General features: G+C 38.4%; 1 non-coding gene and 2 pseudogenes across 1 annotated transcript; 2 read left to right on the top strand and 1 right to left on the bottom strand.

Annotated features, from left to right (window-relative positions):
* Nucleotides 1–19660: 19660 nt before the first annotated feature.
* Nucleotides 19661–29690, bottom strand: LOC122454298 (annotated as a pseudogene).
* Nucleotides 27802–27873, top strand: TRNAY-AUA. Its single transcript has one exon. It is a non-coding gene; the product is annotated as a tRNA-Tyr (tRNA).
* Nucleotides 29691–42250: 12560 nt separating the features above from the next.
* LOC122454297 lies at nucleotides 42251–75583 on the top strand (annotated as a pseudogene).
* Nucleotides 75584–130422: the final 54839 nt, after the last annotated feature.

Genomic DNA, 130422 nt, shown 5'->3' with positions numbered 1-130422 from the left:
GATTACCCTGTGACCTGATGCCACTGGTGAGGAGGTGCTGGGTTATTTATTCACCCAAGGGGCAGATGTTGTTGGAATCATTGAGGTTTTTTTTTTTTTTTAATATTGAATTGTCTCAACCAGCGCTCTGACGTTCTGGTGGATGAAAAGGATCCTGCGTCTCAAGATGAGCCCACACATACTTAATAAACCAGTGCCGGTCTGTTCAGCCGCTCAGTCGTGTCCAACTCTTTGCGATCCCATGGACAGTAATCCTCCAGGCTCCTCTGTCCATGGGATTTCCCAGGCAAAGATACTGGAGTGGGTGGGGATCTTTCTGACCTGGGGCTTGAACTCATGTTTCCTGCATTGGCAAGTGGATTCTTTACCACTGAGCCACCAGGAAGGATCATGGGCAGATCTGGGAGTCACCTTTATCTCTAGTATGACCTTCCCTTCTATTCCCATCAAAAATAGTGACTTAGAAAGTTTGTCCATGCATGTGAGGATTACAGCAAGAGAACTGACACCCTTCAGCAGTTTTGTAGCACACAGCATGATCATTATATTAGGTTATACTGGGGTGTAATAGGTTCTGGAATGTTCAGGCCTTGGTCCCTGGCTCTGAAGCTGCTACTCTCATTAAAATGCATTTGTAGGATGGGCTTCCCAGGTGGTGCTAGTGGCAAAGAACCCGCCTGCTAATGCAGCATATGTAAGAGATGAGAGTTCAATCCGTGGGTCAGGAAGATCCCCTGGAGAAGGGCATGGCAACTGACTCCAGTATTCTCGCTTGGAGAATCCCATGGATAAAGGAGCCTGGTGGGCTACAGTCCATAGAGTTGCACAGAGTCGGACATGACTTAAGTGACTTAGCATGCATGCATATATGCAGGATAATAGAATGCAATATTTGACATCATGTAATTGCACCCTGTGCAGACCAAGAAATTATATGTGACGTGCTCCACATAGTCTGCTAAGAAGGGGCCAAGATGGGGTGCTAGGATGCTAACACACTGAGAACTTGCCTGTGTGGTATGGTTTAAGAACTGCTTCTAACTGGTTTCCTTGCTTAAAAATATCTTCTTCAACTGGCTTATATAGGAGACCGCTTTTTGGAGGTGAAGCTGTTGTCCACCTGAGACAGTCACTTAAAATTTAGTAGTAAAGTAATGTTTTAGAGTGAACTGTTCTTGAAGGGAACAGCTAGCCAGTTGCCTAGCCAGGCCCTGATGATCGGATGACATTAGTGATTGGGAAGTTGTCCTTGGAAGAAGGTGGGTTGAAGCAGAAGGGTCAGGCCAGAGGCAGTGGGAGTCACTTGGTAGGTGTGGGAGGGCCTGTGAGGGATCACAGGTCGGGACACCTGGGCACCTTGGGGACAAAAGGAGAGCACTGTGAGCTGGGGCTTGTTCCATAGGGATGGAAACTGTGGGGTCCTGTGAAAGGAGAGGTGCAAGGAGAGTGGGCTCTGAAGATAAATCTGATTTCTCTTTCACAGTTTTCTGAGGCCTATCCTTGAGAATTGGCCCTGCCTCCCTCTATATATAGACACTTAGAAAGTGATTTCATTCTTCCTTGTCCTGACAGGTGACTTGCCTTTCCATCCACTTGTGTAGGTCTCAGAACAAAGACAAGAGAGTTGAGTCCTGGAAGAGAAGGCACAGTTAATACCAGCTGTCATGACATTAGCCTGCCTGTCTGTGTCTCCTGCCTGGTTCAATGCAGTCTTATTCTCCTCTACTCCTTCATTCCAAGTTCATCTCATATCCAAAGGTAACCCTGATGATCTCACTGGCCTACTCATCAGTTCAGTCGCTCAGTCGTGTCTGACTCTTTGTGACCCCATGAACTGCAGCACGCCAGGCCTCCCTGTCCCTCACCAACTCCTAGAGTTCACCCACACCCACGTCCATTGAGTTGGTGATGCCATCCAACCATCTCATCCTCTGTCATCCCCTTCTCCTCCTGCCCTCAATCTTTCCCAGCAAATGAGTCAGCTCTTTGCATCAGGTGGCCAAAGTACTGGAGTTTCAGCTTCAGCATCAGTCCTTCCAATGAACACCCAGGACTGATCTCCTTTAGGATGGACTGGTTGGATCTCCTTGCAGCCTGAGGGACTCTCAAGAGTCTTCTCCAATGCCACAGTTCAAAAGCACCAATTCTTCAGTGCTCAGTTTTCTTTACTGGCCTACTAAAAGATATTAAATGTTGATGTATGGTCAACTGAATAATTTCTCACCTGTGGAAAATCAATTTACTGTTATCAACTATTTAGCCCTCTTTCCTGAGAGGACTATATATCCTCATCCACAGCAATGTAACTTTTAGTGTCTCCTGTGTTGAAGGGGTATCCCTTGCTCTACTGATGCCAGGCTTGGCCATATGATTTATTTTGGCCAATAGAATACGAACAGACATGACATAGGTCTTGTCTGTGGCAGAAGCTTCAAAAGGCATCATATGTTTCTGCCAGTCCTTTGCCTTGGGGAAACCAGGTTTCCCAAGGAAGAACAGCTCTTTCAGGCTGAGTTGAAGAATAAGTTGAGAAGACATATGATATGGAGCCATAGGAGCCACCAACATAGAACACAGATGAGAAACAAATGTCTGTTTTTGTGAGCCTCTGAGATTTGGGGTTTGCTTGGTACAACAGCACAGCTGACTCATACAATTCCACTCGTTTATCCTCAACCTACTTTTCTATACCCACACAGCACTACAACAGCACATGTTCCCTATACTCCAGCCAATCTAGAAGCATCGCCATTTCCCAGCCACTCTCTGTGTTTCTTTTTCCCTTTGGCTGCACCCCATAGCATGTGGGATCTTAGTTCCCTGATCAGAGATTGCGCCCACACCCGCTTCATTAGAAGGCAGAGTTTTAACCACTTAGATCACTGGGTAAGTCCCTCTGTGTTCCTTTTATTATCTCCTATCTCTCCTAGACCCCCATCTTGAACAAATCTTACTTTAGAGATTCTTCCAGCTAGCTCTAAATCTATCTCACCTACAAAATCTTTCTGAATGTCTTGGTTTGAAACGATTTTTCCTTTTTCTGAATTCCCACAAGCATTCAAGTTTATGCTACCAATCACTCTATTTGTTAATAATAAAAAGTGCTATTTACAGAGCGAGTACTACATACCAGAGATAACTGGACATGTTTGTGTATCTGTGTATCTTTGTATACTAGATGTAGATTTTTACCAACTGTGTCTGTATACACTAAGATTGGATAAAAAGAAAAAGGCCTATTGTGGCTAAAAACATGTGAAGGGTAAAATGGGAGGAGGTTTAAGAAAGTGGCAAGAGTCTTCTTACCACAGTGATTATCTGACACTTGTGGAAGAAGACTGGGAGGATGGAAGACTGGATAGGAAGAGTTTCAAGCTGGAGTGCAATTCCAAGAAATGTCCGCCAAGTCAGTGGGAGTCTTTAAGCCAAAGTCACCTTTGTGGGCCAGAGGTCTTATAACTCAAGTGATCTGCATTGGTACCACTGTTGTGCTTGACTATTGGCTGGGAGCAGCCTTGTGGGAATAGTGGATCCCAAACAACAAAAGCTGGGGTTGTTCATCAGTGATTCACACAACGTAAAAGATGAGCAGTTCTTTACCATGGTCACCACATCAACATTAGCTTGTTGAATCTTCATAAAACTCCTATGAGGTTAAGGCTGGTATCAGTTTTGCTTTAAAATAAGGACACTGAGGCCTAGAGAGGTTAAGTGGCTTTGTTGCCATCACCCAGCTAGTAATGGGCTGGAGTCTGAGCTTGTCCTCTAAACTACTGCTAACTTCAACTCTTGTCTCTTACTAAGCCCATAAATGAGTAAATGCACCTTAGTGTTGTCTGTAAGATGGTAGAAACTTGGGTCGACACTGGTCAATGCCACTCTTGTTTTTGTTGGATCCAGAAATGTACAAGCCTCCCTTCAATTTTTATGACATGCAAGCTCTTCCCCTGTGGGTCAAGGGATAGAATTAGACATTTTTTTCCAGAAGACTGTCATGCACTGTTCAGATAAACTGTTATGAAATATTTTATGAATAAAACAGCTCATTAGAAATGCTTCCTAAAACCCCAAGGAAACAGGGTTCTCGGATGTTTTTTTCCTGTAATTCTTTTCTTTCTTTCTTTTTTCTTTTTTAAGAGAAGGAAGTTGAGAATAGAGTGGATGAAGAACAAGATTTCAGAACTCTGAGCAGGGTTGAAGAAGATGTCCAAAAGAATATCGAGAGCCTTATGGGATAAGATACTAGAAAAGTGAGAGTTGGGAGAGCCTGGCTCCTTGTGACCATAGGCATAGGGTACCCAGAAGGGCAGGATGGCAGGGGCAGACCATTGAAGGTGTAAACATCTGATGGTCAGGCTTGAATTGGTGAAGAGCATGGAGCCTGGAAGGTAGTTGAAGCATTGGTTACCTGGAGATGCCACCTAACACAAAGCGGGTAAAACTAGTTCTTGGATTTAGGGTTGCTGCTACTCTGAGAGCTACTGAAAAAAGGCCTTGGGTCAATGAGAGCAGCAGCAGAGAGCTTCCCTCATAGCTCAGTTGGTAAAGCATCTGCTTGCAATGCAGGAGACCTGGGTTCGATTCCTGGGTTGGGAAGATTCCCTGGAGAAGGAAATGGCAACCACTCCAGTGTTCTTGCCTGGAGAATTCCATGGACAGAGGAGCCTGGCAGGCTATAGCACATGGGGTCAGTAAGAGTCAGACACAATTTACCGACTAAACCAAACAAAACCAAAGAGTGGTAATAATGAAGACACTTACCAAACCCTTGGTTAAAAATCCATACTCAAAAGAAAGCAACCCACTGGCTCCAAGTCACACATGCATGTTAAGTTGCTTCAGTTGGGTCAGACTCTTTGCGACCCTTAGGACTGTAGACCCACTGAGCCGCCAGGGAAGCCCAAGGAAAAACTAAAAGACACCAAACAAGCAAACATACACCTAGATCCTCCCTGGACCCTTCTATTTATCACTGTTCTCCTGACCACAGTGTGTGGCATTTTACTTTTTAGCTCTGTGTGAAGACCTGCCCGGGACATGAAAATGGGGGTGGGATCAACTCTGTCCTGTAATCGTTTTTAACTGGTTCCGTAAACAAGCCTGGTTTATGGGCTTATCATTAAAAGGTATTTTTGTTTGATTGCCTCTTTAAGATGAACTCATTGGGGACAATATTGTTTTCCTGCCTATGGAAGAAAACTATCAAGCGTAATGACATTTCTGGTCATTCTAATTTTATAAAATGAGACCTCAAAATCTCTTAAGTCTGATTTCAGAAATTAGGATCTTCAGTCATAATATGTTGATTAACACTCCAATTTGCATTCACAAATAAGACGTCCTCCATTTGCTAGAGCTGGGACTGGACAAGTTTGTCTTTGGAGAAAAGGATGTGATGAACTTCTTGCTTCTTTGTTCATCTTTCTCATCAGTCAATAGCTATTCTTTCTGACTTTGAGGTTGAAGATAGGAGAGGAAAGACAAAAAGGAAAGAAAAAACCTACTTAATTGTGCTGTCTGTAAGCTGCCTTCTTGTTTTCAGAGTCTCACAGATGGTCCTCCAGACTCCCAACCTGCTTGGCTTTCAGACGACAGCAGTTCTCCTCACCTCTGACCTACTGTTCCCTTCGCCCCCCAGCCTCCGATTTTCTGGTGCTTCATTTTGCACAGATCTTCTCCAACCCAGTTCCCTGTCCTCTGGAAGAAGTTCTTTTATGCATGTCTTTTATGCATGTCCCACATAAAAGGACCCTGGACATCTCCACCTGGCTATAGGCAGCACGGATCTTGACTTGCAGTCAAAGGGGGACAAAGTTATCTCCTAATCACAGTTCTCTCTGCTCCCCCAGAGCACCAGAGGGGCTTTAGTATGTGTCAGAGGAACTTCCCAAACTCAGCAACAGAAGCAGTTTCTCTTAGAGTTTCTCCTTTGAAAGCTCTCCTACTAAAGTCCAAGGCAGGAGTCAGCCTCACACTTGCTCCTTGTCCCAGAGTGGAGGGTAGAACTCACAGTTAGGCTTTCTCTATCTAACAGTGTTGAGTTAGTTGCTCAGTCATGTCCGACTCTTTGCAAACCCATGGACTGTATAGCCTACCAGGCTCCTCCATCCATGGAATTTTCCAGGCAAGAGTACCGGTGTGGGTTGCCATTTCCTTCGCCAGGGGATCTTCCCAACCCAGGGATTGAACCCGGGTCTCCTGCACTGCAGGCATATGCTTTACCATCTGAGCCACCAGGGAAGCCCCAAAGTGGGTGAAGGCCCCAAATCATTGATTCCATGCAATTTACTTAGAAATTTGCATCTTGATTTTCAGCTTCTCGCCTCACTTGATATCTGAAGTTCTTTACATGGCATCAGCTGAATCTTTCATTTGATACATTTGATATTATGTGTCATATCTTTTCAGGGTCCTCTGCCCCTTTTAGCAACTTCCCTGGAAATTTCCATGTTCTTATGCCGCATACTCTACCAAGTCCCTAAAGTGTGCCACTTCCTGGGGCTTAGCCTTCCTTGGTCCTCCTCATCCCTTTTTGACGTCTTACCTGTTCCAGCCCCCCCTCCCCCCATAAGCACCCCCATCATATTGTAGATTTGGGGTTCCAGCCTCAAAGCTCTGCTCTTTGCTAAGGGAGCTGCGGTGACCCCTGGGAATGCCGTGTCCCGTGTCCTGTATCCGCGTCGGCCCTGGGCATGTTCATACACTGTCAGCTGAAAGTGACAGCTCGACTCAGAAGTTTTCTAAATTTGGGAATGGTTTGTTATTGTTCTTCTTGCTTTTACTTAGTAAAACCCTTTTTTACCAACTAAATAGCTCAATTCATTTGCTAGTAAAAATTTCAAACAAAGAAAATAGGAATAAGTGGGAATAGAGTGAGAGTGGGGTCTGGGAGACCACCCATCTGGCGTTCTCCACAGCTCATAGGCACTGATAAAGAAGCCCGGGGCTTCAGGAAATACAGTTGGAAAATCTTGACTTTAAAACAAAACATGACTTTTAAAACAGGAGCAAAGCATGGAAGATTGATTTGGGGGAAGGCTGTGTGCCCCACAGTCCAAGTCACACCATACGGGCTTCTGCCTCCTCTCTATGAAAATGAGTAAATGCTGGTGGCCCCAACCCCGATTCCCCACTTACTTCTGATGCAATCAGCTTCTAAATGCCCCCTCTTGGGGAGACTTCAGTGGGCTTTGGAATTTTATTTATTTCTCTAAAACCCAAGCTTCTGAAATGGAATCCCTATGACGAGACTCATAAAGGCAAGTGAGTCTTTTCTTTAAAAACAAACAAAAAATAAAACCTAAACTAAGAACAAACAGTTCTCAAAACTTTATTCTGTGGATTATGTTTATGGCATTTTAACGCCATTCCTTAAATCTCTAAACTGTATGAATTGCTGAGACTTGAACAGACTAATTATGCTGCTGGCCTTTTCAACCCTGACTGCCAGGGACTATGTTATTGCTTTGAGTTTTAAAAGAAGAACCAAAATGTCCCTTTACCTTTTCCATGTCATTTTTTCCCTGTAAACTTTTCCTGTACTGACACTGACATAGACATCTTCTGGCCAACACAGAGGAACGGACTCTACCCTTTAGCTGTCCCACCCCTAGCCACATGGGTGTTTACACATTCTCATGCATATTCAGATTTTCTGGTCAGGCATGTGGAGCAAGTCAAGTGGTTGCTTCTTAGGGAGGAATTGGCAGGATGACTCCACTTCTTTTTGGGTGAGCAGAAAGATTCATGAAGACTAGAAGGAAAAGGATTCAGAAGTAACACTGGAAAAAGAAAATTGTCTCTTTTCTCCTCCACAATCATTTCTCTGTTGGTGACTCCATAAGAGCTGGTGTTTAGGAAATAGAACTGTTAAGGGCTCAGGTCTATTGAGTAAAATATGTTACCATGATCCTGACAAGCTACACACTAGGGATGATCAGAGCTGGAAAGGCCTGGACCCACAAACATTTTGGAATGATTATCTTGCATTGATTGCCTGCATTTTATCCCTGGGAGGAGCAAAGTCCAGAGCTGGTGGTGGGGTCGGGGGAGCCAATGAAGAGGCTTGTGGGGCTTCTTGTGTGCTTTCCTTACCGCCTGGGGATCCTTGATTGTTGAGCAGTCTGAAGAGAGCTGAGATTCTCAGAGTTTTGCTGAGGAATGACAGAAGACCCAAGTGAGCTGTGGAAGCTCACTTTCAGGAGGCGTCTGCTCTGAACAACCTCCTTGGGACATCTTAGGTGGCAAGAAACCCCCTGCACTAATTGGAAAACGTTGTTTAAAACAATTGCTACCTTTAGAAAGTAACCATTTTTACTTAGAATTTATTTCCAGAGGATGTTGGACTGAAGGATTGATATCTAATGATTAACCTCTAGTAATTAACCTGCAGAAGGTAGAATTAATCAGAAGGAATCAGAGCTTCGTCACCCAGGATGTCAGCCCAGCTCCTCCACAAACACCCATGAACACCCCGAACCACTTTTCTCTCTTTTGATGTTTGTAGTTCACACATGCAGCTTGGCACACGAGTATGTACTATCTTACACAGTGAATGATTGCTTTAAGTGCTCTGTCTTGACTCCTCAGCAATATATTTCTTAAAGGCAGAGAATGAGAACATGTGTTACATTTTTAATGTATCACACAAGGCTTCTCAGCTCAATACTGAGCACAGAATGGGTCCTCAGAAAATCTTGCTTTACTGATCAGTGACTGGCAAGTTATAGTAATTATCAAAAGCATCGAATAGCCTGATGGCCAAGCTTTGGTCCATTTCGGCTGATTGACAATACTAACCACAGAAGCAACCCACAGACATTTGGGAAGTTGTGGTCAGTTTTATGGCATTCCAGGCAGAGAAACATAATCTGTTCAAAATGCTTAAAACTAACTTGTGTATTAAATATGACAAATTTTTTCTTCCTTGTCAATGAGAAAAAAAATTTTATGCCTTTGTATTCTCACTGTAATATAACATAAAAGGTAACACAGACTTTTTATGGAGCATTCACATTACAGCTCTGGTATTTATTGGTTGTGACCTTGAGGAAATTACATAAATTCTAAGTACCTCTCTCTGTCTTTTTTTTTTCTCCTTTTCTCTCATCTTCAGACATGATCAGGAGAACTTCTTTGCTTGGAAGTTAAATCTCCCACTCTATACTGTTCAGAAAACTAGCCATTGATGTAATTCAAAATACTTCCACAGACATACACACCTAGATATACATACCTAGATAGAGAATGACGCATAGATAGATAGATGGTAGATAGATGATACATGCTAGATTATTCTAATTGCTCTTTTAAGAGGTTAGATTATGACTCACTGACAGTCTAGACCTGGATGGGTTGAAGTGTGCAGTTTGGGCTATATACTGGGGGAAGAATATTGATATTTGTACAAACAGCAGAAGCATAGAAAATGTTGAGGCAAGGAGGGAACCTGAGAGAGGAGAACAGGAGGTCAAAGTGGAGCATAGGCTCAGAGGAGGAGGAAGAGTAGGAGGCCCCCACAGGTAGAGGAGACCAGAAGGAGCTTTGAAGAGAAAAATTACTAGAAAGTTATTAATTTGTTCACCATGGGGTATGTTGGCATCTTTTGCCTTGTGTCTCACCCTTGTGTCTTTAATAAAATACCCTTCAGGGTATTATGCTCCCTGAGGCTTTTCTGTGAAAGTTCTTTCTGTTGGGACTATTTAGAGGATAAGTTTCACTTTCTTTACCTCTAAAATGATGTAATGATGGGGTTAGAGCATATGAGCAAATGAGCTCATGCTTATGAAATGCTGGCATATAGTGATTTTTTTACATTAACATTTTAAATACGTTGTGAATTGACTTATCTATTAGTTCATAACTGCCTATGCTTTTACACTTACTATTGGTTAGAATTACTTTTGTGCAATATCATGAACATTTGAGAGTGCAGGCATTAGACTCAGACAAACCTGGGTTCAAAGGATGACTCTGCTCCCACCCCCACTTTTTGTGAATTCAGGCAAATGTTCTCTTTTCTTATTTGTAAAATGGGGATATACCTACGTCTTAGTGACAGGGTAAAGGGGGAGGGCTAAAGAGGCAGCATTCCAAAGCTGTATACTAAGAGTGCCCAAAGGAAAATTGATTGAACATTCAAATGGGGGTAATTGGAAGAGATTTTAAGACACACAATTTATCAATTTGTGGGTAGGCTATAAAGGAAGCAACACAATGGCTGGTGCTATATCCTTAGACCAGCAATAGAAGACCTGGGAGCTGTGGAGAGGAGTAGGGAGGAGGAAGACGGCAATCTGGAAGAACAGTTGTGTGGAACAGAGAAGAAGGGAGTCATGTGATGTGGTCCACACTGGTCGGTATCTCTGGGCTCAGAGCAGGGGTGGGAAGCAGGATGGAGATTAAGTACAGAGAGGCATGAGAAGTACCCAGCATAGAAATGACTAACACAGTGACTAGTGTGGTAACACGCAATCATTGATTGCACTTACTAAACAGAATGATCTTGAATCTATAGCTTTTTTTGGTATCCCCAAGAAATCAAAAGAGTATCTCATTTTATGTGCCTGGAGAAATCAATTTGATTAAAATACTGGTTCTTGCCAAATTCACCAGGGTTCATTAGAGATCGCTCATATGTAGCTCATCCTCAGGAGTTAGGGGCAGTGTTTCCAGGTTCCCTGCTAAACTGTTTTTCTCATGACAAGAGTATAAATGTGCTCCAGGAAGAGGAACTGCACTGCCAGTGATCATATACCCTGGCTTGCTCACTTTCCATCTATGCTACCCAAGCTGACGTACCACACCTCTTTGAGCCTCATGTATAAAAATGGTCTTCTATTTTTTGCAGCAACATGGATGGACCTTAAGAGTATTATGCTAAGTAAGATAAGTCAGATGGAGAAAGATAAATACCGTATGGATTCACTCATATGTGGACTATGAAGACAAAACGAAACAAAAAAAATGAAAAGCCAAAATAAAAGAATTAACCAAGCTAAAACAAACACATAGATATAGAGAACAGAACAGGGGTTGTCAAAGGGAAAGGAGTAGGGGAGGGTGAAATGGGTAAAGGGAGCAACTGTATGCTGATGGATGGAAAGTGAATTTTTGGTGGTAAGCACCCTATAAGGTGGGCCTTACCTAGTAGCTCAGAGGGTAAAGAATCTGCCTGCAATGCATGAGACCTGAGTTTGATCCCTGGGTTGGGAAGATACCCTGAAGCAGGGAATGGCTATGCACTCCAGTATTCTTGCATGGAGAATTCCACAGACAGAGGAGCCTGGTGGCCTCATCCATGGGATTGCAAAGAGTCAGGCAAGACTGAACGACTAACACTTTGGTGGTCCAGTGAAATGAAAGTCTTGAAAAAAGTCTTTCTAGTTTAAAATATACCTGATCTGGGTTTTGGGGCTAGACTCTTTAAGTACTTACTTATGTTCTACTGGCAATAAAAGTGCTAATAAATAATGTAATTTTCAGTTGTTTTTGATGTTAAAGGAAATAAATTGTTCATACTTAAATATCTTTTTCATGTATGAGTTTTAGGATAAAAACATTAAGACCACAAAGATTTCAATGAAATGAGATAACATTTGTGAAATTATCTGTCACAGGGCCCAGGATACGGAGGCGTCTTAGCAGATGCTTGTTTCATTCTGGAGGCAGGGGAACTTCTGTTGCTCCTGAACCTGGGGGTGGAGTGCACATTTTACCAAACCTGTTACTCCGTTTACAGAGTTCTTCCAATTCTATTCAACAGAAGCCATGTGGGCAGTTTGCAAAATCAGGAGCACTGCCATGAAGACGAGTGATGATTTCTGTAGATTTTCCAAGTGTTCTCCACTATAGCCAACATAAATAATTACACAAATAGTCCCTACAGTATCTTACAAAGTGCAGTGCTTCATAAAGTGTGCTCCAAATCAATGTGAGCATCTGCAAGATATCAACTGAAGTCCCTCAAAGGAAATGCTTCTTTGTCAGAGAAATTTGGAGAATATGGGGTTAAATGAGACTAAACAGATTCCAAGTTACCGGCCTTCTTTTTGTCTTTTATCTAATAACCTGTGTTGTGAGTCTTTTGGACAAAAGTCATACATGTAGGATTTTCTAAACTTACTTCACGACAGAACCATTCTAACCCTCAGCTAAACACACTTGGGAATATCCAATGTAGTTTAGAAAGACTGGATTTGATTTTCATAGAATCCTCTAAATTGACAGAAAAAAATATGATTATCTCCACCTTACAGATAAGACAAAGGAAACTCTCAGCATGATAACTGGCTTCTGCATGGACTGTAAAAAGGTGGAGTGAACTAAGCTATTGAATAGAATCTTTTGTGGAGAATTTTAATTTTCATTCCTTTGCAGCATGTTGCCATCTGTATTAGTTTGCTATGGCTGCTGAAACAAACCACCACAAACTGGATTTCTGAACAGGGGTTTTTTTCTCCCTCTCACAGCTCTGAAGGCTCTGAAGGAGAATCTGTTTCAGCCTTCTTCCTAGCTTTGGTGGTTGCCAGCACTTCCCAGAGTTCCTTGGCACTCCAGTTTCTGCCTTTGCCTTCACATGAGTTTCTTCCCTTGGGTGTGTCTCAGTCTCTTTCCTTTTAAAGGCACTGACTGGTCATTGGGTTTTCTAATTTACTCTGCTACAGAAAGGCTTGTATGTGCAAGCTTGAAGCCCTCATTTCTCTAGGCTAGAATCAAGTCTTTATTTTATGACCCAAAAGTGATTCTCCTTCACACCTTTAGTCAGAGTAATTACCTTTGTTTAAATATTTGTCAGCTAATCCTTTCTCTTTATTTGAATTTACCAGAATTCCATGAAATATACTAAGCAAAACAAAGAGGTTGACACAAAGAGGTTGTGATAAGAATTTTCTGATGATTCTCTGGATTTCCATGGTTTTTGGGTCATGCCAAACTTCTGGGACAATCTTGATGAAGCTGCTAGAAGGAGTGTTCTCCACTTTCAAGACTGCTCAGTCAGTACAATTTAAGTCTAGAGCTGCTGGTAGCTGTCTTTATCACTTCTCGGAAGAAGACTACTGAGTGTGGAGCCAACATCCCAACACTGAGGAAGAAAGGAGAAAAAGACAGAGGAGAAGGAGGGTGGGAGAAAAGGGAGGGGAAGGAGAGATCTAATAAACCTAATCATAATAATAAGTTTATGTAGAGTTATTATATATATGTATATAAAATTATAAAACTTAATATAGTAAACCTAATCCAATTGAGGCCCTGGATCCAGCCATCACTGAACTTCCTTATTATAAAGGACAAAAACATTATTTTTCATAGGTAGGCTTCTATACTTTGCCTGACATTATCCAGGCAAATAGAGTATGGTATTCTTTTCATCCAAGTTTAATCTGCTAAAAGTGAGGGAGGTGGAGCTGTGAGCATGAGCTTGCTTTGGGTAAAGGTGTGTTTAGTTTATCTCAGTTCAGTTCAGTTGCTAAGTCGTGTCCAACTCTTTGTGACCCCATGAACTGCAGCATTCCAGGCCTCCCTGTTCATCACCAACTCCCAGAGTTTACCCAAACTCATGTTCATTGAGTTGGTGATGCCATCCAACCATCTCATCCTCTGTCATCCCCTTCTCCTGCCCTCAATCTTTCCCAGCATCAGGGACTTTTCAAATGAGTCAGTTCTTCGCATCAGGTGGCCAAAGTATTGGAGTTTCAGCTTCAACATCAGTCCTTCTAAAGAACACCCAGGACTGATCTCCTTTAGGATGGACTGGTTGGATCTCCTTGCAGTCCAAAGGACTCTCAAGAGTCTTTATGTTAGGTCCATTATATGTTGTGTCATTTAAGTCTTATAACAACTCTATCAGTTCGGTATTGCTAATGTGTAAATTAAAAAATCAAAGCATTAGGATAGTAGTTTTCTTTAACCTATAAGAATGAAGTTTGAAAATAAAATGAAGATATATGTGTATGTATGTCTCTCTGTGTTTATATATGTGTATATATATACATATGTATATATATGTATTTATACATATACATCGTCTCTCTCTCTCTCTCTCTCTGGGGTTTCCCAGGTAGCGCTAGTGATGAAGAACCCATCTGCCAATGCAGGAGATGTAAGAGACACAGGTTCAATTCCTGGGTCAAAGAAGATCCCCTGGAGGAGGGCATGGAAATCCACTCCCTCCAGTATTCTTGCTTGGAGAATCCCATGTACAGAGGAGACTGGCAGGCTACAGTCCATAGGGTTGCACAGAGTTGGACACAACTGAAGTGACTTGGCACACGTGTGTGTGTGTGTGTGTGTGTGTGTGTGTGTGTGTATTGGTCTTCTCAGGTGCCTCAATGGTAAGGAATCTGCCTGCCAATGCAGGAGACACAAGTTCCATCCCTGGATTGTGAAGATCCCCTGGAGAAAGAAATGGCAACCCATTTCAGTATTCTTGCCTGGAAAATTCTATGGACAGAGGAACCTGGCAGTCTATAATTCATGGGGTCACAAAGGATTGGACACGACTGAGCATACACACTCACACATTTATATTATTGTGAAATAAATGAAATCTATCTGTTAGTTGTGAAGAGTCTTCAGTTCTTTATTTAGAGTCAGTGGAAGGGTTTCCATGGATGTCACCTCACTTGTGCCAAGAAACTCAACTTTTTATTAAAACCTTTGATTGCATATATATATATATATATATATATATACTGAGAAATGCATTTTAATTGCTCCCACAGACAAGTAGTCTGAAAAAGAGAGACAGCAGGAATGTTCTAAATTACTGGAAATCACGTGGAGGAAGGACTGCAGCTGCAGGAGAGTAGGAATAGAACATCTCTTTCTATGTTGAGTCCCTTGGAGGAAAATGTGTGAGGCTTTTAAATGAAGCTTTACTCTATTGAATGCTCCCTGGATGCATGAGTTCCTCTGAAATGGCCATACCAGTTAATGTCAAAATGAAGTAGAGGATCTACAGATTACCATACTACGTAAAGTCAGTCAGTCAGAGAAAGGTAAATATCATGTGATATCACTTGTATGGGGAATTTAAAAAAAAAAATGATACAAATGAACTTATTTACAAAGCAGACTCAGACCCAGAAAACAAACTTACAGTTACCAAAGGGGAAAGGTGGGGGGAAGGGATAAATTAGGAACTGGGGTGAACATATACACACTACTAAATATAAAATAGATAAACAACAAAGACTTACTGTATCGCAGAGGAAATTCTACTCAGTATTTTATAATAATCTATATGGGGAAAACTATACCAACTATACATATATATACACACACATATATATATATGTACTTTAAATAAATGAAATAAAATTAAAAAAACAATAAAGTGAAGTGACCCTACCATGGAAAACAACCCAGTAGCTACATACTTACAGTTTCTTACCCTTGCCACAACAGGCTTTATCAATGCCATTCTCACACACATATATCAAATGCCTAGAATCTTTTAGTGACTTGACATTATCCATAAGGTAAAAGCTCCTTATCTCCAAACTGGGGAGAATACATTCTCCCAAAGTCCCCTCTGACCAGATCTGACCGTTGTCTACCTGGCCAGCCTCTTTTCGTCTCCCATGGCTGACACTTCAGCTAAGCCAGTCTGCTTGCAATTATACCAACACGTGATACTCTGCAGCGATATGCATGTGGGCATGCAGCCTTTGCATGTGTGTCTCCTCTGCCTGGGCTCCCTTTCCCAGCCCCATTGGCTTGACAAGCATCATCTTTTTAAAAAAATTTTTTTTCATTTTTTAAATTTTTGCTTATGCTGGGTCTTCATTGCTGCACAGGCTTTTCTGTAGTTGCAGTGAGCAGGAGTCACTTTCTAGTTGTGCTGTGAGGGCTTCTCATTCCAGTGGCCTCTCTCGTTGTGGGGCACAGCTTTAGAATTTGTGGGCTTCAGTAGTCGCATCTCCTGAGCTCTAGAGCACAGGCTCAATAGTTGTGGCATACGGCCTCAGCCACTCTGAGGGATCCCCCTGGACCAGGGATCAAACCTGGGTCTCCTGAATTGGCAAGCAGGTTCTTTACCACTGAGCCACCAGGGAAGTCCCACAAGCATCATCTTAATCTCTTGTAGGGATCTCCGATCTCCTTGATGAGGCACATAAATCCAAGAGTTAATCACCTTGCTCCCTGTGCTACTTACACCCTTGCTTCCATAACACATATGTACATTCTTCATTCTGAGATAGTAAGGATAACACTTCCATCTAGTATCCATATAAGTGGGGGATTTTGCTTTGGAAAAATAGTCAATTATAATATATACAGTCATAGGCTTTGGGATTAGACTGTGTTTAATTCTTAACTCTCTCTCTTACTACCCACGAGACCTTGGATATTTATCTTCCTTGGACCTCAGTTTCCTCATCTATCATATGAGGATGGTAAATACTCCAGGGAATTTCTGTGAAGATTAACTGAGACAGTCTAAGTCAAATGATTGTTGTCAACAAAAGATATGCTATTTTGTCTACTGACTTAGGGAAGAAGGATGCTCATTGCCAGAAGTTTGCCAAAGTAGTGCTAGAGCATAATTAGCCCATTTTTAGAACACTACAGAACAATTGTTCTATTTTCCTCTCCTGCTTATGTACATCTGGGTAAGAACACCAGCCTTGTCAGTCATCCATGGGGACACCGTTATCTTGCTTGTTTCCAGACTCCATTAAAGGTTCCAGTCAAATTGTCAGCATCTAGAACTGCTTATTTGGGACATATACAGACCCACATTCTAACTTCTTCAAAATTCTATGCTCTATTTTGACATCTGAGCCTTTAACATTCTGCCTTCTTAACTCTCTGTTGAATAGGTCTAGCTGCTTCTCACCCTGTTACAAGAATCTTCTTGAAGAAGAATGAGTCAAACACGCTTCTGGCAGGTTATAGTACTCCTCCTATAATCTAAGGATCTCAAACAGTAGCCGCCAGTCTTTCCTTTGTCTCCTAACCCCTAAGGCACATCACTGGGCAACCATACAGTGGGAACTCTGCAGGTCACAGTGTCTATTCCGAGCCCAGCCAGCTCAGAATGCTCATTTGTGGCTTCTTAACTAGTGTATTTACCAGTGAATGTGATTCCATGTTGTAGACCACTGTGGAGAGGTTTATGAACACTTTCTGCTGGTGAAGCCTGGTTTAGCAGAAGTGCTGCAGGCAGGACATTCTCCTGTCTATAGGTCAGCGTGTGTCTCACAAGTTGCTCCTTTTACAAAATCCATTACCATTTACTTGGTTAGATAATCCAAGGCAGACTTTCTAATGAATCAGAGTCACTATATCTTTTCTCTCCAGAGTGAAAGATGCATTTAAGTTCTCTGGGTTTCTCTTCTGTGCTAGATGAAGGCAATTTGAAAAACTGATCAAGAAATATTCCATTTGGATTCATCCTTCTACCTTCCTCCAAGGGCAGCATTAAAGGTGAACCAGCATCACGCTTCACTCAGCTGGGCACCAGATTATTCTTTAACAAAGCTTTTTGAACTTTGGTCTTTAACTCTTGAATAATGGTCATAGAGAGCCATTTCACCTAATCTATTAGCATCTATAAAAAGAGTCTCAGGCATTTACTTTTAGAGAAAATAATCTGCTCATTTCAGTGGAACAAGATGGACAGCCAAGGTCAATGAGGCATCAAAAGTAAGTTTTCCAGCCCTTTGTGGAGACAGGCTGGGGGATTTTTTTTTTTTTTTAATGGTATTTAACAAATAGAGTCTGAGTGGAATTTTAAATCAAAATCCCAGATGATAAACTCTTGGCAGAAGAAACTTTTTTTTTTTTTTCCTCCTGACATCTGTTCTTCTCACTTTCTGAAATAAACATTTCACTTTGCTAATGTTGTGAGGTGTGGGGCTGGGAAGTTACTCACTGTCTCCCTCATCCATAGAAACAATTTCTTAAGGCTTAAGGGAGATTTTTTTTACACACCCCTTTAAGAGGCAAGTAAGTAAGTAAGTGTTAGTAGCTCAGTGGTGCCGGACTCTTTGCGACCCCGTGGACTGCAGCCCACCAGGCTCCTCTGTCCGTGGGATTTTTCAGGCAAGAATGCTGGAGTGGGTTGCCATTTCCTTCTCCATCGTAAGAGGTAAATCCTTCCCAAATTTGAAAGGCAATCAAACCAGAATGTCTCAGAGCCCCGTGATGGAATCCTGGCTTCCTTTTCTTAGGCAGGAGAAATACATCACGTGCCCCACCTAGAGGTACAATTTGGAATTGCCTGTAAAGGGGCTCTAAAGTGGATTCTGGGAGATCCTATTTACTGAATTTCAAATTTAAACCAAACACTTTGAAACAAAGAGCGGAGAGAAGAGAGAATTAAAAGATAAAATGTCTACTCTCAAAGAACTGATAAAGGGGGAAATAAGCAAAGAAGTAAAAATGGGCTTCCCCAGTGGCTCAGATGGTAAAGAATCTGCATACAATGCAGGAGACCCGGGTTCGATCCCTTGGTCGGGATCAACCCAGTGTGGGAAAGAAGTAAAAATACTTAACATTTTTTTAACAAAACCATAATATGCAGGTGTGCTAAGTCGCTTCAGTCATGTCCGACTCTTTGCGACGCTATGGCCTGTAACCCAACCAGTCTCCTCTGTCCATGGGGTTCTCCAGGAAACAATATTGGAATAGGTTACCATGCCCTCCTCCAGGGGATCTTCTTCTCCCAGGGATAGAATCTATCTCCATTGCAGGTGGGTTCTTTACCGCTGAGCCACTGGGGAAGCGCAAATCCTAATATATAATTTGTCAAGGATTCTGTGCAGATGGTAGGCTCAGTACATGTTCTTAACCCCTCTCTCCCACCAGGGTCCCAGCTGGGCCCTTAAAGAGTTGGTTTGTGTGAGTTTGGGCCAGAGGAGAGGGAGGAAAACGTGAGCCATCTGTAAAGTCAGGAGAGGGAGGTCAGGAGAGGGAGAGGGGTCCCACTCGCACAGCAAAGATCCAGGGCTCGGGCCACAGTGAGCGGGCAGCCAAGTGAATTCTTTGTAAGGCCCTGGAATGGGACAGAGGGGCTGAGAAACCCTCGCCCCTGAGGAGAGGCTAGGAGATCCAGAGGAGCCTGGAACAAAATCTATGGTCCCTGCAGATGCTTGAGGAGATCAGCAGCTGTCCAGGCCTGTCACCTCAGTGACCCCAGAAGAGGTCTGCTTGGCCAAGCCAACTATTCCCTCTGGTGCTAACTTTCCATGCCTTGAGATCCAGGAGATGCCCAGGAATCTGGGGGCTTCCTCTCCCTAGCCATTAATCCCAAACTCACAGCTATTTGGCCTATTGTTACCAGCCTCCTGGACTGGTAAAGCTTTTTTTTTTTTTTCGTCAGTCTGCTAACTCACAACTCCCATGGAACAATATTTTCTAGTTCTAAGGAATCATTCTCTCTCTTAATAATAATATGCTGGACTGCTTGTGAGTCTGCAAGGATGGTGATAAAAGAGGCTACTGTACTCTATTGTTTTTAGAGAAGATACAAGCATATTGTATCCCCTTCTCCAGGGGATCTTCCCAACCCAGGGATTGAACCTAGGTCTCCTGCTTTGTAGGCAGATTCTTTACCATCTGAGCCACTGGGGAAGCTCATATCATAGTCAAAAATATCTAAAGACTGAGACAAAAAAAATATTGGTGCTTATAAGACTATACTGGAAGATTATCAGGACAAACTCTGCATGGAATGCATGTTTCTGATCCAGATCCCCTGAGTCTTGTCCTGACGAATCTGGTTTGCTGCTATCTCTGCTTCAAACTCATCCTCCTCTTTTTCCTGAGTCTGCAGCTGGTAGGATATTTGGATCTGCAGAAGCTGCCTGTACTCCTGGGCTAAACCTTACCTCTTATGAAACTCTCCTACCCTGTTAAGTTCTTTAAGACCTTCCTTTATGTGATCCTGTTCTATAGCACCTTCTTCCTGTTCTTTTCCTTTTTTGCAAGCTTTCTTGCTCTTGAGCTTTTCTTGTACACATGACCTCATTCCCAAGTTGCTCCCTTTCCTCCCTTTCAGGCCTCAGCCACCTGTCCTTCTCAGCCAGTTTCTTTTCCTCTGTTCTTCTGTCCAGTTCTTTCTCCGGAATATCCTCCTCCTCACATTGCTCCACTACGTAGCCCTGAGAAAGCTTCCATTTTCTTCCCATGTCTTCTCTTTTTTGCTTCTTTGTTATCAGTCTCTTCTGGAACCTTTGAAGGGCTCTCTGCATGAGCTTCACATGCAAGTCCTGCTGTGTTCTCTACTCCACCTGAATGTATCCTATTGTCTCGCTGAGGGTTTTTTTGCAAAAAGCCCTGCTTTGTCTTTTCTTCCCCTAATTTATCCTGTCCTCTCTCAAGTTTACCCTTTGAATCATTGTTTTCTGCCAGTTGTGCCTGCCTCCCCTTCCTCCAGCTGCTGCAGCACCTGTTTTGGTGATTTGATGGCAACGACCTGTGAGTCCAGTACCAAGTGTGTGTTCTCCACCAGTTCTTTCTGTCTCCTCTCCTCCTGGGCTTGTCATTGTTTCTCAGCTCATTGGTCTTCCTCCCAGGATTCTGAGAACATCTCCTCTTTCACCATTTTCTGCCTCTTCAGCTCCTCACTGAATTCTGCCTGTGCTTTCCGCTTCTCACCACACGCCTTCAGATGGATACAAAGCAACTCAGCATAGACCCTCACTCCACACCCTCAGGGCTTCTCTGGTGGTTCAGATGGCAAAGAGTCCACCTGCAATGCAGGAGACCCAGGGTCCATCTCTGGGTTGGGAAGATCCCCTGGAGGACGGCATGGCAACCCACTCCAGTATTCTTGCCTGGAGAATCCCCACAGACAGAGGAGTCTGGCTGGCTGCAGTCCATGGTGTTGCAATCTGTCAGACATACCTTCAGATGGATACAAAGCAACTCAGCAGGGGCCTACTGACAGCTCAGTCACAAAACACTCTCTGTTTTTCTCTTCCAATAATCTAATTTTCCTTCTCATTCTTTTTTTCCCCTCTATTGTTTCTTTAGACAGCATTTCAGTAAAATACTCATTTTCTTCTGATGTTAAGCATTCATGTAGCTTATTTCATCTTTTGTCAGTATAGATGGAATACTGTATTCCTTTATTTAAAGCTATATTGAGATAATGTTGGTTTATAACATATCTAAGTTTCATGAATACTGCAGTATATTTCACCTAGTGTATGCACCACAGTGGGGCTTCCCACATGTGCTAGTGGTAAAGAACCTGCCTGCCGATGCAGGAGAGGTAAGAGACATGGGTTCAACCCCTGTGTCGGGCAGATTCCCCTGGAGGAGGTCATGGCAACCCAGTCCAGTATTCTTGCCTGGAGAATCCCATGGACTGAGGAGCCTCGTGAGTTACAATCCACGGGGCTGCAAAGAGTTGGACACTACTGAAGTGCCTGAGCGCACACGCAGGCATCCACCACAGTGTGCTCACCACCAAAAGCTTAGTTTCTATCCATCATGACACATCATCTCCTTTACCCACTTAGACCTCCCCTTTCCCTTCTGGTAACCACTGCTCTGTTCTCTTTATCTATGTGTTTACTTTTGTTTTGTTTATTTATTTATATACCACATATGAGTGAATTCATAAGGTATCTACCTTTCTCCATCTGACTTATTTCACTTAGAATAATACCTCAAGATCCATTTATGTTGTTGCAAATGGCAAGATTTCATTTTGTTCTGGCTTAGTAGTATTTCACTGTGTATATATTATCACATCATCTTTATATCCATTCATCCAATGATGAGTACTTAGGTTATTTCCATATCTTGGATATTATAGATAAATGCTACCATGAACATAGGGGTGAATAAAATCTTTTTTGAATTAGGTTTTCGTATTCTTCAAAAAATACTCAGAAGTGGAATAGCTGGGCCATATGCTAGTTCTATTCTTAATATTTTGAGGAATTTCCATATTGTTTTCCATAGTGGCTGTACTGATCTACATTCCCATGAACAGGGTGTGTGGTGTTTCTTCACATCCTTTCCAACACTTGTTATTTCTTAGTCATTCTAACAGTTGTGATGTGATATTTCACTGTGGTTTGGACTTGCATTTCCCTAATAACTAGTGATATTGAACATCTTTTGATGTGACTATTGACCATCTATATGTCTTTTTGGGGAAAAAAAGCTATTCAATCCCTTGTCCATTCTAAAAATTGTTTATTTTTGTTGTTATTGAGTTGTATGAGTTCTTTCTATATTTTGAATATTAACCCCTTATCAGATAAACAATTTGCAAATATCTTCTCCCATCTGGTAGGTTATCTTTATGTTTGCTTGACTGTTTCCTTTGCTGTGCAGAAGCTTTTAGTTTGATATAGTTCTATTTGTTTATTTTTACTCTTGTTTCCTTATCTGAAGAGATTTATTCAGAGAAATATTGCCAAGAGTGCACAAAATCTTGCATGCAAATTTTCATAGCAACTTTATTTACAGTGGCAGAAACATAGAAGCAATCCAAAAATCTATGAAATACTGCTGCTGCTGCTGCTAAGTCACTTCAGTCATGTCCGACTCTGTGCGACCCTATAGACGGCAGCCCACCAGGCTTCCCTGTCCCTGGGATTCTCCAGGCAAGAACACCGGAGTGGGTTGCCATTTCCTTCTCCAGTGCATGAAAGTGAAAAGTGAAAGTGAAGTCGCTCAGTCATGTCCGACTCTTCGCGATCCCATGGACTGCAGCCTACCAGGCTCCTCCGTCCATGGGATTTTCCAGACAAGAGTACTGGAGTGGGTCACCATTGCCTTCTCCGTATGAAATATTAATATGTAATAAAAAAAGAATGAACTAGTGTTATACAAAACAACATAGATGGATCTTAAAATTGTTACCTTAAGTAACAGAATCGAAACACAAAAGACAGCATATGGTATGATTCCATTCATATAGAGTTCTGGAAAATGAAAGCTATAGTGACATATAATAGATTCAGTGGCTGCTAGAGTTTGGGGACCCTTAGCGGTTGGAGGTAGGAACAAGGGATATATGAAAATGCCGTAAGATACATTAGGGTGATAGACAATTTCTTTATCTTAATTGTGGTTATGGCTATTCAATTATTGTCAAAATTCATCAAATAATTAATTTTAGTGTATGTAAATTATACTTCAAAAATCTACTTAATTTAAAACTAGCTAATAAAAATCTGTCATTTAATAATAGTACTATTACGAACTGGACTCACTGCTACCTCTTGGGATTATTTCTGCACAAGAATCCTATCGGTAGCAATATGCATGATACTAGCTATTAATTCTTAAGGGTTTGCTATATGGCAGCACTGTTTTGAGTGATTTTACAATTTTTGTTAAAATAATTTTTCTAACAACCCTCTGAGGAAAGTATTGTTATCTCTATTTGACAGGGGAGGAAGCTAATCACCAAGATATTAATTAACAGCTAGTAAGTGGCAAATTTATATTTTGAAACAGGTAGTTTAACTCTAGAGACCAGATCCTCAAGTATGACTGCATATTGATAGGCAAACACAGGAAATGTACATGTCAATATATTGCAATCTGTTTAATCTCCCAAACGAAGGGTACATGCAAATATGAATTCAAGAAGGGGGAGACTTGGCATAGGAATCCTTCACTGGGAAAGATAATTCTAGTTCTGAGTCTCAAAGGTTGAGAAGGAAACCTTTGAATTGTTGAGTAGCATCAGAAAATGTGTTTTCTGAAAGTCACCTGATACTAGGCAAGGCACTTTTTTTCTCACAAAACCAATCGTTTCATTCTTGAACTCAACTGGAATATTCTCAGTAAAAAAGGGTGAATATTCACAGTCTCTTATAAGCAAAGGCCTTGTCAATTTGTTAACTGTAATTTGGTGTGCTATTCTATTAGACATTAAAACCCTCATTCAGAGAGTTTTTGAATACTGAAGCCAAACTTTTCACGTTTGAAGAGTTGCTTCAAATGTTGTGCTCTAATCATTCCAGCAGATGGCAATACAATCATTCTTTAAAAAAACATATTTCCCCATCCAATTTAAAAAAAGACAAAAACAGCTTACTCTTTCTTATTTATTTATTTACAGTCCTCTGGCAAGTCCTTCTTTGTGGTAAGCTAAAACAATACATTCTACACAAGAGTTTTTAAGATTTCAGAGTTTTCTAAAGTTTTATAAAGGACCTTAAATGCTAAACTGGACACTGATCTTTATCCTGTAGAAAATGGAGGAAGCATAGATATCTTTTGAATCATGACTGACACGGTCAGAACTGTACATTAGGAAAATCACTCCGACTGGGAAAGGACAAGTGGCAGGATGTGGAAAGAGAATAAATATTTGTTGGAATGGCCTAGAACAGAGGTAATAGGAAATTGATCTTGAACATGGCAGTAAAAACTATGGCTTAGGGACTTCCTTGGTCGTCCAGCGGTTGAGAATCCACCTTGCAATGCAGAAGACGTGGTTCAACCCCCGGTTGGGGAAGATTCCCCGTGCTCCAGGGTGACTAAGCCTGTCCATTACAACTGAGCCTGAGTGCCACAACCAGACAGTCCGTGTCTGCAACAAAAGATCCCTCATGACACAACAGACATCTCATGGGCTGCAGCTAGGACCCGAGGCAGCAAGATGAATAAACAAACAAACAAAAAAGCTATGGCTTAGATGATGAAATAACTGCAGACATCCACGAGAGATAACTGAACAACTGATTGGATGTTAGAAGTTCAAAAGATGGAAGAGCCATAGATAACCCTTGGGTCTTAATCATGTTTTGGGGGGAAGATAACTAGAAGGCACAAGAATAGGTTTGGACAAAAGAGAATTTTTTGAAGTGCCAAGGTGCACCTATATGCTGATTTAACTTAGCATCTCACAAGACAGTCTACTGTTTAGATGAGAAATAACCTTTCAGAGATGGATGCAGAAGTGGTGGGTATTTGTAGCCACAGGAGTAGATGAGAAAGTCTGAGATGAAAAAGGCTGAAGTCCTAGGAATCTTCTGGAGAATACCTGCATTTAGGGGAATCTGAACATATGATTAACTTTAGCAGGATTTTCAGGTGAGTGTACTGTCTTTCAAAGCCTATGAATAAGGACAAATGGAATAAGAGTAATAAATATTTTAAAAAACTTTGTGATCATTTGTAAAGAGGTCATTGCATTTTGAGAAACCATTACACAAGTGGGTGGAGGCAGAAAGGTTATTATGAGAAAGGAATGGAGAAATGAAGAAAAAACAGAAAGTTTCTCTGAGAAGTCTGGCAGTGATGGGAAAGGAAGCTGTGGTTCTGTAGGTTGACTGGATGGTCGGGACAAGGGAAAATCTTTACAAAGTCCAGAGTTTTCCATGTATTTGTGTCTGTCATGAAGGAGACAGTCGAAATTATACTAAAGCTGTTTTCTTTTTTCTTCTTAAATGACATCTAGATAATTTAATGTAACTGCAGAACTTCATTTTCCTAGAAATTCATAGATGTAAGAAAGAATGGAGAATATAATTTAACAATGAATGTCACAACATGTTTCTTATTATTAACTATTTATCCAGTGATGCCTGAAGCTTTGAGACTATGAGACTTAGTCACGCTAATCAAGTCTGTTTGCAGAGTCCAAGATCTTTTGAAAGTGGTAAATGATAAGTCTGAAGAGGCTGCTGAAGCATCAACCAAGCATTTAGAATCATAGAAAGCTCTGAAGCCCACTGCTCTGTTACAATATGGAAGCATGTTTTCTTGTCCAAATTTAAATTTTATCCTTTCTGGGTTGTTTTTTTTTTTTTTCTTAGGAAGAGAAAACTCAGTTGGCAATACTTTATCTTGCTGGCAGAATTACTGAGGTGTAGAATTTGCTTCTTGCCACTAGAACTTTGGTGTCATGGTGTCATTTTTGTGCAAAGGAATCTGTGGAGACTGCCAGTTGAATCTGTGTGAGGAAAAAATAACATAACCTTGAATTGCAAACAACCAAGTCTGCCGTCAAATATGATAAACATACTGGTTTCATTAAAAACTAATAGCAAGACAGAATTTTCAAACACAGAGGCAAAGGAAAGTAAAGACAGGAAGAGGGCGGTGGGTGGCGGAGGACTTCCAGGAACTGTTATCTGTTCTTTTCTGTACAGATAAAGAGTTTGTTTATAAATTCCCAAACACCTGTCTCTGCTTTTAATTCTTGAGATCATGCTGTACCATTTCTGTCAACAGTCCTAAAAAATGAAAGATGATGAAATTACTCCCTTCTACTAGGTATCACTGCCCACAGGTTAGCATGTCTGGAGGCCTGGAAAGGCTGTGGTCTGCTAGAAGATAGAGCCTCCAGGGAGGGATGCACAACAATTTTTATATACATCAGAACCCAAGCAGAGAAAGCAAAGAAATCAATTTTCTTTTTATATCTGTAAAGATTAGAAATGCAATTTTAACTCCGAGTTTCAATAAACAGGGATTTATTTTCAATGGGAAGTGCTCCCTTTTTTTATATCTTTGCAGAATGGATTGATCAAATGGTAAATACATTATACACCTATTATCCTGATCACTTCTTTGAAAGTAGTGGGAATCCAAATTCATACAAAAAACAGATTCTGAAACTAGATTCTTCTGATTTCAATAAAGCTGTTTCCTAGGTTAAATCTCAAGATCCTTAAGGACAGAAACTTGTTCTTAATCTTTACTTATATTTGTTATACTGTGTATTTTAAAAATGCTGCCTGTTTAACACTTTTAAATTTTGACAATCACTTGGCCAACAGTCATCACCACTTCTGTGGCAATAAAACCCTTTTTCTGTTTACCTATCGGGTGGTAATGGAGTCTGGGAAGGGATGGAGTTCCTCCCCCAGCCGGGGAGTGAATGGTGATTGGATTAAACCAAACTGGGCACACCTAACTCCTCATTTCCTCAGGGATTAGATCTGACAGACAGAGTGCCTGAAGACCTATGAATGGAGGTTCGTGAAATTGTACAGGAGGCAGTGATCAAGACCATCCCCAAGAAAAAGAAATGCAAAAAAGCAAAATGGCTGTCTGAGGAGGCCTTACAAATAGCTGAGAAAAGAAGAGAAGCTAAAGGCAAAGGAGCAAAGGAAAGATAAACCCAACTGAATGCAGAGTTCCAAAGAATAGCAAGGAGAGATAAGAAAGACTTCCTCAGTGATCAATGCAAAGGAATAGAGGAAAACAATAGAATGGGAAAAACTAGAGATCTCTTCAAGAAAATTAGAGATACCAAGGGAAATTTTCATGCAAAGATGGGCACAATAAAGGACAGAAACAGAGAAGAGAGGATATTGAGAGAAGCAAAAGATATAGAGAAGAGGTGGCAAGAATACACAGAAGAACCACACAAAAAAGATCTTAATGACCCAGATAACCATGATGTTGTGATCACTTACCTAGAGCCGGATATCCTGGAGTATGAAATCAAGTAGGCCTTAGAAAGCATCACTATGAACAAAGCTAGTGGAAATGATGGAATTCCAGCTGAGCTATTTCAAATCCTAAAAGATGACTGTTAAAGTACTGGACTCAATATGCCAGCAAATCTGGAAAACTCAGAGATGGCCACAGGATTGGAAAAGGTCCGTTTTCATTCCAATCCCAAAGAAAGGCAATGGCAAAGAATGTTCAAACTACCACACAGTTGCACTCATCTCACACATGAGCAAAGAAATGCTCAAAATTCTCTAAGACAGACTTCAACAGTACATGAACTGAGAACTTCTAGATGTTCAAGCTGGATTTTAAAAAGGCAGAGGAACCAGAGATCAAATTGCCAACATCTGCTGGATCATCAAAAAAGCAAGAGAGTTCCAAAAAAAACATCTACTTCTGCTTTGGACTTCCCTGGTGGCTCAGGTGGTAAAGCGTCTGCCTATAATGCGGGAGACCCAGGTTCAATCCCTGGGTTGGGAAGATCTCCTGGAGAAGGAAATGGCAACCCACTCCAGTATTCTTGCATGGAAAATCCCACGGACAGAGGAGCCTAGTAGGCTACAGTCCATGGGGTCGCAAAGAGTTGGACACGACTGAGCAACTTCATTTTGCTTCGCTTTGCTTCAGCTTTATGGACTATGTCAAAGTCTTTGACTGTGTGGATCACAAGAAACTGCGGAAATTTCTTCAAGAGATGGGAATACCAGACCACCTGACTTGCCTCCTGAGAAATCTGTATGCAGATCAAGAAGCAACAGTTAGAACTGGACATGGAACAGCAGACTGGTTCCAAATTGGAAAAAGAGCACGTCAAGGCTAGATATTGTCATCCTGTTTATTTAACTTACCTACAGAGTACAGCATGTGAAATGCCAGGCTGGATGAAGCCCAAGCTGGAATTAAGACTGTGGGGGGAAATATCCATAACTTTAGATATGCAGATGACACTACCCTTGCAGCAGAAAATGAAAAGGAATTGAAGAGCCTCTTGATGAAAGTAAAAGAGGAGAGTGAAAAACCTGGCTTGAAACTCAACATTCAAAAAACGAATATCATGGCATCTGGCCCCATCATTTCAAGGCAAATAGATGGGGAAACAATGGAAACAGTGACAGACTTTATTTCCAAAATCACTACAGATGGTGACTGCAGTCATGAAATTAAAAGACATGTGCCCCTTGGAAGAAAAGCTATGAGCAACCAATTAAAAAGCAGACATATTAAAAAGCAAAGACATTACTTTGCTGACAAAGGTCTTTCTAGTAAAAGCTATGGTTTTTCCAGTAGTAATGTATGGACTACAAAGAAAGCTGAACACCAAAGATTTGATGCTTTTGAAGTCTGGTGTTGGAGAAGACTCTTGAGAGTCCCTTGGACTGCAAGGAGACCCAACCAGTCCATCCTAAAGTAAATCAGTCCTGAATATTCATTGGAAGGACTGATGCTGAAGCTGAAACTCCAATACTCTGGCCACCTGATGCGAAGTACTGACTCATTTGAAAAGACCCTGATGCTGGGAAAGACTGAAGGCAGGAGGAGAAGGGGACGACGGAGGATGAGATGGTTGGATGGCATCACCAGCTTGATGGACATGAATTTGAGCAAGCTCTAGAAGTTGGTGATGGACAGGGAGGCCTGGTGTGCTGCAGTCCACTGGATCACAAAGAGTTGGACACAACTGAACGACTGAACTAAACTGACCTCCTTATTTGTGATTGGCTTAGAGTGGGGTATATAAGTCTGTTTTGGCCAATGAGAACTGAGAGGAAGTCTGCGTGGACTTTTGAGAGTTTTCTCACTTCTGACTTGAAAAGGAAAACATAGAACAGACTCTTTCCCCTCTCCTACTTTCCCCCTTCCTACTTTTCAATATAACTGTGTGAGGACATGCTGTTTGTAGCTGTGGCAAACTCAAGGGGAAAGCCAGATAGCTGAAGAGAGCTGTGGGAGAATGCTGACTTAGTGGCAGGATTCGCCAATGCTCGCAATTACTTCTGGGTTTCTGGCCAACAATAATGACAATAAATGCCCTCATGACTTTGCCACATTTAGTTGCTTATGTACTTCCTAGTCAAAAACATTTAAATTGAGGCAGAAATTTAAAAAGATATCTCACATTACCTCATTGTTTCAGCTAATAATCTTGTGAATGTTAGCTGGAGTCCACAGAGGATGTTGGTAATCAGATCTGACTTGACGAACATCACAAAACTCGTAGGTGGCAGACCTAACAATGAAAATCCTAACTTTGGATAGCCATTCACATACTCGGTACAATGCACTTGATTATTTAACATGTGTCAAGTAACGACAGGCCAGGATTTGCCAACATGAGTGAAGCTGCAATCTTGGGGAAATTTCCCTTTTCTCAGGCAAGTCCTCATGAACTGGACTGGACTCCATCTCACCTCTCAGATCACAGTGAGGTCCTTTTAAAAGGGCATTCCATTACAAGAGTAGGCTGAATTTTCAGTAACAAATCAGTGAAAGGCTAAAGGCCTTTCATCTGCTAAAGGCTGATCTCTTCCTAACATTTTTGAGGAGTCCATTGTTAGCATGCCCAGAAATAAAGATTTGGAAGGAAATTCTTTTTCACATTTGTCCCATCTTCTTCCTACCTTTCACTAATTTGTTACTCTTCTAATGGAATGCCCTTTTTAAAGGACCTCACTGTGATGTGAGAGGTGAGATGGAGTCCAGTCTTACAGGAGAATACCAGTCCTTCCTCTCTCCAATCTATCTTTGTTGGGCATAGGTAAGTGTGATTCCCAATTCCATTTCCATTTCCATAGGAGAGCATAGTTTTTCTGCTTCATTTCGTCTCTGACTTAGATTTGTGATCATCCCTGGATTGTACCAGACCCATTTCTACACTCTTTACGCTACGCTTTTCCTTATAAACTACTTCAGGGAGAAGGTGTGATTCTTATCACTCTTCATCTTAACATGGGTTCTTCAGAAAATAAAGCATATGGTATAAGCTTAGAAGCTAATACTTTATTGAGGGTTCAGTCTTGGGAGATCTAGAGTGAAGGACAGTGGGTATATTACTGAACTGGCCATAGCTTTGCAAAATACACAACTGGTTGTTGTGTATCTTGCAGAACATCTTTAGAAAAGTTGTACAGGTTATTATGTCTTAGAACTGCCCATAGAGGAAGAGGGTGAACAATTTATCTGCTGACTTTCCTCCATCTTCTGTTCTGCTTCAGTCCAAGTTCATCCCTTATGGGAATAACTTTCTTGAACTTATAGGTATCATTATTCAGCCTCTTCAGGCAGATTTAGGGGGAGCAAGAGCCTTCACAAATCCAATAGGGCTGTAATGCAAAGTCTCTTCCTGACAACTGGTGTCACACATGGGTCTATGGCCTACCCTGGTGGCTCAGACAGTAAAGAATCTGCCTGCAATGCAGGAGACCCAGGTTTGATCCTGGGTTGGAAAGATCCCCTGAAGAAGGGAATGACTACCCACTCCAGTATTCTTGCCTGGAGAATCCCATCAACAGAGGAGACTTATGGGCTAAAGTTCATGGGGTCACAGAGTCGGGACATGACTGAATGACTAATCAAGCACCTGGGTCTAAAGTGGTGAATCCACTAGCTTTTGATGCTTGTCTCTGGGACCATTCTTGCTGGCCAGTAATTAAAGAAAGTGGTCAAGTGTAGGCATGAAGGGTCTGATGAGTTAGACTTACTGGCTTTGAGTGATGCAGAAACTGGGTCTAAACCCAATCTGTATTTCCAACAAGCTGAGAGGAGATCTCTTTTTTCCTTCCAATTTTATTGAAATATAATTGGCGTGCACCACTGTATAAGATTAAAGGTGTACATCATAATGATTTGAAAGAGATTTATTTTTTACTTTCTTCAGTTTTCCTCACTTTAAAGGGACTGGATCTCTCTTAGGGGCTGATACCCTTACTCCCATGTCTTCTAGAACTTACCTATTCTTCCAGAGCCATAGAGAGATGGGTTTATTTTCATGGATGAATAAAGTTGATAATTCCCCTCCACCTCCAAGAATGTGCAAATCATGAAATCCTGTATTGTGTTTTCACTGTGTAGAACATTCTTTAACTGTAAGGGAATAAATTCATTTTTTAGGATCTGAGATCCTCTTGATAACTGCCTATTTGTGTTGCTACAGTCATTACACTCTATCAGAACAAAACATAAATCTAAAACTTGTTTTGTATTGTGCAGTGTGTTTTGATGGGTGGGCCAAATTTTTTTCTTTTTCTCTATTGGTTTCATAAAACACACAGAAACTGATGAATTTGAATTATGTAAACCAAACAGGAAAGAAAAAAACACTAGATTAGTTCAAGGGGAAGGAGATGAGGGTATGAGATAAACTTCAGATCATAAAAAATGGTTCTGTTCTGGGGCAGATTTTTGAATTATATATGTATTTTTCTTCTTGTCTAAATGTTTCTATGTTTATAGAAACTTTTAAACACGGATTTGCCTTTCTTTAATAATAATCCAACCTCCACCAATGGAACTTCTCTGTAAAAATTTCTCAGCAATATATTTGGAAACTCATGTCTTGAAGGCAGATTTGGAAACATAAGTCTGATTTAACTCCAAAAGTCAGCAGCAAGGCTTGAGTTGCATTCCTGTTAGCACTTGTCCTGAGAAAATACCATTTAGCCAATTATTCTTAATAAAAAGCTTCACATGCAACACAGGCAGCCCAGGGATCCCAAAGTCTGTGGTGAAGACAAACTCTTGGGCTGACTGTGTCACATTACCATCTCAGATGCACGTTACAGTGTGCTGACCAGGCCCTGCTTCTCAGGACAAGTGGGTGATGGAACCAGAGCATTTTAACTGCCCCCATAACCGCAGCCCTGGACTAGATTTATGATCTCGGGGAAGCACTCTGAGTTTTGGTCAACACTGTCAAAATAAAATAGCTTTTGAAGAAGAGTGGCTGCTAGGGAAAAAAGTCAGCCACAGATGTGCTGACCGATCTGACACTTCTTTTCGGATGCTAGAAAGAGCGTAGCGTCTGGATCTAGACACAGTTCAGTTTTATTCCTGGCTTCATCATTTATTAACTCTGCCTACTAGAGTATACATCTTACTTTCTTCTCTGCAAAGTGGGAAAGCTAATTATGATCTCAAATGATTCATGTGAAGATGACATGAGAAGCTATATGGAACTATATAGCTTCATATCTGACTCCTTGCAGCTCTTCATTAGGGTTCCAAGTCTGTTTCTCCTTGCTCCTCTCCCCAGCACACCCTCTCCCCAGCATTTCTTCAGACCAGGTATCCTGTAGAACCTGTTGCTTGGCTTACACAGCAGTTATCTCTGATCTGTCTTGATGCTTTCCATTATCCATGTGAGAAAAGATTTATCTTCTTTTCTTAGCTTCCTCGGCATCTAGAGACATAGGACACATCTCTGGCCAATAAGACATAAAAAGATATCTCCTGAGAGTTTTCAGGGAAAGTTTTGGTTTGCTGATAAACATACAGAAGCAACTGGAAACCCTCTTCTTCCTATTTGAATGCATAGGTCTGGAACAGCTGTTTTGTGACTGGATGGCGATAAGCACGCTAGAGAATCCAAAAGAATCACAGCCTCACAGAGATGTGAGTTCTGACTTTGGCTTGCAGCTGCCTATCCTAGTCTTTCAGTAGGTACAATAAGAACAAAACTCTTGTTTGGTCAAAGCACTTGACATATATAATTAGGTAAGTGGGACCAGGGTTAGAGAAAGAGAGTAAGAGTATGAGAGAGAGACAGACACACAGACAGAAAGACAGACAGACTATTCCCATGCAGCTGGGGAAGTAAATGCTCTGATTTCTGAGGTATAAATATCAATATAGTAGGCTAGATAATGGTTCCCCCAAAGGTACTCAGGTCTTAATCTCTGGAACCTATGAATATCACCTTGCATGCACGCTTGATAAATTACTTCAGTTTTGTCTGACCCTTTGAGACCCTAGGGACTGTGGCCTGCCAGGCTCCTCTGTCCATGGGGATTCTCCAGGCAAGAACAATGGAGTGAGTTGCCATGCCCTCCTCCAGGGGATCTTCCCAACCCAGAGATCGTTCCCACGTCTCTTACATTTCCTGCATTGGCAGGTGGGTTTTTTACCACTAGCACCACCTGGGAAGTCCACGAAGATCCCTTTATATGGCAAAAAATATTTTGTAAGTGTTATTAAGTTTAAGATTCTTGAGACTGAAGAGATTATCATAGTGGGCCCCGAATACAATCATGTGTAGCCTTATGAGGGGCTTTCCCTTGTGGCTCAGCAGGTAAAGAGTCCGCCTGCAGTACGGGAGACCTGGCTTCGATCCCTGGGTTGGGAAGATCCCCTGGAGAAGGGAAAGGCTACCCACTCCAGTGTTCTGGCCTGGAGAATTTCAGGGACTGTATAGTCCATGGGGTCGCAAAGAGTCGGACACGACTGAACGACTTTCACTTTCACTTTATAAGAGGGAGGCAGAGGAGACTGACACAAACATTCACAGAACAGAAGATAAGTGACCCCAGGGGCAGAGATTGGACCCCTGTGGCCATAAGCCAAGAAGTACTGGCGGCCTCCACAGGCTCCAAGAGGCAAGAGTGGAAAACACCCTCTACCGGAGCCTCTAAGGGACCATGGTCCTGTCAACAGCTTGATCTCAGCCCAGTGATACAGACTTTGAACTTGAGAACTGTGAGAAAGTGTTGGTGTTGTTTTAAACCACCCAGTTCGCAGTAATTTGTTACAGCAGCCACAGAACATTAATACAGTGAGCTATCAAAAATTTAATGAATTCATATTAGGGGATGAGTAATAGTGATAACAGATATTTATTGAATGTCCTCTATGGACCAGGCAACCACCCTAAGCTCTCTGCATGGATTTCCACATTAGTCCTTCCAAAAGTCCTCTGAAGCAACTTCCCTTCTTATATACATTTCCTAGCAAGAAGAGCCACTCCAAGAAAGGTAAGGAGCCTGCCCAGAGTCACACAGTGAATGAGTGCTAGAGATGAGATTTGAACTTGGACTACGTGATTCCATACCCATTCCAGCCCTGCTGCTGAAGAAATGATAGGAAACTTTCTATGTTCCCAGTTACATCTCTAAGATCAGTTATTAAATAAAACAATCATATAGTATTGGCATCTGTAATTGGACATACAAGGTCCTTTAAGAGAACATTTTCTTCACAGATTAAAAAATGAGAGCTTACCAAGTGTCACATGCTGAGGTGAGCACCAGGATGGCAAAAGTAACTAAGACAGACAGCTTTCTCTTCAGAGAGGCTCTCTGCCCACCCATCTCACACGACTGTTTTCTGAAACCCTAGCCGTTTATGAAACCCTATACCATTATACCAAAATTCCATGTCAAAGTATAACTTCTAAATGATTTCCTTAAACCAAATATAAATTGATATAACTTAATTGTTATTCTTTTCCATATGTCTAAATAATGGAAAATAAATAGATAGAAGAAATGGAAGGAAGGAAGGAGGAGCTATTTTCAATAACCACAGCATAGTTACTAATTACCTCATACCTCTGCTGAAAAATTCCTTGGTTATTCTTTCTAATTGGCATATCAGTATTTTTCATGTAACAGTTTCAGAGCCTGATGATAAAATGTGTGTTTTGTAAACACAAAACCTCTGTATTTTTTTTTACAGTGGTTTTTTTTTTTTTTTAAAAAAAGCAAAAAACATGCCAATATGTCTAATTCTTGGTCAAATTCTTTTTCCAATTAGGTTGTTCCAGAATAGTGAGCAGAGTTCCCTGTGCTTTATGATAGGTCCTTGTTGGTTATTCACTTTAAATATAGCAGTGTGTGTATGTCCTTCCCAAACTCCCTCTCTCTTCCCTTCTTCTCCCTGGTAACCACAGTTTGTTCTCTAAGTCTCAAAATCCCTGTATTTTAAGGTTAAAACTTCCTTGTATTTATTAAGCGTTTCATTTTTAATTAGCTTCTGTGTTTCTTCTCATGTCTAAAAAGTGAATAGGTGAAGAAAAGTTCTCTATTGCTTTCCAGGATTCCACAGAACCAAGTTTTGAGCCTGGTTAGATCATTGATGGGCTTCTCTAATGGTTCAGATGATAAAGAATCTGCTTACAATGCAGGAGACCTGGGTTCGATCTCTGGGTCGGGAAGATCCCCTGGAGAAGGGAATGGCTACCCACTCCATTATTCTTGCCTGGAGAATTACATGGACAGAGAAGCCTGGTGGGCTGTAGTTCATGGGTCTCAAAAAGTTGAGAAGGACTGAGAGACTAAATGATTTTCACACTTTCATTTTTCAAGTCATTGTCGCCTTAATTTGTGCATTCTGTGTTTTTTTCCGTTCCCTTTCCTCTCCCATCTGATCCAATGAGGTAGGCCTTTGTAGTTCCATATGCTAGGGTTTTTGCCAAAGGAAAAGTAGAAATATCATCAAATCAATAGTTCTATCTTCTGTTAAGGGCTGCTTGTCCTTGAACCCAGGTTAGATCCATTGCATTAAAACTTCCTGCTAAGAATGAAAATGGACCTGATATTGAAAGGTGTTCAATCAAATACTGTGTCAGTGCAGCATAGTTAACATAGGTGATATATACGGCTATTGTTGCTCAGTCACTAAGTCATGTCTAACACTTTGCAGCCTCATGAACTGCAGCAGGCCAGGCTTTCCTGTCCCTCACTGTCTCCCTGATATCCACTGAGTCGGTGATGCCATCCAACCATCTCATCCTCCGTCATCCCCTTCTCCTTCTGCCTTCAATCTTTCCCAGCACCAGGGTCTTTTCCAATGAATCTGCTCTTCACATCAGTTGGTCAAAGTATTGGAGCTTCAGCTTCAGCATCAGTCCTTCCAATGACTATTCAGGGTTGATTTCCTTTAGGATTGACTGGTTTGATCTCCTTGCTATCCAAGGGATTCTCTCAAGAGTCTTCTCCAGCACCACAGTTTGAAAGCATCAATTATTCAGCGATCAGCCTTCTTTATGGTCCAACTCTCACATCCTTACATGACTACTGGAAAAACCATAGCGTTGACTTGACAGATCTTTGTTGTCAAAGTGATGTCTCTGCTTTTTAATATACTATCTGGGTTTGTCATAGCTTTTCTTCTAAGGAATAATGTGTGGTTAGCACAGATATTAATACATTTTCAGTGAAAGGGTATTTATATCAGGTATTCAAACCATTATAAACACAACTGCTTCATTTATGGCTCCTCAAAAATTTCTTCTTAAATGAGAAAATTGGCAATAGAGAAAATTAAAATTGAGTCTTTTTAACAAATGTTTATTTAGAGACCTATAGCTTAATTCTCTTATTTCTGTGAATTTAAGCCAATATTTTTTCCTTTTTTTTTGTTTTGGGCTTGATTTTAAAAATAACAAAATTAAAAAATTACCTTCTCTAAACTACTTATTTGTTTAAGTAGGCAAATAATTAGTTGTTGGCCTATTTTAAAAATATCTTCCAAATGTTGCATTAAGAAACATGTCTGGATTTAATTTGTGAGAAATGCACACACAGATAGAAAAAAATGAAATTCTGTCTTTTGTACTCCTTTGTACTTTCAAAAGCTGCTTATGCTTTAAAATCAACCTCTGAAAAGTACTTTTGATCTGCACTTACAAACTATGAGACTATGCTAAATAATCTTAATATTCTTTCTGTGAAATCTCCATACTTGTAGTTGTGATGAAATCATCCAAATCAGTTCCCTGAAATCTTGAAAAACAAAGATGCTCGTAAAGTGGATTAAACAAAACCAGCTTGAGCTCTTGATGAATACACTTGGAAGATTTCAGATCTCTGTACCATATTGGCATTCTTTTACTGGATTCCCTAAAATATTACAAAACAGCCATTTAATAAAGCACAGTTAAATAGATTAGAAGTAACTGCAGTGTGACAGAACCTCATTTTGACTGATTTCAGTAGAATCTCACAAAAGGGAAGTCTGAATGGACCTCTGTGGGAAGTTAGGGTCTGGGCAGTGTTTCAAAGTGGAGAGAGGATGAGATTGCCCGAGTTTACGACATGATAGTTTAGGATTGGTGGACCGAGTAAGGTGAATATCTCAAGGAAAGATTTGATGGATAAACTCTCATCTGAGAAGACAACACTTTGCCCAAGTAATCAATGCATGAATATCTTGATAAAATAATATTTATTGGGTTTGGTCTTACCTTTTCTAGACAAATTTTTATTGAACAGCTCAGTTATGTTATTATTGACAGTCTCAGTTTACACTTTTCATTTTGATATATATTTCTAGTTTATTCTTTTCCCAAAGATTTAGAGTTGTGAATTCAAGCCCCTTTAGAGGTAAGACTATGATCTTTGGAGAAATTAAAATACTCTTATGTTTACTCTGTTGCTTTCACCAAAAAGGGTTGTGGAAGGGTTATAGTTAGTGGAAGATGGGAAATAGGAAAAGAAAGATGTATTCTAGTAATTCTCTGGCAACGAGCAATCTTGCCCATCTTTGAGGAGGAATAATTTTTACTCTGAGAACCCTCTTTAGGGCATGACACACCAGGGCTGCTAATTGTGACTCTACTTTTTACATGTCATGTAGGGCCAGGGAACCTGGAGAAGGAAGCAACATTGTCCATCAAGACTCTTCAGTGCTTTTATAATAGTTGTTGACCCCAAAGTCTTTGTGTAGAAAAGGGGCAAGATAGTTATTGATAATATATCTGTCTGGCAAAAGTGATCTTGACATTCATTTAGTCTCAATTAATAAATTATTTTGGCTGCTTAAAAATAAAGCATGTTCATTTCTAGTTTTTTCATATCTAGAAACTTGACTTCTCTTAGCTAATGTTTCTAATATCAGATTTGGCATATTTTGGATGGTAAAATTGACTATTTGAACTCTAAAAGATAGAGTCCTTAACCAAGTTCATAATTATATTTGTAATCACTTGGGTACAATTTATATTTGTAATTGGTCTGTGATTCTATTGGTCTGTGACTTCTCTTGCTCGTGATTTGGCTTTTCTTCTAGGGAACAGGTGGCTGCAAGTCCAGCCATTCTTTGATATTCAGAAATAAGACTGAAAGGCTGTCATCTCTGTTTTTCCCTGATAAGAGAAGAGATGTGGCTGCTCAGGGATATTGAATTAGAATTGATAGCATGAATAACATAATACGATTAATAGATGATTATTGACAGAGTGTCTCACTGCCACTGAAGCTCACTGAACCTCAGATTCTTCATCTATCAATAGGAGTAAATATAATGCTCATCTCTTAAAGCTGATATGAGGATTAAATGGAAAAAATGAAGGTAAAACATTGAGCAGAGTACTTGGCACATAGTTAATAAGTGATTGCTGTGATCATATTCATTAAAGATTAATAAAATGTGTTATATATTTATGATATATAATCATACATAGGATGGAACAAAATAGTTTAGTAATTTATCTTATACTCTCCAAATCAATGATTAGATGGGTTGGTAGCCTTGTCAGTAGAAAATTAAAAGAAAAAAAATGACTGTGACAGAGAAATGAGTGGAAATAATTGTGTCTATTTATAGTTACCAACAGTTGGATACCTACAACATATGCATTAGTAGCTTTTATCTTACACTGTATTTTTTTTTTACTGAATACTAGTGGTATTCTAAGTACATTGATAAGTGTATTCTCCGTAGCAGAGCATTAGTTTCCAACCAGCGTCTGAACAATGTATTAAGTATTCAGTAAGTATGTCAGGACTTCATTGAAGAATGTGTGATCATAGTGATACTTCTGTTTTTGCTGTTGTTTATTTACTCAGTTGTGTCTGACTCTTTTGCGATCCCATGGACTATAACCCACCAGGCTCCTTCCTCTATCTATGGGACTTCCCAGGCAAGAACACTGGAATGGGTTGCCTATGCCCTTCTCTGGGGGATCTTCCCAACCCAGGGATCAAACCTGAGTTTCCTGCATTGCAAGTGGATTTTTTACCCACTGAGTCACTTGGGAATATGAATCTATATCTTCTCATTAAGATTTGCTCTATAGAAAATGATTTTTTCCTTACACATTTGTCAAATCATCCTTAAATAGGAAATGAAAATTGGGCTGAAGTTGGAACTCTTTACAATGAAAACACTATAAAAATCAGAGTCCTTAAAAAACTGGAAATAGAACTGCCATATGACCCAGCAATACCACTTCTGGGCATACACACTGAGGAAACCAGATCTGAAAGAGACATGTGTACCCCATTGCAGCACTGTTTATAATAGTCAGGACAGGGAAGCATCCTAGATGCCCATCAGCAGATGAATGGATAAGAAAGCTGTGGTACATATACACAATGGAATATTACTCAGCCATTAAAAAGAATTCATTTGAATCAGTTCTAATGAGGTGGATGAAACTGGAGCCCATTATACAGAGTGAAGTAAGCCAGAAAGAAAAACACCAATACAGTATACTAATGCATATATATGGAATTTAGAAAGACGGTAACGATAACCCTATGTGCAAGACAGAAAAATAGACACAGATGTGTAGAACAGAGTTTTGGACTCTATGGGAGAAGGTGAGGGTGGGATGATCTGAGAGAACAGCATCGAAGCATGTATATTATCAACTGTGAAACAGATCACCAGTCCAGGTTGGATGCATGAGGCAAGTGCCCGGGGCTGGTGCACTGGGATGACCCAGAGGGGTGGGATGGGGAGGGAAGTGGGAGGAGGGTTCAGGATGGGGAACACATGTAAATCCATGGCTGATTCATGTCAATGTATGGCAAAAACCACTACAATATTGTAAAGTAATTAGCTTCCAGCTAATTAAAATAATTGGGAAAAAGAAAATAAAAGTCAGAGTCAATAGTATTTTTATTATAAACTCTAAAGATAGAACAAATGTTATTTTTAAATACCAGAACTCATTTCAGTTTGCTTTGATTATGCTAGCTTTCTTTAAAAAACATACAAAATTAACTTACTGTCAAAATTTTTCAGTGCCACTTCATTTTCACTGTGTCTTACTTCCCACCAGTTTCAATGGGTTGGTCTACTTTAGTGTCTTGGATCAGGTTTTTATTATTTGGTGGAAGACTATCAAAGTAAAGGGAAAGTTGTTTTTCCTTCCTTAAGTATACAGCCAGAAAGAACAACAATATTTTCAAGTTAAAAAGTCATTGCAACCTAATTGAAAACTTCGGGCTAAATGCTGGGAACACTGTGTGGTTGACCATTCTGAAAGAAATTGAAAACAGATTCTAGTTGGCTTTAAAATGAATCTAGCTAATAATCAAGATAGATAATAAGTAGACACATAAAGGACAATTAAAGAGGGGAATAGTCTGAAATGAATAGAAAGGAGAACCAGGTTAAGTCAACAGGGTTAACAAATGAAGATTTTCATTTGTGTGGTTAATATAGAGTAACTTTATTTTCCAAAGATAACATTGAAGGAATGTTGGAGAGAGCCCTGATGTCTCTGGATTTTGCCCAGTTCTAAACAAGGATTAACACCAACCACGCATGTATCTGCTGTGAACCCAAGTGATCGCTTAAGCTGTTGCTTGTTTTCTCCTATTCTTTGAGGATCAGAAAACAAACAGTGTGTACATACAACCGAAGATTATATACAACTCATAGAATTGGCATTTTCTGTAAAATTTAAGCTACTGGTTCACCAGGGTAGGGCATATGATTTGAGTTATTTTTCTGTCTTGAGAATGATTTTAGGTCATACTTCTGCTGGATTTTATATTGTTCATTGAAAAACATGTGTGTGTATATATACACACATGTATGTGCAAAAATAAAAAATACATAAATATATATGTATAAATACAAAATATATATATGACATGTAAAACATATACAAATATATACATATATATTACATATGCATTATTCAATGAACAAAAAAGGACTCAGTAGAGGTGAGTCCTAAATTTAGGTGAAATTAAGTTCACTTACAAACTGAGAAAATAACAAAGCACATGTTCTATTAATAGTTAATCAGTAGTTTAAATTTTACATACATAGTTGCTTAAACATATACATATAAATATATATACGGGTAAACATATATGTGTGCATCTATACATGTATTTTTGCCATTAAAAAGCTACATAATCCAAACATAAATGTTATACGTAATATGTATATACATACATAATATGTATATATAATTTGAAGTGAGAAATTCTGAGACTGAGTATTGAATTCTGGCTCTGTTACTTCATAGCTGTATGCCCTTAGATAATTATTTAAGTTCTTTAATCCTGCAATAATGTTTGTAGAATGAGGATATTGTCATGCACATTCTTAGTGAAAGTGAAAGTCACTCAGTCATGTCTGACTCTTTGCGATCCCATGGACTGTACAGTCCATGGAATTCTCCAGGCCAGAATACTGGAGTGGGTAGCTTTTCCCTTCTCCAGGGGAATATTCTCAACCCAGGGATCAAAGCCAGGTCTCCTGCATTGCAGGCGGATTCTTTACCAGCTGAGCCACAAGGGAAGCCCTAACTTAAGAAGGGATGCACATTCTTAAGTTCGTGAAAATAAATGAGAATGTATGCAAAGTTCTTAGTGTACTGACTGGCACATAGTAAGTATTCTGTATGTGCCAACCGTTGTGTGAAAAGCTTTACATACATTCTCATTTATTATAGTAAAATGTTTAATATATATACACACATATGTAACAGAAAGAGAGAGAGAAGGAGGGAGGAAGAAAAAGAGTCACAGAGAGGGAGAAAGAGAAATACCTTTTTGGGGTCAGATAAACTGTGGATCCCACTCAGGCCAATACTGTCATATCCTTGGCATAACTTCTGCAAACCTCATGTTATGAACAACGGAGCTAATGAACCTGGGACCAGTCATCTTTGCAACACGGTATGCAGCCTTTCATGCAGAGGACGGAGGTAGATTTGTTCACCCTGGTGTGCAGAGTTGTGTTGGGGAGCATCTTCCTTCTACAGCTTCATAGACAGCTGGCCACAGTGGCTCTGGAAAGCAATGGAGAAGAGGTATTTCACTGAGTGACAAGTGGAACACAGGTAGATGACTGTAGGATGCATTCTCCAACAAAAACTGTAGGACTCAGGAGAGGCAATTGCCCATGCATGGAAAACAGAGATTGCCTCATACTTGGTATGCTTTGGAGTGTGTTATGTAAGTTTTATATAACACTTAAATATATCATAGAAAAAGCAAGAGAGTTGGATCATAGAAAAAACAAGAGATCATCAAAAAAGCTAGACAGTTCCAGAAAAATATCTACTTCTGCTTTATTGACTATGCCAAAGCCTTTAACTGTGTGGATCACAACAAACTGTGGCAAATTCTTGAAGAGATAGGAATACCAGACCACCTTATCTGCCCCCTGAGAAATCTGTATGCAGGTCAAGAAGCAACAGTTAGAACTGGACATGGAACAACAGACTGTTTCCAAATTGAGAAAGGAGTATGTCAAGGCTGTATATTGTCACCCTGCTTATTTAACTTATATGCAGAGTACATCATGCAAAATGCCAGGCTGGATGAAGCCCAAGCTGGAATCAAGATTGCCGGGAGAAATATCATAACCTCAGATATGCAGATGACAGCACCCATATGGCAGAAAATGAAGAGGAACTAAAGAGCCTCTTGATGAAGGCAAAAGAGGAAAATGAAAAAGCTGGCTTAAAACTCAGCATTCAAAAAACTAAGATCGTGGCATCTGGTTCCACTTCATGGCAAATAGATGAGGAATCAATGGAGTCTTAGTTCTGAGTGCACATTAGGGCTAGTCATCAAAACAAGATCAGTAGGTTGCATTAGTGTGACTGTAGCTAAACTTTTATCCCAGATTTTAGATATTAGCAGTTTTGCAATGATCAAGAACAGCATATACCACTGAAGTCATATTAGCTGTTGTTCAGTCGCTCGGTTGTGTCTGACTCTTTGTGACCCCATGAACTGCAGCAACCAGGCTCCTATTGTCCTCCACTATTTCCCAGAGTTTGCTTAGGTTTGTGTCCATTGAATCGGTGATGCTATCGAATCATCTCATCCTCTGGCGCCCCCTCATCCTTTTGATTCTGGTCTTTCCCAGTATCAGGGTCTTTTCCAATGAGTCAGCTCCTCCTTTCAGGTGGCTGAAGTATTGGAGTCACCTGATATATTATTCAACTTAAATATGAATCAAATTTAGTGAGTGAATTTTGGTATAAGAAAGCATAACCTTTCACTGAGCTTGCAGTAGATGCTAGGTGCTGTGCTAAGCACTTTGAAGCACTGATACCTAACCCGGTGGAAGAAGCACAACTGACTGCCCTGTTTTTCTAGTAAAGGAATTGAGATTCGGAGGATCATATGGTTTGTAAGTACAATAGTAAAGCAAGGAGTCAAAATTAGAGGGACTTCAGAACTTGTCTCAGCTTGAAACTTGCTTCTCTAGTGTTTGTACAAGAGTTCTTAGAAGTGGAATAACTACAAACAATTTAATGCAGAAATTTGAATAAACTTGTAGTTACCTCTTTTGACCCCTAGATGACACTTTTGTATTTATAAGGTAAACTACAAATGGAAACTGATAGTTGCAAGAGGTGAAACAGTAAAACAAAACAAAACAAGTACATATATATACATATGTCTTGACAGTGTGAATTTGGAATAAAGGTATAAATTACCTTTATAAAATACTTTCTCTCAACTTCCCTGTATATGTTAAAGCATAACAGTTCTGCTTTATAAGTAAGTAAAGTCACTCAGTCGTGTCCGACTCTGCGACCCCGTGGACAGTAGCCTACCAGGTTCTTCTGTCCATGGGATCTTCCAGGCAAGAGTACTGGAGTGGGTTGCCATTTCCTTCTCCAGTATGTTTTATAACATGTTGCTTATTAAATGCATGTATCGGAACAGTTAGGCACTTGTTAAAAATGCAGATTTCTGCTTTGTCTTTGCCTCACACTGAAAGGTAAGAGGCTAAAAACTCTATTTTTTTTAACAAGTACCAGGTGGTAGTTCTACATATGAAAATCTGAGAACCATTGCTTAGCTATGTAATCCTCAAATCTGCCTGCGTGTTAGTCTCTTGCGGGAATTAAACGGAATACAAATGCTTTGTCCCCATTTAAAACAATCTCAGCCTAAGGTGTAGAGCCTAAGTATTGTATGTTAAAAAGTTCCCCCAGTGATTGCCCTGAGGAACCAGAGACTCACAGCTGAGAAGCAGATTGGGTGGAATTCAATAGTGACCAGCTCCCTTAAGGTTACTAAGGCTGGAATTACTGCTTCTGTGATTTCATGGAATCACACTGTCCATTTACACATACAGGCATGTATAAATGTATCTTTTGTGTTATTTTATCATAAAAATGACTCATGGTTATAGCAAAAAGAAAGACAGAGAGAGAGAGAAAGAAAGGAAGGAAGAAATGAAGAAAGAAAGGAGGAAAGAAAGAAAAATACAGGCGTGAACTGAGCGTTAGAAACAACAACCATTTCCCACAATCCAGAAAATGACTGCCAGCAGTTTGGTGTTGCTCCTTCTGGTCGTTTTTTTTTTTTTTGTATTTACTTTCCCTTAGAAGATTTTGTTAAAATATTGGGACTATACAATGCAAACAACTCTACATAACTGTTATTTTATGTAACATCCTTTATGAACATTTCCGCTGACGGCTAAAGATTCTCTGAAAACAGTTTGCACTGGATACAAACAATTCCATTGATGAGAACACACCATAATATTCTTATTCATTCTTTTTCCATTGTAGACTCTTGAGACAGTAGCTCATCTTTATAATGTTTAAATAAATGATCTTAATTATAGAGAATAGATATTAAGAGGCACTTTATATTTTATATTCAGTTTATAATCTTTAAATTAATTGCAGTTGAGTTAGTTTATAAAGAACCCACCTTGTGTGTTGGAAGAGAGATCAAGGAAAGACTGGCTAGGTCATCTATTAATAGATTCACGTTTACTTCTGAGCCAACATCCATGTGCATGCTCTGCTGCTGGAAGATCCAGAATATCATGTCTATCACTAATTAGCATCATTCATTATGACGAATAAAGGAGAGTTTTCTCATAACTTTTCATGGTGCTTCTTCTTCCATACTTTTTGCATATAATTTTCCTCAAATAATAATGATATTGTAGATAAAGAAAAGGAGTTGACTTCAAAGTATAACTATAGAGTATTAACCTGAATCTGAAAACTCAACAGTTTTATGTACTCAGTTTTATGTACTCAGACTATTGCAAGCCTCTAAGGACAATATTTATTTTGTATTAATTTTTATTGGAGTATATTTTCTTTGGGCTTCCTCAGTAATTCAGCTGGTAAAGAATCCACCTGCAATGCAGGAGACACCAGTTCAATTCCTGGGTCGGGAAGTTTCCCTGGAGAAAGGATAGGCTACTCACTCCAGTATTCTTGGGCTTTCCTGGTAGCTAGCCCAGTAAAGAATCTACCTGCAATGCAGGAGACCTGGGTTCAATCCCTGGGTTGGGAAGATCCCCTGGAGGAGGGCATGGCAGCCCACTCCAGTTTTCTTGTCTGGAAAATCTCCATGGACAGAGGAGCCTGGAGTGCTACAATCCATGAGGTCGCAAAGAGTCAGACACGACTGAGTGATTAAGCCCAGCAGAGCACAGAGTTTCTTTATAATGGTGTGCTTCTGTGCAGCAAAGTGAATCAGTTAAACATAGGCATGCATCTGTTCTTTTTCAGATTTCCATCCCATGGAGTCACCACAGAGCACTGAGCTCCCTGTGCTATGCGATAGATTCACATTAGTTATCGGTTTTATATGTAGTAGTGTATATGCGTCAATCTCTAGGGACAATATTTTATTCATACATACCCTTCTGACACACATATGGCAAATATTTCCCATTTCATTATTTTTCTTTTAACTTTATTCACTTGACTCATGCAAATCCAATAAAATTTTGATTTCCAGCTTTTACTCTTGGTCTCATGGAAAAAAGATTGTTTCCTATCCCACGATAACCTGTGCTTTCATTTATGACTCGTCCTCACTATTTTATTAAAAATTATTTCAAACTTAGAAATCATGAAAACAATTTACAGTGAAAACCTGTATTAGTACCCTCTGGATTCTACCATTAGCATTGTACTCTTTCCTTTCTTATATATCTATCCATCTTTCCATCACTCTGTCCAACACATCAATCTATGTTTACTCATTTCAAAGTGGCTTTCATGAATTGCATCTCTTGAAAACTTCAGTATGCATACTGTATGTATTTGACATAAATTTTGTCCTTTTTTGTGTGTACTGGAGATGATTTTATTTTATGATTAAAGTCTTTAAAGTTGCTGCAAGGAAACAAAAATCATACTGACCTTAGATAAGTATCAACACTAAACGATGAAAGATTATTCCAGAAAATGGTTAACGGATATATGTGGGAAAACATGGGGGTACCTGTCTCTGGTGAGACGGGAGAGGTGGGAGGTCCAAGATGTAGAGGATATACACGTATATGAAACTGATTCACTTCATCACATAGCAGAAACTAACATAACATTGTGAAGCAACTATAACAAAAAAAAAAAACCAAACAAGCAAACTTTCACACTCGTGATACTTTGATTTCTTAATTTCTTAGCCAGATAGAGCACATTTTCAATAGTTACTTCTACCATCCCACATCAAAGAATATACGAGTGGTACATTATTTGTTGTTGTTACTTGAGGATATTTGAATGGATTTCTCTTGATTTGGTATAATCTGACTTGCATATATAGCTTTGCTGTCTATGGTAGCTGAAACTAATTACTATGACCTGGGTGGCTTATGGGATTCCCTGGTGTCTCAGACAGTAAAGAGTCTACCTGCATTGTGGTAGACCTCAATTTGATCCCTGGGTTGGGAAGATCCCCTGGAGAAGGAAATGGCAACCCACTCCAGTATTCTTGCCTGGAAAACCCCATGGATGGAGGAGCCTGGTGGGTTACAGTGCATGGGGTCGCAAGAGTTGACCACGACTGAGTGACTTCACCTTTCACCTTTGGTCTCCAAACTATGGTTTGCCATAGTTTCCATGGCCCAAAGTGCAATTCATGTGGTGTGGGTGGCTTAAAATAACATATTTATGCTTTTGCAGTTTTGGAGACCAGAGTGTGAAATCAGTTTCAATGGGCTACAGGGGGCAGAACTGGTTCCTTCTAGAAGCTCTGGGAAGAACCCTTTTCCAAGACTTTTCTAGAAGCTTCTGACTGTGTCCTTTGGCTTGCAATCCCTTTCTTGTTGTTGCTTAGTTGCTAAGTCAGGTATGACTCTTTGTGACCCAATGGACTGTAGTCCTCCAGACTCCTCTGTCCATGGAATTCTCCAGGCAAGAATACTAAAGTGGGTTGCCATGCCTTTTTCCAGGGAATATTCCCAACCCAGGGATCAAACCCACATCTCCTGCATTGGCAGGAAAATTTTTTATGATTGAGCCACCAGAGAAACTGTAATTCCTTTCTTAAATCACTTGAAATCCTTTCTTCCATTGCCACATCTTTTCTACAGTCAAATCTCTGTCTTTCCCTTTCTTATAGGGACTTTTGTGATTACATTTAGGGTGTACCCAGATAGTCTAGGATTAAGTTTCCAATTCAAATTCTAAACTTAATTACATCTGCAAAATTTCTTTTGCAAGACAAGGTGACATTTACAGGTTCCAAAGATTAGGACCTCGGTATCTTTGGGGCTATCATTTAGCTTAACATACATGCAAACATTTCATCTTTTTTGTTTGTTTGTTTGTTTAAGCAGCATGAAATAAGAATCTGATGGAATCTTTTCCAAACAATTGCCTCAATTTTTTGAAAATACAAATATAAAAGATTTTAAAATGAAAAATTCTCAAATCTAATTGAGATGATACTTTTGTCATATACTATATTCCTCATGTTTTCCCTATACACTGATTTCTTTTAAAGTTTAGTAACTTTTTTTCATTAGTATGACAAAATATGGCAATAATTTGATTTATTGAACTTTATTATAGGTGCTTCTTTCAGCAAAATTTCTTTAAAGTTGGAAAAAAGAAGAGAAAAAAATTTAAGAATGCAACTTTGTTGCTCTAAGAAAATGGATATTAATGTCCTATATACTAATTTATTCTTTGCCAGAAGTTTATATCAAATAATTATTTTATATGAAGGTGTGTGTGTGTGTGCGTGCCTTCAGTGATGTCTGTCTCTTTGCAACTCCATGGACTGTAGCCCTCCAGGCTCCTCTGTCCATGGAATTTTCCAGGCAAGAAAACCAGAATGGGTTGCCATTTCCTACTCCAGAGGATCTTCCTAACCCAGGGATTGAACCAATGTGTCCTACATTGACAGGTGTATCCTTTATCTCTGCACCATCTGGTAGGGTGTTTCAATCCATTTGTGGAATAGAAGAAAGAAAGAACAAAATTGCACTCACCCAACTCTATGAAATATTAAACTATAAGCAGCTAAGACAAGACAATTACCTAGAAAACAAGTCAGAAGGTTAAAAACTATATACATTAGAATCTTCATGCTAATTCTAAAATATGTAGGCCGTTATAATTTTAGAGTTATCTTTGAGTGTTAGCTTCCTTCCAGTACAAGCAACACTTGTACTTAATAAACATTGTTTTACCCAGTTGGCTGTTTTCTAAGCAAGTTATAGAATTACTAACGTTAAAATATTTTAATTAAAACAAAACCTTTGGCACTGTACTATAGTCTTTAATCTTTGGTAAATAAACATATGACTTTGCAAGCAAACACATTACTGGATAAATGCTGCGTGTTGAATTTATCAGACCCATTTCTAGAGAGTGTGTTGCCAATTAATTGTTAATACAGAGCATGTTTTTTCAAAACAGTGGATGATGCATCTAGTTCCATAGACACACCCTAAATGAATAAGTTGCCATTTTAAAGTTTTTTTGTAATTACTCTAAACTATGGAGTCAGGGCTTAATATGCCTCTAAATTAATTATGAATAAATTCTGTATGCATGTCTTCTACTTTTAATAGGATTTATTTTTCAGGTTCACAGAATAATTGAGCAGAATACTGAGAGTTCTTACATACTCCCATCCCCCACCATTGCAACCCACAAAAGATTGGTATATTTGTTATAATCTATGAACCTACATGGGCTTCCCTAGTGGCTCAGCAGTAAAGAATTTGACTGTAATGCAGGAGCCACAGGTTTGATCTCTGGGACAGGAAGACTTCCTAGAGAAGAAAATGGCAACCCACTCCAGTACTCTTGCCTGGGAAATCCCACGGACAGAGGAACCTGGAGGGCTACAGTCTATGGGGTTGCAAAGAGTTGGACGTGATTTAGTGACTAAACAACAATAACAATATGAACCTATACTGTTACACCGTTATCACCCAAAGTCCATAGTTTATGTTAAAGTTCACTCTTGGTATTGTGCCTCCAATGGGTTTGACCAATTTATAATGACATATATTCACCATTATAGTATCATATAGAGTAGTTTTACTTCCCTAAAAATCCTCTATGTTTTGGCAATTCATCCTTTCCTCCTCTACCACTCCTAGCATTGATCTTTTTACTGTCTTCATAGTTTTACCTTTTCCAGAGAGTTGAGGTTGATATCATACAAGATACCTTTCTCAGATATGTTTTTTTTCAGATAGCAATGTACATTAAGGTTCTTCCATGTGTTTTCATAGCTTGATGACTCATTTCTTTTTAGTGCTGGATAATACTCCAACTATCTAGAGGTACCACAGTTTGTTTATCCATTCATCTATTAAAGGACATCTTGGTTAGTTCCAACTTTGGCCATTATGAATAAAATTGCTATAAATATCCATGTCCAGACTTTTGTATAGACATAAGTGCTCAATTTATTTGGATAAATACTAATGACTGCAATCGATGGGCTGTATAATAAGAATATGTTCAGCTTTATAAGAAACTGCCAAATTGCCTTCCAAAGTGACTGTATCATTTTGCATTCCCACCAGCAATGAATTAGGATTTCTGTTGTTCACTTCTTTGTCAACATTTGGTGTTGTCAGTGTTTCAGATTTTTGCCACTTTCATAGGTATGAAGTGGTATCTTGTTGTTTCAATATGAAATTCCTTAGTGACATATGATGTTGGACAAAATTTAATATGTTTATTTGACATTTGTATATCTTTGGTGAGGGGTCAGCTCAAATCTTTGCCTATTTTTTAATCAAGTTGTCCATTTTCTTATGAAGGTGTGCATTTTCTTATGAAGTTGTCCTTTATTATTGTTCAGTATTGAGTTCTTTGTATACTTTGTATAATAGTCCTTTACCAGATAGATCTTTTGCAAATAGCTTCTTCTTCTTTTAGACTTGTTTTCTCATTCTTTTCAGTGTATGTATATACTTTGTTTTCTTTGTTATTCTATATCTGATGTTTAATTTCTCTTTCCATTATAGTGTTTATTTATTTTATGTTACCTATAATGATTGTTTAGGGGTTTCCCCGGTGGCTCAGTAGTAAAGAATCCACCTGCAATGCAGGAGCCACAGGAGATGTGGGTTCCATCCCTGGATCAGGAAGATTCCCTGGAGGAGAGCATGGTAACCCACTCCAGTACTCTTGCCTGGAAAATCCCATGGGCAGAGGAGACTGGCAGGCTACAGTCCACAGAGCTGCAGAGTCAGACAGGACTGAAGCGACTTAACACATAATGATTGTTTAACTAATGTTGATTTTTAGAAGCATTTGAAAGAACTTCCTGTGAAGTTCAGATACTCCTTCATACAAAGGCAAACATAAAATCCTCACCATGAATTGTGTGGGTGACAAAGAGTCAAATGTTGCAGAATCACAGTGAGATGGATGTTGAGTCAGATAAGGCTTATTTATTAGCAGTGACTTACTTGGACACACCAGTCTCAAGGCAAAATTCAGACCATTGTCTCTGCAAAATGAAAAAGTACTGAATGCCAAGAACCTTCTGAGTTGCTTATAAAGAGTTGAAATATGGAATGTTAAATCTGCAAGTGCTGAGAAATTATTACATTTCAAATGAAGAAATAGAAATGTGTTTAAGTTACACTCATTGAAGCTTGATTTTCTTCCCAAAGTTTTATAGCCTGGATTTCACGGATCCTTAGGAGATGCATGGAAGCCTTAAGAGTGTTTCTCAGACTACCTATTGTGAAGAGCTATTTTATTTTCCAGTTGGTTGTAGGTTGATATACTTGCCTGTATGTTGATACACTTGCATTATATGTACCCCTCCTTTATTTTTATAGTTATGGGTGTGTGTTTGCATGGGTGTGTGTGTGTGTGTGTGTGTGTGCGCACGCACATGTGTGAGAGAGAGAGAGACAGTGATACAAGCTGGTAACATTTGCAGCTTTGAAAAGCATCTTGACTGTTTTCTGTTGTTTGTAGGCCCTGGTGGAGAGAGTGCCATTTAAATTGGTTCCCATATTTCAGTAGAAATTAAAGAATCTCAAGTTGTTGGAGACAAATGGCAGTTCTAAACTTGCAGACAACAGATGAGCTGTGTTTATCAAAGCAGGCAGAAAGCATAACAGTAAACAGAAAGATCTGAGCGCAAAACCAAAATATATGTGTAACCCACTAGTTTTATGTTTGATTTTTATAACTGAAAGAACACCAGAGACCTGATTTAAGACATCATCATATAAAGTCAAAATCTTCACCCCAAATCTAGATCTAGCATTCCTTGAATTGAAAAGAAGCTGGGTAACTTTGAGGATGTATCCTTCACCTCAGTCACTTCACAAATACTTCCTTAAATTTTCTCCTTACTTGCCTCTAATATGCTGCCATCCGCTTATCAGAGTAAATGTGTTCTGGGCAAAGGGAAATAACCAGAGATTTCAGGTTTCACCGAGTACAGACTGTGAGTCAACTCTAGCTCCTGAGATCAGGAACAACGGATCAGGAAAAGTGGAACTTTGTGTAGTGAGCTGATAAACGAGTTTTAACTGGATTCCATCTCATAGTAAGCTCAGTAGGATACTGAGTCCATCTTCATTTTTAAGTGTATGCTTGAAATAAATGCTCTCAACAACTGGGGAATCCCAGCTTAATTTTCTGTCACTGTGGAGAGCCATATCAATCTGGATAGGATATCTCCAGACTTTTGACTATGAGATAGTAATGAGTAACTAACTTATTTAAGCCACTGTTACTTTGGGTTTTTCTCTTACAGTCAAAATTAATCTTAACCAATACGTTACTTAATATTCTTTCATTTTTTTTCTAAGTTATTTCTTTACTTATAATCAAAAAACTTAAATAGGACCATTTCAGATTATCTCAGTTCTCAAAAACACCAAGAGTTTGTCTTTATTATTTTTTAATATTTTATTTTCAAATTAAAAAAAAATTTGGCCACACTACACAGCATGTGAGATGTGTTCACCCTTCAGGGATCATATGTGCTCCCCCTGCATTGGAAGCACAGAGTCTTAACCACAAGAGTGCCAGGGAAATCCTGGCTTTATTGTTTTCATTTTTATATGTCACGTATCTGGAGTTCAGAAAGGTTAACAATATTGGAAAACATCACAGTAGTATATCTGCAGCAGGGAACCTCAGCTTTTTAATGCTACAAGCTATCCTCTTGATGCTTGTACAGTATTACTTGGGTCTTTTTCTTTCTTTTTTCTTTTGGCCATGTGGCATGTGGGATCTTAGTCCCCTGACCAGGGATCACACTCGTGCTCTCTGCCTTGGAAGTGCAGAATATTAACCACTGGATGTCCAGGCATGTCCCAGTATTACCTTTTATGTTGAGAGTTCCCTACTTATGGGACCTATTTTCTCTGTAAAATAGAAAATGAGATAATTTGCTTACCATGACAGGGATGGTGCTAGGTTAGTGGAGAGTGATGATGAGTATTTAATGTAAGAGAAGGAGATATAGAAACTTGTGACACAAAGTGTAACCATAGGTTAAGTAGTTTTGACATTCCCTGGTAGCCTGATAGAAATGCAGATCTTAGCACCTGACCAACTACATCAAATCTGCATTTTGAAATTTCCCTAGGTGATTTTTTGTGTTCATTAAAGTTTGAGATGGCCAAGGACAAGCAGACTTATTGTCAAGCAGCATTAAAAGGCCGGCTGAAATGGAGAGTATGCATTTATAAGCATAAATAATAATGTTTAGCAAACGTCTCTTGTTGCCTATCCAGAAGTCATTTCATGATTGGTGACAAAACTGAACTCCTACTGAAATGGTCAAATCCTTGCTTTCTGTCTTGCTTTTGTATCAAGGGATTATGACCCAAATCTGGCCGATGAAACCTTATGGGTAACACACAGAGAATTTTCAGAGAGACTTTCATCTCATTCAAGCAAATGAAGTGGATCAAACTCCTGCTTTCTTGGTCTGAATATTTTTCTAACTATGTGTAATACATGAAACTGTAGCAACCATTTTGCAGTCTTGAAGGCATAAGCCCAAAAACCAAGCCAAGATAACAATCTGATGAATTAATTCTAGAAGTACCATCCCCTTGGACTTCTTGTTATATGAAATAATAAACATCTTTATTGTTTAAAGTGTTTTCATTTAGTTTTTCCATTACTTTCAGCTAGGAGTTTCCTAAGTAAAACAAAATGGTTTTGTGGTTTTTCTCTTAAAATCCCTAGAACATTAGATTAAGGTAAAATGAAACAGACTACCAAATTATCAGTAGGAGTTTTACATGGTGAGCATGACTGAATAAAATAGTTGAAGGTATAGACAAAATAGCAGTCGAAGGTATAGGCAAGTGTTGCCCTGTGCCATAAGGTTGGCATTGGGTAGGAGCATGCCAACAGCCAGAACGGTGTTGAAGGGATGACCAAAAACATAAGGTCAATATTTGATGAGACTAAAAAATTGTCACATTGAGAGAAAGAGTTAGAGAGGAAGCTGTAGTCAGAAAAAGAACTTTAGAATTTGAGATTTCAGAGGTGAAACAATTCCTACAGATGCTATCCATGTAGATGGATGAAATGAGATAAATCTGAAGACCATTGTGGTTCAAAGTCAAAGAAGTATCAAACCAGGTTATCAAGTGAGTCAACCACATGAATATTGGAGACACTTGGAATTACAATAGATCTTGAGTGTTAGTTACTCAGTTGTGTCCAACTCTTTGTGACCCCACCAGTCTCCTTTGTCCATGGAATTCTCCAGGCAAGAATACTGGAGTGGGTAGCCATCTCTTTCTCCAGGGGATCTTCCCCACCCAGAGATCAGACCTGGGTCTCCTGCATTTTAGGCAGATTCTTTACACCTGAGCCATCTGGGAAGCCCATTATAAAAAGTAGTTTGGTTGGGTCATTTATTTTTCTGGAATTGAGCTGCAGGAGTTGCTTGTATATTTTTGAGATTAATCCTTTGTCTGTTTCTTCATTTGCTATTATTTTCTCCCAATCTGACGGCTGTCTTTTCACCTTACTTATAGTTTCCTTTGTAGTGCAAAAGCTTTTAAGTTTCATTAGGTCCCATTTGTTTAGTTTTGCTTTTATTTCCAATATTCTGGGAGGTGGGTCATAGAGGATCTTGCTGTGATTTATGTCGGAGAGTGTTTTGCCTATGTTCTCCTCTAGGAGTTTTATAGTTTCTGGTCTTACATTTAGATCTTTAATCCATTTTGAGTTTATTTTTGTGTATGGTGTTAGAAAGTGTTCTAGTTTCATTCTTTTACAAGTGGTTGACCAGTTGTTTTTTTTTTTTTTTTTCCAGTGGGTTTTGTCATACATTGATATGAATCAGCCATGGGTTTACATGTATTCCCCATCCCGATCCCCCCTCCCACCTCCCTCTCCACCCGATTCCTCTGGGTCTTCCCAGTGCACCAGGCCCGAGCACTTGTCTCATGCATCCCACCTGGGCTGGTGATCTGTTTCACCATAGATAGTATACATGCTGTTCTTTTGAAATATCCCACCCTCACATTCTCCCACAGAGTTCAAAAGTCTGTTCTGTATTTCTGTGTCTCTTTTTCTGTTTTGCATATAGGGTTATCATTATCACCTTTCTAAATTCCATATATATGTGTTAGTATGCTGTAATGTTCTTTATCTTTCTGGCTTACTTCACTCTGTATAAGGGGGCTCCAGTTTCATCCATCTCATTAGGACTGGTTCAAATGAATTCTTTTTAATGGCTGAGTAATATTCCATGGTGTATATGTACCACAGCTTCCTTATCCATTCATCTGCTGATGGGCATCTAGGTTGCTTCCATGTCCTGGCTATTATAAACAGTGCTGCGATGAACATTGGGGTGCACGTGTCTCTTTCAGATCTGGTTTCCTCAGTGTGTATGCCCAGAAGTGGGATTGCTGGGTCATATGGCAGTTCTATTTCCAGTTTTTTAAGAAATCTCCACACTGTTTTCCATAGCGGCTGTACTAGTTTGCATTCCCACCAACAGTGTAAGAGGGTTCCCTTTTCTCCACACCCTCTCCAGCATTTATTGCTTGTAGACTTTTGGATAGCAGCCATCCTGACTGGCGTGTAATGGTACCTCATTGTGGTTTTGATTTGCATTTCTCTAATAATGAGTGATGTTGAGCATCTTTTCATGTGTTTGTTAGCCATCTGTATGTCTTCTTTGGAGAAATGTATATCAATGTTTGACAAAACCCACTGGAAAAAAAAAAAAGTAGTTTGCATATATTCTGATTAACTGGTTGCTGGTGATAGTTTTCTAAGCCTAGGGGAATCAAGAGCTTTTACGTTGTGTGTGTGTAAGGAAACTTTCTCCATGATGTGGATTAGACAAATATCCCCACCTCACCCCTTTCATTTTGGATTTTGTGCATTACTTGGAGCAGTTAGGAGGCAAATCGATCTGACTTAATTACAGCTATATTTTCTTTGCTTTATTGAATCCATTTGGGCATAAGTAGCTACAGTTCATCTTCCATGTCTGAATGAAAACCAGAATGATTCCCCAACTATGCTCAATCTCTGTTCTCTCACTCTTCCTTAAAATCCCCATGACTTCTGCAAAGTTGAGTTAGGTTCATGTTGGACCCTTTTCCTTATTGCAAGAGTGTGTTACTGAATAAAATCCATCTTCACTGCTTTAACTGGTGTTTATCTTCAACAGTGACAAATGTCACATTTTTCATATTTCAAAGCACATCAAAGGACCAAGCCCAGAGTTCGTAAGGCAAGGAAACACGACAAGGGCAGAGAATAAGCAAGTAGATAAACAAATGATACCATATATATAACTTTTTAATGAGTACTCTAGATTCTAGAAAGTGTTTTTCCTATTAGATTTCATGAAAGAAATGCTAAAAACAGTGTTTTGACACAGCAAATATAAATAGAAAAAATTATAGCTATGCTGCTTTCTTAATTGGTCAGCACAAAGTTTCCTCAAGGGAACTAAAGCCACGAATTTTGAAAAAATGTATAAACTTTAATATCAGAAATATGTTACTTGTTTTTATTCTGAAATGATGAGTAATATTCCAGCATTCTTTAAAAGAAAGCCAATTACATGTACTGCCTCATTACTGAAAATATGTATTTAACAGTGGAAAATAGGAAAAGTCATAACAATTGCAGAAAAATCATCTGAAAAGCATCTAAGATCCCTATTTCCTGTAAATTTTGTTAAAAATCTCCCCACCAGGTTTTTAGTTTACTTAACAAAAGCAAGGTACACTGTGTGATTGTCACTTAATGTGCCTCCTCAGATCTTTTACAACCATTTTTTGGCCGCATTAGGATAGATAATGGCAACTATTTAAGACAGTAGGGTTTCTAGTGAAATTGTTTAGTCTTGTACATTTCAATTCACTATGCTCCAGCAGACAGCACAAAATGTACTATTTGGATGATATTCACAGCCCAGTGTCAACCAACAGTCTCAGAATATTAAATTCCTCCCAAGTGTGTGCATGTTCCCTTATGCTCTGTGATATTTGACTTGAAAAAAAATAATAAATCTGCAGTGTAGTGACAAATATGCAGTGACAGAGGTAATATATCTTCACTTCAAACTCATCTTTAAAATCTTTAGCAATTAATGGGCTGGAGGGCAATAGACACAATAACAAGTGGACAATTATATTGAAAGATTTGAAAGATTTGCTGTGTTCAAGGCATTAAATGTTCATCTGTTAGGTGAAAAGATTACCTACATTTTGTGGGTGAGGGAATAATAAAAAAGGGAAAATTTAATAAAGTATCATCCTTGCCCTCCATGAACCTGTTGGGTAGTGAAAACTTCCAGGAATTGATGTTAAACATTTATGTGTTTGCTGATGTTGGTGTTGATCGTGACATAGTCCTGTGTTCACAACAATATCACACTGAGTGGAGAATAGGCAGAAAAAGAGAAGGAAGCTGCCCTTTCAAAATTATTTGAACAAATCAGAGACATAAATGAACATTGCCAAAATAACACTTAAGGAGATGAAAATTTATCTAAAAATAGCTTGTAGTAAGCTTGGAGAGATTGTTTTATATAAATATGACTAAAATTTACATGGTTACAGCAAATCAAATAGGAAGTCAAAAGATCTAAAGAATTAGATCAGATTTAAAATAAAACTAGTGTCAGAAATAACAATATTAACAATAGTAAAAGTTACATATTCATTGAGTATTTACTCTAGTGCCAGTCATTGTGTTAGCCTATTTACATACTCTTTAACTTAAATTTTAATTTTTTTGCAGCCTTTTAAAAAATTGAAGTATAGTTGATGTACAATATTATACAAGTTACAGGTGTATCAAATGGTACACCTGTTTAGTATAATATAGATTCACAATTTTCAAAGGTTATACTTTATTTTAGTTGTTATAAAATATTGGCTATATTCCCTGCACAGTACAATATATCCTGTAACTTATTTTATCCCTAATAAACTTTTTTATATATTCTCTTTTAATTCTTAAAACTGGCCTGTGAGTTTTGGTGCTCTTATTATCATCATTTCATTAGTGGTGAAAACTAAGGCTTGGCATGATCTGGTAACTCTCTCAAGTTTACAAGCTATTATGTTAGTGAAACAAAGATTTGGATCAGTCTCCAGATTATACTAGCCTGAATTATCTGCTAGGGCACCTTTTTAACTAGTAAGAAGTCAAAAGTCTCTAGTTACATGATCATAATATCATAATACTCTGCTGCTGCTGCTGTGGCTAAGTCACTTCAGTCGTGTCCGACTCTTAGCGACCCCATGGACCACAGCCTACCAGGCTCCTCTGTCCATGGGATTTTCCAGGCAAGAGTACTGGAGTGGGGTGCCATTGTCTTCTCCGTCATAATACTCTATAGACTACCAAATAAGATACCATGAATTTTGGGTTTTATTTTCTCTGCAGAAGAAATATTAATTGGTCCAAGGACAGTAATTCTTTATGCTGGACCTTGTAATCCTAGGGGAGAGTAAGTGACATTAATTAAATGTGAAGGACAGACATAGAGAACAGACTGTGGTTGACTGCCAAGGCTAAGGGTGGTGTAGTGGTAAAGAACCTGGCTGCTAATGCAGGAGATGCAGAAGATGTGGGCTTGATCTCTAGGTCAGGAAGATTCCCTGCAGAAGGAAAAGGCAACCCATTCCAGTATTCTTACGTGGGAAATCCCATGGACAGAGGAGTCTAGCAGGTTACATTCCATGGAGTCACAAGGAGTTGGACACAGCTAAGCATGTATGCAGTTGCACGTATCACATGTATAATTGAATCACTTTGCTGAATAGCAGAAATTAAGACAACACTGTAAATCAGCTATATTTCAATAAAATTTTTTAAAAATGGGGGTAAAGCAGATGAGATTTTTTTGATTGTGATTTTCTAAAAGAGGTATGATTTTAAAGAAAGCAAACACTGGAACAAATCTTATTCTGGAATCTTTCTTGCTAGGAAGAAGCTATTTACAAATATTATTTTGCCTTATTGGGATTCTCCCGTTTAGGAGTGAAGCCTGATTTCTAGCATATAGTCTATAGTGGGCAAATAACCCTGAGTCCTGGCATTTGGGAAATAAACACGAGGTTGTCCAAACTCCTGGGGTAACATTCCTGCTACCCCAAGTTCACTGAGCTGAGCATGGGGTGGTGGTGGCAGTTAAGGTGACATTTCTCCTCATCACTTGCTCAAGAGAGCCACAGTGTAAAGTCAAGTCAGTCAAAGAAAACTATTGGTAAAATAGATTAAAAACTAGTTTATGTACAGAAGCTTTAGACTGAGATTCCTGCTTCCTGGAGAGACACCTCTACCCCAGGGGTGATTTCAGTGATGCTTTATTGCTAGTGCCCCTCCCCCACTTGGTCTACAAAGCTAGAGATGCTCTTTGTGCTGGGAAGATTTTCCCAGGATAAGCCCACTTCCTGGTACAGTCCCTGGACTTTGTCTTCTAACAATCCCAAACAGACTAACTCCGTCAGGACAGAGAAGAGCCTTGATGAGCTCAAGAAAGCCTCCAAAGACTCTCTGGGGGCAACTATTATTACAATTTCAGCAATATTATTTTTGATTTAAAATGGTTGGATTAGACGATCTTTTAAGTCCCCTTAGCTCTAACAGTTTATGACTGATCAGTTTGTGGGCAGGCCTGGGAGCACACCCATCACATTTCCCTGGGAAAAGACATTACAAATCCAAACAAGCTCAATCAATAGACTTCTGGAACACAATTCATTAAAGGCAAGAATAGACTAAGTGGGACCAAAATATATAGGCTTTGGAAGAGAACAAATTGTGTCCCTAATTGGCAGAGCCTAGGGTCACTTTGCTACTCCAAATACTGAAGTAAACATGGGGCCCATTTGATGGGTCTAAGAATGCCACTGAATGCTTTGATGGAATTTGGTGATGATTTTTTCCCTCTGAGTTGAAATTCTTAGCTGTTTGTTTTATTGCTTAAATAAATATGCACTCACAAAGAAAGCTATGAGAGTAATAGAAACTTTAGAAAACCAACTTCATAAGGAAGAACTAAAATATTAAGTATATGAGGCTATGAAGGAACCTTAAAATTTCCTTCTTGAATTTGAAAAGATGTTGTGTAGGTAGATATGTAGCTAAAACAATGTTACATTTTGCACAAAAAATGAGGACACAACATCAGCAAATGATGAGTATTCTTCTCATCAAGGGGTGAGAAGATGACATTGGATTTTAAGAGTGAAACAAGGTAATGCACAGCATGAGACAGCAATGTCCTGGGACTTGGAAGTCATGCATGCTGTTAAAAATTTTGGGATGAGATAGAGTAAAAAAATCCAGCACTGCCAAAAGATGACCTAACCCCAGAGATAGATTACAGTAGCAGTAATGTGATGAACTAATGGTAAGAATACACCCAGCCTGGATACAGTAAGTGAGTAAGTGTTAGTCGCTCAGTTGAGTCTGACTCTTTGTGACCCCATAGACTTTAGCCCACCAGTCTCCCCTGTCCATGGAATTCTTCATGCAAGAGTGCTGGAGTGGATAGCCATTCCGTTTTCCAGGGGATCAAAGCCAGACCTCCTGCATTGCAGGCAGATTCTTCACTGTTTAAGCCACCAGGGATACAATATATGGTCAGTTCAGTTCAGTTCAGTTCAGTCACACAGTTGTGTCTGACTCTTTGTGACCCCATGGACTGCAGCATGCCATGCTTCCCTGTCCATCACCAACTCCCAGAGCTTGCTCAAATTCATGTCCATCGAGTTGGTGATGCCCTCCAACCATCTCATCTTCTGTCATCCCCTTCTCCTCCTGCCTTCAATCTTTCCCAGCAGCAGGGTCTTTTCCAATGAGTCAGTTCTTCCCATCATGTGGCCAAAGTATTGGACTTTCAGCTTCAGCATCAGTCCTTATAATGAATATTCAGGACTGATTTCCTTTAGGATTGACTGGTTGGTCTCCTTGTAGTCCAAGGGACTCTCAAGAGTCTTCTCCAACACCACAGTTCAAAAGCATCAATTCTTTGGCGCTCAGCTTCCTTTATAGTCCAACTGTCACATCCATACATGACTACTGCAAAAACCATAGCTTTTACTAGATGGACATTTGTTGGCAAAGTATTGTCTCTGCTTTTTAATATACTGTCTAGGTTGGTCATAGCTTTTCTTCCAAGGAGCAAGTGTCTTTTAATTTCATGGCTTCAGTCACCATCTACAGGGATTTTGGAGCCCCCAAAATAAAGTCTGACACTGTTTCCACTGTTTCCCCATCTATTTGCCATGAAGTGATGGGACCAGATGCCATAATCTTAGTTTTCTGAATGCTGAGTTTTAAGCCAACTTTTTCACTCTCCTCTTTCACTTTCATCAAGAAGCTATTTAGTCTTTCTTCACTTTCTGCCATAAGGGTGGTGTCATCTGCATATCTGAGATTATTGATATTTCTCCTGGCAATCTTGATTCCAGCTTGTGCTTCATCAAGCCCAGCATTTCTCATGATGTACTCTGCATATAATTTAAATAAAACAGGGTGACAATATACAGCCTTGCTGTACTGTTTTCCCAATTTGGAACCAGCCTGTTGTTCCATGTCCAGTTCTAACTATTGCTTCTTGACCTGCATTGAGATTTCTCAGGAGGCAGGTCAGGTGGTCTGGTATTCCCATCTTTTTCAAAATTTTCCACACTTTATTGTGATCCACACAGTCAGAGGCTTTGGCATAGTCAATAAAGCAGAGGCAGATGTTTTTCTAGAACTCTCTTGGTTTTTCAATGATGCACTGGATATTGGCAATTTGATCTCTGGTTTCTCTGCCTTTTTGAAATCCAGCTTGAATATCTGGAAGTTCATGGTTCACATACTGTTGAAGTCTGACTTGGAGAACCTTGAGTATTACTTTGCCAGCCTGTAAGATGAGTGCAACTGTGCAGTAGTTTGAACATTCTTTGGCATTGACTTTCTTTGGGATTGGAATGAAAACTGACCTTTTTCAGTCCTGTGGCCACTGCTGAGTTTTCCAAATTTGCTGGCATATTGAGTGCAGCACATTCACAGCATCATCTTTTAGGATTTGAAATAGCTCAACTGGAATTCCATCACCTCTGCTAGCTTTGTTCATAGTGATGCTTCCTCAGGCCCACTTTTCTTCGCATTCTAGGATGCCTGGCTCTACATGAGTGATCACACCATCATGGTTATCTGGGTCATGAAGATTTTTTTTAGTACAGTTCTGTGTATTCTTGCCACCTCTTCTTAATATCTTCTACTTCTGTTAGGTCTATATCATTTCTGTCCTTTATTGTGCCTATCTTTGCATGAAATGTTCCCTTGGTATCTATAATTTTCTTGAAGAGATCTGTAGTCTTTCACATTCTATTGTTTTCCTCTATTTCTTTGTATTGATCTCTGAGGAAGGCTTTCTCATCTCTCCTTGCTATTCTTTGGAACTCTTCATACAGATGGGTATATCTTTCCTTTGCTCCTTTGCCTTTAGCTTCTCTATTTTTCTCAGCTATTTGTAAGGCCTCCTCAGACAACCATTTTGTCTTTTTGCATTTCTTTTACTTGAGTGTGGTCTTGATCACTGTCTTCTGTACAATATCATAAACCTCTGTCTATAGTTCTTATATCTATTAAATATTTATCCAATGAATGAAAGGTTCTTTATATCAGGGATTCTTAACTGGGATTGTAAGAGGATGGGGCCATATCCCTGGGGATAGAGTTGATTAGAATCATAAGTCTTTGGGGGATCATTTTTTTACTACATACTATATTTCAGAAATTCTAATATATAGTTAGGGTTGTGTTTTGTATTTTCTGTCCTCCTTCTCCCAACTCCCACACTAAAGCAGTGATAAGCCCATGTGTTTAGGGTGGAAAAAAGAAATCCTGACTAGTGTCCTGTATTATAAGAAGAAAGAATGTATATGAGAGGAATACTTGCTGGAAACGAACCAGAGAGAAAAATATCCTTTTCTAAATATAGAACTTTGGTCACCCTGGTATCTCTGTAAAATAAGCTAGTTTCTATACACATACCTACACCTTCTTTCTTTCTTTTTTTATTTTTTTTAATGTATTACCTTTGACTGTGTGGATCACAATAAACTGTGGAACATCCTTAAAGAGATGGGAACATCAGACCACCTTACCTGCCTCCTTCTACACGATGAACTATTTTTAATGCTAACCATGAAATTAAGCAAATAATATTAGTGGCCAGAAATGATAATGAAAATTCTGTTTTGCTCTTTATAAATATATTTTACTTATATATAATTATGACCATAAAAACAGGAAAAATAGAATAAACACAATCATACTGAAATAAAAAATTATGCTGATATTTTAAAATTACATTTATTCATGTTTTGAAACAAATACATAAATATTTATAACCACATATTGGTCTGTTACACTAATAAATAACATTACTGTGCCTGTTTTCAATTTCCAACTTCCAAAAAATTAAAGTGACTTCATGGAAATGATTTTCTTTGTGTATTCATTTTCAATAGAAAGCACAGTCAAATTTGTTCCTACTTGATGGAAGAACAATTTTTATTAATTTTAATTTCAAAGTTTTTCTTTCACATGCAGTAATAATTATATAAATCATCATGTAGTTCAAAGACAGTTTAAAGAGTTCCCATAGACCAACACCCATTTTCCCCTATCAACAAATTACTTTATACATTGGTTACAGTTAACAAACTAATATTTAAGCATTATTTTTAATGAAAGCACATACTTTATTCAAATTTCCTTATTTTTTTAAACTAATGTCCTTTGTTAGGAAAAGTTGTAAGCGTAAGAATGTTAGGGATACATCCATAAAACTCCCCATTTTACAATACATTCAGGAAGTTGCAAGACTGTCATGTCTGTTTAGATCAATTTTAGTGGCCTTCAAATGATATATTCACCAAAAATCATAATTTCCATATACAATTTGGAGAAGTTTGAGATTTAGTATTATGCATTTATGAGTTTAATTTAAATAGTCAATTTGAGTGGAACAAGATGGCAGACTAGGAAGACCCTGAGCTTACCTTCTTTTACAGATACACCAAAATTGCAACTACTTACAGAAAAACAAGCTATGAGAATGACATTAATACTAGCATACAATATTCCCAACTAAAGAGAAAAAAAAAGAGACACAACAAGATAGATAGAAGGAGTAGAGATGCATCTAGTCAGGACCCATATTCCGTGGTCAGTGACTCATAAATGGAAAGGATATCACAACTGCAAAGATCTTCCCTAAGGAATAAGGGGTCCAAACTCCACATCAGTTTCCTCAACCCAAGGGTTCTGCACCAGGAAAGGAACCCCTCAAAAAATCAGGCTATGAAAACAAGAGGCCTACATGAGGGCTATAGGAAACAGAAACTCTGCTTTTTTGTCTTTAATCAACAAAAATTTAATATTTCTGATTGCTCTAAAAAATTATTTCTCATGGTTCTATGAAATGGCTGGGTAATTTTGGCCTCAGCTGGGACTGGAAGATCTAGGAGTTCCCTACAGTCACAAGTCTAGTGGTTGGCTCAATGACCAGGCATCCCTCATCTTCCAGTGGGCTATCCCAGCTCCTCCCCACAGAGTTGATTGCAGAGTTTCCAAAAGTAAGAGGCAAGAAGCCCCAGTGCACAAGTACTTTTCAAACCTTTACTTGCATCATGTTTGCTAGCATCTAACATGCCAAATGGAGAAGGCAATGGCAACCCACTCCAGTGTTCTTGCCTGGAGAATACTAGGGGCGGGGGAGCCTGGTGGGCTGCTGTCTATGGGGTCGCACAGAGTCAGACACGACTGAAACGACTTAGCAGCAGCAGCAACATGCCAAAGCCACTCACATGGCCAGCTTCAACTTTGACAGCTGGAGAAATGGCCTTCACTTCTTCTATATATATATATATGTATTTTTTTTGCTCTTGAATGTAAATTTGTTTTACATTTTTAGTTATCAATATACAAGGTGGAAACCCATTGTTGTTTAGGAGACCCCCACTCTTACATGCATGTGTGCTAAGTTGTGTCTGACTTTTGTGATCCTATGAACCATAGCCTGCCAGGCTTCTCTGTCCATGGGATTCTCCAGGCAAGAACACTGGAGTGGGCTGCCAAGGAAGCACGCAAAAATTTCACACGCTCTGAGTCCTACAATAGAAGAAAGTGGTCAGAGCAACTTTGCTTGAGAGCTTCCCACAGAGGCAAGAGGCAATGGGACAGCCCCTAGGGACTGAGGCACTAGTGGCAGCCATTTTGAGGACCTTGGATTCTTTTTATTTCTTTTGCTAGCCTGAATGCTATGGCTGCTGTCCAATCTTCTTAAATTTACTGAGATTGTTTTGTGATCTCTCACAGAAAATGTTCGATGTACACTTGAAAAGAAAATGTATTCTGCTATTTTTGGATGGAATGTTCTATACATATAACTATTAAGTTCATCTGGTCTAATTTTCCGTTAAGGCCAATGTATCCTTTTTGATTTTCTGTCTAGATTATCTGTCTACTAATGTAAGTGAGGTGGTAAAATTTCCTACTGTTGTATTTCTGTTAATTTCTTCCTGTCTGCTAATAAGATTTTAATAATAAAAATCTCTTGCATTTTTATACATAAATAATGAACCATCTGAAAAAGAAATCACGAAAACAATTCCCTTTACAATTGCATAAAAATATAAAATACCTGGGAATAAATCTAACCAAAGCATTGCAGCATTATTTACACTAGCCAAGTTATGAAAGCAACATGTGTCTACTGATAAATGAATGGATAAAGAAGATGTGATGTGTATATATAGTGGAGTATTACTCAGCCATAAAAATGGAATTTACAATAACATGGATGGCAGTAGGGGGCATTATGCTAAGTCACACAAAGAAAGACAAATCACCATATTTTATCACTTATATATGGAATCTAATATGAGAACAAATAGATAAATAAAACAAAATGAAAATAGATTCATAGACATAGAGAAAATACAGGTAGTTGCCAGAGGGGTGAGGGTGTGGATATGGGCAAAATAGGTGAGTAGAATTAAGCAGTACAAACATCCAGTTGTAAAATAAATGTCATGGGGATGTAATATACAGCATTAGCATTATGGCCAGTAATACTGGAATAACTTTGTATGTTTAATCACTATGCTGTATGCATGAATTTAACATAATATTGTATATAACATTTTGGGGGATCTCCAAAATCACTGCAGATAGTGACTCCAGCCATGAAATTAAAAGACACTTACTCCTTGGCAGGAAAGTTATGACCAGCCTAGATAGCGTATAAAAAAGCAGAGACATTACTTTGCCAACAAAGGTCCATCTAGTCAAGGCTATGGTTTTTCCAGTGGTCATGTATGGGTGTGAGAGTTGGACTGTGAAGAAAGCTGAGCACCGAAGAATTCATGCTTTAGAACTGTGATTTTGGGGAAAACTCTTGAGCGGCTCTTGGACTGCAAGGAGATCCAACCAGTCCATCCTAAAGGAGATCAGTCCTGGGTGTTCATTGGAAGGACTGATGCTGAAGCTGAAACTCCAATACTTTGGCCACCTGATGTGAATAATTGACTCACTTGAAAAGACCCTGATGCTGGGAGAGATTGAAGGCAGGAGGAGAAGGGGACAAAAGAGGATGAGATGGTTGGATGGCATCACTAACTCAATGGACATGAGTTTGAGTAGGCTCTGGAAGTTGGTGATGGACAGGGAGGCCCAGCGTGCTGCAGTCCATGAGATAGCAGAGTTGGACATGACTGAGCGATTGAATTGAACTGAACTTATTGTACACAAACTTTATTTCAATTAAAAAGAAATTTGAAATGAACAATGACACCACAGTGATTGTAAAATTAAAGAAACATGTATTCATTTCTTAGTCTTGAAATGAATATATGACACCAAGTATGCATATTTGGGAGCTGATGGTTAAATTGGAATTTCTTCAAATTAGCTTCTGTGTAAAACATGGGGTCGCAAAGAGTCAGACATGGCTGAGCAACTTTCACTTTCACTTTTCAAACACAATACTTATTAAAAAAATAAGTAATACAAATGTGTCAATTTTTACCTTCCTTATTCAACAGTAAAAAGGACAATTTTTTAGATTTAGAATTTAGAGCAATAAAAAACATTTTTCCCCCTAAGAAAGAGTATTGTATCTCTTACGCTGATTAGAATTGCTAGCCGAAACAGATAGACATTTAGTTGACTTTAGTAGTATGTTTAAATCTACAGACAATCCCCTTTCCCATCTTCGACTATGCCTCTCTAACCATCCACAGAGCAACACTTGTCTATCATTGGGTATATCAGTCCTCATAGCACCTTAGATACAAATCTTAGCTTCTTTCAACTGTTTTCTTAGGACATCCATTTACTCCAATCCAAGAAAGCATTTTCCTCCCTTTTATACTTTAGTAAAATAGACAAATAAAATTGTAAAATATTTGAAATGTACAATGCTATGATTTGATATACATATATATTATAAAAGGATTCATCCCGTTAAATTAGTTAATACATCCATAATCTCCTATGTTTATCTTATTTTGTGGTTTGTGAGAACATTTAAGTTCTACCCTCTTAGCAAACTTCAGTTATATAGAAACAGTTATTAACTATAGTCATCATATTTTACATTAGATCCTCAGAGCTTTTTCATCTTGTAGCTTAAAATTTGTACTTTTTATCAGCCTCTCCCTATTTCCCCCACCCCTCCTAACTCCTGGCAGTCACTCTTCTGTTTCAATGAGTTCACAACATTTTTTTAGATTCCTCATGTAATTGATAGCATGGGGTATTTGCCTTTTTCTATCTGGCTTGTTTCACTTACTATAACAAGTCTTCAGGTTTATCCATGTCATTGCAAATGATAGGATTTTCCTCTTTTTTAAGGCTGGATAAAATCCCACTATCAAATTTGAGATGTGCTGATGAAGTGATGTATCAAGGGCAGGCTTGCACAGTTTGATCTCCTGTTGGTGCCAAGGCTGTCATTGCCCATCCATCCATCTTTATCCTTTCTCAAAAGCAACAAATTCCTATCTCCCTTTGTCACTGCATGCATGGCAATGCCCTTCACCATCCCCCATCCCCTCCACTGCCAAGATTATTACTGATTGTTTTAACAAATGGGTGTCCCTCCATCAAAGAATTCTACTAGGGACTGCCAAGAAAATGTCATTTTATCTATTTTGTTACAAAAGTGATCAGATTATATGGAATTTTTTTCAAAGAGTAGTTCATTTTTTCCCAAAGGATTTTAGTTTTGAGAATATAATGTATTGGTAGTCATCATTAGCCAAGCTCATGACTTGTAGCTAGAAAAACATAAACACTAGGAAGCAAATTGGTTTCTCATTTCTAGAAAGACTCATTGGAAACCTGATTTCACAGCATGTCCCAGGTGCTTAAAAACTGTTATACTTAAGGTTTTGTCATTAATTAAATACCTTTATTAACATTTTGAGAAAAGTAAAGGAATGGCAAAAATTTTTTTATATATACATATATTTGCATATTTGTAAGCAATTATTAATAAATGCTTGTCTGTCTTTTCCTTTTAACCAGACTGCATAAATTTTATGTGAAACTTTCCCTCATAGTTATTGCTTCTAAAACTTTAATGATGTCTCTTGCTTTTTTCTAACTTTTCTGCATTAACATTCTTTGTAGTTATTTGATTAGCTATGACAAAATGGTAAACCTATACACAAATATTTTAAATATTTTTACCCCTTATAACATTTAATAACTATATTTTGACTTTAATTGCATTAATTTAGTGGATTATAATTTGATATAAGTACATTAATTGTCTTCCATGCTAACATTTTGGTTATTTCCTATATACAACCCATTTCTTGCTTTCACTGGAAGCTGAACAGGATTTTTCTATTTTTGTTTTTATTTTTACTGTTCCCCAAGGCTTTCTTCCTTGTGTTTTTCTTGGGTAGGCAACATCTTACCATGAATATTTGAGCCATGACTAAAGTAAATCCACATGCTACTTGTTAAATGAGTTTTTTAAATGAAGTATTTGATTAATATGTAACAAAGAGAATTTCTAATACATGGCTCCACAGCCAAATGTCTAGAATTATCATAGAGAAATATAATTCTAGAAACATATTTTATATTTATTATTTGATTTATCACATAGTGGATCTCAGGAGTTGGTGGTAATAACCAATGAAATACTATGCTTTAAGAAGAAGATAAATAATGTTATTTGAATGCATTTGCTAGTTTTGAGTTTTACATAAAATATTTTATTCTATTCTTTCAACTTTCATAAGTAATGAGGATGTTAGTTTATAGATGTTCAAAATCTTTGCCCAGATCATATTAGTAAGTGGTAATGCTCTTTCCCCAACTGCTCAAATTGATTCTTTTCTGATTTTTGCAGAACCCATGAATGATTAAAAATTATGAAATACTATGCTTTAGAAAGAAGGGAAATATTTTTGAATGCATTTGCTAGCTTTGTATTTTGCATAAAATATTTTATGATTAAAAATTTCAAGACAGTTACAACAGGGAACTAAACTCAGGCCCATCTGAATGCAGAACCACAGATGACTGCTTGCTTACACTCTCATGAAGCTGGCGCTGCTTGTGAACTTTAAGATGTGGCAATAAAAGGCTGGAAATGGTTGATTTTCTCAAGGAAAAGTTGAGACTGAGGTATGAATACAGGAGCTAGGGGGCTGAGAAGGTTGTGGGAACACAAGCTTACCAGCTTTAGGAATGTGCGGAAGTCCAGCAATGCATTTAGACATCAGCAGCTTAGAAGTCAACAGTTCAATGCCCTTCATTTAAATCTAACAAACACAAGTACCAAACTCACATTTGGGTTACACCTTTATTAGGACAATCTTTGGCAACATTGTCTTTTGGAACAGCTTTAACACCTTTGCAATTCATATCATCTTTGTCATATTTGATATTCATCTTCTCCATCCTGTATTAATATTGTCTTAGATCAGGCTGCCATACATAGCAAGGTACTATAGTCTAAGTGGCTTTAAATAACAGAAATTTAATTCTCACAGTTCTAGAGGCTGAAATGTCTAAGATTAAGGTGCTGGCTAACTTGGTTCCTGATGAAAACTCTCTTCTTGCTTTATAGATGGCCACCTTCTTGCTCTATCATCATATTATCTTTCCTTTGTACATACAAATGGGAAGAGAAACAGAGAGACAGAAGTAGAGAGAGGGGCACTTTTCCTCTTTTCACAAAGTCATCAATTCTATCCTATTAAGATCTAATCCTCATGACCTCATTTAATCTTAATTATCCCCTAAAAGCCTTATCACCAAATATGATTATATTGGAGGGGATGGTGGCTAGGACTTCAACATCTAATATTTTTTGGCAGGAGACAAAATTCAGTCTATAGCAAGTTTAAATTTTAAAATCCCAAGTGATGGATTTCTTATTTATCCATATTCAACTTGATGCTGTTTTATTTGGCCCATCTTTCTAACTGGCTGTCACACTGTGGGCTTTTATTTCATAGAGTAGACACTTGCATAGCTGTATTGCCATCTCATGCCTCAACACTTTTTAGGAAACCCTATCTTCATGTGGAAAAATTGATGGACTCCAAAATTTGTCCCCTCCACCAACCCTAATCTATGAAGATGGTAACAGGAATAAAGTGTCCTTTCATTTGTCTAGATTTACCTCATTGAAAGGCAGTTTGGACTACAATAGTGATATTTTCCTGTATCAGAATAATTGTCTATACAGCAGAAGAACTGGCTGTGCTTCATCTATTGTAAGGAGTTGACTCTGGAAATCTGCTGCTCAGTTCTTGATGCTACACCTAGACGGACATTGATTCCCTGGTGTCTGGCCAGTAGGGATGGTTAGTGGTTTGGGGAGCTTGATTGATGAGGAACAGTTGAAATTCTTAGGAGAAAAGAAGATGTGGGAGACATGTATCTGATTTTAAATGTTTAAAGTCCTAGCATATGAAAGAGGAATTAGGGTCATCCCGAGTGCCTTCAGAAAACAGAGCTAGTATTAATGGATAGATATGAGAGGAAGGCAAATTAGTTTATGAGGAAGAACCTTTAAATGACCAGAGCTGTGCAGAAGGGGTCAGGGGGGTGATTCCTCTGAATCATGAAATAGGAAGCTTTTCTTCATTGATAATATTCAATCAGGGGAAGAATGTTTTATACCAGGGTCATTGTCCAAGACTGTCCTAGGGCAGGGGAATTGTGTTTAAGTAGTAGGGAATAGTTCTTAATTTGTGAAGCACCCTCTGGTACTCTAAGAAGGCTGATTTTCTGTTATAAAGTGCTATGTCAGGACTTCCCTGGTGGTCCAGTGGTTAAGACTTCCCCTTTCAATGAAAAGGGTGTGGGTTCAATCCCTGGTTGGGGAGTTAGGATCCCACATACCTTGTGGCCAAAACATAAAGCATAAGCAATATTGTAAAAAAAAAAAAATCAGTAAAGACTTTAAAAAATGGTTCACATAAAAAAATACTTAACAAAAGTGCTATGTCAAGGAATGCATACTGTCTGTATCAATTTTCTAGGTATGCCATAACAAAGTATTTAAAACTAGGTGGTATCAAACAACAGAAATTTGTTGTCTCAAATTTCTACGGGTTGAAATTTCAAAATCCAGATGGTGGCAGGGGCAGACTCCTTCTGAAACCTACAGGGGAAAAATTTCATTCCTTGACTCTTAGTTTCTGAATGCCATCAATCCTTGGCATTCTTTGGCTTGCAGTTTCATTACTTCAGTCTTTGCCTCTGTTGTCACATGGCATTCCTTGTCTTATAGTGATACCAGTCATGTTTGATTAGGGCTCATTCTAATGATTTCAACTTAACATTTACTAAGACCCTCTTTCTAGAAAAGGTCATGTTGACAGGTAACAGGGCTTATGACTTCAACATATTCTTTTGGAGGACCCATTTTAACCCTTAAAAGCATCCCCAGGAGGCTGATACATTGCACTTTCATACTGGCTCTGTCCCTGCCATGCTCAATCATCTAAGCAAATCATTTACCTCTTGGCACTTCAGTTATGCTTCTGTAAAATGAGAGTAATAACTTTCTCTAGCCAAACAACAGGGTCTGATGTGACTATGTAAAGTATTGAAACATGGACATGTGTTCTCAGAAACCCTCATATATAGACATGTTTATTTTAACCCTCCTATTATATGTGCACCTCTAAATGATAACATTTTTTCCCTTGAACATAATTAAGGAATGCAGTGCTTAATCTCTAACAGATATAAAAAATATAAGAACACTACAAAAGGCCAAAAGGCAGGGTCTGCAATAAGAACATGAGAAACAGCACAGCTTTATTTCATTTTGGAGGAATCTGAGAAAATGAACTAACTTAGTCAATACAACCTTCCCAGTCCACATAAGGAAGAGGAAAACATGAGACCTGGTTTGGGAATTTATTCTAAGATTTATGATCCAATTTTTTCACCATGGCAGTCACTTTGTTCCCACAACATCCTATTCAAAGACTTTCTGGTGACCTAAATCTGTCATTTACTTTTAAAAGTCCATATTTTCCATCCTGTCCTTGATTTCTAGCTACTGTTTGTGCTCATTGTTGACTACCATAAGTGAAAATTTGAAGAGGTGGCAACATGCTTGCAAACAGGCTGAATGGTCTGGCATTTGAGGAAGGATTTAAAAGAAGCATTTAAGTCTAAAACCAAGCAAACTGGAAGAATGTGTTCTTGGTAGCTTAAATTAATGGATATGAACTGAAAATGGCAAAAAAATAAACTTGAAAAAGAGCAAAGTTAAAGTACTCCTACTTCCTGGTTTGAAAACTTATTACAAAGCTACAGTAATCAAGACAGTGTGGTACTGGCATAAGGGTAGATATATAGATCAATGGAATAGATTTTAAGAGTCCAGAAGTAAACTCTTACATTAATGACACATTTATTTTTAACAAATGTACTAAGATAATTCACTGGAAGAAAGAACAATCTTTTAAACAAATGACACTGGGACAATGAAATATTCACATGTGAAAGAGTGAAGTTGGGGTATCTACCTCACACCATATACAAAAATTAACTCAAAATATTCATAGACTTAAACATAGGAACTACATCTAGAAAACTCTTAGAAGATAACATAGGAGTAAACCTTCATGACATTAATTTTAGACAGTGGTTTCTTTAATATCACACCAAAAGCAAAGATATAAAAGAAAATAACAGCTAAATTGAACTTAGCCAAAATTAAAAAGTTTGTTCTGCAAATGACATAATCAAGAAAATAAAAAAACAACCTATAGAATGGGAGAAGATATTTGCAAATCATATGTCTGATAAGATATCTAGAATATATGAAGAACACTGATGACCCAACACTATAAGGACAAATAGCTCAATTAAAAAGTAGGCAAAGGATATTGAATAGACCTTTATCCTAAGAAAATATACAAATGGCCACTGTGCACATGAGAAAATATTCAACTTCATTAGTGAGTAGAGAAATGCCAATCAAAAAACTACAATGAAATACCTACAACTTCAAACTAACCGGGATTATTATAATTAAAAAGATGGATAAGCAAGTTTAGTGAGATGAGTGTGTTGGAGAGATCTCTAAGCCCTGATGGTCCAGGATAATTTCATCAGGCATGAGGATCTTAGAGCAGAGAAAGATGAATGGAAACAGAGGCAAAAGTTCTAGCCAGCCTGCAGAGGCCAATGCAAATACCCAGAGCATGAATCACTGATCAGACACTTTCCACAAGCTTTGTGGCCCAATGAGGGGCCAGGGTCTCAGAAACCAGAGCACTCATAGCCAGCTGATGGAGATGATGGTGCATTTACAGTAGACCATTGAAGACTGTAACATACAGTTGATACCCACCCAAGCACTTGCAACAGAACCTGACACTGGAAGAGCAGAGGAACAATCAGGCCAGTCAGGAGCAGAAAGCTCTCTTGGACCACTTAATCTGTCAACTGGTCTACCTCCTACAGTCTGGGGCCATGGGTGGCCTGGAGCTCCAACAAACTGTTCTGCCCTTCCCAGGACTCTAGGAGTGATGTCAGAGTTGGGCAGTGAGCCCATCATCCAGGTAGCCCAACCTCCTAGTTCATCAACTGTGAGATTTTGAAGCTGCATTTCTCAGCCTTGACCTGTCCAACCATAGGATTGACATCTCTGCCTTGTACCACTCCAGCCTCTAGGATGACAAGAGCTGCCATGGAGACGAATACCAGGAAGACAAGAATACTTTGGGCTTCATTAACCCTGGTACTGATGAGCATAAGCTGTGTACTGATCTGATGACTGAAATCTTAAGTCGGAGAGACGTGAACTGCATTGAAGAGATCCTGCTGCAATATCCCAATTAGAGAGGGCAATCATCTCTGAGGAAGAAGTGACCCTGTTCCTGACCTACTACTGCAAGGCAGGTGCCCACCTTGATCCAGAAAACTTTGTTTTTCTAAATGATTGTTGCTCTGTCTTTTCCATCCTGGCCACAGTTTTGTGTGATCCAATTAAGGCCTTTCTGACTCCTCACTCCCTTCTGTGGTGGTTTCCTCTTCAGTTTCCAGCTGTGTGTGAAAGTTGAGCTGATGCTTGTCCGCTGATGTGAACACCCATGCTTTCCAGCTCATTTTGTACAAGTTGGAGAAAATTCTCAAGCAGGGCTTTCTCCAACTTGTACAAAATGAGTATTAATCCTCAGAATCCTCTGGATGGCTTCTATTCCCTGGACTCACTGAAGGAATACCTGGAATTTGCCAAGAGATACAACCTCCATGTCATCATAGATGAGATTTACAGGCTGTCTGTGTTGGATGAACACGAAAATGTTCTGGGCATGGAAAGTTTGTCTGACCTCAACAACACCCATGCGATCAATCAGTCAGTACCAATAAGGACTTTAGCATCTCTCGCGTTGGCTTAGGTGCTCTGTACACCCACAATAAGGAGGTGAGCCCTGCCGTGAGCTCTGCAGCTTTTCTGGCATCACCCAGGACAAGCCCTGTTGGCTGCTCCAGCGCAGAAAACAGATTGAAAAAGTTTATCTGCTCACTAACTCTCACAGGTGCATTACCAACAAGTGAAGGTTTTTAAGATCCCCTTTCTTAATTGTGGCTCTGGCCTCTATGTCTGAGTCAATTGGAACACATCCTGGACCTATATGCATGTGAGGAAGAGCTGCTCCTCAGTTGTGCTTCCTGAACAGCAAGCTGATGTCCCGTGGTGAAACCTACAAGTATAAGGTGCCTAGAATTTTCCACCTAATCATGGTGGGTAAACTCATCTGCTAAAACACACCAATGCATCAGTTCTATCAAGTGCTTCTATGGAGAAAAGGAGGATTTGATATTGAAGTGGCTGGAGGATGTGCAGAGGGAGTGAGTAAGCCCTCTTCCCCTAGTCAGTCACTCCAGCCAATCACATGCTCAGGGAGGCTTGTTATCAGCCCCTGGTCTAGAACGCTGGGGCACTGAGCTGAACTGATGCCGTGACTGAGCAAACAGTGGGCTCTTCCAGGAAGGGGCTCACGTGACTCAGTCATCAACCTCCTTCAGCTGAGCATCTGTCATTTTTGGAAGCTTTGCCTCCTTTCCTTATTTGCTAGCTATTGCATGTGCAAAACATTTTTATGGGATTGGAATGGGAAAGCCTACAGGAAAAAAGGAAACTCCTTGGGGCCCTGTTCAGTTGGATTTATTTTTGTCTTTGATGTCTTCTAAATTCCATATTCTTTGAAGTCCAGGCCTGTTCTTTTTCTTGTTGATATTTTTCATAATCACCTTTGGAAGTTAGATGAATTTTTGTCCTTTAAAAAATTCTAAGGGAGGTTACATGTGATGAATACTGTCAGGGGCAGGCCAGAAAGGAAGGGAAAAAATGACCCCTAACTGATGGAACATATTCCAGGCATTAGAGGCACTGTCCCATAGGATCCTGACAAGATCACACTGTCCTTGTCCATGAGTGATTGGATTGAATGGCAGGGTGGAGGCAGAATTCCAGAAGCTCCTACTTCTTCTCTTTCAGAAGGCTTTTAAAATGAATGTCTTGTGACAAGCCTGGGGTCTTTCATTTCCATCTCTGGTGTTTTCAGCTGTTTTAATCACACCACTTGAGTTTCTCTGCAAAACTTTTGCATATCTGAGATCTAGTGTGAACACTGCTGCTGAGAAATGAGTTGGGCAGGGACGACCACCGTTTTATAGATGATAATAGGGCTTTTAGAGACAACTGGTGGCTTTGGTCAGTCATTTGGATTTGTGGTCATCCTCCCTCTTGGGTCTAGGTTTGGGGGTTCTTGTGCTTCAGTAATAATGTTCTTTTATAAAAAAATAAAAACTAAAAAAAAGAAGTGTACCAAAAAATCCTAATTCTTCAAGTTTTTCTTTTTTTTAATACCAGATAGTGTTCTTTAGAAATTGACTACAGCTAATAAAAAGAGAAAGGGAATTCATTGGAAAGATGAGGGAGCTACTGTGACCAGACATGCTCTTCTTAGGGCCTCTGAAATAGCAGCTAATAGACAGTCTTATCAGGGCACTGTCCCTAAGATGGGAGGGATGATACCTTCCATGGAAGAGATAGACTGTTTCTGTCTCCTGTTCCACAGATTCAAATAATAAAGTTGGGGGGGTGGGGGAGCGGGGAAGAATACTGTCACATCTACAAGTATGGAATCTCCCTCCATTCTTTAGGTCTTTAATTTCTCTCAACAATGCTTCTCTAGATTTTGGTGTAAAAATCTTATACATATTTTGTTAAATTTATCACTCTATTATGCTTTTCATGTTATCTTACATGTCTTGTTAATTAATTCACCTTCTAATTGTTTGTTGCTAGTATACTGAAATAAGTGATGCCTATAAAATGAACCTTGTATCTATCAAGAAAGTTGAAGATTCTGAGGTTTTACCATGGTGCTTTGTTTTGTACCCGTATTCAGTTGTCTCCAATTCTTCACGACCCCATGGCCTGTAGCCCACCAGGTTCCTCTATTCATGTAACTTTCCCTGCAAGAATATTGGAGTGGGTTGCCATTTACTTCTCCAGGGGGTCTACCCAACCCTGGAATTGAACCCATGTCTCTTGCATCTCCTGCATTGACAGGCAGATTATTTACCACTGTGCCACCTGGGGGACTTGAGGTTTTACCGTACTTGCAAACTAATAGATTCCATGGATGTTGACAGAAGGCAAGAGAAGCCTGGATCACAGACAAATGACAACTTATTAACCACAGTAATAGCAGTAATCAGAGTATTAATTTTTGCTTAGGTTCCCCAAGCCTTGCTTCCGACAGGGCAAAGTGAGGAGGATCGAGTGACGCCTGCATGTGCAATGGGGTGGGTTGCAGGAGAGGAAACCCACATTTAGGGACCCTGATTCTTTTGTAATGACCAGTAAGCCTGCCTAAAATTTGGCCCCGAGGGAGGCATTATTTTTACTATACTGAAAAATTGTATTCATGATTTTAGTTCAACAATCCTTGCTTTACAGATAAGGATTCTGAGCCCAGGGAGGAAAATCAAGCTTTTACATCCATTTCTTTTCTCCTTATCCCCATGGTGCTTATTCTTGGTCAATTATTACCTCAGGCTTAGCTTATTGTCACAGATTCCCATATTCATACCAATGTTCCTAAAGTTCTCCTTTGATTATTTAATTACTTAATTAAAATGTTATTAATTCTTTAAATAATGCATGTTGAACATCCCTTACTTTTCACCTATGTTCCAGGCTCTGAAGTAAACATGACAGATAGAGTTGTGCTGCTCATGCTGCAGGAAGTTTCTTTTTCGCCTTCTTGTAGGGGAGGCAGATAAGTATAACAACAAAATGTATGTGTCCTGTCTGAGAAGGAAATATGAATGTTATGAAGAAAACCAAAGAAAATCATAAAAGTATAGAATGATGGTGTAGAAAGTGCTATTTTTGATCCATCCTTTTTTTGAGGAGCATGGTGAACAGGTACAATAGTGAAGTAAGTGATCCTGCTAAGAAAAGATCCCAGGAGAAAGCACATCAGTAATGCTGCACTAAACAGCAAGGCCAAAGGCCCTAAGGCAGGAGAACTTTGATGTATTTGAAGAGCCAGAAATGGCAACCCACTCCAGTATTCTTGCCTGGAGAATCCCATGGACAGAGGAGCCTGGTAGGCTACAGTCCACGGGGTCGCAGAGTCAGACATGACTGAGTGACTTCACTTTTCTAGTGTGGCTGGAATGGAGGAAATCTGGTGACAAATGGTGAGAGATAAAGTCAGAAAAGATACAGAACGGCCAAGTTATTAGAGTCCCCTATCTCAACCTGATGTTTCCTCAAATTTCAGTGAACAAAATACAGACCCTTGGACTGAGTAACCAAGGCTCCCCACTAATTTTTTTTCAACCTTTTCCAACTTTACTTTAATAGTCCCCTTACATGAATACTTCACATCAGCCCAACAGTCTTTATCAGACCCCAAATTACTTCTCATGGATCTGCTGTTAGAATGATTTTCCTTATGCAACCTCTGACTAATGAGATTGGCAGGATCTTCAAGGTCTAGTTCCAAAATCCTGCTTGTCAGTTCCATGGATGAAGTTGTATCTCCACATTAGACTTTACGTTTCTCTGTGTGTGTTTTGTCATTTCTGTGGTGCATTCCAGGTTCCTAGAGACTTGAAGATAGCACCTTTTATCCCATTTATATCTAGTGTGGAGCCTTATAGGTATTAAAATATGATATAAAGGTTATTTGAGGAAAGAATCATATGTTTACAATTTTGGAAGAAAAAAGTTCTTCTAAGTTGCATCCTCTCATCTGAAGAATAAAATAGGGAAATGATAGACACTATAATTTATTTCTATATTATTATTTATCTGATATTGAGTGACTACTAATATGAATGGGGAAATGTCATAAAATAATGGTCTAGTTTTTTTCCAAGTGTGGTAAATTCTCACGACTCTGAGACCCCATGTGGAACACTCCAAGCAAAGATACTGGAGTGGGTTGCCATTTCCTTTCCCAGGGGATCTTCCCAACCTAGGGATCAAACCAATGTCTCCTGCATTGGCAGGTGGATTCTTTACTGCTGAGCCACCAGGGAAGTCCCCCTTAAATAAAAAATACTTTTTAATCACTTTTCATTTGGAAACCTAAACAGTGTAAACTAATCCATCACTTATGAATCTCCAATTGTAAATAATGAAACTATAAAATTGTAGGTATGGCTATGCCAAAGCCTTTGACTGTGTGGATCACAATAAACTGTGGAAAATTCTGAAAGAGATGGGAATACCAAACCAACTGACCTGCCTCTTGAGAAATCTGTATGCAGGTCAGGAAGCAATAGTTAGAACTGGACATGAAACAACAGACTGGTTCCAAATAGGAAAAGGAGTACGTCAAGGCTGTATATTGTCACCCTGCTTGTTTAACTTATATGCAGAGTACATTATGTGAAATGCCAAGCTGGATAAAGCACAAGCTGGAATCAAGATTGCCAGGAGAAATATCAATAACCTCAGATATGCATATGACACCACCCTTATGGCAGAAAGTGAAGAGGAACTAAAAAGCCTCTTGATGAAAGTGAAAGAGGAGAGTGAAAAAGTTGGCTTAAAACTCAACATTCAGAAAACAAAGATCGTGGCATCCGGTCCCATCACTTCATGGCAAATAGATGGAGAAACAGTGGAAACAGTGGCAGACTTTATTTTCTTGGGCTCCAGACTCACTGCAGATGATGACTGTAGCCATGAAATAAAAAGACGCTTTCTCCTTGGAAGAAGAGTTATGACCAACCTAGACAGCATATTAAAAAGCAATGTAAGTAGTAAGTAAGACATGACTTTGTCAACAAAGGTCTGTCTAGTCAAGGCTATGGTTTTTCCAGTGGTCATGTATGGATGTGAGAGTTGGACTATAAAGAAAGCTGAGGGCTGAAGAATTGATGCTTTTGAACTGTGTTGTTGGAGAAGACTCTTGAGAGTCCCTTGGACTGCAAGGAGATCCAACCAGTCCATCCTAAAGGAGATCAGTCCTGGGTGTTCATTGGTAGGACTGATGTTGGAGCTGAAAGTCTAATACTTTGGCCACCTGATGGGAAGAACTGACTCATTGGAAAAGACCCTGCTACTGGGAAAGATTGAAGGCAGGAGGAGAAGGGAATGACAGAGGATGAGATGGTTGGAGGGCATCACTGACTCAATGGACATGAGTTTGAGTAGGCTCTGGGAGTTGGTGATGGACAGGGAGGCCTGGCGTGCTGCAGTCCATGGAGTCGCAAAGAGTTGGACATGACTGAGTGACTGAACTGAAATGAACTGAACTGAACTAAAATAATATTTCTTTTAAGAGTTTCAATAATCTCAGAAGATTTTATCAGTACTGTTGCTGACAAGGAAATTGTACAATTTGTTACAAACACATTTAGGAAATTGGAATCGATTTTTTCTCAAGGCTTTTATAAACTCATCTTTCAAGACCTGCTAAAATTTTGATGTCTCACAGTAATACAAGCAACTTTTTGCCCAGTTTATCTCTTTTTTCTCTTTCTCTTGCTTTTAGTCCTTTTTCTTTCCTTTCAAATTATGTTTTCTTTGTTGTTTTGTTAAAATCATGCATGCTAATTTTAAAGATCAAACACTTAGAATATATATAACCAAAATATTATCCACATAAAAGTAGAATTTTAATGTAATATTCTTTAATCTATATTTTTTGTATTTGACTTAGCATTATTTCATGGCTAACAATAAACATAGATTTTTATCATTATTTTAATTATCTTGCAATATTTGTTTGCATATTTGTGCATACCTAGTTCCCACACCTCCCTAAGGGTCATATTTCTAGTTTCAGAATAAACTCATTATCTTCCACTGATATAATGGAGGAATTATTGTTATGAAATAAAGCTTCAGTGAAATAATTTGCAAGCAGTGTTATACATTTAAGGATGCTTTAATATTTGTAGTAGCATCAATTTTTCAATAGCAAATATTTGGCCAGGTGTGACATAGACAACATATATTTGAGGTTGGGTGAGTTTCTAGAGGTGAATTGAATTAAATGCTTTGTGATAAAGTTATTTTTACCCTAGCTCACTGATTCTTAATCTTGGCATACATATTACATTCATATACATGCTTTGAACTTTTAACAAATATTGACATCCAGACTGTATCCCAAACCAGTGAGATTAAATCTTTGGATGAAACCAGAGCTTCTGCTGAGTCTAAAGAGAGAGACTTTTTCCAAAGTAATTTGTGCAGAATTTATAAAAATTGTGTCCTTTCCATTTTGAGGAGAATGGAAGCTCATCTTAAAATTGGGGAAATACGTATACATGTGGAGTTTGTTCATTCTAGTTTGCAGAATCTCTTTTTGTGTATGCCACCTACTGCTAGATACTCTCTGAGAATCAAAATCAAGCATTTGGATGGTTTTAAAAGAACCTTTTATGGTTACTTATCTTTCTAACAAGTACATGCCACAGTGGTTGCCTTGAAGGCTCAATGCTCCTGGAAATATATAAGTTTGTGGAAACTTCATTCTAAGTGGAACATTCAATGCAGAATCTTGAATTAGCTGAATTAAAGTCATAGATGGCTTTCTTGAAAGAGAGTAAAATGTAAGAATGGGGAGCAAAATAGAAAAGATGAGAGGAAGTATATTGTCACTTTACGTGACTGAACTGAATTTTGATATGAGTGATGCCTCAAAGCCATATGTGTAAGTAGTGACAATATCTTATTATTTATTTCACTAGCTATAGAAATAAAGGGACCTTTGTCTACCTGCACAAACTTCACAGCCCCAAAATCTAAAGCATCCAATAAAGGCGGTTTTCATCTAAATAAAGTCTACAGAAAGCAAAGTTTCCAATGGAACATTGACAAATGATAGGCAAAAATTTCTCACAAACACATTGAATCTTTTGCTTTCTTTTCTTGTGTTCTTTTTTTTTAAAATCACACATAAAATGATGGTAAAGGGCAAATTAGAACTAAATGGAAAACTTCTGTTTTCAAATTAATATTGTTTCAATTCTCAAGTACCTGGAGAGTTTGCATTTTGAGTAGAATTTTAAGATATAATGTCATGAAAGAAAGGAAATGAAAATGTATTTGTTGTAGATAAGAGTTTGTAAAATGGGTGAAAATGCAGAAAATAAATCAATATAACTGGATTTTCACCAAATTATTACTGGGTGGATGTGGATTTTGAATCTAAGAGTATTGCAGAATACATCTCACACCAAATAATTCAGTGGTGCTTTTTTTAAAGCAGCTATAACATATTGAAAGAATAATTTGATGCCATTTTATGTTAAATATGGCTCACAATAAACTGTGGAAAATTCCGAAAGAGATGGGAATACCAGACCACCTGACCTGCCTCTTGAGAAACCTGTATGCAGGTCAGGAAGCAACAGTTAGAACTGGACATGGAACAACAGGCTGGTTCCAAATAGGAAAAGGAGCACGTCAAGCCTGTATATTGTCACCCTGCTTATTTAACTTATATGCAGAGTACATCATGAGAAATGCTGGGCTGAAAGAAGCTCAAGCTGGAATCAAGATTGCTGGAAGAAATACCAATAACCTCAGATTTGCAGATGACACCACCCTTATGGCAGAAAGTGAAGAGGAACTAAAAAGCCTCTTGATGAAAGTGAAAGAGGAGAGTGAAAAAGGTGGCTTAAAGCTCAACATTCAGAAAACTTAGATCATGGCATCTGGTCCCATCACTTCATGACAAATAGATGGGGAAACAGTGGAAACAGTGTCAGACTTTATTTTTTTGGGCCCCAAAATCACTGCAGATGGTGATTGAAGCCATGAAATTAAAAGATGCTTACTCCTTGGAAGGAAAGTTATGACCAACCTAGATAGCATATTAAAAAGCAGAGACATTACTTTGCCAACAAAGGTCCGTCTGGTCAAGGCTATGGTTTTTCCAGTGGTCATGTATGGATGTGAGAGTTGGACTGTGAAGAAAGTTGAGCACCAAAGAATTTCTGCTTTTGAACTATGGTGTTGGAGAAGACTCTTGAGAGTCGCTTGGACTGCAAGGAGATCCAACCAGTCCATCCTAAAGGAAATCAATCCTAAATATTCATTGGAAGGACTGACGCTGAAGCTGAAACTCCAGTACTTTGGCCACCTCATGGGAAGAGTTGACACACTAGAAAAGACCCTGATGCTGGGTGGGATTGGGGGCAGGAGGAGAAGGGGACGACAGAGGATGAGATGGCTGGATGGCATCACCGACTCGATGGGCATGAGTTTGAGTAAACTCCGGGAGTTGGTGATGGACAGGGAGGCCTGGCGTGCTGATTCATGGGGTCACAAAGAGTCGGACATGACTGAGCTATTGAACTGAACTGTGTTAAGTGTAATTTGCAAGGGGTTTCCGCGGTGGCTCAGCAGTCAAGAACCTGCCTCCAAAGCAGGAGGTTCAGGAGATACAGGTTTGATCCCTTGGTCAGGAAGATCCTCTGGAGGAGGAAAAGGCAACCCACTTCAGTGTTCTTGCCTGGAGAATCCCTATAAACAGAGCAACCTGACCAGCTACAGTCTATAGAGTCACAGAGTCTGACACAACAGAAGCGACTGAGCACGCACGCACGCACTTACTTTGCGAGTTATGTTTTTTGATTGTTTGAGTTTAAATCCATAAAGTTTATGGATTTACATATGGATTTACTATATGGATTACTATAGCATACCCACATTGCTGCTATAGCATAGCTTATTGTTTTAGCAAATATTCCCTGATCAAGGATGATTATTTAATAGTAGACAGTCCTATAACTTCATATGAAAGTTATATGGAAAAAAATAAACAGGGTCACTTTGACAGTGGCAGTGGTTTTCAATACTTAGAAACTTGGCAATATTTAGGTAAAATGTTAAGATAAATTATTTCAATGTTTTAAAATGTTGGGATAACCTTTAACTATAAAGTTACATTTTCTCTTCTCCACAAATTAAATTATGTTCTATTTAAAGAGTTTGCTTTAGATAATAGCACTTCACAGATATAAGGATTTTGCAAAAGCTCTTGTAATTCAGACAACTAGCACTCTTAGAGCACTGGGTTCACAAAATGGTTTAGAAAACTGTCAAAAATAGAAGAGATCAATGAAAATTTTTCAGAAGAGCAGAATTTCCAAATTCATCACTAGAATCAGTCAGAGTTTAAGTCATTTTTCCTGGGAATGATTTAGGACAAATAGGTATGAGATGGTGGGACTGGACTAAAAAGTGTTCTCTCTTTTTTTTTTCTTCTAGTTTTACTGAGATATAATTTATATACTGTATAAGTTTAAGAACTGTATAAGTTTCTAGTGCACAGCATAATACTTTTAGTTAGATATATAATGAAATTATTGCCACACTGTTTCATGAACATCTATCATCTCAAGTAGATACAAAATAAAAACATTTTTTCCTTATGATAAGGACTCTTAGGATTTACTCTCTAAACAACTTTCATATATAATGTAAGTAGGGTTAATTATATTTATCATGTTGTATATTGCATTCCTAGTACTTATTTATCATATAATCGGAAGTTGGTACCTTTTGCCTATCTTTATCCCATTCCCCCATTCCCACTCACCATGCTATTTTTTAATCTTAAAAGCACATATGTATATCAATTAAATAATTTAGTTATGACCACATTTTTTTTCACATCACTATTTTTTTGTTTCAGTTCTGTTCTAGTATGAATTCAGAACTGCATTGTTTTGAAGCAGTGTTAATTTCAGCATATGTGAAAATTTTGTTCTAGAGTTGGATACTGTTATTTTATTTTGTACTACATATGATAGTGGTGGAGGGAAGCTACAAAAAAAAAAAATGTACAGTATTGGGGAAGCCTAATTGCATATGGTGATGAGCACATGTGATTGTAGCCAGGAGCACTGATTTCCAGCTTAACATTTGCTTCATTCTCCTTGTATGACCCTGGCTAATCATTCAGCCCACCTGTGTTTCTGTTCCTTCAATCAAAGGGAGAGAATAATTTCTATCCATTCATACAAAAATTATAAATTCTTAAAGTGCAGAGATCTTGACATTTTCAAGAGTTTTTCCTAGCATTTTTTTTTTACAGTTCTATGCACTGGTAAGCTCAGTGGGTAAAGAATCTGCCTGCAATGCAGGAGACCTCGGTTCAATTCTTGGGTCAGGAAAATCCCTTGGAGAAGGGATAGACTATCCACTCCAGGGCTTCCCTTGTGGCTCAGCTGGTAAAGAATCCACCTGCAATGCAGGAGACCTGGGTTCAATCCCTGGATTGGGAAGATCCCCTGGAGAAGGGAGAGGCTACCCACTCCAGTATTCTAGCCCAGAGAATTCCATGGACTATATAGTCCTTGGGGACACAAAGAGTCGGACAGGACTGAGCTCCTTTCACTTACACTTCAGGCGCTGGTAGGTACTTGAAAATAATTGACCTGATGTTTAATAGATGAATGAAATTAATCCAGGCATTAGGCATACAATTTATTAAATTACTATTAAATAATTATACCACGGTATTGTCAAAGAAGACATATAGATGGTTTAGGAAGACATATGTCATTTAATTACCTTCATTAAATCTAAGACAGTAATAATATGATTTAGCTGAATATCACTGCTCTGGGCTCAGAAGGCTTAGGGTCCAAGAACAGCCTGGAGTCTCATGAAAATCATTAATCCATGGAGTTGCCTGGATAGAAATGTTTTCTGAGGTCTTCTTCTCTTTGTCATTCTATGGCAGAGGAAAGCAATGGTCTTGTATCCTAGACCAGGTGTTTTTGCTTCTTTTTTTTGAGTTCTTCCTTTCATAACTTGGTCAAGTCCTTGACTGCTCTAGCTGGCTGACTTCTCTAAAAGGTTGAGGTAGGTGTTCACAAGAGTTTCTCAGGTTACGAATTTCAGATCGTTTACGGGGCAATGTCCGTTTTTTTGTTGATTCTTATTTTCTATTCACATTTTTAGTAAATTAAAACAAGGTTTCCTTCTGTTTCTGTGTTCAATAATGTTTGTTGTCACCTTACTGACGCTTTATTTCTGAATGAAACAGATGACAAAATAACAACAGCAACTCTGCAATACATTTTAAAGGAGAAATAGAAGAGTTTGATTCTGATCCTTCTTTGCCAAGGAATCTGTGGGGCCTTTTCGCAGTCCAACTTGTGCAAGGCTTAATCCTGTTTCAAGGCAAAACATTTCCAAAATTGCTAGTGAATGTGGAGCATACAGTTCTGGAATTACTCCTGGTAACTTGAACAGACTATTCTGCAAAATTTCATACTATGGGAGAAAGGAGACCACAGTGACAGGAAGGCCCTTCTTGCCAAATGGGTGAAGTTAGAAAGAAAACACAATGTTGACATGAAGGAAAAACAAAGAATTGCTTGAATTTCTTTAGAGAATGCAGAAAACTCCACAATTGTTTTACTATCTGGTAATTATTAAGGATGCTTTAAATTTGTTGTGCCATAGAAAGTTAGGTATTGAAACAGAATGAGTATCTATTAACATTTTAAAATATTATATTTTTCTATCTTTCTCTTTAAAGAAATTCCTATGGCTGATTCATGTTGAGGTTTGACAGAAAACAACAAAATTCTGTAAAGCAATTATATCTTAATGAAAAATGAATTAAAATGAAAGACAAAGAAATTTTTTTCCCAAGAGATTTATTAGTTTACAAGGTTTAGATTCACCTTGATCCTTCTGTGAGGATCCCAGCTCTCTCAGGAATTCATGTTGTTTACAGGTGTATACTTACCTAGACTGTAGGTGGCTTAGCATTATTTCCTGGCTTCCCATTCATTTGTTTGATTGTCAAGGCAATACATGGAAAGATGAGTCTGAATACCTGGGTCTTACTCACTGTTAAATCTTATTTGGTGACACTGAGCAAGAATCTCTCTAGGCTGTTATTCTAAACTATTTCAATCCTCAAATTAGGATCCCAATACCTCTCTGGGTCATTTAGGATGTCAGGGAAAACTGAAAGCTTTATTGAACTTAAAAAAAAGTTTAATTGAAATCAATTATGTTCTTCTCAATTAGGGTACATAGTCTGAAAGAAACTGTTTCTTTACTTTTTTAAAGCAATAATAGCAGTTTAATGTAAGACCACATGTGGTAATAAGAGCATGTTACCCCACAAGTGGTCTCATGCTGAGCAGCAATTCTGGCTGAACATCATTATGTGCATTAAATTATTTAATTAATAAATCATAATTTGGTAGGTACAGACTTTTAAGGCAAAAGAAATCAAAGGGGAAAAGGAACACTGTATTTTTTGAAGAGTTAAAAATGATAACCCATGCACTGGCTTATCTATAGTGTTCCAGCTCCAGGATTCTAGATCAGGGGTTGGTAAACTTATTCTGTTAAAAGACCACATAGAGACTATTTTAGACTTTGTCTGCCAAATGACTCTGTCAGAGCTACTCAATTTTGCCACTACAGTGTGAAAGCAGCCACAAACAATACATAAACTAATGGATTTGTCTGTGTTCTAGTAAAACTTTATTTAAACACTAGCAGTGGGCCACTGTTTGGCCAGCAGACACTAGTTTGCTGACACCTGTATTTGGTGATCCCTGAGACTCTGAGACTGCTTACTCATCAAAGAAAGGAATACAGAGATGGAAGGAAAGATAAGCAGGCAGGAATGTTTAATTCGTATTAAAGGCTTCTGCCCCAGTTTCAGGTGCAGTGATAATAAAATGGCATCAGATAAATTAAGCTTTTGGAAAAGATTTTCAATAATTAATGTCCTCATGTTGCCCTATTTACTTTCATAAAGTCAAGCCTAATTTCATAATAGTCAGCACTTGAGAACAATGCTGCTGCTCTTTAGGTGGTGAGTTGTGTCTGACTCTTTGTGACTCCACAGACTGCAGCCCACCAGGTTCTGTCCTTGGGATTTTCCAGGTAAGAACACTGGAGTGGATAACCATTTCCTTCTCCAAATGGTTACCTACATGGAATCTTCCCAACCCAGGAACCAAACCAGTGTCTCCTGCAGTGGCAGGAGGATTCTTTACCATTGAGTCAGCAGGAAAGCCCATTGAGGACAACAGGTGGGTGCAAAATAAATTGTAGCAAAGAGTATGCTGCAGGGCACCGAGTTCAGCCTTCCTTTTGAGACTCCTACTTGGGGCAAGTAGAAGACTCAGTATGGTAGACAGAAAGTCCTGGAAGATGGTTTTCACTCTCCTATGGCAGAAGGTCTTAGTTTGGATTAAATATCTACTTTTCCCCTTCTCTTTCAGCAGAACTTTTCATTTGTAGCTGCAATCATGACTACTTGGGCTAAATATTTATCCTCTGGCCTTTTGCAGCTTGTTATGGCTTTGTGACTAAGATTTGGCTAATGGGATATAAACAGAAGTGTTGTGTATGACTAGGAAAATGTTCTAGAAGGGAGACAATGTGTTCCTCTCATTTCCTTCTTCTTATTAGCTAAAATACAGACATGATGGTTGTAGTTCCAGAAGCTATATTGGACAATGAGGAGAAAGCCACATGCCAAAAATAAAAGAGCTGCAAAATGAGAGGAACCTTCATCCCTAATAATTTTCTTAAGTTTGAGACTTCTTTTAAAGAGAAAGAAATCAATTTCTAGTGTTTCTAAGAATGCTGTTATTTTAGGCTATCATCAAAAGATCCACAAACAATAAATGTTGGAGAAGGAGTAGAGAGAAGGGAACCCTCCTACACTGTTGGTGGGAATGTAAATTGGTACAGCCACTGTGGAGAACAGTATGGAGGTTCCTTAAAACACTAAAAACGGAGCTGCCATATAATCCTGCAATCCCACTCCTGGGCATAGGTCAAGACAAAAACCATTATTTGAAAAGATACATGTATACAAGTGTTCCTTGCAGCAGTATTTAAAATAGTGAAGACATGGAAGCAACCTAAATATCCATTGATATATAAATGGATAAAGAAGATGTAGTACATATATACAACAGAATATTATTCAGCCCTTAAAAGGAATGCAGTAATGCCATTTGCAGCAACATGGATAGATGTACAGATTGTCACACTGAATGAAGTAAGTCAGAAAGAGAAAGTATGATATCCCTTATATGCAGAATCTAAAAAGAAATGATGAAAAATAACCTATTTACAGAACAGGAACAGACTCACAGACTTAGAGAATGATCTTATGGTTAGCAGAGAGAAAGGGTAGGGGGAAGGGAAGTTAGGGAGCTTGAGATTGACATGCATGCACTGCTGTGTTTAAAATGGATAACCAACAAGGACCTAGTCTGTTAGCACAGGGAACTCTGTTCAATGTTACCTGGCAGCCTGGGTGGGAGGGGAGTTTGGGGGAGAATGGATACATGTATAAGTATGGCTGAGTCCCTTTGCTGTCTGCCTGAAACTACATAACATTGTCAATTGGCTATATTCCAATACAAAATTAAAAGTTAAAAAATAAAGAATGCCATTATATAGATTTTCTTGCTTTAGGACAGAATTCTAACTTCAACTTCCCTTCAGAAGACAGTTTTGGTTTTACGTTAGAAATTTACATACGTTTAAACAAGGGAAAACCCCTACAGTTGTTCTGATTTGAACAGTTCTTGGATTTCGGGTGCATTTCAAAGTCATTCATAAATCAGGGGACTTTTAGAAATCAATCTTTTAATGGGAGTGGAGGAAGCAGGGACTGTTCCCTCCCTCTTGAACCTCCCGCCCACTACCCACCCCATCCTACCCCTCTAGGTCATCACAGAGCACCGGATTTGAGCTTGCTGTGTCATACCACAAATTTTCACCTGTTACCTAATGCATAAGTTTTAATGCTACTCTTTCAGTGCATACCCTGTCTCCTCCCCCACGCCTGTGTCTACAAGTTCTCTATACTTGTGTCTCTGTTGCTGCTCTGCAGATGGGTTCATCAGTACCACCTTTCTGGATTCCATGGAAAGTGAAAGAGAATATTCGTCAGTCAAGTCCAACTCTTTGCGACCCCATGGACTATACAGTCCTTGAAATTCTCCAGGCCAGAATACTGGAGTGGGTAGCCTCTCGCTTCTCCAGGGGATCTTCCCAACCCAGAGATCAAACCCAGGTCTCTCACATTGCAGGCGGATTGTTTACCAGCTGAGCCACAAGGAAAGCTGAAGAATACTGGAGTGGGTAGCTTATCCCTTCTCCAGAAAGATCTTCCTGACCCAGGAATTGAACCGGGGTCTCCTGCCTTGCAGAAGAATTCTTTACCAACTGAGCTACCAGGGAAGCCCTAGATTCCATATGTATGTGTAAATATAAGATATTTGTCTTTCTCTTTCTGACTTACTTCACTCTGTTTAATAGGCTCTTGGTTCATCCACCTCATTAGAAGTGACTCAGATGTGTTCCTTTTTACGGCTGAATCATCTTCTATTGTGTATATGTACCACTACTTCTTTATCTGTTGATGGACATCTAAGTTGCTTCCGTGTCCTAGCTATTATAAATAGTACTTCTGTGAGCATTGGGGTACATATATCTTTTTCACTTTTGGTTTCCTCAGGGTATTTTCCCAATAGTGGGATTGTTGGGGTTATATGGTAGTTTATCCTTGACGCCTATGTTTTCAGTCATTCTTGTTTTCTGATATGATGATAGCCATTTGTCATGTAAAAGTGCTGCAATTTTGAAGTTGTCTTTTCATTGTCATTCACCTATATGTATTTTCTGATTTGCTTTATTTCTTTATTCTTCTACAAGGACTTTATTATTCTACAAGGACTATTAAGTATTGTTTATTTATTTATATACTTCTGAAAAATTCATTTTAGTTTCCATATGGTGAGTTTCTTTTAACTTCATTTTGCTGTTTAATCCACTGCAGTTTTCCTTCAAGTATGTAAATATAAACATAAATAATACATTTACATAAATATAAGTCCCCTGAAGCATCTCTTCTTAATCACCACCCAATATTTCTTAGCTTTTCTCATAGATGTTTCTTCCCCTATCATTTCTTCAACTTTACTTCCCCCCACAATTCTCAATTCTTACATTAATTCAGTTTAAAAATAAAGAAATATAAATAAAATAATGAAATTTATAACTCTGAGTAGACAAGAGTTTTATTAACCTAGAAGTTAAAATGTGTCAGGAAGTACAGGTTGGTTTAGACCAGTCATTTCTAGCTCTGAGTTTATAAGGCTGTTTCTAAATTTGAATGCCATTCAAATGCTTTGATTAATGTGGAAGGAGTAGCGGAGGAAATGTAAAAGTTCCAAGGAAATGAAAATATTTTCTCTAACACAGAATATAATAAATGGGACTAATAATAAAAATAAAGTGAAAGTTTTTGGTATGTTTGATTTTTGAAAGGAGTTGTTCATGACAGGAAGCTAAGTGATAAATTTCCTTAGTTGGGAAAGAAGTGTCTAATCTGTCCCAGTAAACAAAATATTATGACCTGAGTGTAAAGAAAGAGACTCATTAAAACATTGTCCACATTCTCAGAGTAGAATAGAGAGTTTGAAAACAAACAAAATTTACTGAATGTCAGATTGTTATAGGCATATGGATGTCATGCATTTTTACCAGCTACTTAATTGAACTGAATCTCAATTGCATACATTTGAAATAATCTGACCTATTCAAACACACCTAGAACTCTTTTATGTGTCAGATGAGGTAAAGATGTTCTGAAAATCATATAGTTTCAGAGAAACTACAAAAAACATGTCATATAGTAATAGCAATCATCTCCTTGGAATTAAAAGTCCACAATAACATGAAACTTGTTTTATGAAATTATAACTATAAATTTTTAAACATAATCCTTATAAAATACTTCCCAGAAAATAAAAGATAGAAATACTAATAGCTTGCATAAATTGAGCATTTTCTCTGTGCCAGGCAGTATGCTAGTTTTCATGATTATATCATCACGTTCTCACAATACTAGCTATGGTTGTTATTTGTAATGAGGAAACTGAAGCTTGGGGAATTTATGATGCCAACTTGCCCAGGGTAAAAATAAATGGTGGTAATAAGTGGTGGCTCTTGAATGTAAACCAAAGTTAGTCTGACTCCAGAACTCAAGTCCAACTGCTTCGCCAAAGTGCCCAACTGCTTTTCCAACTTGAAATCTGAAACTTGATTAAATTAATTGCACGAAAATAGTGGGATTGGCCACTGATGACAGTCAGGAAAATAATTGTTAATTCAATATAACAAAACTTCAGAACCATTATTGCCTATGACCATCATGCCTCAACTCTGGTCTAGACTTGTCTAAGACTGGTTCTTCTGGGTGGGGGGCAGGCAAGGAGATGAGATGCGGTCGTGGCTTCATGTAAACTGTTGTCAAGGGCCTTGCTTTTGTTTGGGGTGGTGCGTCCACTGGGCTTACTATGTTATTAAAAAATATCAATTCAAGAACTTACTAACTAAAAGCAGACCTTGCCTTAAATACAACAGTAATGATGTTGTCATGAACTGGGATTATGACTAATCCAAAACCCAATCCTCTGTAATTGATATCAGCAGAATAAATGACAATAAACGGGAGGGGGAGAATTAAAGTTGAATGTCCTCAGTTTGAGAACTTTCCTTTAAACACCATTTTAGAAGCATCTGAGGAGACAATATTCTCTTTTCCCAGTGTGTGGCACTCTGCTTCCATCTGATCCCCTGCCCTTCTCTGAAAACCATGGCCTCAGGACTTAAAAGCTCCTGTTCTGCTTCTCAGTCTCACCTGATGACTCATTTTGGCTGGAGTCTAGTTGTTAGAAGTTAAGCAAATTATTTTGTTATAGAGAATGTAGGAAACTGGATATGCAGGGACATTTTGAATAATCAGGTTTTAGAAATGGAAAGAGAATGAAATAAAAAGCTGACTTGCCTGATGTACTTATGACCATGGATCAACAGTTTTAGAGATAGTTGGACCAAATATCCTACTATGATTGACTGAATGTAGGGCATGGATATTTGTATATGGTCCTTTTCACCTCGTAATTGGGAAAACAGAAAGTTTGTTTTCTCATCTCTAACTAGCTTCAGGAGTTAAAAAAATAATATCAATAGTTAAATGATTCTTGTTTATATTTTATTTTATTCAATTTTAAGAGACTTGAGAAGATAATATTTAAGCTTCTCTTTATAGAAAGATCTAGATAGATAAGGTACATAGATATAGATCTCTCTCATATAGACCTTGAAGTGCCTTGGCACGTTGAATAGTGAAACAAGTTTATACAACAGCATTCTTACTTTGCAAATTATTTGTTGCATACTGAATACTTTGAAGAAATATGAGTGAATGTCATAAGAAGATTAAGTTTATGCTTTGGTAGTTTGTGCTGCGAAAGTCCTCTCTAAGTAGCCTGCTGCATACATGAAATGACTGCATGTTCACAAGTGGCTTTCATTCAACTTGGGCTCCCTAGGCTCTCTGCTATGACTCATCCCCTTTCTTTCTGTGTGTGTTCTACCCTCTTACCTCCTCTGGAGTCAATATTTATCCCTTTGGTGTTTTGTTGCCAAGTCATGTCTGACTTCATGAACTGGAGTCCACCAAGGTCCCCTGTCCATGGGATTTCTCAGGCAAGAATACTGGAGTAGATCAACATTTCCTTCTCCAGGGGATCTTCCAGACCCAGGGATCAAACCTGTGTCTCCTGCAAGAATCTCCTGCAGGCAGATTCTTTACCACTGAGCCACCAGTATCCCTCCTTAGAGTATTACAAATGGGACTCCTTGTTTAGTCAGCTTGTTTAAAAGAAGATGATTGTACATAAAGTATAATAGTCTGTTTTACTCTTTATTCTCATTCCCTGTAAATCCTCTGCCTTAGCTTGGGAATGGGAAGGGTGGAATTGGGGGAGCGGTGAGGAATACTTCCATTTAAACAAAAGAAGTATTTCTGGTTTTAGACTTTGCAGCTGGTTTGGCTTTTGGTGGCCATAGGTTAGGGGGAAATACATGTCTATAAAATTCAGATGAGGAAGATAATTTACAATCAGTGTTTAATATGCATTACTTCTTGTTTTCACAGTAACTCTGCAAGATATGCTTAGCGCAATCTTTATTTTACAAATGAGGAAACCAAGGCTTTCTGAGTTAAATAAATTGTCTATGGTGATAACGTTAGTGAGTGCTAAACCACAGTTGTGGCCAGGTTCCCTGACTGCAGAGTGTGGCACCCACCAGGTACAGGGTGTTTGATGAATAAATTCAAGAGAGCAGAGACTATTGGGTGCCCTCTTGAATTTATTCACTGGACATCCTGTACATTAGGTCAGTGATAAAAAAGAGAAGATATCTAATTACTCTTTTGTGTGGAACTTCACCTTCCTGACCATCACATCAAAGAATTTAAGAAAGACAATTTAATTTTATTGTTGAATTATAAGAAAATAATGATTTGTATTACTTATTTGACTAATGTTCTAATTTGACTTTGCTACACAGCTGATGATATTGTTTCCTGAAGCATCTGAATTGAATTCAGCAGTATGACTTTTCACATCTCACTAATATTAACATGGGAGTAAATTCACTATAACCATGACAAATTCTGACGCTAAAGGGCATGCTAAGACAATTAAGTTCAACCCTGGCTTGGCCTTTTCATACTTTTGAACTTCAGTGACAATATATCCATGAATAAGAACACATGCTCCTTACTTATTTCATGCAGTAAAGAATAAAATCAGTGAGGTTAATAAAACAACAAAAGAATGTTCTGGAAACTTTGAATACAGATCCAAGGCAATTTCTTTAATTTAATTTTATCCCTTATTATCAGCTATCCATTGTTTTTAACTTTCTTTTATCAATTTTAAATTAAAAAAAATTGTGACTGTTCTGGGTCTTTGTAGCTTTGCATGGGCTTTCTCTAATCGAGATGAACGGGGACTACACTTCATTGCAGTTCACAGGCTTCTCATAGCAGTGACTTCTCTTGTTGTGCAGCACAGATTCTAGGGGGATGGGCTTCAGTAGTTGCAGCACTCTGGCACAGTAGCTGAGGCACATGGGCTTAGTGGCTGCATGGCATGTGGCATCTTCCTGGACCAGGGGTCAAACCTTTGTCTCCTGCAGTAGCAGGTAGATTCTTATTACTGTGCCACCAGGGAAGTCTTCTTTCATTTTGAAGTCTAATTTCTCAAGGGATGAACTTAGGCATACATCATCAGTGCTCATGTATATTTGTATCAGTTCACTGAGCAACAGTTCTAACACAAGTTAAAGGGCACATGATAGTGACAGGAAGATGTAGATTGTTTTTACTAGTGCTATAAGTTGTCTTGGTGTCTGTACATAATAATCAAATGGGTTTTACATTCAACCTCTCAGGTTTCCTTATATGATCTAATTTTTAAGATTTAGTTCATGTTTTACTCATTTAACTTTGCCATTACTTGAAAAATAAGGGCTCAGTAAATCAAGAAAATAAACATTATCTGCACAGCATACTCTGCCTCTGGAACCATTACAAAATGGCCAGTTCTAGAAGTGTTGCTGCTGTAGCAACTTACAAGCCAAGCTACCGTTTATGATTTGATTGCTAACTGTAAATAGATGAACTAGATAAAGTTCATAGTATCTTTGGAATATAAACAGAGCTTTAACATGTATTATGTAGTTGAAACTCCTATGTGAAACTGAAGTTTGTTAGGGGGTGCAATGGACTTTCTTTAGGAATCTCTGCTAGTCATGAAGGGAAATTGCTAAGAAGATCTAAAACTGTGGCCTTAATCTAATAAAAATGCTGTTTCCTTACTCTTGTCCCTTCTCTGTAGTTTCTGTTGACCCAAATAGAGTTGATAATGTGAGATTGACTTGGAATAGATCAATGACTTGGATGAGAAGCTGTAGATCCTCTTATGATCTCTCTGATTTAACAGATGAGAAAAACTAAAGCTCAGAATCCAGTTAGGCAGACTTCTGATTCCCAGTCTCTTGTTCTTTCTTCTATTCTCCTCTACTTCTGTTTAGCATCTTCAAACTACACAAGGTCTACAGCTTATTTGGTATATTAAGTCACTAAGTATCTTCCCTCTACTCCACCTAGATGAGCTTCCTTACAGACATGTAGAAGAGTTGCACATCTGTTTCTACCTACAATGATAAATTCCCCTAAAATAAATCATCCCTTACTCAAAAGCAGTGTGAGTCAGGAATAGATATTTCTTGTTATGCAGTAGCAGTTTTTGAAAAAAGAAAATAAATGTTTTAGGCGGCTTCGAAAACCACTCCACTCTGTTAGGATGGATTTTTCCTAGCTTACACATGTTCTCCTTAGACATGTAGATTTTAAGTTTTAACAGGGTTTGACTTCTATGATAGCTTCATGATAGTCAATGGTAAGACTCTCACTCCATTTCACATTTGAAAAATCTATATAATGCATTTTGGACTTCATAGACTCTTGGATTTAGAAAGATATTGTGGTGTAAATAATAAAATATGAAACAAATCCACTTAAAGCACGCTTCTCTGTTGGATGACATACCTACTGGCAAATCACTTTTAAGAAACGTAAGTACTCTTTAATGACATGTGACTAAGAGATCCCGTTTAAAAATGCCATTTGGTTTATACTTAGTACCAAGTCAAAATCAAGTGATTCCAGTGACAAGGATGTTCCATTTTCATATTATATTATGTACAAAATTGAGATTTGAAAGGGAACAGTTTGGTTTTTTCAGTTAAAGAATACTACGTTTACTTTGAGTTCTTAGTACTTTATAAAAAACAGATAAGAGTACTAAAGCACAGTACTTTCCAGCTAAATGCACTACATGCTAATTTTTGAGAAGCAACTACTTTTAAAACTGTTTTTTTAAATATAATTTTTAGTACAGAAAGTAACGGTTCTGGGTAGCATCAGGGAAAAATCAGATGTACAAAAACGCGGTTCCCTGCATGGTGGAATATACATTAATAGGAACAGACAGAGGAAAAGCAAAGGGGCACTTTTTCATCCTGAGGGTCACTGCTCTCTACATTTGAGGCCTCTCGTCTAGGTCAAATGAAGCCCAGCCATCACAGGTCCTGAGTAATAGGACCACTGGGGGCACCCTGACCAGGACAGCCGGCCACCAGCTCCCAGTCAGAATGCCGTTCATCTCTCCTTCCTTTCTTCTCCTTGTGCTCGTATGTTGCTCCTCCTTACGGCCCTTCTCTTGGCTAATTTCTGAAATAGGTTGTCCTGGTTGGACTCTTTCATAAGTTTCTTTCATAAGAAACTATTCGAGACTAAAAACAAGGTCCTTTTGTTTTTACATTTCATTTAATCAGGTGGTGCCTTGTAGACAGCATGCCTTAAGAGTGGCATTTTAAGCATTCTGGGGGGTATGTAGGACAGACATTTAAAAACAGAAGCTTTCCTGGTTCTTCTGCTCAAATTATATGGGCAGCCACCATACCAAGACGATCACTTCCAATAATGTGAATCTCCCAGGCAGTTCGTATTTTCATTCTTTCATTCAATATCTATTTACTGAATGCTGACAAAGGGCAGGCACGAACTGAGGTGTTGGGCTAACAGCAATGAACATCACAGGCAAAATATTGACCTTCATGGAATTTATGATTTAACAAGTATGATGAAATGTGAAGGATGGGTTGTTATAGGAACACAGGACAGAGAGAACTAACGTATCTGAAGAGGCATAGAAAAACGCTGGGATGAAGTAATAAGCCAAAAACAAGGGCTGGCCAGGCAAGTTAGCCACCCAACAGCTCCCCAAATGCCTGCGATATCATTAGCCAGAGACATTTCTCTGCTTTCTGTCAGGCTGTTCTTGTCATTCCCAGCCTAAAGATGGTTGGCACAGAAATGAGAGAAAACACATCCTCTGCTGCTCTGCTGAGGACTGACATTTATTCCGCAATTTTTATTCTCTATTTGTGCTTTATCTCTCTAGAATAGAAATACAGATTGTTATTTTTAAGTGTGGTATGTTTTCTGATCAGTTTTCATTAGCCTGATATGAAACTGGAAGTTTAGGAAAGAAATAATTAGAATTATAAAAGGTTAATGCACCAGAAGCTGAGCCAAAAAGGATGCTTAAAAATAAGGTGGAGTCAGAATATTTACTCAAAATATGACCACACAGTTCATCAATCAAATTAGAAGAAATTTGAAGAGACCTGGTAAAAATTATAATTCACTTTTCATTGGACATGCCACATTAAAACATACACACACACACACACAACTCTCAATGACCGTTTTCCTTAAGGTTAGAATGGCGCTTCAGTAATAGGAATATTTTAAACAAAGTCCTGTTAGAAATTTTTGTTTGAAAACAAAGTCAGTATCCTTTAAACAAATACTTCCTGGGCAGCTGCCGGCGGCACTTTGCCACTCTGGAAACGAGGAAGGACACGGGACAAAAACAGTCTCGCTTCTACACTGCTTGAAATATCTTTTTATTGTTTTAATCAAACGCACTGTGTTCACTGCTCAAAAAGCTTTCATATATGCTTTTTTATTGGAAAATTCCTTCCAAACATTATTCTAAAATAATAGCATATAACATTTTGTCATCTACCTCATACTAAGTGTACCATAAAATACTTTCAAGTTCAACTGAGTATGGTTTTCATTTGACCAGTCCATTCAATAAGCACTGGATTGCTGAGGATTTTTACACAGTATCTACTTTTCATCTCTCAATTCCTGACACACTATTAAAGACAATTCCTGACATAGTCTATTATATTATTTCTTATATGACTGCACCATTAATAAATTTAGGGGAACTTATTTTCTTTAATGGATCCACTGTTTCTTCAGCACCTTTTTAAAAATCGTTCATTCTTGTTAGGCAGCAGTGACAAACTAGGCCCTCTCCTACGTCTGGGTCTTTTGCTTCTGTGTGTGCCATTTTCTTCTGAGTCTGAACTCTAAGAAGAAAAGCATCATCATCTTTTATTCTACTCAGCACAATGTTTTGTAGGTGAAAGCAAGATATTCTGGGCAGAAAGCTAATTAAAGTAAGATTAAGTGTAGTGAGGAAGAAGTTATAGACCTTTTAAAAAATGTTTAATCAGTATAAGTATATATAGGAGTTCTGTGTGCTAAGTCATGTCAGGCATGTCCGACTCTTTGTGACGTTATAGACTGTAGCCTACCAGGCTCCTCTGTTCATAGGATTCTCCAGGCAAGAGTACTTTAGTGGCTTTCCATTTCCTCCTCCAGGGTATCTCCCCAACCCAGGGATCAAACCAATGTCTCTTACACCTTCTGCATTGGCAGGCAGGTTCTTTACCACTAGGAAGCCCATGCTTAGGAGACATTAGTTAAAATATGAAGGAGTTAGTTTTAGAATAGTCAGGTAGGTGCTAATTTTAACAAGGGAATACAATAACCTGTGAAACTCATTAATTTTAATGCTTGATATTGACCGCCGGTAATCTTTCCATCAAACTCTGGCAAACTCTACCTTGCAGGACACATCTGGTCCATTGTTCCTCTTTGTAAATAGAGTTACAGTGGGACACAGCCTTAACCATTCTTTCACGTTTTGCCTATGACTGCTTTTACACCATAATGTCAGAGTTGAGTAGGTTCCACAAAGCTGAAAATATTTATTATCTGACACTTTATAGGAAAAGGCCTACTCCAACAATTTTGCTTTGTTTCTCCTTTTTTGATTAACAGTACATTAACTTCTAATATTCAAAGACAGTTGTCTAACAGAAGCCTTTGATGTTATAAATTGTTATGTTATAAATTGGGCAAAAGAATCAGATTTATAAACTGATCCTGCATTATGTTGCTTTTTACTACAGACTGTGAGTTATATGATATATGAACTCAACTGATTACTGCAAAATTCTCTGGAACTCACGCAGGGAGGCAAAATTCAGAGAAACATTATGTCTCATTATAAAGCTGAACAATTCACTAACTTTCTTCACTAGCACAGCTAGATATAATGATTATACCCTCTGGCAGTGATCTGTTTCAAAAAGAACTGTCTATGAGAATGAGTGGTCTTCCCAGGTGACTCAGTGGTAAAGAATCTACCTGCCATTGCAGGAGACACAGGAGACACATATTTGATCCCTGGGTTGGAAAGATCCCCTGGAGGAGCACATGGCAACCCACTCCAGTATTCTTGTCTGGAGTTATCCCAGGGACAGAAGAGCCTGTTGGCTACAGTCTATAGGGTTGTAGAGAGTCAGACATGACTGAAGTGACTTAGCTCAGTACACAGTGCAGCACTGGAGGATCCTCTCTGTGACAACTGGAGAAAAGGAATCCTGAGCTTTCAAAGACACTTCCAGCAAGACTGTGGCAAAACCTTCCACAGGTGATGATTAGCAGGACTGCTGCTTTCATTTAGAGCTCATACTCTTAAATCAGGCTATTTAATGCTTGAAATCATTACAACTTTCTGACAAAGCGAGCTTTACCTGAACCTGTTTCAAAGGAAACATACATAGGGCTGACATGGATGCATACAATTTTGATAATTTGAACATTAAGAAGAGCCAGATTTCCTTTTATTAAATATGAGTATATTAAAGGAGGTAAGAGTGAGAATATTCAAAACAGCAGCAATAACACAGTGTAATTATTGTTGGAACATTTTTAGTTCTTGGATATGATTACAGATGTGTCTTTGATCCTGGAAATTGAAATTATTTTATACAAAATTGTTAAATATATACACCTCAGAAAAAGCAAGGTGTATTACAGTTAATGATATGTACTTTTTGGCAGAGATTAGACAGATGCTTATTTTTCTTTCTGGATAAACAAACTACAAATTCCCTTTCGCTTGCAACTCCATTTTCCTCGGTCTTGTCATGTGACTGAGTTACAGTCAATGAAATATCATTGGGAAGTTGGGTGCTATTTCAAGGCTTGAGCTATAAAATCTCTCTCTGCATGATGACTTCTTCCTTTTCCTCCATCTGCTAGCCAGATTCTGAGAAGCAGGCAAAGGCCTTGGCGATTGCCTGACGTAAGATGGAAGGAGTTGGGTCTTGGAATCACTGAGTAGAATATTCCTCAGGAAACATTCCATTGGACTGTGATGGACTCCATATGGATGTCCAGTAGATTGTGTTAAGTCACTGAGAGCTTTCTGGGTAAGCAGCAAGAGGTATGTCAGCTGATACACTGTGTTACAGTCCCCTCCACTGCTATGGACTCATGCCATGTCAGTGACTGGTACAAAAGAAGAAATGGTCAATTCTATTTAAAGAGATGGTAGATACCATCCTTGAGTGGTAACTTGAAAAATGTACACGAGGACAATTCATCTAAAAAGGAATTTGGATTTTTGGATAAGACAACTTTTAATTTATAATATTGACTTTTTTTTAATATAAGATAACATGAAACACAATAAAAACCCTTCCTTCACCTTCTAGAAATGCCATATCCTTCTTGGCTTGTTATGGTGTATAAAGTTCCCTTTAGCTAAAGAGAATATCTTCAAAAGTTTGGCACTAAAACACATGTTTTAACTAAAACAGAACAAAGTTATGAGGACTATCTTTTTAAAAATATTGCACATATGTTCATTTATCCTAACAGCTTGTCACTTCAGAAATCAGAGAGTAGAATATCTAAATATACTGAAATACTCCAATGGAATTTCTCTTTGCATGCATGCTAAGTCACTTCAGTTGTGTCCCACTCTTTGTGACCCTATGGACTGTAGCCCACCAGGCTCCTCTGTCCGAGGGATTCTCCAGGCAAGAACACTGGAGTGGGTTACTATGCCCTCTTCCAGGGGATCTTCCCAACTCAGAGATTGAAGCCGGGTCTCCTGCATTTCCTGCTTTGCAGGCAGATTCTTTACCATCTGAGACACTAGGGAAGCCCCAGGATTTCTCTTTATTAATATCCAAATAACAAGCTTGAGCTTCCAGGCCCAATTTTGTAAGAAGTCTCTACCATCTCTCAAATCATGGAATTTCAGAGGGGTGATTATATTATTGTGCTTAATCCCTAGTCTATATTTCTGATAATGCTAAATGATTATGCCAATTGTTGCCTCATTTCCTTGACTGTCCTCTTTTTTTCACACTACTCTGGACTTCCTTCTTCCTTCCCCTCTTCTTTAATTCCTCAAATAATAGTTTAAAACTTTTGAATGCTTCCAATTGTAAAATAACACTTTACCCCCTTCGACATCATGGATAAGTAGAAACTTCTTTTGATAAATAGAACAATCAGTATATCCTGAGTTAAGTTCAAACAGTGAAACAATACGAACAGCAGCAACAAGAAGAAGAAGACGGGTTTCTTATTGAATTCTTTCAAAGAAAAGAAAACTCTAGCATTTCCCTTAAATTGCTGACTCCCTAACACAAACAGCTTTATTCCTGAATATTGCAAGGTAGTACCTGATGATATGAAGATGTTTGTTGTTTCTTATATTCATGAAAGAAAGTTGTTTTCCACTATGAATAGATGAAGTCTAAACTCGGTAATATGGTTAAACTTTTAAAATTTTGTCATAAAGTACCTGTTTCATTTTTGTTGAACCAGTCTTCTAAAGTATAGATCCTTTGTAATCCTTTGCAAAAAAACCTTTTTATTTTTCTAAATATTTCATCTCTAAAGGGAACCCTCTTACACTGTTGGTGGGAACTTAAGTTGGTACAGTCACTAGGAAAAACAGTATGGACATTCTTCAAAAAAAAAAAAAAATAGGGCTACCATATAATCCAGAAACTTCTCTTCTGGTCAAAACTATAATTCAAAAATGTACATGCACTCTAATTCATAGCAGCACTCTTCATAATAGCCAAGACATGGGCTTCCATGTCTAAATGTCCCATCACTTCATAGCCAGTAGATGGGGAAACAATGGAAACAGTGACAGACTTTATTTTCTTGGGCTCCAAAATCACTGTGGATGGTGACTGCAGCCATGAAATTAAAAGACACTTGCTCCTTGGAAGAAAAGCTATGACACACTTAGATAGCATATATATTAAAAAGCAGAGACATCACTTTGCCAACAAAGGTCTGTATAGTCAAAGCTATGAATTTTTCCAGTAGTCATGTATGGATGTGAGAGCTAGACCATAAAGAAGGCTGAGCACTGAAGAATTGATGCTTTTGAACTGTGGTACTGGAGAAGACTCTTGAGAGTCCCTTGGACAGCAAGGATATTAAACCAGTCAATCCTAAAGGAAATCAATCCTAAATAGTCATTGGAAGGACTGATGCTGAAGCTGAAGCTCCAATACTTTGGGCACCTGATGCAACGAGCTGACTCACTGAAAATGATGATGCTGGGAAAGATTGAGGGCAGGAGGAGAAGGAGGCAACAGAAGATGAGAAGATTGGATTGCATCATCGATTCAATGGACATGAATTTGAACAAATTCTGGGAGAAGGACAGGAAAGCCTGGTGTGCGTGTGTCCATGGGGCTGTGTCCTTGGGGCTGCAAAGAGTTGGACAGGACTGAGTAACTGACAACACAATGAGATGCAGACTGTTGTATATAGAATGGATAAACAACAAGGCCCTACTGTATAGCATAGGGTACTATATTTAACATCCTATAATAAACCATAATGGAAGAGAATATATAAATGTCTAACTGAATCATTTTGCTGTGCAGAAGAAATTAACATTGTAAATCAGCTGTATTTCAATAAAAATAAAAATCTGAAAAAAACAACAAATATTTTTTCTTTGAGTATGAGAGAACAGGTAAATCTTTCTGCAAATGTAGGCCATTTATATGTGTAGTAAAATGAAGGAACATATTTTTCTTCTTTTTTTTGACAAGGAATATACATTTTCTAAAATGCACATTTCTACAAAATTTACAACAAAAATATCAAAGATATTTGGGAAACCATTCAAGTGAATAAATTCATGTAAGATGAAGGCAGAAAATAGTTTTGTTTGCTAAAAATCTGAGGTGATTCTTTTTTTTCTTTTTCAAAAAAGTCTGAGTTGAATCCAACATAGTAGCACCTACTGTCACCTACTATAGTAGCAGTAATTTTAATATAAAAATAAATTATTAAATACAATAATAAAATAAAATAACACAATCACTCAGAAGTATTTGTATTGTGTTTCTCAGTATTACTGGACCTAAATCCTTACCAACATGGACTCCTTTCTCGTGTCCTTAAAGATGTGTTTACTGTATAAATAGGCCATATGGTTCTCTAGTAATGAAGAGGCTGGACACTGGGCTGTGATCTCAAACTCAGGAACATGAAAACAATTCCCAGCAGATTATTTTTGTTGTATCCCTGGTTGGACGCCTCAATTATTGGTGAATATACACAGAATTTTCCAAATGAAGACAAGTGTACACTGCTGGACTGTTGGGTCCTGTCATCTATTGTGTATTTGTTATTCATTATTTTGGAGTCTCCATTCCAGACAGTCTCTCTTAACTCAATTTTCATTTGCAAGGATTACTACATTAAAAGCAGTAGCTCTATTAAGTCAAATGTCCAATTACAGAGCTATCTGCTTTCACAGGGAAAGGACTATAGGAAGAGGGCTTATATCTCCAAAAAACAAACCATTAGATTCTTATTTTATCTCAGAATAATAGGAAAAATAGTGAAAACAAGAGGAAAACTACTGGTAACTGAATCCACTTCTCATCTGAACAGCTTAGATCCTTAATAGACATTGAATTCTGGCTCCATTGAAGCTTTCTTTTATATATTTTTCTTGTAAACTTTTATTTTGTATTGAAGTATAGTCAATTAATTATGTTGGGATAGTCTCAGGCGAACAGGAGAGGGACTCAGCCATACATTCTGAATCTGTACCTAGGGAAGGGATTCAGGATTTAGGAAAAGATTTCCCAGTGGGATCACTGTTTGACCAAGTTCTATTAAGATTATTTCAACATTTCCCCTATGTTTTTCAGTTGTGAATAGATTCTAGTATTTTAAATTAGAAGTAGAATGATGTTCATTGGATTATATTTTTAGTCTCTATTGCAGACGACTTTTTAAAAGGGGCCTGGAAAATCAAAGTAGAAATGTGTCTTTGAGTTTGTCCCTGATGAAATGAAAATGGATTCCAAGCTGTTGGAAATTTTGGTTCCTTCTAGAAGAGAACAGGGCTACCCACAACAACAAGAAAGGAGGAATTTCTGTATGGTAAGTGGGACAAATATACATGTACAAAATTCCTTGTAGGATGACTTGCACAGCTAAATTTGTCTTCATCCTCTTCCTTCCCACTCAAGGAAGGACACAGGCAACTTCATGTCTTCCTTTTCTGGGCTCTGATGCCAAAAAAATTGCTCAATTGTAAATTTAGGGAAATATGTTGATAAAACCATTTTGAAATCATAAAAGTAGTTATTCATTTGATTGAACTATTTACTTTTTTTTAATTTTCAACAGAATTTCACAACTTTTTTCCCTTACTTCAATAGAGTATTACTGAGAAGTAAATTGATTTGATTTAAAATGCCAGCTTTGCAACCTGAAAATCACATGGTAGTAGGAAAAACAAGTCTCTAATTACATCACCTTCCCTTTTTGCAGCTAGCTTATTATTTTGTTTTGTTTTGTTTTTCTTACATATGCCTAAATGTACAAAATGCCTTTCTAATGCTCCTGGTAAACTAAATATATCACTCCAGCTTGCCTGCTTCGGGGAGGGCCAAGGCACTGTACTAATCCAATGTCCCTCATTCTTTTACAACCTACTTTTGATGCACATACTTAAAAAGGAGTCAACATACTTAGCATGTTATTAGCTTATTAGCTTCAAGAGTATTTAAACAAGAGACATACTCATCTTATGACCAAATGAAGCTCTAATGGTGAAATATTGGTATCTAGAAGTCTAGGGGGAATTAACTTATAGAGAGATTGTCTCACTAAACTTTAAAATCCCAAACCTTAAATACCTTCTATACAGGCATCACAGGGCAGCTCTTAACATAGTTTATTTCTCCTCATCCAGGTCTGAATGCTTCTGTCATGAATTGTGTATAAATTCACAAGCTTGTAAATGTCTGCATGCCCAGCAGAAATAAATGTTATAGGTTAATTGGAGGCCCCACCACTTTTGGCACTGAAATTGAATTTAGCAACTTTTGTTGCTAAACAAAATTCCCAAAACAAAGGTCTTGGGAATTTAGCCCCAAGAATAGTAAGAACTAGGAAAACTATTTTGAACTTGGGTACACAGAGCATTAGCTTTGCTCTCTTCAGATTCACAAATACCCATTTACAAGAATTTTTTTTAAGCATTATTCTTTGATTTTAATGACTCTAAGAAAATATTCTCTCATGATATAACTTCTTTACTTTTGTTGCCAAGCCAAAAACAAGCCTGTCTGACTCTCCCACAGGTATAAAGGAAGAGCAAAAGACACCAAGTTAGTCAATTTAACTACACATATTTTGAAGTGCAGCAGGGCTATGCTCTTAAGGTTCGTAAAAAGCAATCCAGTCCAATTTTTCAACTGATCATCACTTGAGGTAGAAGTCATTTTAATTTTCAAGATCCTGAGTAATGCATTTTTCCACCAACCTGCTATTAAAGGAAAAGAAGTCAAAGTTAGAAGTTAACAATAGCTCTATACTTTTAGTACTCTGATTAGAAGTCACGTTGATAGAGAACTGGCACTTTCAAGGACTCCTGATGAATATAAGTTCTCAGACTTGAGGTTGGAAATCTATAATAGCAGAGAAATATTTCTGATTTCTAATCTACCACAAGGGGGAAAATGCTAAGAATGAAGGTGATGCTGATGGTAAGGTTTTTCAGTTTTATTTTTGTGTGTGTACATAAAAAGTTTATATTACTGCATTAACTGAGATTAGGTTCAGTTGAATGTTACAGAAAATCCCAAATAACAGTGGCTTAAATAGGATGGAAGTTTATTTTTCATTCAGGTATAAGTTCTAAAGTTGTCTAAGGTGTTGTACTGTATTAATGACTCAAGATACTTACGGCATCCTTCTCCATTATGCTTGACCACCATTCCCAAGGTCACCTCATGACTGAAGATGGCTGTTGAAGATCTAGTCATTACATCTACATCACAGCAATCAGGAAAGAAGACAAATAAGAAAATATAGTCTCTCCCTCTAGGATCACTTTCTATCACTTCTATTTTTACCTCATTTGTCAGATATATAGCCAAGTGGCAGTACCTAGTTCCAAAGCACTGTAGGGATGTAGTCATTATTTTTGTGAATATACGTTCGGCTAAGACTCAGGGGTCTAGTAATAGGAGAGAATGAATATAGGAAGAAAACTACAAGTCTCCATTATAATTGCATATATAATTTGTGACTTTGGACAAGTTACTTTTCTTAGTCTCAGTTTTACCACCTATATAAAAAGGATGGTATTTCTCTATCTTGTGGTGTCATTGGCAGAACTATATGAGGTAGTATATATAAACACCTTTGCAAAATGTCTGATATATGATAAGTTCACAATAAGGGCTGTGATTGCAATATACAGCATTTTGGGTCCAAATAAATTTTCCTGTGATCCTTTATAGCAATAGTTCTTAACATCTTAGAGAATCTCTAGTGATTATATTTAGCTACCTACATCATTCATCTAACTACACCCCTAGATTTCCCTGTTATCCTTTCATAAGAATATGACCACTGGATTAAGAATACTTTCAACCTGATGGTGACAGACAAAGGAAGCAGAGCTTAAACAGACTGAGAAATATCTAAGCATTTAGTAGTAAATTATTTACAATAATGCTAGCCCCCTTAGGTAAGTATTAGCTATTACTATTATTATTGTTGCTTTAATATTATTATCGTCATTATCATTTTAGTTGCTAGACTCTTGTCAAAATGTGGTTGGAAATATTTGAGTGGGTTGAAATTAGAGATCATAGCTCTAAAATAGTAGGAATGCATTAGTCAAGGTTAAGTCAGGGCAGCAGAGCTCCTTTGAACATTTGGGGAGTAGGAGATTTATTACAGACCTTAGATCTTACAGAAATATGGGAACAGGTAGTAAAGTGAAGGTCTGGAACAGAAAGTAGAGGTCAGACACAGACATTAACCAGTTCATGCCAAAAACTCTGGCAAGAATGACTAAGTCAGAGCTTGAAGACAAATATAGAAACTAAGCGTGCCCAGACAATGAAATAGATGCAAAGGAGGATGCCATAGAGATGTCTACAAGAGGCTCTTAACCTCCAGGAAGCCATTGCCAAACATCTGCAGCTGGGCCCAGAACAGCTGTTGCCCAGCCTGGCCCCCGGTTGGGAATGCAAGCTGATCAGAGAGCAGGAAGGAGTGGGGATGAGCTAGGATCTGTTGGGCGCTTCTAGAAGAAACATCGCTGTAACTCCTCCCACTGTCCTTCAATAAATCATGACTGCTATTCAACTTCTACCTTCCAAGTCCTATCTAGCACAGCACAGAGAAGGAGCTTCAGTAAAACATAAATCCCAGCTTCACCAAGTTGATGTAGCACAATCCAGCACTGGGATTTAATAAATGAAACCCTTATTTTCAGCTAAAAAATCATATTAGTTAATAACTTCACTCCCCTTAAACAATATTTATTTAGTAATTAAAATCCACTCCAGTCCTCTTGCCTGGAAAATCCCATGGAGGGAGGCGTCTTGTTAGCTGCAGTCCATGGGGTCGCTAGGAGTCGGACACGACTGAGCGACTTCACTTTCACTTTTCACTTTCATGCATTGAAGGAAATGGCAACCCACTCCAGTGTTCTTGCCTGGAGAATCCCAGGGACAACGGAGCCTGGTGGGCTGCCATCTATGGGGTCGCACAGAGTCGAACACGACTGAAGCGACTTAGCAGCAGCAGCAGTAATTAAATTTTTTTAGATTCTTTAATAATTTGTTTATGATGTTACAGAGAACTATTCTTGACTTGGAAATAAATCAGCAAGATGATTGTGCAACCTTTTAATGTTATGCCAAAGTGCTATCCAACACACCTGACTCCCTCAGAAAATGGAATTTTCACTACGGCAATCGAAATTGATTTGGATCCAGGCACTTCACAACTTTGAAATATAGAATTTAAGTTGTAGAAAACTAATAAGATGCAATGGTTTGTTTTTCTTCTGTCAGACTTGAGGACTTAAAAATCACAATTTTATTGCTCTGTAGAACATAATCCCATTTGCATCTAATTTACCTTTTTATTTCAGCACCTTTCTTAACTGATCATATAAAATTCCTGTCTTTCATTCTATTGGTTCCCTCATTAATGAGCTTAAACTGTCAGGTATGCTTATATATATATGCTTCCTATGTGGCCCTAGTATGTAAAGAACCCATCTTCCAATGCAGGAGACATAGAAGACGGAGGTTCAATCCCTGGGTGAGGAAGATCCCCTGGAGGAGGGCATGGCAACCTATTCCAGTATTCTTGCCTGGAGAAACCCATGTACAGAGGAACCTGGCAGGCTACAGTCCACAGGGTCACAAAAGAGTCAGACATGACTGAAGCAGCATAGCATTCACATAAGTACATATAGGAATGACAATTAATTTTTAAACATTTTTAAAATTTGACAACCATCACAAGACTATTACTATTTTTATAAACAAGAGGACTTTTCCAAGGTAGGTAGGACTGAAGGTGAGGAATTTGAGAATATCAGCACTGAGAAACTCACTGGAGCAGTGTAATGGTAAAAGGAGGCAATTGCCAAGATACCTAGGAGTAGGGATGACAAGAGTGTTTGTAGGAAGACTAGGCTGTAGAATGATGAGACAGGAGAACAGTCACCTAAAGCAAAATGAGCCTGGTTCCTATATGGTACTATAACCTGAGTAGGGTTCTGTAAGTGTTTTAAAAGGCAATACATGTAAAGGCACACACAAATAGAAGACAGAAGGACTCCGTAGATGTTTACTATGGTAAAAAAGCAACAGTAGAGTATAACTTGAGTAGCATTTCTTCTGGAAAAACAGACTCCAGATTTTCAACAGTTTATAAATAGCTCACCATTGTAAATGACACTATGACTTTCTTATTTCCACTCTCAGCTCCCCAAAGGATCACCAGGAAAAAATGGTGACCCAATAATGTTAATCAGACTCAACTGCATATAGGAAGAATAACAAATAGATAGTACCTGAATCATGTCTTAGAGTGGAAAGTTTAAGGGAAAATATTTGTAGAGTTTGGGGTTTGGGCACCAGTGATGGAAAGCAGATCTTTTAAGGGAAGGAATGAATTGGGATTAGGTAAAGTTTATGACCAAAGATCCCATGCTGAAAAATCAGCTAAAGGATTCTGGATTATGCTGGTTCATTTTCCTGTACATATTCCATAAAAGCATGATGTACTTCACTCAGTTGCTTTGTTGTGTCTGACTCTTTGCACTCTCACTGACTGTAGCCCACCAGGCTCCTCTGTCCATGGGATTCTCCAGGCAAGAATACTGGAGTGGGTTGCCATTTCCTTCTCTGGGGGATCTTCCCAACCCAAGGATTGAACTCATGTCTCCTATATTGGAAGACAGAATCTTTACCACTGTGCCACCTGGGAAGACCAATAGCATATTTGAAGGTAATTAGCACATAATATTGACAAATTTAATTTAAAAATCTGGCTTTCCTGTTCAGTACCTAAATGATTCAGGAAAAGAAACTTTGTGTGTTTTTTCCTCTGAATACTTATACTCCAAAAACTTGAACAGAAATGATAAAACTGTTTTCTATTTTGAATTAATAGTAGATAAAAAATAGAAGATATTTTACTGAAAGGAAACTGAGGCAAAAAAGAAGTTAATTCACTTTCCCAAAGTTGCCAGAGAGAAAGCATCAGAGCCACTTCAAACTTTCTGGCCAATCACAAAGGCTATGAGTTACTAAATATAGATTTGTGAGAAAAATGAGACACAGGCTCTAGCCGGACTCGGAATTCCTTGTGTATCACATCTATTACCACAGCCTTAGACAGAGTCTGGCTTGAGGCTATTCGGATTGGAAAGACAGGAAGACAGGTTCACATACCAGCCCCGTCTCACTCACCACTGCACTTCCCTTCCTGTGCTGACTGGCTACAGACTTGCTCCCTGAAAACTGATGGAATTTTCTCCAAGGAATATCCTCAATCTCAATTTGAACAAAAACATCTTCTCATAAAACTTAAAATTTTATCATTTCTGTTTAAGTTTTCATAGCATAGATGTTCAAAGGGAAGCAATACAAAAATCTTGATTCCCTGGAATCAAGAACAGACAGGTATACCAGATTTTAAAAATTAAATGTATCAACATTGACATCTCTGTGGTATAGAATTGCCACCCTGCCCATGATTAGTTTGTAAGAAGATAGAATTTGCTGTACTGCCTCATACTCACAATCTATTTAGCCCATGGTTTTATTGCCAACAAAGTCTCCAGGGGACAGACAGCACATTTTATATATAGTCTTTAAAAATATTTGTTATCAATTTCTATTTATAAACTCACTTCTTATGTAAATACTTCTTTATGATTTTTTCCCAAAGATTTACTACTGTTATTAATGTCCATTGGAAGTGGGGGAGACAGAAATATGAAATCCTCAGATTGCAGTCCTTGGTCATTCTTCAAAATATATAAAATACAATTGCCATAGAACTGAGCAATTCCACTTGGGGTATAACCCAAAAGAACTAAAATCAAAATCTAGAAGAGATAAATTTACATCATGTTCATAGCAGCATTTCTCACAAGAGCCAAAAGGTATTAACAGAAGCAGCCAAACTGTTCATGTATGGATTAGAGCATGCATGTGTACTCAGATGCTCAGGTGTGTTCGACTTCTTTCAACCCTATGGACGAATAGATAAACACAATTGTGGTATCTATTCCCTGGTGGCTCAGAGGTTAGAGCATCTGCCTCCAATGTGGGAGACCTGGGTTCAATCCCTGGGTTGGGAAGATCCCCTGGAGAAGGAAATGGCAACCCACTCCAGTATTCTTGCCTGGAGAATCCCATGGACGGAGGAGCCTGGTAGGCTACAGTTCACAGGGTCGCAAAGAGTTGGACATGACTGAGTGACTTCACTGTCACTTTCACTTATTATTTAGCCTTAGAAAGGAAGAAAACCCTGACACGTGCTACAATACTGATCAACTTTGAGGATATTATGTGAAGTTAAATAGGTCAGTGACAAAAAGATGTATATTGTAATTCTATTTATATGAAGTATGCAGAGTAGACAAAATTATAAAGACAGAAAGTAAATGGTTGGTTGCCAGGGATTCAGAGGAGCAAGGAATGGGAAGCTATTGTTTAATGGAAATGGAATTTGAGGTTTGCAAAACTGAAGAGCCCTAGAGACTGACTGTACAACAAAATAAATGTATTTAATACTACTGAACTGCACACTTCTAAGTGGTTAAGATAATAAATTTCATGTTATGTTTACTTTATCACAATTTAAAAAATTATCACTAAAAAATCAGCCATGATGCCAGACTCATGTTTTGCTGTTGTTGTTTGGTTGCTAAGTTGTGTCCTACTTTTTTGTAACCCCATGGCCTGTAGCCTACCTGGCTCCTCTGTCCATGGAATTTTCCAGGCAAGAATACTGGAGTGGGTTGCCATTTCCTTCTCCAGGGGATCTTCCCAACCCAGGGATTTAGCTACATCTCCTGCTTTGGCAGGCAGGTTCTTTACCACTGAGCCACTTGAGAAGCCTGCCAGACTCATGGTAAATGAGCAAAACAATTAGCTATTACAACTTAATTGTAATATTCTCTTTAATAAGTAATACTGCAAAGTTGAAATGAGGCAGAAATTTTGTTTATTTTTTCAACTGAGTAAACTGAGAAAGGAGGAAGGATAGCTGAGTTCATACGGTCAGTCCTAAATACTGGATGGACTAAGTATGGCATTGGTAAACAAGGCCATAACTGTAAATTCAGAATACATTTGTTGATCCCAGAGAAAGGGTGAGCCTCAAAGACTGTACAGACACTATTTGAAAGAACTAGCAGTTTTGAGTCCTTGATGTTTAGAAAAACTGTCTTAAGAGCTTTGCATAGATAACCTCGCTGAATCCACAACCAATGCTTTCAGCCAACAACCAGGTATTACTCTAACCCACTTTTGCAACTTCAGAGAAAAGTGAGGCAAGGAGAGATGGTGGAAGAGCTAGAGGTGGCACGGGTAAAGTGGAATAAGATACTGCTGACAGGTGTGCCCATGCCAAGATCAAGCCCTGAGCCTTTGGAGTGGGAGTACTGAATCCAAGACCCTAGACTACCAGAGAACTAACCCTAGGGGGTATGAAATAGTGAGAACTCACACAAAGGAAACCACTGTAATATAATACCTGGCATCACCCAACCACCAATAGCATCCTGTGCAGGACATCTCAACTAAACAACAAACAAAACAAAAATACAAACCCAATCATCAGCAGACAGGATTACCACCTCACTTAGCCTTGCCCATCAGAGGAAAAACAAACAAACAAACAAAAACTCAACACAAATCTCACCCTATAAGAAGCTTACAAAAACGACTGGACCAAACTTAGAGGGCAGAAACCAAAAGGAAGAAAGAATTCAACCCTGAAGCCTGGGAAAAGGAAACCTCAAACACAATAAGTTAATATCATCATCATCATAATAATGAAAAGGCAGAGAAATACTACACAAATGAAGGAACAAACTAGAAACACAGAAGTCCAAATAAATGAAGAGGAAACAGGCCAACTGCCTGAAAAAGAATTCAGAATAATGATAGTAAAGATGATCAAAAACCTTGAAAGCAAAATGGAGAAAATGCAAGAATTAAATAACAAATGCCCAGAAGAATTAAGGAATAAACATGCAGAGATAAACAACACAATTACTGAAATTAAAAATACTCTAGAAGGAATCAATAGCAAAATATCTAAAGCAGAAGAATGAATCAGTGAGCTGAAAGATAAAATGGTGGAAATAACTTCTGAAGAGCAGAATAAAGTAAAAAGAATGAAAAGAGCTGAGGACAGTTTCAGAGACCTCTGGGACAATGTCAAATGCACCAACATTTGAACAATAGGGGTCCCAGAAAAAGAAGAGAAAAAGAAACGGTACGAGAAAATTTTTGAAGAGATTACAGTTGAGAATTTTCCCAACATGGAAAAGGAAATAGTCAATCAAGTCCAAGAGGCACAAAGAGTCCCATACAGGATAAACCCAAGAAGAAACACACCAAGACACTTACTAATCAAACTAACAAAAACTAAATGCAAAGAAAGAATATTATAAGCAGCAAGGGCGAAACAACAAGTAACATAAAAAGGAAACCCCATACACTTAACAGTTGACTTTTCAGCAGAAACTCTGCAGGCCAGAAGGGAATGGTAGGATATATTTAAAGTACTGAAAGGGAAAAATCTACAACCATATATTACTCTATGCAGAAAAGATCTCATTCAAAATTGACGGAGAAATCAAAAGCTTTCAGACAAGCAAAAGTTAAGAGAATTCAATACCACCAAACCAGCTTTACAATGAATGTTAAAGGGACTTATATAATCAAGAAATACAACAGAAGAAAAAAGATTTACAAAATCAACCCCAAACAACTAAGAAAATGGCAATAGGAACATATACGTCAATAACTACTTTAAATGTAAATGGATTAGGTGCTCCAGCCTAAAGACACAGACTGGCTGAATGGATACAAAAATAAGACCCATATATATGCTGTCTACAGGAAACCCACTTTAGACCTCAAGACACATATAGACTGAAAGTGAGAGGACAGAAAAATATATTCCATGCAAATGAGAAGCAAAAGAAAGCTGGAGTAGCAATCCTCATATTATAAAGACAAAATAGACTTTAAAATAAAGAAGATTACAGGAGCTAAGGAAGGGCACTGCATAATGATCAAGGGATCAATTCAAGAGGAAAACATAACAATTGTAAATGTCTATGCACCCAACATAGGAGCACCTCAGTACATAAGACAAACACTAACAGACATAAAAGGAGAAATTGACAGTAGCACAATAATAGTAGGAGACTTTAACACCCCACTCACACCAATGGACAGATCATCAAAACAGAAAATTAATAAGGAAACACAAGTCTTAAATGATGCATTAAATGAGATAGATCTCATTGATATCTTCAGGACATTCCATCCAAATGCAGAAGAATACACCTTCTTCTCAAGTGCACATGGAACATTCTCCAGGATAGACCATATCTTGGGACACAAATCAAATCTCAGTAAACTTAAAAAAATTGAAATAGCATCAAGCATCTTCTCAGACCACAACACTAACAGACTAGATATTAATTACAAGGAAAAAAACCCAAAAACTAAGAACACAAACACATGGAGATTAAACAACATGTTTCTAAATAACCAACAGGTTACTGAAGAAATCAAAAGGGAAACCAAAAAATTTCTGGAAACAAATGACAATGAATACATGACCACTCAAAAACTATTGGATGCAGCAAAAGCAGCTCTAAGAGGGAAGTTTATAGCAATACAATCCTACCTCAAGAAACAAGAAAAACATCAAATAGGCAACCTAACTTTACACCTAAAGCAACTGGAGAAGGAAGAAAAAAAATCCAAAATTAGGAGAAGGAAAGAAATCATAAAGGTCCGAGCAGAAATAAATGAAAAAGAAATGAAAGAAACAATAGTAAAGATTAATAAAACTGAAAGCTGGTTCTTTGAGAAGATAAACAAAATTGACAAACCTTTTAGCCTGACTCATCAAGAAAAAAAGAGAGAAGAATCAAATCAACAAAATTAGACATGAAAAAAGAGAGGTTACAACAGACAATGCATAAATACAAAGGATTATAAGAGACTATCATGAACAGCTAAATGGCAATAAAATGGATAATCTGAAAGAAATGGACAGATTCTTAGAAAAGTTCAATCTTCCAAGACTGAATCAGGAAGAAATAGAAATTATGAACAACCCAATTACATGCACTGAAATTGAAGCTGTGATCAAAAATCTCCCAGAAAACAAAAGCCCAGGGCCATATGACTTCACAGGTGAATTCTGTCAAACATTTAGAGAAGAGTTAATGCCTATCCTTCTAAAACTCTTTCAAAAAATTGCAGAGGAAGAACACCTCCAAACTCATTCTACAAGGCCACCAACACCCTGATACCAAAACCAGACAAAGAAAACACAAAAAAAGAAAACTACAGAACAATATCTTGATGAACACAGATGCAAAAATTCTCAACAAAATTTTAGCAAACAGAATTCAGCAGCACATCAAAAAGTGCATACACCATGATCAAGATGGGTTTATTCCAGGAATGCAAGGATTCTTCAATATACATGAATCAATCAATGTGATACATCATATTAACAAATTGAAAGATATAAACCATATGATCATCTCAATAGATGCAGAACAATCCTTTGAAAAAATTCAGCACCCATTTATGATTAAAACCCTTCAAAAAATGGGCATAGAGGGAAACTACCTCAACACAGTAAAAGCCATACATGATAAGCCTTCAGCAAACATTATTCTCAATGGTGAGAAACTGAAAGCCTTCCCCCTAAGATCAGGAATAAGACAAGGGTGTCCACTTTCACCAATATTATCCAACATAGTTCTGGAAGTCCTAGCTACAGCAATCAGAGTAGAAAAATAAATAAAAGGAATCCATATCAGAAAAGAAGAAGTAAAGCTCTCATTGTTTGCAGATGACATGATACTATATATAGAAAACCCTAAAGATAGTATCAGAAAATTACTAGAGCTAATCAGTGAATTTAGAAAAGTTGCAGGATACAAAATCAATACACAGATATCACTTGCATTTCTATATACTAACAGTGAAAAATCAGAAAGAGAAATTAAGAAATCAATCCCATTCACCATTGCAACAACAAAAAAGAAACATCTAGGAATAAGCTTACCTAGGAGACAAAAGAACTGTACACAGAAAATTATAAGACACTGATGACAGAAATCAAAGATGATATAAACAGATGGAGAGATATTCCATGTTCTTGGGTAAGGAATAATCAATATTGTGAAAATGACTATACTACCAAATGCAATCTACAGATATGATGCAATCACTATCAAATTACCAATGGTAGTTTTCATAGAACTAGAACAAAAAATTTCACAATTAATATGGAAACACAAAAGACCCTGAATAGCCAAAGAAGTCTTGAGAAAGAAGAATGGAGCTGAAGGAATCAACCTTCTTGACTTCATATTATACCACAAAGATACAGTCATCAGGACAGTATGGTACTGGCACAAAAACAGAAATATAGGCCAATGGAACAAGATAGAAAGCACCAAAATAAACCCATGCACCTATGGGTACCTTATTTTTGACAAATGAGGCAAGAATATACAATGGGGCAAAGACAGCCTCTTCAATAAATGGTGCTGGGAAAATTGGACTGCTACATGTAAAAGAATGAAATTAAGAACACTTCCTAACACCATATATAAAGATAAGCTCAAAATGGGTTAAAGACCTAAATGTGAGGCCAGAAACTATAAAACTCTTAAAGGAAAACATAGGCAGAAAACATGAGACATAAATCAAAGTAAAATCCTCTATGACCCACTCCTAGAGTAATGGAAATAAAAACAAAAGTAAATGAGTGGGACCTGATTAAACTTAAAAGCATTTTCACAGGAAAGGAAACTAAAAGCAAGGTGAAAAGATAACCCTCAGAATGGGAGAAAATAATAGCAAATGAGACAACTGGCAAAGGATTAATTTCCAAAATATACAAGCAGCTCATACAACTCAATACCAGCAAAACAAACAACTCAATCAAAAAGTGGGGAAAGGACCTAAACAGACATTTCTCCAAAGAAGACATACAGATGGCTAACACATGAAAAGATGCTCAACATTGTTCATTATTAGAGAAATGCAAATCAAAACTACAATGAAATATTACCTCACACCGGTCAGAACAGGCATCAAAAGTTGACAAACAACAAATGCTGGAGAGAGGGTGGAGAAAAGGGAATGCTCTTGCACTGCCGGTGGGAATGCAGATTGATATAGTCACTATGGAAGATGGTATGGAGATTCCTTAAAAAACTAAGAATAAAACCACCATATGATCCAGCAATCCCACTCCTAGGCACATACCTTGAGGAAGCCAAGGTTGAAAAAGACACATGTATCCCCTTGTTCATTGTAGCACTATTTACAATAGCTGAACATGGAAGCAACCTAGATTTCCATTGACAGATGAATGGATAAAAAAGTTGTGGTACATATACACGATGGAATATTACTCAGCCATGAAAAGGAACCCATTTGAGCCAGTTCTGATGAGGTGGATGAACCTAGAGCCTATTATACAGAGTGAAGTGAGTCAAAAAGAGAAAGACAAATATCGTATTCTAACACACATATATGGAAACTGGAAAATCAGTTCTGAAGAACTTATTTACAGGGCAGCAATGGAGAAACAGACATAGAGAATAGACTTATGGACATGGGGAGGGGGAGGAGAGGATGAGATGTATGGAAAGAGTAACAAGGAAACTTACATTACCACATGTAAAATAGATAGCCAATGGGAATTTGCTGTATGGCTCAGGAAACTCAAACAGGGGCTCTGTATCAACCTAGAGGGGTGGGATGGGGAGGAATGGGAGGGAGGTTCAAAAGGGAGGGGATATATGTATACCTATGGCTGAATTATGTTGAGGTTTGACAGAAAACAATGAAGTTCTGTAAAGCAATTATCCTTCAATAAAAATTTAAATTAAAAAAATCTCAAAGGCAAAAAAATAATTAATATATTTGTTCTCATCTTGATCCTATTAATAACTAATTGGGTGATCTGCAGCAAATCACTTTGCTGAGATTGAGTTTCTTCAACTAACATTTGATTGTTGAAATGGATCACTTCTGTATTTTCTTGCACACAAAAATACACTTTTCAGACTTTGTGACTTAACTCCCCTTGCTTCCTAGTGCCATGAATACATGTTTCCAGTCAACAAGTTTATAATCAAGAAGTTGAAGATGCAAATTGCTACTGTTATGGGCATACTGTTGAGCACATAGGAGTCCTTGAAGTTTTATTTCATAGTAAATACATGACTTCATAGTATTTCCCTAAACAATGATTTCAAATATATGAGAAGTGATATGAGTATAATGGAATACACAATATAAAATGCAAGACCATATCAATTTTAAGGCCTGAATGCTGGATTAGACCATTTGTATACAGATTACTTAGCAGAGAACAAGGGAATAATTCTGTCAAAGAACAGCACCACAAAAGAACTATTATTAAACTTATGGAAAAAATGACCACCCTCAGATAAAAGTAAGCTGCCCTGGTGGCTCAGAAGATAAAGCATCTGCCTGCAATGCAGGAGACCCAGGTTCAATCCCTGGGTCAGAGGGGTGCAGAGAAAATGATTAAAAGCCTGTGGAAATAACCCAGTGAGATGGCAGTATCTTGGACTGAAAGTGAATAGCAATTAAGATAGTGAGAAATGCTAAGATGTAGAATGTATTTTGAATTAGACTGATGGGATGGAATGTAGAGAATGAGAGAAAGAGAAGAATTAGGTATACTTCAGGGGGCTTTTGTTCTGAGCAAATAGGCATAGCATGATGCCATTTTCTGAGTAGCAAAGACTTGTTATGAGGTATATTAATTTCCCAAACATTTTTGAGTGCATTATTACTACCCCAAGATTATACTTACCCTTGGAAATATAGCTGTGAAGGCAGTAGAATAAGTCTCTACCTTTATGGAGCTACCTTTCCTTGAGAGGAAGCTAGACAATAAATAAACAATAGATATCAGATGGTGATGAGTATAATAAAGAAAATTTTAATGTTATAAGGAAAACAGGAATGCTTAAGGTGGATTTGCTCTTTTATTTTTTATTTATTTATTTTATTATTTTTTTTTAATTTTTTTTTTTGAGGCCAGCATTACTTTATTTTTTATTTATTTTTTTTCCTGTATATTTTATTTTATTTATTTTTTTTTAATTTTTTATTAGTTGGAGGCTAATTACTTCACAACATTTCAGTGGGTTTTGTCATACATTGATATGAATCAGCCATAGATTTACACGTATTCCCCATCCCGATCCCCCCTCCAACCTCCCTCTCCACCCGATTCCTCTGGGTCTTCCCAGTGCACCAGGCCCGAGCACTTGTCTCATGCATCCCACCTGGGCTGGTGATCTGTTTCACCATAGATAGTATACATGCTCTTCTTTTGAAATATCCCACCCTCACATTCTCCCACAGAGTTCAAAAGTCTGTTCTGTATTTCTGTGTCTCTTTTTCTGTTTTGCATATAGGGTTATCGTTACATCTTTCTAAATTCCATATATATGTGTTAGTATGCTGTAATGTTCTTTATCTTTCTGGCTTACTTCACTCTGTATAATGGGCTCCAGTTTCATCCATCTCATTAGAACTGATTCAAATGAATTCTTTTTAATGGCTGAGTAATATTCCATGGTGTATATGTACCACAGCTTCCTTATCCATTCAGCTGCTGATGGGCATCTAGGTTGCTTCCATGTCCTGGCTATTATAAACAGTGCTGCAATGAACATTGGGGTGCACGTGTCTCTTTCAGTTCTGGTTTCCTCAGTGTGTATGCCCAGAAGTGGGATTGCTGGGTCATATGGCAGTTCTATTTCCAGTTTTTTAAGAAATCTCCACACTGTTTTCCATAGCGGCTGTACTAGCTTGCATTCCCACCAACAGTGTAAGAGGGTTCCCTTTTCTCCACACCCTCTTTAGCATTTATTGCTTGTAGACTTTTGGATAGCAGCCATCCTGACTGGCGTGTAATGGTACCTCATTGTGGTTTTGATTTGCATTTCTCTAATAATGAGTGATGTTGAGCATCTTTTCATGTGTTTGTTAGCCATCTGTATGTCTTCTTTGGAGAAATGTCTGTTTAGTTCTTTGGCCCATTTTTGAATTGGGTCATTTATTTTTCTGGAACTGAGCTTCAGGAGTTGCTTGTATATTTTTGAGATTAATCTTTTGTCTGTTTCTTCATTTGCTATTATTTTCTCCCAATCTGAGGGCTGTCTTTTCACCTTACTTATAGTTTCCTTTGTAGTGCAAAAGCTTTTAAGTTTCATTAGGTCCCATTTGTTTAGTTTATTTTTTAAAACATAATTAATTTATTTATTTTAATTGGAGACTAATTACTTTACAATATTGTAGAGGTTTTTGCCATACATTGACATGAATCAGTCATGGGTATACATGTGTTCCCCATCCTGAATCCCCCTTCCACCTCCCTCCCCATCCCATCCCTCAGGGTTATTCCAGTGCACCTGCCTTGAGCACCTTGTCTCACGCATTGAACCTGGACTGGCAATCTATTTCACATATGATAATATACATGTTTCAATGCTATTCTCTCAAATCATCCCATGCTCACCTTCTCCCACAGAGTCCAATGAGTCAGCTCTTCACATCGAGTGGCCAAAGTATTGGAGTTTCAGCTTCAACATCAGTCCTTCCAATGAACACCCAGGACTGATCTCCTTGAGGATGGACTGGTTGGATCTCCTTGCACTCCAAGGGACTCTCAAGAGTCTTCTCCAACACCACAGTTCAAAAGCATCAATTCTTTAGTGCTCAGCTTTCTTTATGGTCCAACTCTCACATCCATACATGACTATTGGAAAAACCATAGCTTTGACCAGATAGACCTTTGTCAGCCAAGTAATGTCTCTGCTTTTTAATATGCTATCTAGGTTGGTCATAGCTTTTCTTCCAAGGAGCAAGCGTCTTTTAATTTCATGGCTGCAGTCACCATCTGTAGTGATTTCGGAGCACAAGGAAAGAAAGTTTCTCACTAGTTCCATTGTTTCCCCATCTATTTGCCATGAAGTGATGGGACTGGATGCCATGATATTCGTTTTTTTGAATGCTGAGTTTTAAGCCAGCTTTTTCACTCTCCTCTTTCACTTTCACCTAGAGGTTCTGTAGTTCCTCTTCATTTTCTGCCATAAGGGTGATGTCATCTGCATATTTGAGGTTATTGATATTTCTCCCGGCAATCTTGATTCCAGCTTGTGCTTCATCCAGCCCAACATTTCTCATGATGAAGTCTGCATTATAAGTTAAATAAGCAGGGTGACAATATACAGCCTTGACGTACTCCTTTTCCTATATGGAACTATGTCTGTTGGTCCATGTCCGGTTCTAACTGTTGCTTCCTGACCTGCATATCGGTTTCTCAAGAGGCAGGTCAGGTGGTCTGGTATTCCCATCTTTTTCAGAATTTTCCACAATTTATTGTGATCTACACAGTCAAAGGCTTTGGCATAGTCAATAAAGAAGAAATAGATGTCTTTCACAGAAAACTAGCCAATCTGATCACACAGACCACAGTCTTGTCTAACTCAATGAAACTAAGCCATGCTGTGTGGGGCCACCCAAGACGGACGGATCATGGTGGAGAGATCTGACAGAATGTGGTCCATTGGAGAAGGGAATGGCAAACCACTTCAGTATTCTTGCCTTGAGAATCCCATAAACAGTATGAAAAGGCAAAATGATAGGATCCTGAAAGAGGAACTCCCCAGGTCGGTAGGTGCCCAATATGCTACTGGAGATCAGTGGAGAAATATCTCCAGAAAGAATGAAGGGATGGAGCCAAAGCAAAAACAATGCCCAGTTGTGGATGTGACTGGTGATAGAAGCAAGGTCCAATGCTATAAAGATATTGCATATCTTTTCTACGCAATATTGGATAGGAACCTGGAATGTTAGGTCCATGAATCAAGGCAAATTGGAAGTGGTCAAACAGGAGATGGCAAGAGTTCTATGAACGGTTCTATGAGACCTACAAGACCTTTTAGAACAGACACCCAAAAAAGATGTCCTTTTCATTACAGGGGACTGGAATGCAAAAGTAGGAAGTCAGGAAACACCTGGAGTAACAGGCAAATTTGGCCTTGGAGTATGGAATGAAGCAGGGCAAAGGCTAATAGAGTTTTGCCAAGAGAATGCACTGGTCATAGCAAACACCCTCTTCCAACAACACAAGAGAAGACTCTGCACATGGACATCACCAGATGGTCAACACCGAAATCAGATTGGTTATATTCTTTGCAGCCAAAGATGGAGAAGCTCTATACAGTCAGCAAAAACAAGACCGGGAGCTGACTGTGGCTCAGATCAAAATTCCAGGGATAAACTGTCTCTAATCAGGGACTAGTCCTGATTCAATAAGCTGAGGTTGTCAATGAGAGGGTTGTGACCATGTGGCTACTTAGGCAGCAGAGTTTGAGGGTGGCCAGAGTCCCTTAGAAGGATACAAGAGCACATGGGTGATGATCATCACTAAGTTATTTCAGGCCAGAGAAAGACATGAACAAGTGCCTGAAATTATTTATCTTTTTGGATTGGGGAGTGGTCATCAGCATTCTGAGTTCATGAATATGTAGTCTTCTACCTTTAATTTTTATTATGGCATATTGCTATGTTCCATTGGAGTTTATATTCTAGAACTCTTTTTAGAAACTAGTATATGAACCACAGGAAGGGAAATGATTTAATAAGAAAGTTTTCAGAGGATTGTTGCAGTTATTTTTTCTGGAGCCTGCTGAGCATCAAGTGTGGGGATATAGTGGAAAAATATTTGATAGGAAACTTACAACTTACTACTAAAATGTGTTTCTGTTCCTAAAATTATACCAAATGAATGAAACAGATTATCCTTTACTAATACAACAAATGCAACCCTTAGTACAATTCTGTCTCTGCCAGGAGAAGTATGAGATAATTTGAGGAAGGGAAGTTGGGGATACTCATCTTTGACTTTATTTAAACCTTGTTTTCCTTTTCTCAAGAAAATAGACTTTAGTGAACAACCTGGTACTTCCTACTTGTACACCCTTTTAACCCAATATTGTAGAAATAAAAAAATGTCCATACACTTCGTGAATAAAATTAAACTGTTACAATCTAAATGAGAAGAGAATTTGAAAAAGGATAGATGTATTAATATGTATATAACTGAATCACTTTATACCGGAAGCAAAGACAACATTGTTTTTTTTTTTTTTGTGAAGCATTCCATATTTTTATTTTATTTTATTTTATTTATTTTTTTTTCAGTTAACTGGACCAATTCAAGCCATATCTTTATTTTTTATTTTTTTTATTAGTTGGAGGCTAATTACTTCACAACATTTCAGTGGGTTTTGTCATACATTGATATGAATCAGCCATAGATTTACACGTATTCCCCATCCCAATCCCCCCTCCCTCCTCCCTCTCCACCTGATTCCTCTGGGTCTTCCCAGTGCACCAGGCCCGAGCACTTGTCTCATGCATCCAACCTGGGCTCGTGATCTGTTTTACCATAGGTAGTATACATACTGTTCTTTTGAAACATCCCACCCTCACCTTCTCCCACAGAGTTCAAAAGTCTGTTCTGTATTTCTGTGTCTCTTTTTCTGTTTTGCATATAGGGTTATCATTACCATCTTTCTAAATTCCATATTTATGTGTTAGTATGCTGTAATGTTCTTTATCTTTCTGGCTTACTTCACTCTGTATAATGGGCTCCAGTTTCATCCATCTCATTAGGACTGGTTCAAATGAATTCATTTTAATGGCTGAGTAATATTCCATGGTGTATATGTACCACAGCTTCCTTATCCATTCATCTGCTGATGGGCATCTAGGTTGCTTCCATGTCCTGGCTATTATAAACAGTGCTGCGATGAACATTGGGGTGCACGTGTCTCTTTCAGATCTGGTTTCCTTGGTGTGTATGCCCAGAAGTGGGATTGCTGAGTCATATGGCAGTTCTATTTCCAGTTTTTTAAGAAATCTCCACACTGTTTTCCATAGTGGCTGTACTAGTTTGCGTTCCCACCAACAGTGTAAGAGGGTTCCCTTTTCTCCACACCCTCTTTAGCATTTATTGCTTGTAGACTTTTGGATAGCAGCCATCCTGACTGGCGTGTGATGGTACCTCATTGTGGTTTTGATTTGCATTTCTCTAATAATGAGTGATGTTGAGCATCTTTTCATGTGTTTGTTAGCCATCTGTATGTCTTCTTTGGAGAAATGTCTGTTTAGTTCTTTGGCCCATTTTTTGATTGGGTCATTTATTTTTCTGGAATATAGCTGCAGGAGTTGCTTATATATTTTTGAGATTAATCCTTTGTCTGTTGCTTTGTTTGCTATTATTTTCTCCCAATCTAAGGGCTGCAGAAACAAAGACAACATTGTTAATCAGCAACAGTTCAATATAAAAAATTTAAAAAGTTAAAAAAATTAAACTTAAAAAATGTCAACTAGTGCTTTTCATTGCTAAAATCTTTCTTAAAATCATGCAAAATCAGGTCAGCCACCCATCTTCTTTAATCTTTTCAACAGATCACCAGGATTCAATTGCTTTCTTCCTCTTTCGTAAGTGCTGTTCTAACTGGTTGGACTTCCTTTCTGCCCTCCAAAATTAAGCTTATAAATGAGATACAGACTCCCTAGTTCCTTTGGTATTTGTTTTTCTCAAAGATAATCAGGAAGGCTGCTGATAACAATAAAAAGTCCCCATAACAACTACAAAATTGCAAACATAAGGAATGACAAAACTTTCAAATTTCTTATAAAGGTCATTCTTAACCCACATCTAAATTGGTAGCTGAAACTCCCGTAGACTTCTACTCTTTTTTTTTTTTTTAATCCTTTAGATGAGATTTATCAAAACTCTCATCTTCTCTCACATTCCATTCTTCTCTGCTGACAGAACAGAATAGATGGAATGCTAAGGCTTATCAAAGACTACCTGATTAATTGACAACTACTGTGCCACTAGACATTGCAAAAAACCTTTAGTGCATTTCCTCCTAAGACCTACAATGACTGTTTCCTACTGATTAAGGATAAAAGGGCTGATCCTGTACAAACATCATTATGGCCTCCCCTGTTAGCCTGTTCCATGAACCCAGCTACTTGTCCCCTGTTTGGCTGAGACCCTATATTATCCGTCTCCATTGGTCTTTCATTTTAGTCACTTTAATGTTATTCTCCTTCAGGTGTGGGGTTAGTTAGAAAAATCACCCCAGATCATTGATCTCTATTATATATTATAGAAGGGCTTCCCAGTTGGCTCAGAGGTAATGAGTCTGCTTGCCAGTGCAGGAATCTCAGGAAATGTGTTTTCAATTCCTGGGTCAGGAAGATCCCCTGAAGAAGGAAATGGCAACCCACTCCAGTATTCTTGTCTGGGAAATCCCATGGACAGAAGAGCCTGGCAGGTTACAGTCCAAGGAGTTTCAATGGGTCGGATATGACTTAGTGGCTAAGCACACACACACAGCACATATGCTATAGAAAGAATTTGGGGTGAACATATACACATTGCTATATATAAAACAGATAACCAAAAAGAAGCTACTGTGTAGCACAGGCAGTTATAGTCAGTATTTTACAATAACCTATAAAGGAAAAGAATCTGATTAAATATAAACACGTACAACTGAATCACTTTGCTGAATACCTGAAACAAACATATAAGTCAACTATACTTCAATTAAAAAATAAATAAAAAGATTGTAAGGGAGAAAAATATGGCAATAAATTTTCTTTTGTCTTTCCACATCTGATCACTAGCACCAGCCACAAGCATTGCTTCAGGCCTCCAAACTTCAAGTTTGCATCCTTAGGGCCACGTTTGCTGTTGTCTTCTTAAAGTATCTGAGTGAGAGTTGGGGTATGGGATGGGAATACAGACGTTGTTTTCCTTCCATTGGGAGTCATTTGTTCCAAAAGGGGCTCATAAGTCAGATCAAAGACAGATTAAAGAGAAATAGATCACTGTAACCTCTAGAAGCTGTACAACTGACTTTATCACTTGTAGCTTTCAAAGAAATTAATGGAATATTGACTCTATCAAAATACAAAGCAAGAAACTGTATCTTACTATTTACAACATAAGTGGGATATTTTTCACAACCTGACCTTTATACCTACTTTTTCATCAGAAAATATATCAACATAAGAGAAAGAGAGCAAGCCAGCATGTGAGAGAAAATATGAATGAATAGTGACAAATATGAAACTATAAATCTACTTTAAAGACAGCAGTCTTAAAATCCTTGAACACTAGGTGGAGTTTCTTGTTTTCCACATAAATCAAATGGCTTATCTAAGACAGTGTATCCTATTATTTGACTACATCTTACACAGAATAGAAGTAGGTTTTGAATTTATAGTAAATGGCTTCCTTTTCCACTCATAACACACAACTTCCAGTTCTGATAAGAAAGTAACTGGACTTCGTTTGATCAGATTGTTTGAGGTCAAAACTAAAGAATGGAAAAACTAGATCACAGTAATATTACATCAGTGAATAGCAGAATGTTTAAACTGCAAATAATCTGTGGCAAAAGAAATTGATGTTATTTCTATTTCTATTACTTCAGTATCTAGAGAAGTTATTCATTACAAACACAATGCCATTCAAAGAGTAAAAATGTGTACCCTAAAGGTGTACATACATTACTGTGTTTTTTGTTACATTTTTCTCATATTACTAATAGAAGTGAAATTCAGCCTCTACCACGCCATTCTGCAATCACACAAAGGGTGGAAATTTTCTCCAATAACATTTCCAACATAACCATTTTTAGGACTTTAGCACAACTCCTCCTTGACTTTTCTGTACTTTTTCTAACTCTCTTTTTCTTACACTTTTACCTTACATAGTCTCATACTGTTTCAATACTGATAAGGATTTATTTTTAATCAAAAAATATATAAAATATATAGATTATATCTTACTACCTATGCAAATAATATGACAAACAAAAGGTCAGAAACATTGATAACTTTTATCTGAGAGCTTCAAAAGATCATGCTTGTACACCTGAATAACTACCCTTTGGTCTATAAATTTTAACACTTTTTTTATTTGGGACATGACAAGTTGAAAGTTGGTAAAAACAAAAACAACAATGAAAAGCCCCAGAGCTACCAACTTAATTTCTGGAAAGGGAATACATGCTTAAAATATTCTTATCTGAAATTCAGGTTGGGGAGATAAGGGTTTATACTATTCTGTTTGATTAGAGGTGATAGATATCTATATGAATCTACTAATTTACCAAGATATTGACTTCCTGGGGTGGAAGGAAAAGGCTGGAATCCATGTTAATATACTAAGAAATGATGTTGCAAACATATCTGATCAATCTGAGTGGTTTCAACAGTGCCCAGACAACAGAAAAGAACAACAGGATCCCAAATGGAAGAAAGAGTCTAGAATTATGAGTCCACATGTAGCAAAAAGTCCTGTTGGTCAAAGGACATGACTGATTTTGAAACTTATTCCAGTTGGAGACTGTGAGTGTATCTATATGACCAGGGACTGATGAGTAACTGTGAACACAGAAAAAATCTACAATATTCTAGGACTAATGCACCATTACTGTGGAATATTCCCTGACTAAACAAAAGATAGGAACACAGTAGACAAATGGAAAATACATATTAACTTCACCACATATAATACTGAGCCTGGGTAAATTCACAGGAATCCTCAAGGAAGAGATGGCAGTTGTAGTGGTGACACTCAAGGTCATGGGAACTGGTGACTGCATGAAGCTGCCCTCTCAATGGTTGCCTAGGCCATATAACAGAGCCTGGCCACATTCTCATATGATGAGTGGAAAAAGCTCTATCATTAACTACCAGCAGATTTTAAAGCATGAACCTTTGCTATAGGAAAGTTCCCTAACTCGAGCATCGACAGGAAGAGCAGTGATGCAGTAATGGGTCAGAAGTAGGGTTTCAGCTCTAAGGTGGTACCTTGGCCAAGATGTCTACCAGGTTGGTGAAAAGCACCAGCAGCAGAAGAAGGCAAAAGGCCAGAAGTGATGAGAAAAAGCTTGTGAGCATCCTTGAGAGTCCTTGAAGACAGACTCTTACTGAGGTGCTCTCCATAAGCAAATAGGAATTTGGAACTCAAGATTTTCATACTAATGAATATTAATGTTAATATCCCTACATTGTATTTGCTTTGTTGGGAATGTATTGGTAGAGGCAGTGTCTCCAATTTTACTCAAGAAAAGTCTTGAACAAGCTTTTCGTAGACAATAAATTGGCGTTTTGTTTCAAGTCACTGTGGCAACTCTTCACGCATATCATCAGATTATGAATTGTGGGTTTTATTTTTTTTTCACTTATTTTTATTAGTTGAAGGCTAATTACTTTACAATATTGTAGTGGTTTTTGCCATACATTGACATGAATCAGCCATGGATTTACACGTGTTCCCCATCCCCATCCCCCCTCCCGCCTCCCTCCCCATCCCATCCCTCTGGGTCTTCCCAGTGCACCAGCCCTGAGCACTTGTCTCATGCATCCCACCTGGGCTGGTGATCTGTTTCACCCTTGATAGTATACTTGTTTCAATGCTGTTCTCTCAGAACATCCCACCCTCGCCTTCTCCCACAGAGTCCCAAAGTCTGTTCTGTACATCTGTGTCTCTTTTTCTGTCTTGCATATAGGGTTATCGTTACCATGTTTTGAAATTCCATGTATATGTGTTAGTATACTGTATTGGTCTTTATCTTTCTGGCTTACTTCACTCTGTATAATGGGCTCCAGTTTCATCCATCTCATTAGAACTGATTCAAATGAATTCTTTTTCCATTGTGTATATGTACCATAGCTTCCTTATCCATTCGTCTGCTGATGGGCATCTAGGTTGCTTCCATGTCCTGGCAATTATAAACAGTGCTGCGATGAACATTGGGTACTGGTCAACCACTTGTAAAAGAGTGAAACTAGAACACCTTCTAATACCATACACAAAAATAAACTCAAAATGGATTAAAGATCTAAATGTAAGACCAGAAACTATAAAACTCCTAGAGGAGAACATAGGCAAAACACTCTCTGACATAAATCACAGCAGGATCCTCTATGACCCACCTCCCAGAATATTGGAAATAAAAGCAAAAATAAACAAATAGGACCTAATTAAACTTAAAAGCTTTTGCACAACAAAGGAAACGATAAGCAAGGTGAAAAGACAGCCCTCAGAATGGGAGAAAATAATAACAAACGAAGCAACAGACAAAGGAGTTATCTCAAAAATATACAAGCAACTCCTGAAGCTCAATTCCAGAAAAATAAATGACCCAATCAAAAAATGGGCCAAAGAACTAAACAGACATTTCTCCAAAGAAGACAT

The sequence above is a fragment of the Cervus canadensis genome, chromosome 16 (genome assembly GCF_019320065.1).
Source record: "Cervus canadensis isolate Bull #8, Minnesota chromosome 16, ASM1932006v1, whole genome shotgun sequence".
Taxonomy (NCBI): Eukaryota; Metazoa; Chordata; class Mammalia; order Artiodactyla; family Cervidae; genus Cervus; species Cervus canadensis.
Note: the sequence above shows the minus strand (reverse complement) of the source record. Positions and strands in the feature narration are given on the sequence as shown.